At 43.5% G+C, this 133606-nt stretch overlaps 2 long non-coding RNA genes and 45 other non-coding genes across 48 annotated transcripts; 7 read left to right on the forward strand and 40 right to left on the reverse strand.

Annotated features, from left to right (window-relative positions):
* The first annotated feature begins 8440 nt into the window (after positions 1–8440).
* trnav-uac (transfer RNA valine (anticodon UAC)) lies at positions 8441–8513 on the forward strand. Its single transcript has one exon. It is a non-coding gene; the product is annotated as a tRNA-Val (tRNA).
* Positions 8514–8988: 475 nt separating this feature from the next.
* trnav-cac (transfer RNA valine (anticodon CAC)) lies at positions 8989–9061 on the forward strand. Its single transcript has one exon. It is a non-coding gene; the product is annotated as a tRNA-Val (tRNA).
* Positions 9062–10098: 1037 nt separating this feature from the next.
* Positions 10099–10171, forward strand: trnav-uac (transfer RNA valine (anticodon UAC)). The gene has a single exon. It is a non-coding gene; the product is annotated as a tRNA-Val (tRNA).
* A 127-nt stretch (positions 10172–10298) lies between these two features.
* trnav-uac (transfer RNA valine (anticodon UAC)) lies at positions 10299–10371 on the forward strand. The gene has a single exon. It is a non-coding gene; the product is annotated as a tRNA-Val (tRNA).
* Positions 10372–31861: 21490 nt separating this feature from the next.
* On the forward strand, positions 31862–31934 carry trnav-cac (transfer RNA valine (anticodon CAC)). The gene has a single exon. It is a non-coding gene; the product is annotated as a tRNA-Val (tRNA).
* A 744-nt stretch (positions 31935–32678) lies between these two features.
* Positions 32679–32751, forward strand: trnav-uac (transfer RNA valine (anticodon UAC)). The gene has a single exon. It is a non-coding gene; the product is annotated as a tRNA-Val (tRNA).
* A 16180-nt stretch (positions 32752–48931) lies between these two features.
* Positions 48932–49005, reverse strand: trnat-agu (transfer RNA threonine (anticodon AGU)). The gene has a single exon. It is a non-coding gene; the product is annotated as a tRNA-Thr (tRNA).
* A 734-nt stretch (positions 49006–49739) lies between these two features.
* Positions 49740–49813, reverse strand: trnat-ugu (transfer RNA threonine (anticodon UGU)). Its single transcript has one exon. It is a non-coding gene; the product is annotated as a tRNA-Thr (tRNA).
* Positions 49814–49949: 136 nt separating this feature from the next.
* On the reverse strand, positions 49950–50038 carry trnar-ucu (transfer RNA arginine (anticodon UCU)). Its single transcript is given in 2 exon segments — positions 49950–49985; positions 50002–50038. It is a non-coding gene; the product is annotated as a tRNA-Arg (tRNA).
* A 139-nt stretch (positions 50039–50177) lies between these two features.
* Positions 50178–50251, reverse strand: trnat-ugu (transfer RNA threonine (anticodon UGU)). The gene has a single exon. It is a non-coding gene; the product is annotated as a tRNA-Thr (tRNA).
* Positions 50252–51794: 1543 nt separating this feature from the next.
* Positions 51795–51868, reverse strand: trnat-agu (transfer RNA threonine (anticodon AGU)). The gene has a single exon. It is a non-coding gene; the product is annotated as a tRNA-Thr (tRNA).
* Positions 51869–52404: 536 nt separating this feature from the next.
* trnar-ucu (transfer RNA arginine (anticodon UCU)) lies at positions 52405–52493 on the reverse strand. The gene is given in 2 exon segments: positions 52405–52440; positions 52457–52493. It is a non-coding gene; the product is annotated as a tRNA-Arg (tRNA).
* A 1217-nt stretch (positions 52494–53710) lies between these two features.
* Positions 53711–53799, reverse strand: trnar-ucu (transfer RNA arginine (anticodon UCU)). The gene is given in 2 exon segments: positions 53711–53746; positions 53763–53799. It is a non-coding gene; the product is annotated as a tRNA-Arg (tRNA).
* A 139-nt stretch (positions 53800–53938) lies between these two features.
* Positions 53939–54012, reverse strand: trnat-agu (transfer RNA threonine (anticodon AGU)). Its single transcript has one exon. It is a non-coding gene; the product is annotated as a tRNA-Thr (tRNA).
* Positions 54013–54842: 830 nt separating this feature from the next.
* On the reverse strand, positions 54843–54916 carry trnat-cgu (transfer RNA threonine (anticodon CGU)). The gene has a single exon. It is a non-coding gene; the product is annotated as a tRNA-Thr (tRNA).
* Positions 54917–56457: 1541 nt separating this feature from the next.
* On the reverse strand, positions 56458–56531 carry trnat-ugu (transfer RNA threonine (anticodon UGU)). Its single transcript has one exon. It is a non-coding gene; the product is annotated as a tRNA-Thr (tRNA).
* A 136-nt stretch (positions 56532–56667) lies between these two features.
* On the reverse strand, positions 56668–56756 carry trnar-ucu (transfer RNA arginine (anticodon UCU)). The gene is given in 2 exon segments: positions 56668–56703; positions 56720–56756. It is a non-coding gene; the product is annotated as a tRNA-Arg (tRNA).
* Positions 56757–56895: 139 nt separating this feature from the next.
* On the reverse strand, positions 56896–56969 carry trnat-ugu (transfer RNA threonine (anticodon UGU)). Its single transcript has one exon. It is a non-coding gene; the product is annotated as a tRNA-Thr (tRNA).
* Positions 56970–57800: 831 nt separating this feature from the next.
* Positions 57801–57874, reverse strand: trnat-cgu (transfer RNA threonine (anticodon CGU)). Its single transcript has one exon. It is a non-coding gene; the product is annotated as a tRNA-Thr (tRNA).
* Positions 57875–58582: 708 nt separating this feature from the next.
* Positions 58583–58656, reverse strand: trnat-agu (transfer RNA threonine (anticodon AGU)). Its single transcript has one exon. It is a non-coding gene; the product is annotated as a tRNA-Thr (tRNA).
* A 536-nt stretch (positions 58657–59192) lies between these two features.
* On the reverse strand, positions 59193–59281 carry trnar-ucu (transfer RNA arginine (anticodon UCU)). The gene is given in 2 exon segments: positions 59193–59228; positions 59245–59281. It is a non-coding gene; the product is annotated as a tRNA-Arg (tRNA).
* A 1217-nt stretch (positions 59282–60498) lies between these two features.
* trnar-ucu (transfer RNA arginine (anticodon UCU)) lies at positions 60499–60587 on the reverse strand. The gene is given in 2 exon segments: positions 60499–60534; positions 60551–60587. It is a non-coding gene; the product is annotated as a tRNA-Arg (tRNA).
* A 139-nt stretch (positions 60588–60726) lies between these two features.
* Positions 60727–60800, reverse strand: trnat-agu (transfer RNA threonine (anticodon AGU)). Its single transcript has one exon. It is a non-coding gene; the product is annotated as a tRNA-Thr (tRNA).
* An 830-nt stretch (positions 60801–61630) lies between these two features.
* trnat-cgu (transfer RNA threonine (anticodon CGU)) lies at positions 61631–61704 on the reverse strand. The gene has a single exon. It is a non-coding gene; the product is annotated as a tRNA-Thr (tRNA).
* Positions 61705–63038: 1334 nt separating this feature from the next.
* On the reverse strand, positions 63039–63127 carry trnar-ucu (transfer RNA arginine (anticodon UCU)). The gene is given in 2 exon segments: positions 63039–63074; positions 63091–63127. It is a non-coding gene; the product is annotated as a tRNA-Arg (tRNA).
* A 139-nt stretch (positions 63128–63266) lies between these two features.
* Positions 63267–63340, reverse strand: trnat-ugu (transfer RNA threonine (anticodon UGU)). Its single transcript has one exon. It is a non-coding gene; the product is annotated as a tRNA-Thr (tRNA).
* Positions 63341–64251: 911 nt separating this feature from the next.
* LOC143719418 (uncharacterized) lies at positions 64252–65541 on the forward strand. 2 transcript variants are annotated; one of them, XR_013196508.1, is made up of 5 exons: positions 64252–64386; positions 64570–64685; positions 64781–65084; positions 65237–65300; positions 65492–65541. It is a non-coding gene; the product is annotated as an uncharacterized LOC143719418 (long non-coding RNA). The 2 variants fall into 2 exon arrangements; XR_013196509.1 differs by lacking the exon at positions 64570–64685 and having other exon boundaries at positions 64295–64386.
* Positions 65542–70450: 4909 nt separating this feature from the next.
* LOC143719419 (uncharacterized) lies at positions 70451–71488 on the reverse strand. Its single transcript, XR_013196510.1, has 3 exons — positions 71239–71488; positions 70793–70876; positions 70451–70544 (listed from the first exon to the last, which is right to left on the reverse strand). It is a non-coding gene; the product is annotated as an uncharacterized LOC143719419 (long non-coding RNA).
* A 1846-nt stretch (positions 71489–73334) lies between these two features.
* Positions 73335–73408, reverse strand: trnat-ugu (transfer RNA threonine (anticodon UGU)). The gene has a single exon. It is a non-coding gene; the product is annotated as a tRNA-Thr (tRNA).
* Positions 73409–73544: 136 nt separating this feature from the next.
* On the reverse strand, positions 73545–73633 carry trnar-ucu (transfer RNA arginine (anticodon UCU)). The gene is given in 2 exon segments: positions 73545–73580; positions 73597–73633. It is a non-coding gene; the product is annotated as a tRNA-Arg (tRNA).
* A 139-nt stretch (positions 73634–73772) lies between these two features.
* trnat-ugu (transfer RNA threonine (anticodon UGU)) lies at positions 73773–73846 on the reverse strand. Its single transcript has one exon. It is a non-coding gene; the product is annotated as a tRNA-Thr (tRNA).
* A 1618-nt stretch (positions 73847–75464) lies between these two features.
* Positions 75465–75538, reverse strand: trnat-agu (transfer RNA threonine (anticodon AGU)). The gene has a single exon. It is a non-coding gene; the product is annotated as a tRNA-Thr (tRNA).
* Positions 75539–76285: 747 nt separating this feature from the next.
* trnat-cgu (transfer RNA threonine (anticodon CGU)) lies at positions 76286–76359 on the reverse strand. Its single transcript has one exon. It is a non-coding gene; the product is annotated as a tRNA-Thr (tRNA).
* A 364-nt stretch (positions 76360–76723) lies between these two features.
* trnat-ugu (transfer RNA threonine (anticodon UGU)) lies at positions 76724–76797 on the reverse strand. The gene has a single exon. It is a non-coding gene; the product is annotated as a tRNA-Thr (tRNA).
* Positions 76798–78417: 1620 nt separating this feature from the next.
* trnat-agu (transfer RNA threonine (anticodon AGU)) lies at positions 78418–78491 on the reverse strand. Its single transcript has one exon. It is a non-coding gene; the product is annotated as a tRNA-Thr (tRNA).
* Positions 78492–79452: 961 nt separating this feature from the next.
* Positions 79453–79526, reverse strand: trnat-cgu (transfer RNA threonine (anticodon CGU)). Its single transcript has one exon. It is a non-coding gene; the product is annotated as a tRNA-Thr (tRNA).
* Positions 79527–80247: 721 nt separating this feature from the next.
* On the reverse strand, positions 80248–80321 carry trnat-agu (transfer RNA threonine (anticodon AGU)). The gene has a single exon. It is a non-coding gene; the product is annotated as a tRNA-Thr (tRNA).
* Positions 80322–80860: 539 nt separating this feature from the next.
* On the reverse strand, positions 80861–80949 carry trnar-ucu (transfer RNA arginine (anticodon UCU)). Its single transcript is given in 2 exon segments — positions 80861–80896; positions 80913–80949. It is a non-coding gene; the product is annotated as a tRNA-Arg (tRNA).
* Positions 80950–81088: 139 nt separating this feature from the next.
* trnat-agu (transfer RNA threonine (anticodon AGU)) lies at positions 81089–81162 on the reverse strand. Its single transcript has one exon. It is a non-coding gene; the product is annotated as a tRNA-Thr (tRNA).
* A 10824-nt stretch (positions 81163–91986) lies between these two features.
* trnar-ucu (transfer RNA arginine (anticodon UCU)) lies at positions 91987–92075 on the reverse strand. The gene is given in 2 exon segments: positions 91987–92022; positions 92039–92075. It is a non-coding gene; the product is annotated as a tRNA-Arg (tRNA).
* Positions 92076–92214: 139 nt separating this feature from the next.
* trnat-agu (transfer RNA threonine (anticodon AGU)) lies at positions 92215–92288 on the reverse strand. The gene has a single exon. It is a non-coding gene; the product is annotated as a tRNA-Thr (tRNA).
* Positions 92289–94332: 2044 nt separating this feature from the next.
* Positions 94333–94421, reverse strand: trnar-ucu (transfer RNA arginine (anticodon UCU)). Its single transcript is given in 2 exon segments — positions 94333–94368; positions 94385–94421. It is a non-coding gene; the product is annotated as a tRNA-Arg (tRNA).
* Positions 94422–114082: 19661 nt separating this feature from the next.
* trnav-cac (transfer RNA valine (anticodon CAC)) lies at positions 114083–114155 on the reverse strand. The gene has a single exon. It is a non-coding gene; the product is annotated as a tRNA-Val (tRNA).
* A 409-nt stretch (positions 114156–114564) lies between these two features.
* trnav-uac (transfer RNA valine (anticodon UAC)) lies at positions 114565–114637 on the reverse strand. The gene has a single exon. It is a non-coding gene; the product is annotated as a tRNA-Val (tRNA).
* Positions 114638–115385: 748 nt separating this feature from the next.
* Positions 115386–115458, reverse strand: trnav-uac (transfer RNA valine (anticodon UAC)). Its single transcript has one exon. It is a non-coding gene; the product is annotated as a tRNA-Val (tRNA).
* A 460-nt stretch (positions 115459–115918) lies between these two features.
* trnav-aac (transfer RNA valine (anticodon AAC)) lies at positions 115919–115991 on the reverse strand. The gene has a single exon. It is a non-coding gene; the product is annotated as a tRNA-Val (tRNA).
* A 553-nt stretch (positions 115992–116544) lies between these two features.
* On the reverse strand, positions 116545–116617 carry trnav-cac (transfer RNA valine (anticodon CAC)). Its single transcript has one exon. It is a non-coding gene; the product is annotated as a tRNA-Val (tRNA).
* Between the last annotated feature and the right edge of the window lie 16989 nt (positions 116618–133606).

The raw sequence follows: 133606 nt of genomic DNA on the forward strand, positions 1-133606 counted from the left end.
AAACAAGAAATAGTGTATAGTTTAAGTAGGAAACGCATCAATTTAACACCCTGGTTATCATTACACATCTTGAAACCCACATGGCATTTCAACAGGCTAAGAAATACGAAGAAACAAAAGTAGAATAAAATCCCTCATTTCGACCCCTCTCCTTGTACGTCAACACATAGCGGATAACCACAGCTTTTAACCTTCTGTTCATATCAAAAACATTCATAGAAATAAAGAAAAAGAAAAGGAAACATACACTTTAACACATGTCACAATAGCTCCCACTACTTGTATCATCATATTTTGTTCATCCAATTGAACAGACTCCCAGCTTTAACCAGTCTCTGTACTGAGCTGGAAACACACTATAATGCATGGTAAACATAACAATATTGATAATCCTATCGCTGAAATTGGTAGTACAGTACCCCCAACCCCCCAAAGATTAACCAATCTTATCCATTTACCATCAGTCCATGCCCATTTCCATACATCGCCTCCATTTTCCTAACCATATTTTCTTAACTTTTAACTCGATTCAGCCAATGGTTTTACTTAGTAAGCTCTATTTAACACCATATTTAATAAAATCTATCCAGAAAAGGTTTTATATATTTTTTTTATCCATTCTTTTAACCAATGTAGTTGTTCAAAATTAACTCTAATATTTCCATTACGGACACAATCAATATATTTTCTACATTTACAATCAAATCAATACCTAGTTTGATTCAATCAAACAAAATCATCACAAAAACAGATTCTTCTGTTAAACTTAAACCATCAGTTGTGTTGATCATCTCGTTCGCCCCACGGACGTTCCGTGTTCTTTTACCTTTAACTTTTAATTCAAACATGCTGTGGTTCTACTTAATAAGCTTCAACAATTATCCCTATAATTTACATTAATTAATAGATCTTCTCTTCCCAAAAACATTTTCCTTAAATATTTCCTAATGAATAAGTAACCAATCAAATCTTTTGATCTAGTGTATATCAATACTAAGCCCTATTTTGATTTAATCGAATCAAATCCTCAAAATAATCACAAAACCACATTCTTAAACCATTAGTTGGTTCACATCCTCCTCCAGGCGTGTTGATCATCTCGTTCGCCCCATGGACTATGGGATGGTTGTGGCCTGTTGGTGTAGGTGAGAGGCTTGGACCCAGGTGTCACACTCTCCAACCATTTTCTGATCCTTATAAGGTTTTCCCTTAAATCACGACCGCATCCCCACTGGAGTGAACTGTCACCTGTGAATGGAGACCTTAAGTATTTTGTTAGTGACCGCTTGACCGCTCGTCCCCTTTGGTGTGACCTGTGGAATCTTCACCATTTGTTCACCTTGCTGATGATATGCATTAAGAATTTCAAGTTTATTCTCATTTTACAAATCATCTTATCACTAAATAATTTCTTCCTCACTTAATAGCACTCGGGGTCCTTTTACCCTGAAAAGCACTCAACCCCTGTCCTCATGTCCACACAATATTTATACATTTGGAACAGAATTAGTTCTGTTTGATCCAATCCTTCCTGACATTCTGTAAAAGGAAAATTTTAAGTTATGCGCTGCGCAGGTGTAGCACCTTTCTGCCACACTAATAACCCAGGCCAGGACAGTTAGCCAAATTCATCCATAACCATTATTTTAGTGGGCACATTTTGCCCTGTCTCCCAATCCTGCATGCTCTCTGTAAAGAGAAACAGATTTCGAGGTTATTGTCAGATAGTAAAGTACGTAGTTTCTTTTGTCTACTGTTCTCCCGTGGCCTTCGATGCCCTGGCGTTTCCTGTTGAAACAATCTTTGTTATTGGTGTGTGCGGCACACTCACAGACATCCATTTTGTTAGGCAGAAAAAATGGCTTCTTTCAGGGCTTTTATCAAATTACCCCTAGTGTTCTCCCAACATTTATTCAGCAAATGTGAACCCCTTAATAAACCATATTTGGCAATTGTTATACCATCTCCCTCTTGATGCACGACACAACTCGAGCATCAATTTAACATAACATTTAACATAGTGTTTTTTATAAAGTTTGCCATCAACACTAACCCAAACGTTGTCCTTCAGACAAATTTCCTCCAGACATCTTTCTCTGCCTCTGAAACAAAAATATTACATTCTTCACTTAAAGCCACAATCTCATCTTCTTATCGAAGTATTTGAAAGGCAACGGCCCTCAGTTTCACAGCGTATTCTGCTTTTCAGGCCTGTTGTTTGGTCTCTCAAGTCAGTCATCTACAAACATTTCCAAAGTCATCAATTTTCCCTATCAGGTCAGGTCGTGCTGTGCAGACTTCGTCAATGTCAGTCAAACAACATTTTCCCCCTTTGTTCACAATATTCATAAATGTGAAGGACTCTCTGGATAATTTGATATTGACTTAGCCAATATGTCACTTTGTTGTTTCCCTCAAATCTACAACATTTTCATTTATCTCAGCCCATGCCAGATGGTGATCTACAACTACACAATTCCAATTTACTGATCTTCAAATCTACATTATGTATGACAAAAGTATTACTACCAGACAGAGCTTGATGGCCAATCAACTTAAAGCTTGTCCCATGTTCTGTATTGTCTCTTCATCAGAATTATCAGCTTCTTTAAAATTTGTCATTTGCCTTAACCCATCTGTAATGATAAACTCATTCCAGAGGTTAATGACGCAATATACACACCATTCAGGCGGAATATTAGTGCCCCAAACTAATACATACAAGACATAAAGTGCTGTCACCATCACACACACACACTCATACTAGACACACATATGTTAACTGTTCTTTCTCAATGTTCACTTTTCTTTATATTATTGCTAAAAGATTTAAATTTTAAATAAGATTTTAAACTTCCCATTTTCCTTTAGCTTCTACCTAATTTTACATGGTATCTTAACCACTTTCAAAGCACGTCTGTTCATTATTCATTTGATTTTTAGACAAGTCAGCTGGGTTGTTTTGTTTCATTATCATTATTTTGCTTCAGCTTGCTCTAGCAGGCAGATAACAGAAAGACAGACACAGTTACCATCCCTTCCTCCAACTCAGGCAGTCTCTCTCACTATAACAAATAATTTTTCCACCAGCCTCCTAAGGCTGTAACTTAGACAAAATTTGTATTCATTACAATAACCTTTGACCATTCACCTTTGTCATCCAGACTTTCCTTAAATCAAAAGCTGTCTTCATCTTTAGCCACCACCATGTCTAACGACCTTCAAGAGTTAAAACTATGTCATAGACCTATTAGTTCAAAATCAACACTATGATTTTTCCTTGCCCATAAGGCAAACCAGTACATAAAAAGTTTTGCTACTGTCTCCACAACAACTAATGGGAATCACTTCATGGCCTCAGCTGGCTCTTGAAAGCCCACTCCTGTTAGCCCTTTATCTATAATCTCCATCAGGGTGTTTTCCCCTGGCATATTTGCAGACGCTTGTCACAATAAAAAAACAAGCCATACAACTAATGCGGTTTCTTCTGGCGAGTGGTATATATAGAGGAGCTTTGCTTTATTGGGGAGACATGCCGTGACTCGTCACCGCGTCATCTCCCCTTAACGGCATAAGGACGCTGCTGGCCTCACAGCTCCTGCTCAACCCTCATACCTGTCTCACATAACACACCTCCATTCAGGAGATGCCCAGTGACTTTACGTGATCCACTCTGGCTTAGGTTGCCCCCTGTCTGGCCAAAGAAGGTCTTACCCGTCATCGAGATGGTCACTCGTGCCCACTGGTGACCGCTCTTTCCAATCACACAATCAGTTCTCTTCAACAGACCTCAGCTGTTTTCTGGAGCTTAGGAAAGGCACGTTCAAGAGTCACCAGGGCCATTCGGATTGCCTAATAGTGTTCACACAGGGAGACAGGTCAATAACAACAGTATTTAATCACTTAAATCCATTAAATATCTTAAAAGCAGAAACCTAGCTGCTTAGATTATACTCAGTGAATTTAGATCACAACCGTACATTCAGTGTACTTCATCTGTAGCCGGAGCCATCGGTCCTGAATGGTGGAGACTAAATGAGACAAAGTTGTTACTGGTCCTAAAATACGCTAATCAAAATGTCACCTCTATCGTTTAAGGTCTGCATTATTTTAAAGACTTCTTTAAAGTCATTCAGTTTTACTTAAATCCATTTACAAATACAAATTGCCCTCTGAACGGCAATGATTTCTTTTAACCTCTCCATGTCTATGATTTTCAAATTAAACACTGTGCTTTACTTATGACACAGGCTCAGATAACAGCTTTTAGCTGACATTGAATCAGAGAGAGACTCTGAGGCATTCAGGACTGGTACACTGCATTTTCTTTTAACATCAGACTTTATCTACCATATTTTAACTCTAGCCCAGCTTAAGGCATCTTTGCCAGAAATTACATGTGTTTCAAATAAACATATTATTTATATTTGTCTTTTGCCCACCTCAGGGAATTTAGACATTACAAATTTCCACTCAGATTGAGTCTCTGTCGCACTGGCAGTTTCAGGCACAGCACACATCAGATTTAGATAAGCGAACTGTTTCATTACAGCCAATAGCAGACTTATCTTTTGGAAGCAAAACATCAGCTTCTAGTTCTTTCATGGTCAACCTTTCAAGCTGTTTGTTTAATCAGATGCCTTTCAACACATTTTACATTTAGCAACTGTTAATTCAGTAGCCTACTACTTCTGCTTATTTGTTCTTACATAAAAATAATTATTCTAGTTCTCAATAACGTTTCACATTTCTCAATCTCAATTACCATAGTTTAATATTTGACTTAAATTTTCCTAGGAGTTTATCAATCTCCAATCGGGATTCACACTAACCTTTACGAGGCTATCACACTCTGCTTATGATACATTTTGATACACATACATCTTTTGCAGTTATCATTTTCCATGAGATTAGTCTCTCTATATAACCTAAACTCTTTTTTAAAATGTTTAGTTAACACACAATCATCCTTTTAGTTACTTTTATATATTGTATCACATTTGTTGGAGTCATTATCTGTAATTTTACCTCACCCTGTATTCATCAGTTCACTTATAAAAATTACTATTATAGATCTTTTCTTCAAAAGGATTCGCTTTAAGACTTCAATCTTTTGACCTTGTTTTTATCTCTTACTCTTTCTCAGACGAAAACTTTAATATCGTTATATAAACACTGATCTATTTTCAACCCCACATTATTATCAGAAATGTGTCACGTGTTAAATGGTCCTGCTGACCACAATCAAGACACTCTCTGTCATCTGGTTGGTTCGTGTGTCAGCCTCAACTACAGCATCAGACACCTTGCAGTTTGATCACTGTGAGCTTCCAAAGGGCTTCAACTTAACTGCACACCCTTGAAGCAGTGTGTGTCCCATTCAGGAATGTAAACAGACCCACTGATAAGCAGTTCTCTGTATTCCTTTGACCATCCACCAATGGCGGATTCAATCACAATAGCCAACTCATACTCTTCATCATTATTATTGGCAGAACATAATTTCATGAGCAGCACAGAGAATGCTCAAAATATTTGAATTTGTTTTCTGTCTTTACCTTACTAATTTGGTATTATCATCAACAACACTAATTACAAGTACTGTTGCTGTTATCCCAGCTTATCTTTTACAAAACATCATCTGCAAATCTCTTCAAAATGAGATCTTCAGAGCAGAGCTGTTTACAGCATTTGCTCTCTTCTGTCTCACTATTTATTTATTTATTTTCCCGGACTGTTCAGTTACTCTTCATAAAGTGTAACAATTTGTACATCATTATTTTCATTACAACTGGTTTGAAGCCTTTTCCCTTCCATCACATGGTCAGTCTGCAGATTCAACTTAATATTATCATTATTGTCTCAGTCTTATCTCTACTGTTTCTCCAAAACAGATTATATTACTCAGTCCGTAAATTACACAGACAACCATTATAGCTACTTGCTTCAATACCCTTATTTTCTTAACATTAATAAAATAAAGCAGATATATCATCATTTCAATCATTATTTTATCAAAATCTAGAATTGTTCCCCATTCTGCTTAAAACATTCTTCATATCATGTTAATCCCTGTCAATCATACAATGCCTTATTTTATTCTAAAACTTTTCATATCATTTAAACAGTTAATTTGACTTCCATAAATTCTGTCAGACCATGTCTATTTTCATCACATATAGTTTTCTACTATATTTCTCCTTTCTTTTCCCTACATGCCAGTTCCTTCATTATCCTCTCCTTTCTTTTCTCAAACATGCCAGTTCCTTCATTATCTTCTCCTTTCTTTTCTCAAACATGCCAGTTCCTTCATTATCTAACCAGTACATGATTGTTTGCACAATCCCCACACACACATGTCTCACACACCACCTTTTTGTTTTTTTCACTTCCCTCTTCCACCAAGTCTCACTTACAGTTCCCTCTATTTCACACAGACAGCCTTATTGCTTCTTCCTACTTCAATATCTAAAACATACATTTCCCCCCATACTTTCCTAGTTCTACAGAAAACCGGTGTATCAAATTTGGCATGCTTACTCTGAGATTTTCCCATACTGGCTGTTTTCTGTTCCCTGTGGATTTCTCTTCAACGCGCGTTTTCTCTAATCTGTTTAGGCGTCCCCAACAGACCCGATTCTTTCTTTTAACCCAAATCGGTCGGGTTGCACTATTAGTGCCCTCCTAATTAAGGTTTACCAAAAACTGTTCTGGTTCCCCCTAATTAGCCTCAGTACCTAAAAACAATTTGCTCCGTCGTGGAACAAATAATTTTCAGGGTACCTATCTGTTTGAAATCTCTTGATCTGTTACAGTTCTCACTTAATCCCAGATTATTTATCTGCTTGAAATTTCTTGTTCTGTTACAGACCTCAATTAATCTCAGATCATTTTCCCTCGTATCTGTTTGAAATTTCTTGATCTATATAGATCTCAATTAATCTCAGATTACGTACCACAGAAACAGCCTTCAGCCAATATGGTTCAATTTCACTCTTCTCCCCAATTAAACTGAATTTAATTAACTTACCCAAAAGAAAATAAATTGAACTGTCTCTTACCAGAGATGCTTCTGTTGCCACCGGGTTCTTTCAATTGATTCCAGTGGAGTTTCTCCTGGCCCTGATAGCGGTCGGCCCCTCTCTCTGAAATTTACGAGGTAGAGCTGGAACTGCTCAGTCCAGGTGGCCAAACACCGTCCGCTCTCAGGTCCAGAAGGCACTTCCAAGGAATCCCACTATTCTGACACCAATCTGTTGTGGCAAAAATTCATCTCAAACAAACATCACTGCGTAAGAGACACTCAGAGTCAAATTATATAAAATAGAAGTATTTATTCTTGCAAGAATAGGAGCAGTCTAATACACAGTTGTTACCCTGTGCAGAAGAGTGACACACCCCCAGACAGACTGAACTAGCTTTTATCTTAGTTTCAAGGCCTTCTTCCCCCCAGAGCCTTCCTCCCAGTAGTTTTCCATAGACGTCACTAGTTGGCCCACTAAGCTCCCCTGCACCAAATGGCCTTCTGACATCTAGGTCAGAGGTCCTTGTTCGTCTGTTCTCTGGAGTGTCTCCCCCTTCTGCCTCCCCAGGTACATAAACAGAATCTTCTCTCACTACAAGTGAGAGACACACATGTGACATTATTTGAATCATCTATATTTTACTAAAGATCAATGAATATCATTAAAATTGCCACCACAGTAGTTTAGTGGTCATCACGTTCGCCTAACACGCGAAAGGTCCTCGGTTCGAAACCGAGCAGAAACAGTGGTTGGATTCTGACAGAAAATGTAAACTCTTTGGCACGCTAGGTGGGTGCAGCGCTTATTTCCTTTATATGCTTTTTAATAAGCGTGCACCTAAAGATTTATGTCTGCAACCTGAAGACGTGTTTGTTATGTAGTGGTTATCACGTTCGCCTCACACGCGAAAAGTCCCCAGTTCGAAACTGGGCGGAAACTGTGGGTGATTTTTGCAAAAATTTCGTATGCGATTTTCTGTTGAGCAGGTCAGTGCACTTGCAGGGATGTTTGTTGTTTAATCTCTTTAGAAAAGGACAAAAATAAAACAAATGACCATTGAGGTTTCCTGTACAGTAATATAAAATGTTCGGTCTGCCAACGAAATTAGCAGCTTTTTGCCATGTTAAAAACACTGGGCAGTCTATAGTTTCAGTCGCTTTTGAACAAGCGTACGCTAGAAGAGGTGGGAATGAGATCCAAACCAAGTTTCCGTAGTGTAGTGGTTATCACGTTTGCTTTACACGCGAAAGGTCCTCAGTTCAAAATTGGGTGGAAACAAGTGGAGGCATGTTTAATATAAATGCTGCAATTCGCTACAAAACCCTTACTTTTAAGACAGGTGAAGGCCATCGTGTCAAGGAGCTGTAGGCAGACTGCCATGCCGAATCACACTAGGTGGGTGCTGTCCAAATCAAGTTTCCGTAGTGTAGTGGTTATCACGTTTGCTTTACACGCAAAAGGTCCTCAGTTCAAAACTGGGCGGAAACAAGTGGATGCATTTTAAATATAAATGCTACAAAACCCTTACTTTTGAGACAGGTGAAGGCCATCGTACCAAGGAGCTGTAGGCAGACTGCCATGCAGAATGACCTCTGTTCTGTTGTTTGTGGAATTTACAGACTGTCACACTGCTTGCAGAGCAGATTATAGAAGAGGTGGGACTGACGTTCAAATCAAGTTTCCGTAGTGTAGTGGTTATCACGTTTGCTTTACACGCGAAAGGTCCTCAGTTCTAAACTGGGCGGAAACAAGTGGATGCATTTTAAATATAAATGCTGCAATTCGCTACAAAACCCTTACTCTTGAGACATGTGAAGGCCATCGTACCAAGGAGTTGTAGGCAGACTGCCATGCCGAATGACCTCTGTTCTGTTGTTTGTGGAATTCACAGACTGTCACACTGCTTGCAGAGCAGATTATGGGAAGGAGCCATCTTCTAAAAAGCACATGTCCTCATCAATAGGTTTCTGTAGTGTAGTGGTTATCACGTTCGCCTCACACGCGAAAGGTCCCCAGTTCGAAACTGGGCGGAAACTATGGGTTATTTTTGCAAAACTTTCGTATGCGATTTTCTGTTGAGCAGGTCAGTACACTTGCAGGGATGTTTGTGGTTTAATCTCTTTAGAAAAGGACAAAAATAAAACAAATGACCATTGAGGTTTCCTGTACAGTAATATAAAATGTTCGGTCTGCCAACAAAATTAGCAGCTTTTTGCCATGTTAAAAACACTCTGTTCTGTTGTTTGTGGAATTTACAGACTGTCACACTACCTGCAGGGCAGATTATGGGAAGGAGCCATCTTCTAAAAAGCACATCCGTCTCAATAATAGGTTTCTGTAGTGTAGTGGTCATCACATTCGCCTATCACGCGAAAGGTCCTCGGCTGAAACCGAGCAGAAACAGTGGTTGGATTCTGACAGAAAATGTAAACTCTTTGGCACGCTAGGTGGGTGCAGCGCTCATTTCCTTTATATGCTTTTTAATAAGCGTGCACCTAAAGATTTATGTCTGCAACCTGAAGACGTGTTTGTAGTGTAGTGGTTATCACGTTCGCCTCACACGCGAAAAGTCCCCAGTTCATAACTGGGCGGAAACTGTGGGTGATTTTTGCAAAAATTTCGTATGCGATTTTCTGTTGAGCAGGTCAGTACACTTGCAGGGATGTTTGTTGTTTAATCTCTTTAGAAAAGGACAAAAATAAAACAAATGACCATTGAGGTTTCCTGTACAGTAATATAAAATGTTCGGTCTGCCAACAAAATTAGCAGCTTTTTGCCATGTTAAAAACACTGGGCAGTCTATAGTTTCAGTCGCTTTTGAACAAGCGTACGCTAGAAGAGGTGGGAATGAGATCCAAACCAAGTTTCCGTAGTGTAGTGGTAATCACGTTCGCTTTACACGCGAAAGGTCCTCAGTTCAAAATTGGGTGGAAACAAGTGGAGGCATGTTAAATATAAATGCTGCAATTCGCTACAAAACCCTTACTTTTAAGACAGGTGAAGGCCATCGTACCAAGGAGCTGTAGGCAGACTGCCATGCCGAATGACACTAGGTGGGTGCCGTCCAAATCAAGTTTCCGTAGTGTAGTGGTTATCACGTTTCCTTTACACGCAAAAGGTCCTCAGTTCAAAACTGGGCGGAAACAAGTGGATTCATTTTAAATATAAATGCTACAAAACCCTTACTTTTGAGACAGGTGAAGGCCATCGTACCAAGGAGCTGTAGGCAGACTGCCATGCCGAAAGACACTAGGTGGGTGCCGTCCAAATCAAGTTTCCGTAGTGTAGTGGTTATCACGTTCGCTTTACACGCGAAAGGTCCTCAGTTCAAAACTGGGCGGAAACAAGTGGATGCATTTTAAATATAAATGCTACAAAACCCTTACTTTTGAGACAGGTGAAGGCCATCGTACCAAGGAGCTGTAGGCAGACTGCCATGCCGAAAGACACTAGGTGGGTGCCGTCCAAATCAAGTTTCCGTAGTGTAGTGGTTATCACGTTCGCTTTACACGCGAAAGGTCCTCAGTTCAAAATTGGGTGGAAACAAGTGGAGGCATGTTAAATATAAATGCTGCAATTCGTTACAAAACCCTTACTTTTAAGACAGGTGAAGGCCATCGTATCAAGGAGCTGTAGGCAGACTGCCATGCCGAATGACACTAGGTGGGTGCCGAATGACCTCTGTTCTGTTGTTTGTGGAATTTACAGACTTTCACACTGCTTGCAGAGCAGATTATGGGAAGGAGCCATCTTCTAAAAAGCACATCCCTCTCAACAATAGGTTTCTGTAGTGTAGTGGTCATCACATTCTTCTAACACGCGAAAGGTCCTCGGTTCGAAACCGAGCAGAAACAGTGGTTGGATTCTGACAGAAAATGTAAACTCTTTGGCACGCTTTGTGGGTGCAGCGCTTATTTCCTTTATATGCTTTTTATTAAACGTGCACCTAAAGATTTATGTCTGCAACCTGAAGACGTGTTTGTTATGTAGTGGTTATCACGTTCACCTCACACGCGAAAAGTCCCCAGTTCGAAACTGGGCGGAAACTGTGAGTGATTTTTGCAAATATTTCGTATGCGATTTTCTGTTGAGCAGGTCAGTACACTTGCAGGGATGTTTGTGGTTTAATCTCTTAGAAAAGGACAAAAATAAAACAAATAACCATTGAAGTTTCCTGTACAGTAATATAAAATGTTCGGTCTGCCAACAAAATTATAGGCGGCGAGCTACATAGGCCTACCGTGCACCCCCCCCCCACCTCCCAACAAAACCATACTTTTCTGAAAGGTCTGGATGTGTAGAATATGAATCTGAATGTTAGCATTGAAAATTTTGGGTTGCACTACCTGTTTTAGGCCTGTGAATAGGGAAACCCTAAAAAACGATTTTAAGCGATTTTAACAAGTCGAAATTGGCCTAGTCAATCAGAACTGCTTTTAGGTGACCCATTACACACTCAAGCTTAACATATGATGACTTAGGTCAAAGGGCACCCTATACTGCTTCCTGGTAAGTGACTAAAATTAATATAGTTAAGGCCTTATGTTGATTTAATGAGCCCATTTCCTATATACAGCATGCAAACACACACGAAGGGCCAATCCCAAAGTAAGCCCTGAGGACTAAGGACTAAAGACTCACTGACTTAATTGATCTCAGGTGCTAAGTGAGTGAGTGTGTGAGACCACATGAGCTCAGATAGGTATAGATGGGATTGGAACAGCACTTCACAATGTTTAATAACAAAGACGTTGCTGACACGTGCACCATCTACGTGTGTAGTGCTGTTGTTTACCTTTGTAATTTCCGGATTTCCCATGCACACAGACACACACTAACTATATACAAAAACTACAAACAGCATGGAAAAGAACTATATACAGCATGCAAGCATGCACCCAGACACACAAACGCACAATAACTATATACTAGAACTACATACAGCATGGAAAATAACTATATACAGCATGCACACACACACACAAATTCACAAGAACTGTATACAGCATGCACACAGACACACACAATAACTATATACAATAACTACATACAGCATGGAAAAGAACTATATACAGCATGCACACAGACACACAAACGCACAATAACTATATACAAGAACTACATATAGCATTGAAATTAACTATATACAGCATGCACACACACACAAATTCAAAAGAACTATATACAGCATGCACACAGACACACAAAATAACTATATACAAAAACTACAATCAGCATGGAAAATAACTATATACAGCATGCACACAGACACACAAAATAACTAGGCCTATATACAAAAGCTAAAATCAGCATGGAAAAGAACTATATACAGCATGCAAGCATGCACACAGACACACAAACGCACAATAATTATATACAAGAACTACATACAGCATTGAAAATAACTATATACTGAATGCGCACACACACACAAATGCACAAGAACACACATTAACACACAAGACCTATATACATCATGCACACACACACACACACACACACACACACACACACACACACACACACACACACACACACACACACACACACACACACACACACACACACACACACACACACATGCTGTAAGAGAACTACAGCATACATAGCTTCCCTTTCCCAAAGAAACACTGAACAAATAGTAGGTATAATGACCTACTATTAGGGTAATATGTTTTACCAATCAATAAAATACATGTATATTTCATGCATATGTCAGGTGTAACATGACACTCAAACTGTTTTTCAATCCTGGTCTGACTCAGAGTTGTCATCATCAGATAAGTACTGTTCATCTGTTACGCTATCATCATCTGATTCATCTTCCTCATCCCTGCCACTCACAGATTCAATGATATCTGCCAATTGCTGTGGGAGAACACATCCCTCATACCACAGAGGCTCAATCTTTTGGTCAACCAGTGTCCAACCGTGTCCATTGAAAGCATCAGGGATGTCAGGGTTGGCAATATGGGCCACCTTCCATATTCCAACCTGGTAGTTAACCCTCCTGATGTGTTGCTCTAAACTCCTCCCACATGGGGGGAGTGTAGCCAGGTCCACATTTCTTGAGTGGGCTAGATGCTTGTCATCTTTGGAGCACAGCTCACTCATTCGCAAGAAACGCAACTCATCAACACTTCGTACTCGTGGTCTACTAAACAGAGCACAGGTGAACTCATTGAGGAGATCAAAGAGATCCCTCGGTACATCCCATGTGTCTCCCAGCCTGGCAAGAGTTTCTCCAAACTTTGGCATCCTAGAGAGGGTTTTCAATGGCCTGACTTTGCCTAACCCCTTGAATGCACTAGTGGTATCACAACCACTGAAGGCGTGAAGTGCCATTAGTTCTGTCAAATGTTGCTGAGAGTAACTACGAGACATTTCACTCACATCAATGAGCCTTTTCTTGTTTCCTGTGCCAGTGTGAAACATAATATTTAAGTCTGACATTGCCAGAGCATAGTGTAACAAGATGAAAAATATGTCAGTATCAGGACTCTTAACGACAACATTGCTGTAGTTGTTGTCTCTGGCAAAGTCACAGTAGAGAATGACTCTAGAATCTGTCTCTTCTTGGGTAGACTTAAGGCTCAGGACTTCTGTTCTGCATGTTGAGCTGCCATCTTCAGACGTTAGCAGATATGCTGTTCCTTCACAGGTTATGATCACTTGTCTCCCATGTAGCTTCCTGGCATATGAGTCTTCACTCCAAAGGCGGATGAGTAGTGCAATAAATTGTTGCTTGTTTTCATCATTGGCGAGGAACTGTTTCCAATCTGCTGGCCTTTTGGTATTTTCACCTTTTATGATAAGCTTTTGACCACAACCCCTCCTCTGTCTTTCCATTGTTTTCACAGAATTGGGGAAGTAACTATCTGTGCTGAACACAACATTGCCTGTCTTTGGCATCATGTCAAACACCTTACTGCATATCTGTTTGAAGCTGCCTGGTACCTCCTTCAAGAAGTAAAAGTAGGCATTTCCATCAATAATAACAAGAGTTTGATCTGTGGATGGTAGGGCAGCATCATTGATGTCTTTTACCAGGTAAGCAAATTACTTTGACTTATCTGTTTTGGACAAGAAACCATCAGCAGTGCCTATACTGTACGGCACAGGAGTCAAGGGGTACGTGAGTAGTTCCCTCATGTCCAATTGTAGACCTTGCTGTTGGGACTTCATGAACAACTGGAAAGCAATGTTCCCTTGCTGCTGATACTGTATTACTTTGTGTGTTGTTGTTGTTGTAACTTTGCTCTTTTTGTTCATGTCCGTGAAGGTTTTGAGGCCAAGGCGCTTGATAGGCTCAAAGAAGTCACAACCTTTTTCCAGGCGTGTCGCAATAAAAATATCCTTGGCAACCTTGCCTGCTTGTTCAGCTCTCAAAACATCTCTTTGGACCTCAGCAGATACTGCAGCATCAGAAGAAAGAATAAACAAGTTGTCAGTGCTTCCCAACTCAAAAGGGTTAAGGAAGCTCTCCACTGCCTCAATTGTTTTTCTCACCAACTTTTCACTCTTCAACATCTCAGCTGGACGAAGCTCATTATGCTTGGTTTCTGCAGCTGTTCCAGACAGCATGTCAGCCATACTGAGGGTTGCATTAACATCCTGAGATCTAGCATGGGTTGTTCGTACCCAACGTTGGTAGGCATCATAATTTGTCAGAATTCCTGACACACCAAAAGCATTTCCACCAGCACCCCCATGAGATTTAGCATGTCGCATGAAGGTCTCCTCCATAGTTTTATCTACGGCGCAGCGGTTACCTGGAATGAAGGAACGTGCAACGCTAATAGCCCCTCTTTTCAACAACTCTGTGGCTCCAGGATGTGACACTTCAATGTTCGCAATGAATATGGAGAAGTAAGAGAGATATCTGGCATAATTCTGGCCTCCAAAGCTGAAAAACAGGTCTGCCATAAGGTGCAAACACTGAGCATAAAGGAGAAAATCATTATGTTTCACTGCATGGATGAGAGACAGTACCAACCAGATGTGGTCCATGTAAGATGTCCACAGCTGTGCTGTCTTCCCTAGATGTCCAGCTTTTACACTCTCTCGAAACTGTTGATATCCTTCGATGTACTTCTGCAGTGGAACATCATTCCTTGTTGCATCTAAGGCTTCTTTAGAAGGAGCTTTCAGCAGTTCATCTAGTATCCCCTTTGATCCCTCTGGTAATTGAGAGAATACTTCTTTCTCTCCAATACTTGTGAGGTATTGTGATAGGAGAAGTCTTTCAAGACATTCCAATACTGTCTTATGACAGTGTAGTGATCTGTCATAATGTTTACCAGTAAGGACACCTTGAAGAGAACCTAATGCAATCAGCCCAGCTTCCAACAAGATATCAGAGAGACCCGATCCATCCATTTTCTTGCCCACCATCTTCAGATATGCGCAAGCCAGATGAAATGTACCAATCAATATTATGTGTTTATCATACCTAGATTGATCATTCCAAATCAGGGGATATGCTTTCATGCATACCCCCAAGTCGAATGTTGTAACAACTTACTGTTGTTGGATTTCTGCTGTTGCCTCCTCAGCATATCGAAGGCATTCTTTTACTGTCTTGTAGTCTGTAATTGGGCTTGGAATAACAGGGTAATAATCAATAGTTGTCAGACTTTCAGGGGTTCGTCCTGACATTGTGATGAAACCTGTCCATCCTGGAAATTGTTGATCTGATTTGCTGCATGCTGTACGGATCAAGACCCACAGAAAGTGCTTCATGGTAGCATCTTGAAGAGCCCTCTCACCATCAGGAATTACTCTTTGGTGTATGGTTATTTGAGGACTTTTCCGTTGTGTAATATAGCAGTCAGGAAGAGCTTCAGCTGACCCCTGCTCAAAAGAACGTCGTTTTGTTTTCCTGGAAGTGGATGGAATATCGATACGGACTCCGCCATGATTCTCCGGCTTGCCTTCTATGTCCTGTAACATAATGCCATGTGCAGTGTGAATTGAATCCATTCCAGTTAAGTTGTTGAGCAACTGATCAAAATTATCAAATTCTGAGTGGAAAATGGAAGGGGCTCCTGGTGATCTAATGATTTGTGTAGACAAAAAACTGGATGTCTCAGCCACAGCCTCAGCAAGTGCAGTTTCCAGTTCAAGGGAGAATGTATAATTCTCTGAATGGCCCAATCGATTAAATAGGGTAATTAATTTTTCACTCCTGAAAAGGTGTCTAAGTGTCATGCATATAAGCATATGCTTTGGAAGTTTCCATTCTCCATTTGTTGTGGCGCGACATATGTCTTGCCCTATTGAATTTACAAGCCTGTTCATTTTGGAGCTTTGTGATTTTGGTTTGCCACATATCACATGACTGTCATGGTTGTCAAAAACAGGACGGAAGCAATCGCAGGTCAAACTCAGTTCTTTATTGAACAATGAAAAGCTAGACAGGAACACGGGTGTGGACTGGTGACGCAGGGACCTCGATGGTCGAAGACGAACCCGTGAAGTGCAGTGAAAACCCAAACGACAATCCAACGAAGAGACGACGACGAATCCAACAGGAACACCACACGGAGAGACAAACATCCAACGAATCCAACAGGAACACCACACGGAGAGACAACATCCAAGAGACAACATCCAACGATCTGACAAAGGAGATGAGAGAACTGTGAGAATATATGGTGAGATGAGATCGGCTGCAGCTGGTGATGTGATGACGATCAGCTGGAGCGGATCAAGGAATGACACTCATTCACGCCCACTACACACGTGCTTTCATACAACAACATAAACACGAGACGAGAAGGAAGCAATGAACTTGTATACCGTGACAGTACCCCCTCTCCTAGGAACGCCTCCTGGCGTTCCCAGACTCCCTTACCTGTCGATTGAAATCATCGATCAGAGAGTGATCCAGGATGTCTCTAGCCGGAACCCAACTTCTCTCCTCCGGACCGTAACCTTCCCAGTCCACCAAGTACTGAAATCCACGTCCCCTCCGTCTAGAATCCAGAATGCGATTTACCGAATAGGTGGTCTCCCCATCTACGAGACGCGGCGGGGGGGGAACCGGGACTGGCGGATTAATGCGAGCATGAAACACGGGCTTGATTTTTGAAACATGGAAAACGGGGTGAACCCTCCTGTACGCTGGAGGTAAACTAAGGCGGACTGTCACCGGACTAATGATCTTGGTGACAGTGAACGGGCCAATGAATTTGGGGGCAAGCTTATTAGAGACGGATCGGAGAGGAATGTTCTTAGTTGAAAGCCACACTTTTTGACCAACGACGTATACGGGAGGCTTCGACCGGTGGCGATCGGCCTTAGCCTTGGTGCGCGCCCCCACTTGGAGTAGAGCCTCACGGGCTCTAGTCCAAGTGCGGTGACACCTCTGGATTAAGGCGTGAGCGGAGGGGACCGCGACCTCGGATTCCAGACTAGGAAAAATAGGTGGCTGGTAACCTAAACTACACTCAAACGGAGATAGGCCCGTAGCCGACACTGGTAACGTATTGTGGGCGTACTCCACCATGGAAATCTGTTGACTCCAAGAGGAAGGATTCTTAGAAACCAAACATCGCAACACCCTTTCCAGATCTTGGTTGGCTCTTTCGGTCTGACCATTGCTCTGGGGGTGGAACCCTGAGGACAGACTAACTGTCGCCCCCAGTAACTTACAAAATTCTTGCCAAAATTTGGACACAAACTGGGGTCCTCTGTCAGAGACCACGTCCATCGGGAGGCCATGTAAGCGAAAGACGTGGTCAATGACTGTCAACGCTGTCTCCTTAGCTGAGGGTAATTTGGGTAAGGGAATGAAATGAGCCGCCTTCGAGAACCGGTCCACCACAGTCAAAACGACTGTGTTGCCCTGGGAGGGCGGGAGGGCGGTGACAAAATCTAGAGCGATATGGGACCAGGGTCTCGAAGGGACAGGCAGCGGTTGAAGGAGCCCATCAGGCGGACGATTGGAAGTCTTACCAGTGGCACAGACCGAGCAAGCCAAAACAAAACTGTGGATGTCACGAGCCATAAGTGGCCACCAAAATCGTTGCTTGACTAAAAACTTAGTACGATTAACTCCTGGATGACAAGCCACGTTGGAGCAATGACCCCACTGTATAACGTCGGACCGTAATCCCTCCGGCACAAATAAGCGATTCGGTGGGCAACCGGGCGGAGGCATTACCCCTTCTAAGGCCGTCTTGACCTTCGATTCGATCTCCCATACGAGTGTGGAAACAAATAGGGTTTCCGGTAAAATGCACTCGGGAGTAGACGGGCGTTCGGAACGATCAAAAATGCGAGATAAAGAGTCGGGTTTGATGTTCTTAGAACCCGGGCGGTACGAGAGAGAAAAATCAAAGCGACCGAAAAAAAGTGCCCACCGAGCCTGCCTGGAGTTCAATCTTTTGGCGGTTCTGATGTACTCTAGATTCTTGTGATCGGTCCAGACGATAAAAGGAACCCCCGCACCTTCTAACCAATGACGCCATTCCTCCAACGCTAACTTGACTGCCAACAACTCCCTGTTACCAATGTCGTAATTGCGTTCGGCTGGGGATAATCGATGAGAAAAAAACGCGCAAGGATGCATCTTATCGTCTGCGGGCGAACGCTGGGACAGGACTGCTCCTACCCCCACCTCTGATGCGTCGACCTCCACCACGAACTGACGTGAAGAATCAGGGGCAACGAGGATGGGAGCTGAAACAAAGCGGCTCTTGAGTTTGGCAAACACAGCCTCGGCTGTATCTGACCACCTGAACGGAGTTCTGGGGGAGGTCAAGGCAGTCAGAGGTGCGGCTAGTTGGCTGAAGTTGCGAATGAAACGCCGATAGAAGTTGGCGAACCCCAGAAACCTCTGCAGGGCCTTACGGGAATCTGGACTTGGCCACTCTACCACAGCCTTAACCTTCTCAGGGTCCACACGCATTCCCTCAGACGAAATGATGTATCCTAGAAAAGGAACAGACTGTGCATGAAAATCGCATTTCTCCGCCTTGACAAAAAGCCCATTCTCTAGCAACCTCTGAAGCACTCGTCGAACGTGTTGCACATGTTCCTGGAGAGACGAGGAAAATATCAATATGTCATCCAGGTAAACATATATGAACTGATCTATCATGTCTCGCAACACGTCATTGACCAGTGCCTGGAAGACTGCTGGGGAGTTGGACAGCCCGAAAGGCATGACCAAGTATTCAAAGTGCCCCCTGGGGGTGTTAAAGGCAGTCTTCCATTCATCCCCCTCCCTAATGCGAACCAGATGATAAGCGTTACGCAAGTCCAATTTCGTGAAAACAGACGCTCCCTGCAACCTCTCGAAGGCTGAAGACATTAACGGCAAAGGATAAGTATTCTTTACCGTGATGTTATTCAGCCCCCGGTAGTCAATACAAGGTCGCAGAGACCCGTCCTTCTTTCCCACAAAAAAGAACCCCGCCCCCGCCGGAGAAGAGGAAGGACGGATGAAACTGGTTGCCAGAGAATCAGAAATATATTTCTCCATAGCCTCCCTCTCCGGATTGGAAAGCGAATATAACTTGCCCTTAGGCGGAGACTTACCTGGCAGTAAATCTATGGCACAGTCATAGGGACGATGCGGAGGAAGAGAAGCAGCCCGAGACTTACTGAACACTTCCTTCAGATCGTGGTACTCCTCGGGCACGTTAGACAAGTCCCCTGCCTCCTCCTGTAACACAAAAACAGGCACAGACGGACAAGCAGACATCAGACAAGACTTATGACATTCCTTGCTCCACTCCAGAATAGCTCTTTGCTGCCAGTCCACACGAGGGTTGTGATGAATGAGCCAGGGGTGTCCAAGAACTACAGGTGCCAGGGGGGAATCCAGTATATAAAAAAAAATAGTTTCTGAGTGATTGCCTGAGGTGATGAGTGTGATGTTTTCGGTGATGAGCGAGATGATGGGAAGTTCTTGACCATTTAATGCGTGTACTGCAATCCTCTGTGTGAGTGGTTTAAGGGGAATCTGAAGTCTATGTGCAAAAGTACTGTCCATAAAATTACCCTCAGCCCCGGAGTCCAGAAGTGCTTGACAGTCGTGCTGGTGAATTGACCATCTCAGTCTTACCGGAAGGAGGGTAGATGTGGATGAGGTCTTCTCGGCGGAGATCCCACCCGATAGTAGCCTCATACTTACTATCGGGCTTGGCCTTTTACCGGGCAGTTGTAGGCAAAATGTCCCGAACCTCCACAGTATAGGCAGAGGCCCTGGGACCTCCGCCTTTCCCTCTCCTCCCGGGAAAGCCGAGCTCGACCCACCTGCATGGGTTCGTGATCGAAGACTGGGCTGACCACGTCCCTGCCACTGGACCGTTGACCCTCTGCTCCAGCTGGAGACCAAATGGACGGTGCTCTTCCCCCGACTCTGGTGATGCGAGCGTCCACCCTCAGAGCGAGCTCGACGAGTCCATTCAGCGTCGTGGGGAGGTCCAGGGCGTAGATCTCCCTCTGGACGCGGTCAGCCAACCCATGCAGGAACATGTCCCACTGCGCCGCCTCGTTCCACTGGCTTTCGGCCGCCAGGGTGCGGAACTCGATCGAATAGTCCGAGACCGACCTGTCACCCTGACGGAGGCCGGCCAACACCCTGGCAGCCTCTCTCCCCGCGACGGCCCGATCGAACACCCGTCTCATCTCTGAGGAGAGTGCCTGGAACGAGGCACAGCAAGGGTCTTGATTTTCCCACACCGCTGTCCCCCATAACGCCGCCTTTCCGGTCAACAAGGTAATGACAAATGCCACCTTGGCTGGCTCATTATTGAAAGTTCTCGGTTGCAGTGCAAAATGCATGGCACAACGTGTCAGAAATGCTCTGCAGTAAGCAGACTCACCAGCGTATGATTCTGGAACAGGTAGGCGTGGCTCTGATGTCGTAGCGATCGCTGGTGGTGTGGGGGGAACAGCTGGTGTGGGTGGCGCAGCGGGAGCACGAAGTAATTGGATCTGCTGGGTGAGCTCGGACACCTGCGTCACCAAAGCTTGTACCGCACGACCCGTGTCCCCTAAATTCCTCTCCTGAGAATCCATTCTTCTCGCGCTGTGCTGAAGGAATTCCTCCAACGAGGTCGGCGAACCTGCTGCTTCCATAGCAGGGTCAGATCGTTCTGTCATGGTTGTCAAAAACAGGACGGAAGCAATCGCAGGTCAAACTCAGTTCTTTATTGAACAATGAAAAGCTAGACAGGAACACGGGTGTGGACTGGTGACGCAGGGACCTCGATGGTCGAAGACGAACCCGTGAAGTGCAGTGAAAACCCAAACGACAATCCAACGAAGAGACGACGACGAATCCAACAGGAACACCACACGGAGAGACAAACATCCAACGAATCCAACAGGAACACCACACGGAGAGACAACATCCAAGAGACAACATCCAACGATCTGACAAAGGAGATGAGAGAACTGTGAGAATATATGGTGAGATGAGATCGGCTGCAGCTGGTGATGTGATGACGATCAGCTGGAGCGGATCAAGGAATGACACTCATTCACGCCCACTACACACGTGCTTTCATACAACAACATAAACACGAGACGAGAAGGAAGCAATGAACTTGTATACCGTGACAATGACACAGAAATGTCTCCAAATTAGATGGAATTACAATGTTCATGCTTACAAGATCCTGGGCAGAGGGTGGCCATCTCAACTCATCAGCTTTTGCAAAGCTTTCCAGAATCTCCTCATGTAGATAATGGCCAGTCTCCTGGATCATGTCTTTGGAACCAAGTTCATATGGACACTGCACTAGGTTTGTAATGTCACTTTGTGAGTTGTACACAATGTATGTCGAGAAACGGCCTTTTTTGTTTAGCTTGCAGAATGCCACCTTTTCCTTGTATTGTCCATGTGTTTCTAGCTTAGCTTTGAGCTTTTCCCCACGCAATTTGGGATTGGGGAAGTTTGTGCATTCCAGATGAGCTATGTAGATTTTGGTCAGATCAGTCAATTTCATCATTTTGTTGCTGCCAATGATTTCCTTGTCAATTACTCGAGATACAGCACCAAATGCCTCACCGTGAGCTTCTACTAGTTGGATTTGTTTGGCCTTGTTTTCTGTGCTTGCACTTCTCCATTTTTCTAAATTTTGTGTATATTGGACTCTACAGGATTTGTGGTATTTAGCTTCTGTAGCAAATAGATCCTTTCCTCTAATTCTGTGAAGCAAATTTTCATCAAATTTTTGTTCTGCAACTTTGAGGACTGTTCTCCACCCATCACACTCAAACTCTCTTAACCCCTCAGTCGTCCATATCCCTTTATTTTTTACCTTCTTCCGTGTAATTGAGTTGCAGAATATACAGTCAGGTGTGAAGAGCACCTTGTCACCAGTTGAGGCCCTCTGACTTTGCCTTGAACTTGCTGCTAATAGTTCAGGCTTCTGGTCGAGTCTTTTGAGATTCATGGTGAATCTTTGGTAGCATTCTCTGTGATATCCATCACCTTCTGTAAGGGTGTCTGGTATAAGTTCACAGGTTACAGTCATTCTGTGAGAAGATTCCAGTGGTTCAGCTAATCTCTTGTCACGTATTTCTTTCATTCTGGCTAATCTTGCATCAGAATCTGCGTTTGCCCATAATTGCACGAGTGGTCCATATACAAGACCAGGGACATGCACAATGCATCTGGACTTTGGTTTTGTCCCATGACATCCCCTATGCCTTGAAGGACCTGCAGTCACTTGGCCCACTGACTCATGTCTTGACTCAGACATAACTGAGCAGTTCAGCTATGTTGAAGAAACCAACTACATAACCAACTAGATTATCTATGTGTATGAGATATGTGTGTGTGTGTGTGTGTGTGTGTGTGTGTGTGTGTGTGTGTGTGTGTGTGTGTGTGTGTGTGTGTGTGTGTGTATGTATAAGCTACTGGACGTCTAAAATTTCCCTTTGGGATGAATAAAGTATATATCTATTAATCTATCAAATGTCATTTAAAATAATTAAAAACAAATATTTAAAGTAAGCATCAATGTAGTGTAGTAAGACGGGTCAATTATATTAAATTGTAAACTAAAATATCAAACATCGAGCAATTCAGTGAAACAAATTTCTTGCTGTATAGGCAGAGGATGCAGACTTGGAGAATCTGTCTGTGTGAGTAAGAACAGTCTTTCAGGACGGTCTTTATATACCTGTCTGACACAGAGGAAACTATTAATGAAAATTCAACAAATATCTTATTTTGTCATTGGATGAACAACCCAGACAGGTTTCTGATTTGTCAATGAAATGACTTGTGAGCCACACACCTTGGATGGAAAGGGTAATGAGGGTTGGAATGTTAGCACGTTAGCATATTAACTGATACTATGGAAATGGACCTTGATCGATTATATCCATACAAGGCCTTAACTATATTAAATAAAAAATAATTAAAAACAACTATTTAAAGTAACTATCAATGTAGTGTAGTAAGAGTATTGGGTAACCTAAAAGCTGTTCTGATTGACTAGGCCAATCTCGACGTGTTAAAATAGCTTAAAATCGTTTTTTAGGGTTTCCATATTCAGGGCTAAAACAGGTAGTGTATCCCAAAAATGTCAATGTTAACATTCAGATTCATATTCTACACATCCAGACCTTTCAGAAAAGCATGATTTTGTCAGGGGAGGGGGTTGGGGTGTATGATAGGCGAATCTAGGTCGTGGCCTATGCATGAAATGGGCTCATTATATCAACATAAAGCCTTACCTATGTTCATTTTAGACACCTACCAATAAGCAGCATGGTAGATATTTGACCTAAGTCATCATATGTTAAGTTTGAGTGTGTATTGGGTCCCCTAAAAGCTGTTCTGATTGACTAGGACAATCTCGACGTGTTAAAATCGCTTACAATCGTTTTTTAGGGTTTCCCTATTCACAGGCCTAAAACAGGAAGTGCAACCCAACATTTTCAATGTTAACATTCAGATTCATATTCTACACATCCAGACCTTTCAGAAAAGTATGGTTTTGTTGGGAGGTGGGGGGGGGTGCACGGTAGGCCTATGTAGCTCGCCGCCTATTAGCAGCTTTTTGCCATGTTAAAAACACTGGGCAGTTTATAGTTTCAGTCGCTTTTGAACAAGCGTACCCTAGAAGAGGTGGGACTGACGTCCAAAACAAGTTTCCGTAGTGTAGTGGTTATCATGTTCGCTTTACACCCGAAAGGTGCTCAGTTCAAAACTGGGCGGAAACAAGTGGATGCATTTTAAATATAAATGCTACAAAACCCTTACTTTTGAGACAGGTGAAGGCCATCGTACCAAGGAGCTGTAGGCAGACTGCAATGCCGAATGACACTAGGTGGGTGCCGTCCAAATCAAGTTTCCGTAGTGTAGTGGTTATCACGTTTGCTTTTCCCCATTCATTTAAGTTGCCATTGTCAGCACCGACACTTCGAGGTCCGCGTGCTCGAAATGGACGACACAAGCTGCTTATTCAGTGGTGCCGTGTCACTTTTCCAAAATCGCATATAAAGAGGCCAAGATTAGCATATATTACCATAGGCTCTCTGTGGACGCCTCTGGGGGTGCCATTGCACCACGTGGGAGTCCACCAAGTGCTTTTGGGGTACACCAACTACCTACTCTTCACCATAGTCCTCCTCAGTACCACAAAGTGCCTATTTTGACCCCTAACCATCTATTTTCTTCTTCATTGCCACGAAGTGCCTATGGGGTCCCCTAACCACCTAAACTTCACCATAGTCTTCCTCAGTACCACGAAGTGCCTATTTTGACCCCTAACCACCTATTTTCTTCTTCATTGCCACGAAGTGCCTATGGGGTCCCCTAACCACCTAAACTTCACCATAGTCTTCCTCAGTACCACGAAGTGCCAATTTTGACCCCTAACCACCTATTTTCTTCTTCATTGCCACGAAGTGCCTATGGGGTCCCCTAACCACCTAAACTTCTCCATAGTCTTCCTCAGTACCACGAAGTGCCTATTTTGACCCCTAACCACCTATTTTCTTCTTCATTGCCACGAAGTGCTTTTGGGGTCCCCTAACCACCTAAACTTCACCATAGTCTTCCTCAGTACCACGAAGTGCCTATTTTGACCCCTAACCACCTATTTTCTTCTCCATTGCCACGAAGTGCCTGTGGGGTCCCCTAACCACCTAAACTTCACCATAGTCATCCTCAGTACCACAAAGTGCCTATTTTGACCCCTAACCACCTGTTTTTTGTCTCAATTCACTGTGTCTCTAACTCTGAGCCGAAAAGTCACAGGGCCTCGAAATTTGGCGTGAGGGTAGCCCAGCGGGCCCCGGGGCGAGATCCTTAGTTTCAAGGTTCTACGTGGTTCCCAAGTGTGCGTTTCGGTGGTTCGGCCTGATCCACACATGGTTCAGCTTTCTACATCCCCCAGGGTCTTTCTGGGCCCCAGTGACAGTGACAGTAGGCAGATTAAGTTTGGGGCCGCCAGGGCCCCCGGGGGCCAAACGGCAAAGCGTCCCACGTACAATTTATCCCATTGATTTTCATAGGTGTTCTGTGGACATTGGGCAACAAGTATTTTTTTTGTGTGACTAGACGTTCCCCTCTCTGTGTGCTTTCCGGGGCCGAGTGACGCAGCTTTCCAAGAAGTTTCGGGCCCCTAGCACCTCCAGGGGCCGAACGAGGTTCAGTGACACGTGCAACTTATTCAATGCGATTTCACAGGTACTTGGTGGACGGTGGTCCGATTCTAGATCACGGGTTTGGTGGTTCTAGATCGGTTCCAAGTATGTGTTTCAGCAAAACGGTTCGAAGGAAACGCCCGATGCGTCCCGTCACGGGCCCCTGGGACGGGTTCTAGAGTTCCGCGTCCAAAGCTGCTCGTTTGGCCAAAAAACACCCCCTTGACCTGGAAGCGCCTGTGAAGTTTGAACTGAACAAGTTGCACGTGGGCGGCCGGAAATACAGGGCTCGAAAGGTCGCACCGCCTCCAAATTCGCCGCCCTGGTAGTCGAGGGGCCCCCGGTTCTAGATACCGGATCGCAGGGTTCTAGATCGGTTCCAAGTGTATAATTTTTTTGTGCAAAAATCTCCTCGCTTTGGTTCTACTGAGCATATTTCTTTCTGTGTGTGCAAGAGGGCTGCCATTAATTGGACCATGTGCTCGGTGAAGGGTGGACAGAAAGGTCCGATCGGCCCGAAACTGACACGTACGTCCCGTCACGGGCCCCTGGGACGGGTTCTAGAGTTCCGCGTCCCTCTGACCTTTTTTCGCGTTAATTGGCCACCAACAGCCCCATGGAATAAGTTGCACGTGGGACGTCAAAAAAACAGGGGCCAAAAGGGGTCGAAAGGTCGCAGCGGCCCCAAACTCGACGCGGTGGGTGTTCGGGGGCCCCCGGTTCTAAATCCCGGGTTTGGTGGTTCTAGATCGGTTCCGAGTGTGTTTTCAGTTTGACCCTTCAAGAGGGAATGCCAGTCTATGAGCTGACTATGAGTGCAAGTGGCATTTGAAGAGAAACTTGAACAAATGTGGAGAAAAAATTAGCCCTGAGCTCTAGAGACTCGTCCACCTGCTATGTCGTTCGGGGGCCCGTGGGGCCCCGGCACGCAGTGTTTGGGGCCCGTGGGACCTCCGGGGGCCGTACAGGGGCCACTGACACGTGTGACTTATCCCATTCATTTCCACAGGTGTTTGGTGGACGTGTTTCAGAAAGGTCCGATCGGCCCGAAACTGACGTATGCGTCCCGTCACGGGCCCCTGGGACGGGTTCTAGAGTTCCGCGTCCCTCTGACCTTTTTTCGCGCTAATTGGCCACCAACAGCCCCAGGGAATAAGTTGCACGTGGGACGTCAAATAAACAGGGGCCAAAAGGGGTCGAAAGGTCGCAGCGGCCCCAAATTCGGCACGGCGGTAGTCCGGGGGCCCCCGGGTCTAGATCACGAGTTTGGTGGTTCTAGATGGGTTCTAAGTATGTGTTTCAGCAAAACGGTTCGAAGGAAACGCCGATCGGCCCGAAACTGACATATGCGTCCCTTCACGGGCCCCGGGGACGGGTTCTAGAGTTCCGTGCCCAAAACTGCTCGTTTGGCCGAAAAAAGCCCCCCTTGACCTGGAAGCGACTGTGAAGTTTAAACTGAATAAGTTGCACGTGGGAGGGCGGAAATACAGGGGTCGAAAGGTCGCACCGCCTCCAAATTCGCCGCCCTGGTAGTCGAGGGTCCCCCGGTTCTAGATCCCGGATCGCAGGGTTCTAGATCGGTTCCAAGTGTATCATTTTTTTGTTCAAAAATCTCCTCACTTTTGGTTCTACTGAGCATATGTCTTTCTGTGTGTGCAAGAGGGCTGCCATTAATTGGACCATGTGCTCGGTGAAGGGTGGACAGAAAGGTCCGATCGGCCCGAAACTGACGTATGCGTCTCGTTACGGGCCCCTGGGACGGGTTCTAGAGTTCCGCGTCCCTCTGAACTTTTTTCACGCTAATTGGCCACCAACAGCCCCATGGAATAAGTTGCACGTGGGACGTCAAAAAAACAGGGGCCAAAAGGGGTCGAAAGGTCGCAGCGGCCCCAAATTCGGCACGGCTGTGGTCCGGGGGCCCCCGGTTCTAGATCACGGGCTTGGTGGTTCTAGATCGGTTCTAAGTATGTGTTTCAGCCAAACGCTTTGAAGGAAACGCCCGATCGGCCCGAAACCGACACGTGGGTCTCGTCACGGGCCCCGGGGACGGGTTCTAGAGTTCCGCGTCCCTCTGACCTTTTTTCGCGCTAATTGGCCACCAACAGCCCCATGGAATAAGTTGCACATAAGTTGGAACAAGTAGGCCGTCTAATCCTAACTGCTGAATTAACCCTTGCAGACACATGCTCCCATAGAGATCAATGGGAGACAGAGAGGTGCATAAAAAATAGCTAAAAATAAACTTGGCATGTCTCGACCTAGCCCGCTCTGTCTGTCGCAGAGGGCCACGTGACGCAACTTTTTGTAGAGTTTGGGGCCCCTCGGACCCCCGGGGGCCGCGCGGGAGCCACTGACACGTGCAACTTATCCCATTCATTTTCATAGGCGTTTGGTGGACATCCCCACGCAACGGTCCCAATAGCTCCGAATGGCTCCGATTTGAAATCTGTGGCCCCTCAGGGTCCCCTCAGACGGTCCGCAAAGACTGGGGTCCGTAGTACCCCGTTAAGTTCGTTACAGTTAAAAACAGCATTCCATCTGTAACCTATTTGACGGGTGCCCTAAATGCTGTCCGTGGACAGTCCATTTTTAGGCTAATTATGCATAATTATTAGCTTTAATGTACATCAGTGTGTTGTATTGTGTCCCCTGTGTGGTGTACAGTAGGTTTCACCTCATAAAACCACTGTAATTATGAAATATGACCTGTTAATGCATTGACCACGGACAGCCTATTTGGACCCCGTCAAATAAGTTGCAGGTGGGACTTCACCACATGTGATAAAATCGCCTAATCATTACGGGGATTCATCCGCTGAAAATGTCTAAGTTAAAAACAGCATCCCACCTGTAGCTTATTCGACAGGGTCCAAATAGGCTGTTCATGGACAGTCCATATTTAGGCTAATTATGCATAATTAATAGCTTTAATGTACATCAGTGTGCTGTATTGTGTCCCCAGTGTGGTTTACAGTAGGTTTGACGACATAAAACCATTGTAATTATGAGATATGACCTATTAATGCATTGACCACGGACAGCCTATTTGGACCCCGTCAAATAAGTTACAGGTGGGCCCTGTTTCAGGTTTCAGCTCCAAATTGTGTCCAGAGGCTGAGATCTGGACGTCCCACCTGCAACTTATCCCATTCAAAAATTTAGGCTGTTCGTGGACAGTGGAATTTCGGGGTTCTGAAGGCTGCTAATTGCTCAGGGGGGCCCAAAGATGAACTTAAAATTGATATTTAATCATTTTTATGCATTGTTATCAATCATGACAACAAAATATAAAAAAGATCCCACCTGTAACTTATTTGACAGGGTCCAAATAGGCTGTTCGTGGACAGTCCATATTTAGGCTAATTATGCATAATTAATAGCTTTAATGTACATCAGTGTGTCGTATTGTGTCCCCAGTGTGTTGTACAGCAGGTTTCACCTAATAAAACCACTGTAATTATGAAATATGACCTATTAATGCATTGACCACGGACAGCCTATTTGGACCCCGTCAAATAAGTTACAGGTATACTTTGCCCACTTGTAACTTATTTGACAGGGTCCAAATAGGCTGTCTGTGGACAGTCCATTTTTAGGCTACAGTGGGCCCTTAATTTGCCCACCTGTAACTTATTTGACAGGGTCCAAATAGGCTGTCTGTGGACAGTCCATTTGTAGGCTACAGTGGGCCCTTAATTTGCCCACCTGTAACTTATTTGACAGGGTCCAATTAGGCTATTCGTGGACACTCCATTTTTAGGCTACAGTGGGCCCTTAATTTGCCCACCTGTAACTTATTTGACAGGGTCCAATTAGGCTATTCGTGGACAGTCCATTTTTAGGCTACAGTGGGCCCTTAATTTGCCCACCTGTAACTTATTTGACAGGGCCCAAATAGGCTGTCTGTAGACAGTCCATATTTAGGCTAATTATGCTTAATTAATAGCTTTAATGTACATCAGTGTGTTGTATTGTGTCCCCAGTGTGGTGTACAGTAGGTTTCACCTAATAAAACCACTGTAATTATGAAATATGACCTATTAATGCATTGACCACGGACAGCCTATTTGGACCCTGTCAAATAAGTTACAGGTGGGCCCTTACTTTGCCCACCTGTAACTTATTTGACAGGGTCCAAATAGGCTGTTCATGGACAGTCCAGTTTTAGGCTACAGTGGGCCCTTAATTTGCCCACCTGTAACTTATTTGACAGTGTCCAAATAGGCTGTTCGTGCACAGTAATTTTTTAGGCTAATTATGCATAATTAATAGCTTTAATGTACATCAGTGTGTTGTATTGTGTCCCCAGTGTGGTGTACAGTAGGTTTCACCTAATAAAACCACTGTAATTATGAAATATGACCTATTAATGCATTGACCACGCTCAGCCTATTTGGACCCCGTCAAATAAGTTACAGGTGGTTCCTTACTTTGCCCACCTGCAACTTATTTGACAGGGTCCAAATAGGCTGTTCGTGGACAGTCCATTTTTAGGCTAATTATGCATAATTGATAGCTTTAATGTACATCAGTGTGTTGTATTGTGGCCCCTGTGTGGTGTACAGTAGGTTTCACCTAATAAAACCACTGTAATTATGAAATATGACCTATTAATGCATTGACCACGGACAGCCTATTTGGACCCTGTCAAATAAGTTACAGGTGGGCCCTTACTTTGCCGACCTGTAACTTATTTGACAGAGTTCAAATAGGCTGTCCATGGACATGCCATTTTAAGTCTAATAATGTATAGTTCTTCTGATGGGACACATAGGCCATTCGTGGCCACACAGGCGGTCAGTGGGACGAATAGGCTGTCCGTGGTCACTGGGCGGGGCCACGGGCCGTCACTTAAATTGGCCGTGGACAGACGGGCCGTTCGTGGTCAAACAGGCTGTCAGTGGGACGAATAGGCTGTCCGTGGTCACTGGGCGGGGCCACGGGCCGTCACTTAGATTGGCCGTGGACAGACGGGCCGTTCGTGGTCAAACAGGCTGTCAGTGGGACGAATAGGCTGTCCGTGGTCACTGGGCAGGGACACGGGCCGTCACTTAGATTAGCCGTGGACAGACGGGCCGTTCGTGGTCAAACAGGCTGTCAGTGGGACGAATAGGCTGTCCGTAGTCACTGGGCGGGGCCACGGGCCGTCACTTAGATTGGCCGTGGACGGACGGGCCGTTCGTGGTCACATAGGCTGTCAGTGGGACGAATAGGCTGTCCGTGGTCACTGGGCGGTCGGTGGGATGAATAGGCCGTTCGTGGTCACATAGGTGGTCAGTGGGATGAATAGGCTGTTCGTGGTCACACAGGCGGTTAGGGGGACGAATAGGCTGTTCGTGTCAGTGGGCGTGGCCAGGGGCCGTCACTTAGGTTTGCCGTGGGCGAAATGGCCGTTCGTGGTCACACAGGCGGTTAGGGGGACGAATAGGCTGTTCGTGTCAGTGGGCGGGGCCAGGGGCCGTCACCCAGGTTGGCCGTGGGCGAAAAGGCCGTTCGTGGTCACACAGGCGGTCGGTGGGACGAATAGGCTGTTCGTGTCAGTGGGCGTGGCCAGGGGGCTGTTCGCAGGTCACAGGTGGGACGGACGGGCGCTCCGTGGTCGGTGGGTGCGGTCAGGGAATTTCGCGAAAGGGCGGTCAGGGGGACGCGCGTGCGCTCCGTGGACGCCCGCCCGCAACCTGTTCGGCGCGTGTCGAATCGACTGAGGGCGGTCGGCGAGTCGCCCCCCTGTGGCCGATGCCCGGATCGCGGGCGAGGGGGCCGGATTTCGTCGGCACCGTCGGCCGGTCCCCGAAAAATCACCTAGGGGGCGACGCGCGGGGGTCCCCTTCCCTAACCCGGTGGCCTAAAGGGCGAAAGTTCCTAGGTTCGAAACCGAGCAGAAACAGTGGTTGGATTCTGACAGAAAATGTAAACTGTTTGCCACACTAGGTGGGTGAAGCGCTCATTTCCTTTATATCAGTGGTCTCAAACTCAATTCCTGGAGGGCCACAGCTCTGCACAGTTTAGCTCCAACCAGCTCAAACTCACACCTGCAAGGAAGTTTCTAGCAATCCTGAAGACCTTGATTAGCTGAATCAGGTGTGCTTGATTAGGGTTGGAGCAAAACTGTGCAGAGCTCTGGCCCTCCAGGAATTGAGTTTGAGACCACTGCTTTATATGCTTTTTAATAAGCGTGCACCTAAAGATTTATGTCTGCATCCTGAAGATGTGTTTCCGTAGTGAAGTGGTTATCACGTTCGCCTCACACGCGAAAGGTCCCCAGTTCGAAACTGGGCGGAAACTGTGGGTGGTTTTTGCAAAAATTTCGTATGCGATTTTCTGTTGAGCAGGTCAGTACACTTGCAGGGATGTTTGTGGTTTAATCTCTTTAGAAAAGGACAAAAATAAAACAAATGACCATTGAGGTTTCCTGTACAGTAATATAAAATGTTCGGTCTGCCAACAAAATTAGCAGCATTTTGCCATGTTAAAAACACTGGGCAGTCTATAGTTTCAGTCGCTTTTGAACAAGCGTACGCTAGAAGCAGTGGGACTGACGTCCAAATCAAGTTTCTGTAGTGCAGTGGTTATCACGTTCGCTTTACACGCAAAGGTCTTCAGTTCAAAACTGGGTGGAAACAAGTGGAGGCATGTTAAATATAAATGCTGCAATTCGATACAAAACCCTTACTTTTAAGACAGGTGAAGGCCATCGTACCCAGGAGCTGTAGGCAGACTGCCATGCCGAATGACCTCTGTTCTGTTGTTTGTGGAATTCACAGACTGTCACACTGCTTGCAGAGTAGATTATGGGAAGGAGCCATCTTCTAAAAAGCACATGTACCTCATCAATAGGTTTCTGTAGTGTAGTGTTCATCACGTTCGCCTAACACGCAAAAGGTCCTCTGTTCGAAACCGAGCAGAAACAGTGGTTGGATTCTGACAGAAAATTTAAACTTTTTGCCACGCTAGTAGCAGCGCTCCTTTCCTTTATATGCCTTTTAATAAGCGTGCACCTAAAGATTTATGTCTGCAACCTGAAGGTGTGTTTCCGTAGTGTAGTGGTTATCACGTTCGCCTTACACTCGAAAGGTCCCCAGTTCGAAACTGGGCGGAAACTGTGTGTGGTTTTCGCTTGATCAGGTCAGTACACTTGCAGGGATGCAGGCACATTTTCTGTCAAAAATAAAACAAATGACCGTTGAGGTTTCCTGTACAGTAATAAAAAATGTTTGGTCTGCCAACAAAATTAGCAGCTTTTTGCCATGTTTAAAACACTGGGCAGTCTATAGTTTCAGTCGTTTTTGAACAAGCGTACCCTAGAAGAGGTGGGACTGACATCCACATCAAGTTTCCGTAGTGTAGTGGTTATCACGTTCGCTTTACACGCGACAGGTCCTCAGTTCAAAACTGGGTGGAAACAAGTGGAGGCATGTTAAATATAAATGCTGCAATTCGCTACATAACCCTTGTGAAGGCCATCGTACCAAGGAACTGTAGGCAGATTGCCATGCCGAATAACCTCTGTTCTGTTGTTGTGGAATTTACAGACTGTCACACTGCTTGCAGGGCAGATTATGGGAAGGAGCCATCTTCTAAAAAGCACATCCCTCTCAACATTAGGTTTCTGTAGTGTAGTGGTCATCACATTCGCCCAACACGTGAAAGCGTAGCGGAAACTCAAATCAACGAAACACCTTTTACAAACCAATCGCAAAGGTTTTATCAAAAGGTGTAATCAGGTAATGGCAATCCGCGAGCTACCTAATATCGTTTAATATGAGGTGTCTTTCAAGGCATAATATCTTAGTAAACCGTAGGGCTCGTTTTATGAAAGCTTGACTTGAAAGTCAATCAGACCCTTTATCAAATGCGTCATTAAATGTGTACGAATCTATAAAGTGATACGAGATCACATAGAGACCAGATACACAATGGTTCACGAACCGTTGAAATTTAAAACAATTTCGAAACAGCTATGACGCGTAACGAAGCCCAGTTTAATAAAATCACGTGACCTTAGCAGTGATACACTCCGAATGATTTGAGACGAATGATTCACCCTGGTGTCAGAGCTTCACGAAGCACGTCTCATAAGAGGGTTAAACCACCCTCTTCTCTCTCTCTTTCTCTCTCTCGACCCCTTCCTCTTGGTTTCACTTTCAGATTGAAACCCAGATACTTTGGGTTTTTATTTGTGTTTCTTTTATTTTTACTTAAATCTACCCCTATTTTATTTTGTGTATTTACACCTGTTGAGCCTGAATAGTCCTATTCAGTTAAATTGAATTTAATTAAATTGGGAATTTAATTAAATCAATTTGCTTAGTCAAGTTCCCCTCTAGTTACCAGAGCTATGAGAACACACAATGTTTACATACATTTTTTTTATTTATTTTTATTTTATTTCAATTTAGTTATTTACGTTTGTTTCAGCCTGAATTCTTATATTCAGCTAAAGAAAAAAAGAAGGGCTTAACTAAATTTGAAATTTAATTAAATTACTTGATACGCTTCCCTTTCCTTTTAGTTTTCTTAGAGCTATAAGGACGTTCTAACTTTACCTTTACCTTATTTTAGATCACTAGTCACTATCCTCATCTTCTCTCTCTCTATAGGATTACAATATCTAGCGACTGTTGTTTCCATAGCGAGTTACACACGTCATTAATATCCTACTTCCTGTCTGTGTTTTACCCATCCTCACTCCTTAGCACCAAGCTAAGTACATGAAGTACGGCTAAACACAAACGCACAGTAGGCCCCAGACAGAACTGGAAACACTTCCCATTGTTTCTTCTTCTTCTTTTGGACCTTGAGATGTCTGATGTGTCCCTGGTAGCTTAGTCTAACAGCAGCATAACCCATAAGTGACTCCTGTTTACCTATGTCTCCTAGCTAAACCTAAATAGGTAAAACACTCCTTTCTTCCTCTTCTTTTCTGGTTTCATCCCATTGTTTTATTTTGGTTTTGCTCTATCTGTTACTCTCGTAGCACAACATGTGAGAAGAACCATCAGCATTTTTGAGTAATAGGTTATGACATGTAAGAGCCCAGTCATCAGTCGATGCTGCTTAAAGCACGTCAACTAAGATACTCAAAACTTTTTTTTTTTTGTTGTGTGTGCTCACCAACACTAAATTTTAGCTGCTCCACATAGCCATTCTCCCACACAGATAGCTCACCACCTCTGTAGAAACTTGCATTTGCCTTTGCCATTTCTCTCTCGTGTTCCCACAAGTGTTCCAGTAGGCCTCAGACACCCAGCCCTGCCACCAGGACCACCTGAAGACCCGGCAGAGCAGTGTCATGGACATCCTTCAGCCTGAAGCAGGCAACGACCTGCCACGGCAGAGGAAGGAACAGTTAGGCAACAATGAAAGCAGACGTCTGACACCCAGCCTGAGCCACCAAGAGCTGACCAGCATTATCTTCTCCTTGGCCATGCTCCCGCAGGCCTCAAACAGGAGGTAAATGAACTAACGCTGCCAGCCACAGGACTCCACAGAGAACGAACCCTGCTCAACGGGAGAAGGCACAGGACAGATGCAAGGACCCTGACAGAGCAGAGCAACTGAAAGAGATCATCAGTTTTCAGGCGGACGACAGCTCTGAGCACCTGCAAACCGACGGGTAAAGAACTGTTTCACTCAAAGAACTTAAAGAAATGGTTGAACTCAAAGAGAGCTAAAGCCATCAATGTGCAGCGGAAGTCCGAACACTGACTTAGCGATGCTGTAACATTATTGACGCACTCCATGTGGTCCAAAGAGAGCTGCAACAGTCCAACCCACTGCAAATGGACCACACAAGAAAGATGGACCCTGCTGACCTTCACATTAGCAGCGTAAGCTTCCCCAGCCCTGCACAAAGGGGGGGAGGAGCCAAAGCCCTCGGCTTAACACTTCACCAGACAGTGTCCTGAGAGCCCCTGCAGCTGCAGGAGGAAAAGGTAACTCAGACAATCCCTGAAATGGCACATGAAGTGACACTCAACAATCTCAAGTGAAAGGTCAGAGACATCCCTGCCAATCCACGAGACATTGATTTTCACCTGCAGTCTGCACCTGCAGCCGGTGTGGCACACCGAGACAGACTCCATCTGATCTAGACACATCTAGCCCAGCTGGGCCCTGCCCAAACACCAAGCAGGACAGACCTAGAAGGGCCTGTGCTACCACCACCGACTCCGAACGAGTTTTCTGTGGAACTTACAACGAACCTGTGACGGAGGAGGACACCAGCTTCAAGAAACTTTTCCTCCAAAACCAGTTAGTCACCATATTTTCACCTGCCCCCACGCAATGCCCACTCAACGATGCGTGACCTGATGCAGAAGGCCTCTAACACAGAAGGCCTCCCCAGAAAAGGTTCCTAAGACCCCATTGATTCTGAACTGCAAAGCCAGAAGGCACACAGCATGAAAACAATGCAAGACTCTGCTAAAAAGTCCCTGGTCAACATAGGACATAAAACTTTTAAAGTAGATGAAAATGTGTGCTCAAAGAGCAGCAAGACTCTGCATTAGTAAAAGTAGAATTTTACTGATATAAAGGAAATCTTGAATGGACGTGTAAGCCTTACCTGCCAACAGACTATGCACGACTCTTTTGAAACAAACATTTGCTACATGCTGGTTGAATTGGCACTGCTACACATTAGTTTCCATGACAATGAAGGGTTACAGGAAAACTAGCATGACCTAGAGCCCCTTCGTAACTACTGTTATCCTAAAAAAGTGCTTATTTGATCATTCCGATCCAAACGGGACATGATATGCGATACACATTTTGATCACTAGCTGCTGGCTTGTCTAAATGCAGATAAAACGATAGCTGGAATTGACATCTCTACTTAAAATAATAATAATAAAAAATAAAAAAAAGGGGTCTTAACTGGTATCGGTAATTTCAGCATTAAAGCGTAAGTCTGTTTGACAAAGGAATCTCATCTCAGCGGCATGCAAACTGTACCGGTATTTATTAGTCTGCTTTGGTTGAAGGAATCCAAATTGCAGTATTGCTTAATCTGTTTCTGACGAAGGAATCTCAGTACAGTGTTATATACACGTAGACTTGGGTGATGCTCCCCTTTCTACAAAGTAAAGACCTTACAAATTATTGTTAGGTTGATGTAAATTCACCTAAATTTTGGCTGCATCTACAAGCAGAGAGCTACCTAGCGATCAAAACTGTTTACTCGCTGAAAAGTCAGTATTTATGCACGAGATGGACGTAACTATATAGGCTTAGACAAGCTTTGACTTACAGCAAATCTATTTCCTTACTCTGTAAACAAATAGAATAAGTTGCGTACAGTAAAGAGAAGAGTTCCATGAGTAAAATTTGCAAATGCCAAAACACATTTGCATTTTACTGAATGTAACATCAAGTTCTTGAAAGATTTAAAGTATAGGCGCCCCCTTTTAACCCGTTTAAACATGCATAACTCATTTAAAATGTGCGGACATTCTTCATGGACTGTTGAATTGTTCTGACATGCACTGGTTCCCATGACAACGACTTGTCACAGGAAGTGCTAACTCGTGACGTCATCTTGTAAACAAACCAGCCTAGGTGGCTAAGCTAACTTAACCTAGCGTCCATCCAGTTTAGGCTAAGCTAAGCTAACCTAGCATCCATCCAGCTTAGGCTAAGCTACATAATAACTTCTACAGTTAGCGGTTAGCATCATTTACTTGAAGCCTTAATTACAGCTTTTATGTATACAGCGCAAAGTATTCTAAAATACTTTCTTTAACCCCATTTAGGGTTTCTAATTTTTCTCTTTCCTTACTTTCAAATCTTCTCAGCTGAATTTCACCTTCACTAGTTTAGGCATAGTCCTTGCTGAGCGCTGTAGGCTAAATTTGCAGATGCCCTGTCAATTAAACCCAAGTTTAATTACATGTAAGCTGTGTAGCTAGAGAAGAATTCTTATAGTTATGAGAATTTTCATCAGCATGTTGACTAAACCTTTGGAGGGACACACACGGTGTGGTCTTAAACACGCAACAGCTGTGACCCACTATGGAGTTTTGGTCCAGGCAAATCTAAAGGTTAGTCACTAGTGCTATTGATTACTCTCAATTTCAGATCATTCCGGCTGTTTTGATCACTTACTTAAGTCCTTTTTATTTTTATTTTACTTCGATAATAATAGCAGTCAGCTATTCACTTGTCTATACTGTCATGTATATGATTTATTTCCATTTCTTCTCTTGTTCAAATGTGGTTCCATTTCCCATAGGGCCCAGAAAGGAACCAGAGACACCTTTATTTGTGATTTTGTTTATTTTCAACAAGTGCACTAATTTTTATGACCCTGCAACACAAGTAACTTCAACGATTACTAGGGCATAACTATAGTCCTGAGGATTGATAATAAGCATAATTTGAATAGGAAAGCTGTCCTTTTTCCTCCTATTCTTCACTTCGTCAAGCCGTAGTGAACCACCAGTTAAGTCCAGAGAAATATTTTAGTCATAAGAACCATCTTAAGTCATTTATTTCATCTCGGCTATGCCCTTTCCAGGAAATACTCTCGGAACCACACAAGTCTTAGCCTCCTAACATTCACAGCTAAGATGATAAGGATACAATACACACTTCACTAGCTAGCTACACATGAAATACCTAGCTTTATGCTACATATCTAGCGAACCCATTAAACCGTGGCTCTGAACTTTCTAGGGTCATGCATTAGTCTCTCACCACAGGTGTGCCAAAATGTTGCAGATCCTCTGCTTAACCTGACCTTAACCGGTTAGGAGAACGAAAAGACTGACAAGCCATCGCGAGGAACACTGTTCCACCCATGGCTGCTGACATCCGACGGCACCGGAGCCAACGGAACTGCACCATGAGAGAAGAGGACAAACGACCCATGACCCAAGCCAGAGTTACAGCCACACTGGGGTGATCAAGATTCTCATCTCCTTACCCCACCTTATGGGTATAAAACAGAAGGTAAACAACCTCACATAATAGATCACAGCGTCCCACAAGGAGCGGACCTGTGGCCAAAGCCTTACAGACCAGCTAGACACTGAGGTTCGAACCAGATTCAATGCAGCTGGACTGAGCATGCCCAGGACCAGCACAGAACTGTCACCATGGCAACAACCCAGGTACCAGCCAAGCCCCTTGGAGAAGCCATGGAGGACAGCACCCTCAACCTGCAAACACCACAGGAAGACCACGGCTGTCAACGACAGCATCCTCTTCCATACCCTTCACACAGGTGTCAATCTGAGGCTCCGCAAGGACAGCTGGACGCACCTGCCTCAGAGTTACTGGAGCCGCTGACACACGCAAAATAGCTCCCTGCACAGGACTCACCCGAGGAGTCCTGTAAGGTACAAGCTTCCGACTCCTTGCCCACCCCAGCTTAGGCAAGCTTGCGTCGGCACCACCATAAGGACAGAACAACACTTCAATCCTTCAGACCTCTCGTGACTGAGAGGCTAACAACCACCTTCTGACCTCCGGCCACCAGCACCATGTCAGCTTGAAAACCTCTCTATGCTACATAGAGGCCTAACCACTTCCTGCAACCACAAGGAAACACCTGCCACAAAACTAATGAACTTCAGAATGTCCCAACACCTGCTGCCTCAACACCTGCTGCAGAGACCTGGACTTGGCTACTGTCCACATCACCAGCCGTGGAACGACCACCGCTCCAGAAGACACGAGCAACCAGAGGCCACCATGGCCTTCCAGCCTTCTATGACAAGTGTGTGTCCGATCTCTCTGCACTTCCAACTTCGCTCGTGGTTGTCCTTGAGGGGGGACAACAACGATCGAGAGGGGGGATCTGTAGGGTATGGACCAATCAGACACATACTAATTATTCATTATATACAAAGGTTTATGAAACTCCTCACACAGCCCAAATGAACAAACACAAGGGCAGAAACAGTGTCATGTTACAGGACATGACAAGGAGATTTTACGACCTCTGAGGAATGTGGCCACATACTCAAGAGAGAGACTATGAAACAGAAACCCTCTTTAAAACAGACTTTGCTGCATTAATCATAGACTAACTGATCTATAAATGAACATGCATAAAACTGTGAAAGAAACAGTGTAAATGGTTTACTGTCTCGTGTACTATTAGGTATATATTATGGTATGTATCCTGGTATACAACAAACTAACGATCAATGTAACCTCACCTATATAGTGCCTCCTACCTAACTAATCCTCATTTAATGACTCACACTTTGATGTACATCACCTTCTTCTAGAATGCAGTGTGGATGTGTTATAGCTATTTTAGCATTAATGAAGGTATAATCTTCCTTGGGACAAAGATCCATAAATCAACTAAGAGCCACTTTCCCTCTCAGACATGTCCCCTTTTCTGATTGGTCGAGTTCAACCCTTAGGGGAGGATCTTCTCCAGGCCTTATTAGAGACAGTCCACATGTGACCTGCCTCTCTTAGTTTTTCATCCAGCCGCAACACTGTTCTGGTGAGACTGGGGAGCCCCCTCCCCCTCCACGGGGGCCCCAGGGCCCAGCAGGCCTCGATTCCAACCAGATCCGGCCTCATGGAAAAGAGAGAAGACTCTCTCACAAAGAACCAAGGACAATCTCAGGAGTTTTGGAACAAAGACTCCAACCAACAACGACTCCAATCACCCATCCTTCCGACTTCCTCACTTCTCCTGGGTGCTCGGCTGGGCCTCAACAGAGTCCCAGGCCTTGCCCAAACCAGCCATGCGGTCCTGGAGAAAGAGAACGCTCAACCAACTTCCACTTGACACTGCCGGAACCATCAACGACTTCAATTTTCAACAACTTCAAGAATTGTTCCCATTACAAATGCAAGTATTCAATTCAATGAAATGTGTAAAATGAAATTCTGATGGTTCTTCTCATAGACCCTCTTCCGGTTTCCAACTTCATCCTATCACTAACCTATTTATGTATTCATGTGTGTATGTTGTTTAGTTTATTTATATTCATATAAATATCTATATTTAGTTAATAAAACTTGTACATAATATGTATTTGGTTCTGTTTTGCTTGCAATACAAGTCACTTTACCATCACGGTTTTTGCTACTGGCTCAAAGTACAAGTACAGGCGAAGAAATAATTATTCTTCGGTGGCCATGGAAGATACCCTTTTCTTAGAATAAATTAATAATCAAAAGAGTTCGTTGGAAGAACTGATTAATTGATTGTAATATTAATTCAGCCACATCAAGTTAATCCAATTAACTGACCCAAATATTTATAATTAATAATAACAAGATATTATTGATTATTAATATTTCCAAAAAGCTGAGTTCCTTACAAGAGTTAGTATATATTTACAGTTTTTTTCAATTGTTTACACGCAATTTTGAAAACCGGGTTCTTTTTTTCAAAATGTAATCACAATTATCCAAACACCACACTCAATTGGCATAATTCCTAGATTGTTTGGAAAATGACACACTTCTGTCAAAACATACACACTTCAGTCAAAAGATATACACATATTTGTGAAAATGCTATTAGTTTTCATTTAACCAACACAGTCCTCAATGATCAGACACTATTGTAACCAGTTTCACACTGTTGTGATAAATAAAAAACACATTTGTAAAAATACTATTTTTAGGAAATAGCATGTGCTAGATTTTTGGCCAGACATTGTTATGTAAGGGATAATTTAGATGAAAAAAAAAATTGTGACACACAAACAACATTCTTCATGATTAGTTTGAGATATAGGGAGAATGTACACAAATAGGCCTATTATAAACTTACCAAGCACTGCACAACACTGATTTCTGCAGACTCATATTTCAAGTATTTATTTACAGTATTTCTTACCATAATCAGTTACAGTAATCAACCAACAATGAAATCAATGAAAAAAATAAAATCTGTAGACAAATTAAAATTACTGCATGAAGTACATACAGTTTGACTCTGAAGAAAAACTGCTGTAAAAGCAACAAGAATACTGTAACTATTCAGTTACAGTATCAACCAGAGATTTGGTTGAACTCTTTGTCCAGCTTCCATCGGTGTCAGTCCATGGTCCCTCTACCTCCTTCACCTCTTCCTCTACCTCCTTCTCCTCTTCCTCTACCTCCTTCTCCTCTTCATCTACCTCCTTCACCTCTTCCTCTACCTCCTTCTCCTCTTCATCTACCTCCTTCACCTCTTCCTCTACCTCCTTCTCCTCTTCCTCTACCTCCTTCATCTCCTCTTTGAGCCCCCCCTCTTATTCTCACTCTTCTTCTTCTTCTTCTTCTTCTTCTTCTTCTAGCTCCTTCCATTTTTGTTGAAGACAGGTGAACTCACCTGCTGCCTTTTATAGCACTCCTGAGTGATGCGTTTTCAAATTAGCACATGTGTGCTTCCACGCCTGATGGATGTGCATATCCAATTCATTCATTAGTGTGGTCAATGGCAATCCGGGGCTTTGTAATGACAAGGAAGTAACCTCACAATCCTTATCTGTGTCTAAGGTGTGAAAATGTGTGTAGAGTTTTACAAATCACCGTGTGTAATGTTTTGCTAAAAGGGTAAGGCAGACATTGTGTGTAATGTTGTGCAAATCTGCGGAGGGGTTTTGCTCATTGGAGTAGAATTTTGCAAATTGTGTGGAAATTTTTATTTTAGTGTGTAAACAATCATAAAAATCTGTAACAAAATGTGTTCTTGAGAAGAAAATTATCAATTTGGCCAATTGTGTTTTGTTGGTGTGAGTCTGTGTTAAGAGTTTAGGAAAAAGTATCTGAAGTATGGGTAAGCGCTTGTTAGCGATTGAAAAAAACTGTAAATACTTTTGAAAACAGATTCAAATAAGGGGCGATCCTAAATTGCAATATTATTTCCCACTATTACTGTTTTTGACTGTATTTTAATCATATTTCAAAAACAAAAAGAATCTTACTGAACATAGACCTTTAAACAGTATTGTATAATTCCATCTAGGATTAGTTAAAATTATTGGACAGTTATGACTGTTTCTTTCTCTTGTTATATATGCAACATATATTATATTTCATTGCATGTTGTCTCGGTAAGTAATTTCAAATTTTATTGGTCCAAAATAATTGAATTTGCATATTAACTGTCACAACTCAGTAGTCACACAAATTAGTGCTAGCAGCTGACACAATTCTGAAAACTATTGGAACAAATGTATACATTTTATTCTATAACCTTAAGTACGTTTTTGACATCCAATATTTTCTATTTTATATGAGGGTAGTCTTGGATAGATAAAGCGGTAATTAAATAAATGACCTGCTAGACTAAATGTTTTGTCTTTTTCATTCACAGACTACTCCTTCGGGGGCATTACTGCAAGATGCATCTCTAGTTCGACTGCATCGTTTGTGGTCGGACACTTTGCCACCAGAGGATCACAGGTGGATTGCCAGCAGGCTTTTTAAAATGGGGCCCAAGGGAAAACCAGAGCTTCGAGACAACCTACAGCTCTGGTATTACCCACCACAGCCAGCACTTATTTACAACCAGGCTCCAGCTCCAGACAGATTTTTTTGTCTTGCTCTGTTGCTGTGGATGCCGTACAAGCTTTGGAAGATCAAGGCTCTCTGTCCCAATTCTGCCTGCGGGCAGCATCAGCTGACTGGAGGCGGTCTGCACAAAAGGGCACGGCAGGTTCTGGACATCGATAGGATGTACAACATGGTCACAGAAACCCTCATCTGTACCAAGTGTAAAGCCTCGCATGTGTCCTGGAGTCAGACTGTCCTGCAACAGCTGGATCTGGGCAATCGCTCTGAATTTCGGGTCATCCTCACGCGGAAGTAAGTACACTTTAATTCCACATCCAGTTGATAGCCCATCATCACATATGTTTGCAAATACTTTACAAAACAATTGTGTAAAATATATGAATGTGTGGATTTAGCTTTTCCTAAGGTATGCCTGTGATATGAGAGTCATTCGGCTCCTGCGTGAGCGTGGCCTAGGCAACAGTCCCGTGTCATCAAACAGCTGCGTGAGAACCACAGTGAGGAGTGGCTCCAGCGTATGGCCCGGTACACCACCCAATGTGTGGACTTCCTCAAACGACCCGGGGTGTTGCAAATACAATTCCAGGAACCCCCAGAGCCTACAGTGGTCCCAAGCTGCAAGTGGCTGCTCACCGTGTACAGCCAAGACATCCTGACAAGGCTGGATGAATCCATGCAAGGATAACATCTACGTATGGTTCAGTCTTGAAGATGGATTCCACTAAAAAGGTTAGCAGGGGATTTTTGTTAATTTATGGTGTTTACTGTTATATCATTATAAGAGCATGAGTATCATATTCTACATGGTGTGATGTTTCATTGCATTGCATGCTTCCTGTCATCTACTGCAGATCACTAAGAAGCTGGCTGGGACGGCAAGGGGAACGGGACTCTGGCTTACCTCTGTTGGCAATGAGTTTGGTCAGGTGCTCATGAGTGTGCTGACAGCACAGGAAGGAGCAGGACTGGACATGATGGTCGATGGTCTGGTGAAAAGGTACCAGCCGGCTAGTGTGGATCCACCTGCTGTTTTGTACGTGGACTGTGGCTGCTGCACTGATGTGGGTGAGACCAAGCTGAAAACCAGATTCAGAGGGTGGCCTGATCTCATGATTCGCTTGGACATCTGGCATTTTATGCGCAGGATTGCCATGGGGTGTACAACTGATGCCCATCAGCTGTATCCCATCTTCATGTCACGGCTGTCAGCGTGCATTTTTGAGTGGGATGCGGCTGATGTTTCTATGCTTCGCAAAGCAAAGAGAGAGCTGTTGATATCCCAGGGTTGGCCTGCGCTGACAGATGAAGATGTCAACAAGCATCTTACCAGGCATGAGCTGGCACTCCATTGCCGGAGGAGGACCTGTGGAGAGGAGACTACCATCCTTCTCCTTGAGCGGCTGCTTACAGAGCTCCTGAGCAGCAAGGGCAAAGACTCCCTGGGTGTTCCTCTCCTGGACCGAGAAAGGATGGAGCACATCTGGAATGTCCAGAAGAAGCATGTGAAATGCATTCAAGACCCCCCTGGTGTTGTGCTCTATACAGAGACAGGGAGCCTAAACAAGGGAGGCGTGCTTCTGAAGACCTACAGATGTGCCAGAGGCTCCACTTCTCTCGAGTCCTTTCATTTACACCTGAACCGTTTCATCCCAGGTATTGTCTTTGTCACACACACTGTGCAGGTGTAAAGAAAGAGCATTAAGTGTTTTTGTGTGTTCCTTTAACACCTCCTAAACACTGTTGTGTCTATTTACAGGGACCAGTGCAAACAGTCTGAACTTTCAGATTTATCTGCTGGAGGGTCTACACCGGTGGAACCAGGACCGGGAGGCTGCTTCCCTGTCATCGGAGCTATCAGCTTTGCGCAGCTACACAGGAGAACTTGTTACCTGTGTAAACGGCAATTATGAAAAGCTGTTTGGCAGGAAAGTGGTCCCCACGTCTTGTCCCCCTGCATGTTACACCGGTGAGAATTGTTTTATATATTTTTTATTTTATCAACTTGCAATTTCTGTGTAACCTCCGTCTATATGTCAGATTTAACCCTATAGAGTCGATTGTATCATAATTGATATGCAAGTTTCTAAAGGACTCTAAATGATCAACATGATCAAAAATTTTTAGGAAACATGCCCTCTGTCGTCTGATTGATTATAGTCTTTTAGTATAATTGTAAAAGCGTCCACCTTCAGCTCGTGCTTCACGTTTCTTTTCATTGTAAAACCTTTACTGATTTTATAAAGTAATTGTAAGAATAACTTTTATATTGTTAGTAATATTTAATGACTAGTTACTAGACTGAAGCAGCTTGGGTTCACTTGATTAGAAAATCATGTTACATGTAAATATCAAAATGATCATCAGACTTTTCTCTCAATCATCATTGTATTGCATTTCATTTCATGTTTTGCCCCCATAATTAAACGTGTTTGGCCTCTTAATAAAACTGTTTTGTTTTTTTTCTCCTTGACGATGAGCTCTATATTCTCACACTTTATGAGCTACTACAAAAGCCTAATGTATCAAATATGATACACAACATTCTATTTAATTTCCGTTTGTTTATTGTTTTTATTTCAGGTGAGCTCATTGGAGTGCAGTATCTGTTCCAGCAGACTGGTCAGGCACTGCAGGACATGAATCCTGACTCTGAGCAGACAGCAGAGCTCATTGAGGACCTCAGTGTGGAGGAGCGAGATGAAGATGAGGGCTTCTGTGACATCAGCGAGGATCACACAATAGCAGATCCGGAGGCTGTTCTGTCACCACCCTCTTCCACACTGACACTGGGTTCTTCCACCCTGGTCACCAGCAGTGCCACACCTGTACTGGGCTCCACATCCCCTTCACTGGTCCCTGACCCCAAACTTGTCCTCACACAGTCTCCTTCATCACCTGGACCCTCAGGGACTGCTGTCACACCTGTTCCCTCTGAAACATCTGTTTCAACTCTCCCCTCAGAGCCAGAGGATGCTGGTCAGGATGATGATGAAGAAGAGACGGTAAATACTACTCCTTTGTATGTCTTTCAAATTAACTAGAATAATTATGATGAATTAACATCCAGTGCTTTAAATCCAGACTTTCCACATATTTTACATTTAAAAGTACAGCCTAAATTCATTTGTAAGCTGCAAATACACATCAAGTCAAGTCATCTTTATTTATTTGGTGCTTTGTAAAATGTCAAGAATGGCGCTCTCTCTGCTTTGTACTATACAGTGCTTTACGGTGATAAACAGGAAAATAACACAATCAGTTATGGAATTATGCATTAGACAGATGTGATGTAATAATTGTATTGCATGTTTGTGTTTTTTAATAGGCTGTTGACTACCAAAATATCCCGGGTTATCAACATGTGGACCAGCTGGCAGAATATCTGGTGGATCTCCGGGACCACACAGCCCTCAGCCTGACCAACCAGGAAGCCAACACCATAATTGCTCTTTGGCAGAACCTGGATGACCGGGACAAGGAACGGGTGGTGTAAGACAGTCGATGCCGAAAGAGACTGCTGAGTGGACGCTTCAAGGTCCCGAAGAAGCCCACTCACCCTGGTGTAGAGAGCACCACCAGATGTGTGCTGGGTGCAAGCAGCGCACCTGCTCAGTGGCCTGACTGTTGCCGTCTGCTGGAGACCATCTTCATCAGACTTTGCACTGTCCACCCAAGCCCCAAAAGAAAAGGCAAGGGAGCCCTGTCAAGATTGTCTCTGATCCTGCAAGACTATCGCAGGATAAGGCAGCTTGTACTGGGCAACAGCTTGGTGATGGGAGGAACATCCATGCAGCTGGTGGAGGTTAACCTGTTAACCGTTTCCAGAGCGTCGGCGCACTGAAGCGGTTTTTTTTTATTTAGTTCAAATTTACTATCAGATTTAATGTTATACCTTGACAAACTATACATCATTAAAAAGATATAATACTCAAGATTCAGTATTTGACCACTATTGTATTCTGAGAAACTTATAGTGACAGTTATGTCTTAATTTGTGTCAGGAGTTATGAAATGGAAAAATGAGTCGATACCTTTAATATGAATTATGAGCGTCAGCTGGTCCATTCATAAAAAAACACTCCAAGCTGTCGTCATGACAGCGATTCACAAAACATCGTCCCTCAGGGCTTTAGCTCAAAAAATGTGCAGACTTGGAGAAATATTGATATATTCTCATAGATTCACATCATATTTCTATAGACAGGAATAATATTTGTTGAATTTATACCCAAATGCGTCGATGTAATCATTATGATCGCTTCTTACTGAGATGTGCTGTGTTTTCAATTCATACCAATAGCCTGAGGGCGCTATATGCACAATAACAGTCCATATATGGACCACGAAGAAGACCCATAGTCATGTGACATTCCAGGACGTCACTGATACAGAAAGTAGCTGACAGAGATCGCTGTAACATGCAGATAAAGATGTTTTGAAGACAATAAACATGATTGCAATGATATTTGAGTTACCTGTGTTCTTCAAGCCATGCCAGGTATTTCATAATAATAGATTATATTTATAATGTAATGCTAATCGATATAGATTTCATCATCGTGCAGAACACTATAAATAATACTTTTTCTGTTCGGATTTTTTTTTATCTGAAGCCAGATTAGATCACATAAGATTATTTAAAACACTCGACTTGCGTTATAAAGTAAGTTTGGAGCACAAACATGGTTTTAATCTCATAAATGGTCGTGTATTGATGGTGTGCTAAGCTAACATGCTAGCTAGCCCAGGTGCACCTGCCACCAGCAGTTATTGTTTTATGATTTTTTTCTAAATAGGAATGCTTACTGAAATGTTTCAGTGCATTTGATACCAGTTTCAAATATTTAGTGAGAACTTTGATAAAAGAAATTAGGGTTTGAAACCCTATGAATAGCCTGTGAATAGCCAGTCGTTAGTAGCCATAATGCAGACAAAAGAAATGCATATTCAGAGCCATAACCAGTCTGGAGAGGTGTAAATGTGTGCAGGAGAGACTCACACTGAATGGGGCTCGTTTGCACCACAAAATAATAGAGACAATAGACTGAATAGATGACTCAGAAGATGACTAAACATCAGTTTGCATTTTAGAGTCTAATCAAAATAAAGTAATTTGACATGATCTTGAAAAACATTTAACTAAATACAGAGTTTTAGACTTATCATTTTCAGATTTTAAATATAAAATGGTCACACATATGGCTTTAGCTGCAGTGCATTTCTAGATTGCTCCAGGGCCAACTTCAATTTTATTTTTATGAAGATGTTTCATAAAAATACATTTCTAATAACTTTACAAAACTTTGAAGCTATTTAAACATTTTTTTTTCATTATGACAATAATTATTTCTACATTTACAATAAACTACTAGGTGTCAGCTTTCAAATGAGATCATACTTGTGCTTTTAGTGCAAAGGATTCATGAACTGTATCTGTTTAAGTTTGGGTATGCCATTTCTGGGGATTTTTCAAAAGTGGCCTTGAAGGTTAACAGGTTAACCAGAACACCCTGATTCTCCACACACAGGACAGCACAGCCTGACCTTCCAAATGTGGTATGGCATCCACAAGACATCCACAAGACAAGCCGGTGTGTGAAAAAATGCTCTGGAGTGGGGGCCTTGTATCGATACGTTTTTATTTATTAATTACCCATATGACAAACCCACAAACTTTGAATATCTCCATTCACAATCTAGAAGTCCAATGCGCTATCCATTGCGCCACAGAGCCACAAAAGACAAGCTTTAAGCTTTCACATCAGAGAAGGTTAAATGACTACTCTTAGAAGCCACAGATTAGGCACTGCTGGGATTCAAACCCAGGATCTCCTGTTTACTAGACAGGCGCTTTGACCAACTAAGCCACAGCGCCAGTTACTGTCACTGGTTCGATGCTTTTGTATACAAAGTCTATAAGAAGAGAATAGCTGATTACATCATGAATAGGTCCCTTTGAAGTTACAGGATTATTTCCAAAACCTGAAAGGTGTGCAGGCTTCTGTTGAGGGACAAGGGAATATCTCAAGCCATTTATTTCTGGATCGAAACTCTCAGTACTCGTGTCTCAAATGTTTCGGGAACCTCCAGTTACGATACATCTAAATGCTGTTTCAGCTTGGAGAAATGGAAAGCGTGTTTTTTTTTCTTCTTTTTTTCTAGGTAGGTGGCCAACAATAGGTTGTTGCAGCTTTTGGCCTAGGCCAGTGGATTTCAACCTATTCTTATTTAAATAGGTGACTTAAGCTAATTAGTAGAGTACTCTGTGATCTGAGTTGGGTGTGTCCAATAAGGGAAATAAGCAGAACGTGAAGGGTATGCTTCTGAAGTAGTTTGTGGATTCAAGTTTTAAGCATATGTCTGACTCACAGAGACATCAGAGCAAAAGAGGCCACTGACTATTCTGGTGGGACTCACAACCAGGGAATTTCTCCATTCGCATCCTAGAAGTCCAAAGTTCTATCCATTGTACCATAAAATGACACACTTCAGGGAAGTGTTGCATGCGCAGCACTTCTTAGTTTTTCCAGTTTTGTGCAGGTAAACACAGTTCGTCATGCAAAGACTTTCATATGTGAAAAGGTTAAGCACTCCCATATCCTGTGCCAAAGGCACTGCTGGGATTTGAACCCAGGATCTCCTGTTTACAAGACAGGCGCTTTGACCAGCTAAGCCACAGCGCCAGATACTGTGAATTTTGTTGGTAAAACAAGTCTAAAAGAGGTACCACATCAGGAAAACAGCTGATCACGTCATGAACGAGGTCCCTTAGAGGTAAGAGGATTGTTTCCAAAACATCTGAGCAATAGAGGGTATGCACGACTCTGGTGGGACTCAAACCCACAACCTTTGAATATCTCCATTCACAATCTAGAAGTCCAATGCGCTATCCATTGCGCCACAGAGCCACAAAAGACGAACTTTAAGACGCTATTGCATGCACATCACTTCTTAGATTTCCCCATTTTGTGCAGATGCACACTGTTCAGCATGCAAAGATTTACATATGTAAAAGATTAAGTGAGTGGTGCCCACATCCTGTGGCATAGGCACTGCTGGGATTTGAACCCAGGATCTCCTGTTTACAAGACAGGCGCTTTGACCAACTAAGCCACAGCGCCACTTGCTGAACTCTCTACAATGTGTTGGCATAAAAAGTCTAAAAGAGGTAGCAGGTCAGGAAAATAGCTGATTACATCATGAAAGAGGTTAGGGGATTATTTCCAAAACCCGAGGGGCATGCAGGGCTCTGTTGAAGAAAGAGGGAATATCTGAAACTCTCAATACTTGTGTCTGAAATGTTTTTGGAACCTCCAGTTACAATACATCTAAATTCTGTCTCAGCTGGGCGAAATGGAAAGCAATCTCTGCTATGCTTTCAGCTGATCTGAAAGACAAAATCCAGAAAGATTTTCATGAATTATATATTCATATTTGTAAAGACTGTTTTGAATACATCCAGAGGCTGGATCTCAACAATAGGAAGTAGCAGATTCTGGCCTAAGCCAGTGGTTTTCAAACCATTCTCGAAACCTCCCAGACGCTATACATTTTCGTTATCTTCCTTATTTCAACAGAGTTAATTGAGCTACTTAGTAGAGTACTCTATGATCTGACGTGGGTGTGTCCAATAAGGGAGATGAGCAGAATGTGAAGGGTAGGCTTCTGAAGTAGTTTGTGGACCCCAGTTTTAAACATATGTCTGACTCACAGAGACATCAGAGCAAAAGAGGCCACTGACTATTCTGGTGGGACTCACAACCAGGGAATTTCTCCATTCGCATCCTAGAAGTCCAAAGTTCTATCCATTGTACCATAAAATGACACACTTCAGGGAAGTGTTGCATGCGCAGCACTTCTTAAGTTTTTCCAGTTTTGTGCAGGTAAACACAGTTCGTCATGCAAAGACTTTCATATGTGAAAAGGTTAAGCACTCCCATATCCTGTGCCAAAGGCACTGCTGGGATTTGAACCCAGGATCTCCTGTTTACGAGACAGACCACATCAGGAAAACAGCTGATCACGTCATGAACGAGGTCCCTTAGAGGTAAGAGGATTGTTTCCAAAACACGAGGGCCTTTCACGCCTCAAGGGAATGTCTGAACTCATTTAATTTTGGCTCTACACTCTCGATAGTAATGCCTAAAATGTTTCCTGAGCCTTCTTCTGATATGAAAGGGCAAAATCCAGAAAGATATCCATGTATTATTCTTCATATATTTAAAGACTTTGTTTGTACAAATATCCATAGGCTTGACCATATCAATCGGTAGTAGCAGATTTCAGGCCTAAGCCAGGAGCTTGCAAACCATTCTTGAAGCGCATCTGCACCACATATATATTTTTTTTTTTATTATCTCTCTCATTTAATACAGGTGAATCAAATAATTGATTGATAAGTAACGTACTGGACGATCTGACTTGGGTGTGCTCAATAAGGAAAAGAAGAAAAATGTGCTGCGTAGGCTTCTGAAAAAGTTGGAAAACCCCAGCTTTAAGCAAATGTCAGTCTGGTAAAGACGTCTGTGCAAAGGGACACCATTCGTGACTCTGGTGGGACCCAAAAAACGGCACACTTTTTAAAACCTTCATTTGCAACCGAGAAGTCCAGATTGTCTTTCATATCAGAGATGATTGAATGACTACTCTTAGAAGCCACAGATAAGACACTGCTGGGATTCGAACCCAGGATCTCCTGTTTACTAGACAGGCGCTTTAACCAACTAAGCCACAGCGCCAGTTACTGTCAGTGGTTCGATGCTTTTGTATACAAAGTCTAAAAGAGGTAGCATGTCAGGAGAATAGCTGATTACATCATGAATAGGTCCCTTTGAAGTTACAGGATTATTTCCAAAACCTGAAAGGTGTGCAGGCTTCTGTTGAGGGACAAGGGAATATCTCAAGCCATTTATTTCTGGATCGAAACTCTCAGTACTCGTGTCTCAAATGTTTCGGGAACCTCCAGTTACGATACATCTAAATGCTGTTTCAGCTTGGAGAAATGGAAAGCGTGTTTTTTTTCTTCTTTTTTTCTAGGTAGGTGGCCAACAATAGGTTGTTGCAGATTTTGGCCTAGGCCAGTGGATTTCAACCTATTCTTATTTAAATAGGTGACTTAAGTTAATTAGTAGAGTACTCTGTGATCTGAGTTGGGTGTGTCCAATAAGGGAAATAAGCAGAACGTGAAGGGTATGCTTCTGAAGTAGTTTGTGGATTCAAGTTTTAAGCATATGCCTGTCCAACACAAAGACATCTGAGCAATAGAGGGTATGCACGACTCTGGTGGGACTCGAACCCACAACCTTTGAATACCTCCATTCACAATCTAGAAGTCCAATGCGCTATCCATTGCGCCACAGAGCCACAAAAGACAAGCTTTAAGACACTATTGGATGCACATCACTTCTTAGATTTCCTCATTTTGTGCAGATGCACACTGTTCAGCATGCAAAGATTTACATATGTAAAAGATTAAGTGAGCGGTGCCAACTAAGCAACAGCGCCAGTTACTGTCGCTGGTTCGATGCTTTTGTATACAAAGTCTAAAAGAGGTAGCATGTCAGGAGAATAGCTGATTACATCATGAATAGGTCCCTTTGAAGTTACAGGATTATTTCCAAAACCTGAAAGGTGTGCAGGCTTCTGTTGAGGGATAAGGGTGTTGTGAACTTTTTCTTTGTAGAAAAGTTAGAAGCTCAGACCAGGAGACGGTGGAAGTTTTCCAAGCAGAAGTTCTTTATTGCTTGTCGGTAGCTGCAGTCATTCCAACATCGTCTAAATTAAAGTAACTTTACATGGTATATTATAGGCATTTTAAGAGGAGGGACTTCTGGAGGTGGAGATAAATTCAAACAAAGCATGCAAATGTAGTACGAACACACCCTACTCTGAGGGCATTACCAATCCAATGGAATCAGCATAACTATTCAAATGCTGATAGTGGCCAGGAACTCTGTTTCCAAGAGCCATCTCAGAGCCATTAAAGAAAGTCTCAGTGATCAGACTCATTTAACTTACAATGGAGAAAACAGGATTTGCCAGATTCTCTTGCTGGAAACTGTTTCACAGCTGATATCATTTACCATCCTAACCTGAAATGCTAACTTCAACAAACAGAACTTTCTCAGTTTATATATGATAGTATTAGAAGTTAGATTAAACCTTTTAATAAACTTGTATTCCTTCAAGGGACAAGGGAATATCTCAAGCCATTTATTTCTGGATCGAAACTCTCAGTACTCGTGTCTCAAATGTTTCGGGAACCTCTAGTTACGATACATCTAAATGCTGTTTCAGCTTGGAGAAATGGAAAGCGTGTTTTTTTTTCTTCTTTTTTTTCTAGGTAGGTGGCCAACAATAGGTTGTTGCAGATTTTGGCCTAGGCCAGTGGATTTCAACCTATTCTTATTTAAATAGGTGACTTAAGTTAATTAGTAGAGTACTCTGTGATCTGAGTTGGGTGTGTCCAATAAGGGAAATAAGCAGAACGTGAAGGGTATGCTTCTGAAGTAGTTTGTGGATTCAAGTTTTAAGCATATGCTTGTCCAACACAAAGACATCTGAGCAAAAGAGGGTATGCACGACTCTGGTGGGACTCGAACCCACAACCTTTGAATATCTCCATTCACAATCTAGAAGTCCAATGCGCTATCCATTGCGCCACAGAGCCACAAAAGACAAGCTTTAAGACGCTATTGCATACACATCACTTCTTAGATTTCCACATTTTGTGCAGATGCACACTGTTCAGCATGCAAAGATTTACATATGTAAAAGATTAAGTGAGCGGTGCCCACATCCACTGGCATAGTCACTGCTGGGATTCGAACCCAGGATCTCCTGTTTACTAGACAGGCGCTTTGACCAACTAAGCCACAGCACCACTTGCTGAACCTTCTACAATGTGTTGCTATAAAAAGTCTAAAAGAGGTAACAGGTCAGGAAAATAGCTGATTACATCATGAAAGAGGTTAGGGGATTATTTCCAAAACCCGAGGGGCATTCAGGGCTCTGTTGAAGAAAGAGGGAATATCTGAAACTCTCAATACGTGTTTCTGAAATGTTTTTGGAACCTCCAGTTACAATACATCTAAACTCTGTCTCAGCTAGGAGAAATGGAAAGCAATCTATGCTATGCTTTCAGCTGATCTGAAAGACAAAATCCAGAAAGCTTTTCATGAATTATATATTCATATTTGTAAAGACTGTTTTGAATACATCCAGAGGCTGGATCTCAACAATAGGAAGTAGCAGATTCTGGCCTAAGCCAGTGGTTTTCAAAACATTCTCGAAACCTCCCAGACGCTATACATTTTCGTTATTTACCTTATTTCAAAAGGGTTAATTGAGCTACTTAGTAGAGTACTCTATGATCTGACGTGGGTGTGTCCAATAAGGGAGATGAGCAGAATGTGAAGGGTAGGCTTCTGAAGTAGTTTGTGGACCCCAGTTTTAAACATATGTCTGACTCACAGAGACATCAGAGCAAAAGAGGCCACTGACTATTCTGGTGGGACTCACAACCAGGGAATTTCTCCATTCGCATCCTAGAAGTCCAAAGTTCTATCCATTGTACCATAAAATGACACACTTCAGGGAAGTGTTGCATGCGCAGCACTTCTTAGTTTTTCCAGTTTTGTGCAGGTAAACACAGTTCGTCATGCAAAGACTTTCATATGTGAAAAGGTTAAGCACTCCCATATCCTGTGCCAAAGGCACTGCTGGGATTTGGACCCAGGATCTCCTGTTTACGAGACAGGCGCTTTGACCAGCTAAGCCACAGCGCCAGATACTGTGAAATTTGTTGGTAAAACAAGTCTAAAAGAGGTACCACATCAGGAAAACAGCTGATCACGTCATGAACGAGGTCCCTTAGAGGTAAGAGGATTGTTTCCCAAAACACGAGGGCCTTTCACGCCTCAAGGGAATGTCTGAACTCATTTAATTTTGGCTCTACACTCTCGATAGTCATGCCTAAAATGTTTCCTGAGCCTTCTTCTGATATGAAAGGGCAAAATCCAGAAAGATATCCATGTATTATTCTTCATATATGTAAAGACTTTGTTTGTACAAATATCCATAGGCTTGACCATATCAATCGGTAGTAGCAGATTTCAGGCCTAAGCCAGGAACTTGCAAACCATTCTTGAAGCGCATCTGCACCACATATATATATTTGTTTTATTATCTCTCTCATTTAATACAGGTGAATCAAATAATTGATTGATAAGTAACGTACTGGACGATCTGACTTGGGTGTGCTCAATAAGGAAAAGAAGAAAAATGTGCTGCGTAGGCTTCTGAAAGTGTTGGAAAACCCCAGCTTTAAGCAAATGTCAGTCTGGTAAAGACGTCTGTGCAAAGGGACACCATTCGTGACTCTGGTGGGACCCAAAAAACGGGACACTTTTTAAAACCTTCATTTGCAACCGAAAAGACCAGATTGTCTTTCCTGCCAAGACTTTCACATCAGAGATGATTGAATGACTACTCTTAGAAGCCACAGATAAGACACTGCTGGGATTCGAACCCAGGATCTCCTGTTTACTAGACAGGCGCTTTAACCAACTAAGCCACACAAAAGTTACTGTCACTGGTTCGATGCTTTTGTATACAAAGTCTAAAAGAGGTAGCATGTCAGGAGAATAGCTGATTACATCATGAATAGGTCCCTTTGAAGTTACAGGATTATTTCCAAAACCTGAAAGGTGTGCAGGCTTCTGTTGAGGGACAAGGGAATATCTCAAGCCATTTATTTCTGGATCGAAACTCTCAGTACTCGTGTCTCAAATGTTTCGGGAACCTCCAGTTACGATACATCTAAATGCTGTTTCAGCTTGGAGAAATGGAAAGCGTGTTTTTTTTTCTTCTTTTTTTCTAGGTAGGTGGCCAACAATAGGTTGTTGCAGCTTTTGGCCTAGGCCAGTGGATTTCAACCTATTCTTATTTAAATAGGTGACTTAAGCTAATTAGTAGAGTACTCTGTGATCTGAGTTGGGTGTGTCCAATAAGGGAAATAAGCAGAACGTGAAGGGTATGCTTCTGAAGTAGTTTGTGGATTCAAGTTTTAAGCATATGTCTGACTCACAGAGACATCAGAGCAAAAGAGGCCACTGACTATTCTGGTGGGACTCACAACCAGGGAATTTCTCCATTCGCATCCTAGAAGTCCAAAGTTCTATCCATTGTACCATAAAATGACACACTTCAGGGAAGTGTTGCATGCGCAGCACTTCTTAGTTTTTCCAGTTTTGTGCAGGTAAACACAGTTCGTCATGCAAAGACTTTCATATGTGAAAAGGTTAAGCACTCCCATATCCTGTGCCAAAGGCACTGCTGGGATTTGAACCCAGGATCTCCTGTTTACAAGACAGGCGCTTTGACCAGCTAAGCCACAGCGCCAGATACTGTGAATTTTGTTGGTAAAACAAGTCTAAAAGAGGTACCACATCAGGAAAACAGCTGATCACGTCATGAACGAGGTCCCTTAGAGGTAAGAGGATTGTTTCCAAAACATCTGAGCAATAGAGGGTATGCACGACTCTGGTGGGACTCAAACCCACAACCTTTGAATATCTCCATTCACAATCTAGAAGTCCAATGCGCTATCCATTGCGCCACAGAGCCACAAAAGACGAACTTTAAGACGCTATTGCATGCACATCACTTCTTAGATTTCCCCATTTTGTGCAGATGCACACTGTTCAGCATGCAAAGATTTACATATGTAAAAGATTAAGTGAGTGGTGCCCACATCCTGTGGCATAGGCACTGCTGGGATTTGAACCCAGGATATCCTGTTTACAAGACAGGCGCTTTGACCAACTAAGCCACAGCGCCACTTGCTGAACTCTCTACAATGTGTTGGCATAAAAAGTCTAAAAGAGGTAGCAGGTCAGGAAAATAGCTGATTACATCATGAAAGAGGTTAGGGGATTATTTCCAAAACCCGAGGGGCATGCAGGGCTCTGTTGAAGAAAGAGGGAATATCTGAAACTCTCAATACTTGTGTCTGAAATGTTTTTGGAACCTCCAGTTACAATACATCTAAATTCTGTCTCAGCTGGGCGAAATGGAAAGCAATCTCTGCTATGCTTTCAGCTGATCTGAAAGACAAAATCCAGAAAGATTTTCATGAATTATATATTCATATTTGTAAAGACTGTTTTGAATACATCCAGAGGCTGGATCTCAACAATAGGAAGTAGCAGATTCTGGCCTAAGCCAGTGGTTTTCAAACCATTCTCGAAACCTCCCAGACGCTATACATTTTCGTTATCTTCCTTATTTCAACAGAGTTAATTGAGCTACTTAGTAGAGTACTCTATGATCTGACGTGGGTGTGTCCAATAAGGGAGATGAGCAGAATGTGAAGGGTAGGCTTCTGAAGTAGTTTGTGGACCCCAGTTTTAAACATATGTCTGACTCACAGAGACATCAGAGCAAAAGAGGCCACTGACTATTCTGGTGGGACTCACAACCAGGGAATTTCTCCATTCGCATCCTAGAAGTCCAAAGTTCTATCCATTGTACCATAAAATGACACACTTCAGGGAAGTGTTGCATGCGCAGCACTTCTTAAGTTTTTCCAGTTTTGTGCAGGTAAACACAGTTCGTCATGCAAAGACTTTCATATGTGAAAAGGTTAAGCACTCCCATATCCTGTGCCAAAGGCACTGCTGGGATTTGAACCCAGGATCTCCTGTTTACGAGACAGGCGCTTTGACCAGCTAAGCCACAGCGCCAGGTACTGTGGAATTTGTTGGTAAAACAAGCCTAAAAGAGGTACCACATCAGGAAAACAGCTGATCACGTCATGAACGAGGTCCCTTAGAGGTAAGAGGATTGTTTCCAAAACACGAGGGCCTTTCACGCCTCAAGGGAATGTCTGAACTCATTTAATTTTGGCTCTACACTCTCGATAGTAATGCCTAAAATGTTTCCTGAGCCTTCTTCTGATATGAAAGGGCAAAATCCAGAAAGATATCCATGTATTATTCTTCATATATTTAAAGACTTTGTTTGTACAAATATCCATAGGCTTGACCATATCAATCGGTAGTAGCAGATTTCAGGCCTAAGCCAGGAGCTTGCAAACCATTCTTGAAGCGCATCTGCACCACATATATATATTTTTTTTTATTATCTCTCTCATTTAATACAGGTGAATCAAATAATTGATTGATAAGTAACGTACTGGACGATCTGACTTGGGTGTGCTCAATAAGGAAAAGAAGAAAAATGTGCTGCGTAGGCTTCTGAAAAAGTTGGAAAACCCCAGCTTTAAGCAAATGTCAGTCTGGTAAAGACGTCTGTGCAAAGGGACACCATTCGTGACTCTGGTGGGACCCAAAAAACGGCACACTTTTTAAAACCTTCATTTGCAACCGAGAAGTCCAGATTGTCTTTCATATCAGAGATGATTGAATGACTACTCTTAGAAGCCACAGATAAGACACTGCTGGGATTCGAACCCAGGATCTCCTGTTTACTAGACAGGCGCTTTAACCAACTAAGCCACAGCGCCAGTTACTGTCAGTGGTTCGATGCTTTTGTATACAAAGTCTAAAAGAGGTAGCATGTCAGGAGAATAGCTGATTACATCATGAATAGGTCCCTTTGAAGTTACAGGATTATTTCCAAAACCTGAAAGGTGTGCAGGCTTCTGTTGAGGGACAAGGGAATATCTCAAGCCATTTATTTCTGGATCGAAACTCTCAGTACTCGTGTCTCAAATGTTTCGGGAACCTCCAGTTACGATACATCTAAATGCTGTTTCAGCTTGGAGAAATGGAAAGCGTGTTTTTTTTCTTCTTTTTTTCTAGGTAGGTGGCCAACAATAGGTTGTTGCAGATTTTGGCCTAGGCCAGTGGATTTCAACCTATTCTTATTTAAATAGGTGACTTAAGTTAATTAGTAGAGTACTCTGTGATCTGAGTTGGGTGTGTCCAATAAGGGAAATAAGCAGAACGTGAAGGGTATGCTTCTGAAGTAGTTTGTGGATTCAAGTTTTAAGCATATGCCTGTCCAACACAAAGACATCTGAGCAATAGAGGGTATGCACGACTCTGGTGGGACTCGAACCCACAACCTTTGAATACCTCCATTCACAATCTAGAAGTCCAATGCGCTATCCATTGCGCCACAGAGCCACAAAAGACAAGCTTTAAGACACTATTGGATGCACATCACTTCTTAGATTTCCTCATTTTGTGCAGATGCACACTGTTCAGCATGCAAAGATTTACATATGTAAAAGATTAAGTGAGCGGTGCCAACTAAGCAACAGCGCCAGTTACTGTCGCTGGTTCGATGCTTTTGTATACAAAGTCTAAAAGAGGTAGCATGTCAGGAGAATAGCTGATTACATCATGAATAGGTCCCTTTGAAGTTACAGGATTATTTCCAAAACCTGAAAGGTGTGCAGGCTTCTGTTGAGGGATAAGGGTGTTGTGAACTTTTTCTTTGTAGAAAAGTTAGAAGCTCAGACCAGGAGACGGTGGAAGTTTTCCAAGCAGAAGTTCTTTATTGCTTGTCGGTAGCTGCAGTCATTCCAACATCGTCTAAATTAAAGTAACTTTACATGGTATATTATAGGCATTTTAAGAGGAGGGACTTCTGGAGGTGGAGATAAATTCAAACAAAGCATGCAAATGTAGTACGAACACACCCTACTCTGAGGGCATTACCAATCCAATGGAATCAGCATAACTATTCAAATGCTGATAGTGGCCAGGAACTCTGTTTCCAAGAGCCATCTCAGAGCCATTAAAGAAAGTCTCAGTGATCAGACTCATTTAACTTACAATGGAGAAAACAGGATTTGCCAGATTCTCTTGCTGGAAACTGTTTCACAGCTGATATCATTTACCATCCTAACCTGAAATGCTAACTTCAACAAACAGAACTTTCTCAGTTTATATATGATAGTATTAGAAGTTAGATTAAACCTTTTAATAAACTTGTATTCCTTCAAGGGACAAGGGAATATCTCAAGCCATTTATTTCTGGATCGAAACTCTCAGTACTCGTGTCTCAAATGTTTCGGGAACCTCTAGTTACGATACATCTAAATGCTGTTTCAGCTTGCAGAAATGGAAAGCGTGTTTTTTTTTCTTCTTTTTTTTCTAGGTAGGTGGCCAACAATAGGTTGTTGCAGATGTTGGCCTAGGCCAGTGGATTTCAACCTATTCTTATTTAAATAGGTGACTTAAGTTAATTAGTAGAGTACTCTGTGATCTGAGTTGGGTGTGTCCAATAAGGGAAATAAGCAGAACGTGAAGGGTATGCTTCTGAAGTAGTTTGTGGATTCAAGTTTTAAGCATATGCTTGTCCAACACAAAGACATCTGAGCAAAAGAGGGTATGCACGACTCTGGTGGGACTCGAACCCACAACCTTTGAATATCTCCATTCACAATCTAGAAGTCCAATGCGCTATCCATTGCGCCACAGAGCCACAAAAGACAAGCTTTAAGACGCTATTGCATACACATCACTTCTTAGATTTCCACATTTTGTGCAGATGCACACTGTTCAGCATGCAAAGATTTACATATGTAAAAGATTAAGTGAGCGGTGCCCACATCCACTGGCATAGTCACTGCTGGGATTCGAACCCAGGATCTCCTGTTTACTAGACAGGCGCTTTGACCAACTAAGCCACAGCACCACTTGCTGAACCTTCTACAATGTGTTGCTATAAAAAGTCTAAAAGAGGTAGCAGGTCAGGAAAATAGCTGATTACATCATGAAAGAGGTTAGGGGATTATTTCCAAAACCCGAGGGGCATTCAGGGCTCTGTTGAAGAAAGAGGGAATATCTGAAACTCTCAATACGTGTTTCTGAAATGTTTTTGGAACCTCCAGTTACAATACATCTAAACTCTGTCTCAGCTAGGAGAAATGGAAAGCAATCTATGCTATGCTTTCAGCTGATCTGAAAGACAAAATCCAGAAAGCTTTTCATGAATTATATATTCATATTTGTAAAGACTGTTTTGAATACATCCAGAGGCTGGATCTCAACAATAGGAAGTAGCAGATTCTGGCCTAAGCCAGTGGTTTTCAAAACATTCTCGAAACCTCCCAGACGCTATACATTTTCGTTATTTACCTTATTTCAAAAGGGTTAATTGAGCTACTTAGTAGAGTACTCTATGATCTGACGTGGGTGTGTCCAATAAGGGAGATGAGCAGAATGTGAAGGGTAGGCTTCTGAAGTAGTTTGTGGACCCCAGTTTTAAACATATGTCTGACTCACAGAGACATCAGAGCAAAAGAGGCCACTGACTATTCTGGTGGGACTCACAACCAGGGAATTTCTCCATTCGCATCCTAGAAGTCCAAAGTTCTATCCATTGTACCATAAAATGACACACTTCAGGGAAGTGTTGCATGCGCAGCACTTCTTAGTTTTTCCAGTTTTGTGCAGGTAAACACAGTTCGTCATGCAAAGACTTTCATATGTGAAAAGGTTAAGCACTCCCATATCCTGTGCCAAAGGCACTGCTGGGATTTGGACCCAGGATCTCCTGTTTACGAGACAGGCGCTTTGACCAGCTAAGCCACAGCGCCAGATACTGTGAAATTTGTTGGTAAAACAAGTCTAAAAGAGGTACCACATCAGGAAAACAGCTGATCACGTCATGAACGAGGTCCCTTAGAGGTAAGAGGATTGTTTCCCAAAACACGAGGGCCTTTCACGCCTCAAGGGAATGTCTGAACTCATTTAATTTTGGCTCTACACTCTCGATAGTCATGCCTAAAATGTTTCCTGAGCCTTCTTCTGATATGAAAGGGCAAAATCCAGAAAGATATCCATGTATTATTCTTCATATATGTAAAGACTTTGTTTGTACAAATATCCATAGGCTTGACCATATCAATCGGTAGTAGCAGATTTCAGGCCTAAGCCAGGAACTTGCAAACCATTCTTGAAGCGCATCTGCACCACATATATATATTTGTTTTATTATCTCTCTCATTTAATACAGGTGAATCAAATAATTGATTGATAAGTAACGTACTGGACGATCTGACTTGGGTGTGCTCAATATGGAAAAGAAGAAAAATGTGCTGCGTAGGCTTCTGAAAGTGTTGGAAAACCCCAGCTTTAAGCAAATGTCAGTCTGGTAAAGACGTCTGTGCAAAGGGACACCATTCGTGACTCTGGTGGGACCCAAAAAACGGGACACTTTTTAAAACCTTCATTTGCAACCGAAAAGACCAGATTGTCTTTCCTGCCAAGACTTTCACATCAGAGATGATTGAATGACTACTCTTAGAAGCCACAGATAAGACACTGCTGGGATTCGAACCCAGGATCTCCTGTTTACTAGACAGGCGCTTTAACCAACTAAGCCACACAAAAGTTACTGTCACTGGTTCGATGCTTTTGTATACAAAGTCTAAAAGAGGTAGCATGTCAGGAGAATAGCTGATTACATCATGAATAGGTCCCTTTGAAGTTACAGGATTATTTCCAAAACCTGAAAGGTGTGCAGGCTTCTGTTGAGGGACAAGGGAATATCTCAAGCCATTTATTTCTGGATCGAAACTCTCAGTACTCGTGTCTCAAATGTTTCGGGAACCTCCAGTTACGATACATCTAAATGCTGTTTCAGCTTGGAGAAATGGAAAGCGTGTTTTTTTTTTCTTCTTTTTTTTCTAGGTAAGTGGCCAACAATAGGTTGTTGCAGATTTTGGCCTAGACCAGTGGATTTCAACCTATTCTTATTTAAATAGGTGACTTAAGTTAATTAGTAGAGTACTCTGTGATCTGAGTTGGGTGTGTCCAAAGAGGGAAATAAGCAGAACGTGAAGGGTATGCTTCTGAAGTAGTTTATGGATTCAAGTTTTAAGCATATGCTTGTCCAACACAAAGACATCTGAGCAAAAGAGGGTATGCACGACTCTGGTGGGACTCGAACCCACAACCTTTGAATATCTCCATTCACAATCTAGAAGTCCAATGCGCTATCCATTGTGCCACAGAGCCACAAAAGACAAACTTTAAGACGCTATTGCATGCACATCACTTCTTAGATTTCCACATTTTGTGCAGATGCACACTGTTCAGCATGCAAAGATTTACATATGTAAAAGATTAAGTGAGCGGTGCCCACATCCTGTGGCATAGGCACTGCTGGGATTCGAACCCAGGATCTCCTGTTTACAAGACAGGCACTTTGACAAACTAAGCCACAGCGCCACTTACTGAACCTTCTACAATGTGTTGCCATAAAAAGTCTAAAAGAGGTAGCAGGTCAGGAAAATAGCTGCTTACATCATGAAAGAGGTTAGGGGATTATTTCCAAAACCCGGGGGGCATTCAGGGCTCTGTTGAAGAAAGAGGGAATATCTGAAACTCTCAATACTTGTGTCTGAAATATTTTTGGAACCTCCAGTTACAATACATCTAAATTCTGTCTCAGCTGGGAGAAATGGAAAGCAATCTCTGCTATGCTTTCAGCTGATCTGAAAGACAAAATCCAGAAAGATTTTCATGAATTATATATTCATATTTGTAAAGTACGGTGGCCGAGAAGGGTCACAACACATACAAACCCCACAACAACTACATATTCAGAAAACACATACAAATTCAGAAAACACATGCAAACAACGCCACAACAACTACATATTCAGAAAACACATACAAATTCAGAAAACACATACAAATTCAGAAAACACATGCAAATTCAGAAAACAACTTTGTCGATTTCACATTCGCTGCAAATATTCGCAGCACGAGCAAATAGGGAAACAAACTGCAAACTGCAAAAACACAACGGAAATGTTTCCGGAGGGGCCATAATCAGTGACGGACCCGCATCCATCCGGTTGTCTTAGCGCTATTTTTTGAATGTGTGCTGTGCTTTTCTTGTCTCAAGAGGTAAGTGTTTCTCTTTCATTATGACAGACTTGTCGATGTGCTCTGATACCGAAGTGGTTTTGTGTGTTTTTAACATATTAAGTTATTGTCCCCATAACGTATTAGTCTGCCAACGTTGTTAGCTGGAAACTAAGTTAGCTGGCTAGCTCGCGTCTGGCCATTAAATAGATGCATTACTGGCGTTTGTACAATGTTGTCCTGATATCTGAACTATTTATTTAATTTTTAGTTTGAAATGTTCTGTCCGTATTGTGCCGAGCAACTGGGGGACGCTCCCAAGTTTTGCCCGTCGTGTGGTCTGAACGTGGGGTTCCTTACGGTGTGTCCATCCACGTCATCAAGCCTAGGCCGTGGGCCTACAGGTAATATCCCCTTACTGTGCTCCCATTTTAACGTTACTGTGCTGCATTGAATTGTCCCATGGTTTTAGCTGTCAGAAAGGTGGCAATTTATCAACCAATCACAAAGCATAGCTATAATGAATCAGTGTGTGTGTGTGTGTGTGTGTGTGTGTGTGTGTGTGTGTGTGTGTGTGTGTGTGTTAGTGAATGAGACAAGTATCCAAGGAAGAGCAGGTCAATTCATGAGGTTCAGGGAAGATAAAGAGGCTGAGAGGAGGACCTTTTCAAAGGCTAAAAAGAAACCAAACATTATGGTCAAGGTAAACTAATAAGGAGGTTTAGGTCACAATGTGACTATTACACAGTACACACAGTCTTAAACATGTTTGTTTTTCTTCTTTTCTTATTTCTGTAGATTTCAATTGGCATAATGACCAGAACAAAATATGGGTTAAAACCTATAAGAGGGAAAACTTTGCCATTAAATGTTGAACCCCTGTGGTCATCAAAACAAATTTTGCCAGCTGCTATAAAAAAACAGCGAGATTTTAATCAAGACATGATGTACGATGGAGAATATGTCCTGGTATATCCTGATGGCTCTCAGGTACAAAATATACCAGGCACAGACAAACCCTTTGTCCTTGAACATTATAAAGAGGCCATTGGAAAGTCTTACCAGAGGATCGTACTGTACATCTGCCCCCTTCAGGATTCGAGTAAGTATTGAAGTACATGTATGTAAAATAATAATAATAATAATTGATAATGGTTGGTAATTAAGTGAGTTCTTAATTTAATTTGAGCTGGTTGAAAAATTGCCATATATTATACCTAGCCTAATAATGATGCATCATTTTCTCTTTCCAAGGTCATGGAGATGACTCCTCTTCAGAATCCGATGATGAGGCATTTGCTAGCCTTCCACTGAAAATGTAACTTTCTCCCGCTAATTTGAGACCTGTGCTAGTGGTTTTTGATTATCCACGTATTTCACAGCATTCATTTATTTTTTCTTTCAATTGCGAGAAGGAATAGATCGAGCATGTTGTGCTCTTTAAATCATATTAACAAATATCTATATTATGATTTAAATTAAATTATTCAAATTATTTGTTTGTTTTAGTTTACCAAAACAATGTCCACCAACAGTGTCCAGGCCATCTGATGGGCAAGTATGTATTATTCTGTAATGTTATTAAGTTTATGTTAATGATGTAATTATTGTTAATTTGTTTGGTGTTATCTCTACTTTCATAAACAGGCCAATGGAGCAGGACCAGGACCCAAAAACACCACATCATGTGACTTCTACAAGTAAGTCACAATGGATTCAAATTGTTCGTTCATTGCACTAATACTTTTGGCTCTGGGTTTAGCATGAAGTATTGACTGCTGAATGTAATGCATTACAGTACCAAGTATAACACTTTTAACTGTAATTTCACAACCATCTTGTTTTAGTATTTCATTGTTCCTTTAATCCACAGCACATATACCAAGATCTATGCACCAGTTGTCATTGACAGCAGTTGCTCTGATGTTGAGGACGTAGACAATTTTCAGGAGGAAGACAGGTACTTTGATAGAAATAATGCTGTCAACCTTTGTTGTTGTTTTTTTTGTTTGTTTCCTCAGATATATTACATAGTTCAAGCTACATTTGGCATTTTACCTGGTTTCTGTTGCCATACAATTATTAAAGCAAATATTCAAATTGTATATATTTTTTTACTTACCCCTAAACCGAAACAAAATCTGGCAGAAATTATTGAAAGCTTGCAATGTGTGCTTCATGCTTATGCCCATCACATTTCATCACACACATATGGTGTTCTCACTGTAATGGGACCATAAAAGATTTATATTTTAAGTATCCAAATAAAAGGCAGTGTTAATGTTTCTCTTTCTTGTGTTGCAGAGACGCAGATATTGGACTGACGGCTGCAGACGTTCTGTCAAATCTGTCATACAACATTAACACAAAAAGCTGTAGCAGGTTAAATATAAACCGTGCTAATGTCTGGGATAGTGCTCTGAGGGGATTCAAACGTTCCTCATTTGACCCCACCTGTAGCCTTTTGGTCAAATTCACTGATGACATCGGGCAAACAGAGGAGGCTGTGGACACAGGAGGGCCTACACGGGAATTTCTGACACTCTTGATGGACGCCATTAAAACCAGTCGATTTTTTGAAGGCAAAGAAGATGGCAAATACCTGTCATTTGATAGCAAAGGTAATTCACTTTTTGTCACATTTTGACAGTATTATAAATCAATTTGAACTAACCGTGGAACATTGCCATTGTTAGCTGCAGAAGGTGATGAGTATTTCCATGTTGGAAGAATGGTTGCCGTCTCCATTGTACATGGTGGTCCAGGGCCTCGATGCTTTTCCCCAAGCTTCTACCAGTACCTGGTTGGTAAAGTTAAGACCATTGAGGCACCAATTGAGGATATACCTGATACTGAAGTCAGGAATGTTCTCCTTGAGGTAATTGTAATTATGTGTTTCTAAGAATATTCAAGATTTTTTTTTTTATATATTTTGATGAACAATCAACAATTTGGACACCCCAGTAGCTTGAAAAACCAGTGTGATATTGGAATAAAACCAGTGACTTCCATGCTTTGTCACTAATATGTAGTCTAAATTCCAACCAATACTCACTTAAAAAAGTTGGGTTAAAATCAACCCAACAGCTAATCCAATGGTGGGTTGATATAGCACCGACCTATTGTTGGGTTATTTTAACCCAATAAATTAGGTAACTAGTTTTACCCAATAAATTGGGTTTCAAAAAACGAATCTGTTGGGTTATTTGGCCAAAATCCTTTAATCAAACTATTATTAATATTAATTATAATTACTATTATTTCCATGAAAATAACTCACTCACTCACAACTTAAGTATATTAACAATGCTTTATTTACATCCAATTAGACATTGCATTCAAAAGTTATTGTTGCAAGTGTTTCAATAAAAAAAAAAAAAAAAAGTAATGCAATTATAAACTGCCTCATATGGCAACGTGTTGAAGGGAACACCTCCAGGCACAGAATATTAATGTTAAAATTAATTAATTTAGAGTTATGTTTTAAGTTCTAAGAAACATGGATCACAAAAACACAAATAAACAGTTGTAAACATTACAAGTTGTAAACATTTTCATTAAGTTATTGTTTGCAATTGCTTTCATTTACTTCCTTAAAATAAGAAATTCTTTCAATAAATAAATAAATAAATAAATAGAAGTAATGCAATTATAAACTGCCTCATAAGGCGACAGTGTGTTGAGGGAACAGCTCCTGCCACAGAATGCTAAAATTAATTTAATTACAATTATGTTTTAAGTTCTAAGAAACATGGAATACAAATACACAAACAAAACAAACCAAAGCTTGTCCAGCTTATCCAATTATAAACTGCCTAAGTAGGCGACAATGAGTTGATGGAACTCCTCCTGGCACAGAATATGATGTTTTATTAACAAAGTTCGGGAGAAGCACGTTCAGATAATTAACACGGGTGGAGAGCACTCAGCAATCATGATTAAAACGTGTATATATAGACTCAGCACTCTCACCTCATTTCTCTGACAGTTTAGCAGCGTCCCTCCACCACCCCTTCTCCACTCTTCTAGTCCTAAACCACTTTACATACAGGGGGGAGTACTCTGGGTTCGGGCCGAATTCCGAGCTCGGAGCCCTCCCCCCGTACAGCACGCCAAATACGCATTATACTTTATTCCCTTTAATTGTATGTAAGTGTGAACTCGTGAAATATTGTGTGTTGTAGCAACTGCCAAACAGCTGCCGCAGGCGTTGGATACTCAATGTCTAAAACATAAAATAATTTAAAGCATGTATCCACAGCTTGTAAAAGGCTGTCTTGCTCTAGTGCCGCTCCTCCCACAATGACGAAGGCTTGTGAGCAGTTGAATTTGTCCCCAAGCTGCAGGACATGAGGGAATTGCCTCCGTTGCTCCTCCTCCTCCAAATACTTGATGATGTTTGTTCCAACCTTTAAATAGAAATTTTAAATGGTAAATATGCACAAATGGATCAAATATTACCCCAAATGTCTTGTCATAAATGATGTACCTACAGGCTGTAAATCAACAAATGCTTGTTTTGCCTCATGGTAAGAGGGCCGAGCCATCTTGCAGCCTGTTTTGTGTGGCAATGGAGGAAGGATAGCTGGCAGGGTTTTTAAAGCAACATCTCCAAGAGTGTCTTTACATAAAACAGAAAGAACAATGGATTAATCTTTAAACAAGTGCATTATATCATAGACAAAATATTATAACTTGACATGAAAGTACAGAGCTGTTGTGCAGGATTTTCTCACCAGAAGAAATGTTATTGGGTACACAAAATAACCCAACATTTTTTAGAGTGTACAGACAGTGTTTTTATTTTACTCTAGATTAAGAATGCTAGGACACTGGAATAACTCGTGGAACTCGCAGATAAGCACTCCAGCATGCTTCAGACAGCAGGATGCTATAATGCCTGAGGACACTGGAGGATAAGGAAAAAGTTGTGGATGGTTACATCCAGTGGTACTTCACCTACCGCAACCATGTTTCCTTCCAGAGGTAGGTCACTCTGACTACTTTGTAAGAATTCAAACGAGAATTTGAATGAAACTTAAATGAGTGTCTAACAAATGTGAGTCCTACTGGCAATAGCATTAAGAACTTACCATGATCTGCCTCTTCCCCTCACCCACAACCCAACCCGGTAATAGGTTCAAGGATGGCCTGGCTACCCTCAACTTTTTCAACGCTCTGGAACAGCATCCCTCCATTTTCCTGCCCTACATGTGTTACAGTGCGGAAGACCTGACAGCCGAGAGTGTAGAGTCACTGTTCCGTCCAGAAATGAGCCCAACTGGTAGCTCAAATCGCCATGAGGAGGAGAGAGTGCTTGGCTACTGGCTGGACTACTTAATCGCTGTAAAAGGTATAATTTTCTGTATGTTGTTTGAAGTGAAGTTCACAAATGGATGATAAATCTCAATGTGTTTCTTTACTCCCAACCCCCACAGAGGAAGGGTCAGGGATGTCCTTGCAGGACATTCTGATGTTCGCCACAGGCCTGAAAGAAATCCCAGCAGCAAAATTAATACCACAGCCTCAACTCACATTCCAGAAACACTCAAGGTTTCCTGAGGCTAATGTCTGCGCGAACACATTAAAACTCCCGATCTTACCCTCATATGAAATCTTTGAGGAAGCCATGAATTATGGAATCAAGAACGCTCCAGGATTTGGGCTCCATTGAGGTGTCAATCAGAAATTAATTATCAGTGGCAAATTTGCATTATTGTTGTTACTGTTTGCATTGCACTTTGCACTGTTACATTGTTTACAGAAATCCATTTTTTTTTTATAAGAAAAGGTGCAAGTTTCTCTATTTGGAAACTTTTCATGGCAGATTTACATTGCTGTTACTGTTCGCACTTTACTATTTGTATGGTTACATGGTTTACAGAAGTCCAATGATTTTTTGTATAAGAAAAGGTGCAAGTTTCTCTATTTGGAAACTTTCCGTGACAGATTTACATTGCTGTTACTGTTCGCACTTTACTGTTTGTCAGTATTTTAACAGTTAAAAGAAATAAAATAATTTTTATAAGAAAATGTAAGTTTGTCTATTCTGAAACATTTTGCAAGAGCCATCAGAATGAAGTTTATTTGTTGTTGCATAAATTGGTCATGAAATGTTACCGATCTAGCATGAAAGTCACCATTAGCTTCAGCATACCGTATTTATCAACACTGTTAACACCAAAAGCATACATTGTGATGGTGGAAAAAGTAAGGGAAGTCATTGCAATCGATTAATATCTTTGCTTTTAATTTAACCTTTAATTTAAGGTGTCCATATCAGTACACCACACTGGAGGCAATGCTGTCTGAAAGAAAATAAACTGCCTACACGTCTGTTAGTTCTCTCTCTCAAAGACCAGCCATTTCCTTAAGTCTAATGTAGTTGTCAACAGCAGCTGGCCAGTTGATGGGTGGAGCGAGCTGGCTCTGTCTCTCCAAGTTGGCAAAATATGCTTGGAGGCTAGCATCTCCACACAAACTGTTTGTGGGTGGCAGAAGGTCTTTGAACTCCTGTAACACTTGGGGATCCACTGGGAATCCACAATCCCTTCCACCAAACCTAAGGCCGCACAGAAAGCACAACAGGGAACTCATTTTGAATAGTGTTTAAATCTCAAAGGGAAACCAACCAAACATTTATTGAAAATGACAATACAGGTGTTACATACAAACCTGTGAGGCAGGTTGTAAATGGTATCAGGTTTCCCAGATGGACAGAGAGACTGCCGGACGGGTCTGATGGTATGGTTATTCCAAAGCTCTCGGTGTTCATCAAGCTCTTTCTGAAAGATGCCCAGGAACACATACCGTACAAGGCACTTGTGTTCATGGGTGCCATTGAAGTAGTGTCTCTCTCTCAGGTCACTGAATAAATCCATCCAGAACTGTGTCCTAATAATGGAGTGTAATAATACAGTGATTTTAGTTTTGTATAAATGTTTCTAATACAAATACTTAAATTATGTGACAGTCTTGGAAAACAACATTCTGCACTGCATTCACCAGTGCAGAATGGACTGTCAACACTTATTACAATTTGAAACAGTCAACCATGCACACTAATCCTTTTACTTATCATAACTATTGCACAATCGGCAGTACACAGCCTGATCCATGTATGACGCTCATATAAATAAGCCTACATTTTCAAAGTCAGCATTGTATGGTGCCAACCCAGCATAATATTACGAAAAGATTACAGAAATATGAAACAGTATTGAAAAATATGTGAGTAACAGTATTGTTAAACGTACCTCTGTTTCCTGAAAAAGGACCACCAACTTTCAATCCTTTGATTGGCAGTTGAAGTGCCATACATGTGGTTGAGAGAACCTGCAAAGTCATCGGTGTGGTCCTCTCTTAAAGAACAGTGGATGGCAGCCATGTCTCCATTTTCTGTCCCACAGTCTGTCCTAAGACGAGCCGGAAGGCCACAGCTCGAAACACACTGCAGGTAATGGTGAGCTATTACTGCAGGGTCGTTGTTGGTGCTGCCACTACTGAGCCACATAACCCGCCTTGAAAAACCATCGATGCAGCCACTGATGGCAATCCCAAAGGGCTTGAGCTTGTCATAGCCATCCACGTGCCACACCTGATTGGGTCCTGCAGAGCAATAGGATCGCCTAACAAACCTGCGCCTATGACGGAGAGATACTCCTGTTGGATTTAATAATCTGAGGGCTTGCATGACATCGTCTTGTTTCACTGTCAGTGAATGCTTCTGTCTCAGGGTCTGCCACATAGCCCTGTAGCCCAACAGCTGTCCTGAGCCGTTCAATTCACTAGTGATGGCAGCATTCACAGTCTCCAGTGGACTGTAATTTGCTCACCGACTTAGATTTAGCCGTTTCAGCCTTCTTTTTTAGAGTTTTCAGGCTCATTACAATACCATGCTTTGACTCCAAAAAATCTCGAATAACGTCGTTGGAGTGGTCCTTTCTAAAGTAAGCACGTATTAGGTCATCCTCTGGACCGACACAACACACACACACACACACACACACACACACACACACACACACACACACACACACACACACACACACACACACACACAGAAAGATTAATTATAAAAACTAAAATGCTTTAATGGGGTTGATAAATTTATAAATAGGAGCACAGTAAGGGGATGTTACCTGTAGGCTGACGCTCCGTAAGGAACCCCACGTTCAGACCACACGACGTGCAAAACTTGGGAGCGTCCCCCAGTTGCTCGGCACAATACGGACAGAACATTTCAAACTAAAAATTAAATAAATAGTTCAGATATCAGGACAACATTGTACAAACGCCAGTAATGCATCTATTTAATGGCCAGACGCGAGCTAGCCAGCTAACTTAGTTTCCAGCTAACAACGTTGGCAGATTAATACGTTATGGGGACAATAACTTAATATGTTAAAAACACACAAAACCACTTCGGTATCAGAGCACATCGACAAGTCTGTCATAATGAAAGAGAAACACTTACCTCTTGAGACAACAAAAGCACAGCACACATTCAAAAAATAGCGCTAATACAACCGGATGGATGCGGGTCCGTCACTGATTATGGCCCCCCCGGAAACATTTCCGTTGTGTTTTTGCAGTTTGCAGTTCGTTTCCCTATTTGCTCGTGCTGCGAATATTTGCAGCGAATGTGAAATCGACAAAGTTGTTTTCTGAATTTGCATGTGTTTTCTGAATTTGTATGTGTTTTCTGAATTTGTATGTGTTTTCTGAATATGTAGTTGTTGTGGCGTTGTTTGCATGTGTTTTCTGAATTTGTATGTGTTTTCTGAATATGTAGTTGTTGTGGGGTTTGTATGTGTTGTGACCCTTCTCGGCCACCGTAGTAAAGACTATTTTGAATACATCCAGAGGCTGGATCTCAACAATAGGAAGTAGCAGATTCTGGCCTAAGCCAGTGGTTTTCAAAACATTCTCGAAACCTCCCAGATGCTATACATTTTCGTTATCTTCCTTATTTCAAAAGGGTTAATTGAGCTACTTAGTAGAGTACTCTGTGATCTGAGTTTGGGTGTGTCCAATAAGGGAAATAAGCAGAACGTGAAGGGTATGCTGAAGTAGTTTGTGGATTCAAGTTTTAAGCATATGTCTGACTCACAGAGACATCAGAGCAAAAGAGGCCACTGACTATTCTGAAGGGACTCACAACCAGGGAATTTCTCCATTCGCATCCTAGAAGTCCAAAGTTCTATCCATTGTACCATAAAATGACACACTTCAGGGAAGTGTTGCATGCGCAGCACTTCTTAGTTTTTCCAGTTTTGTGCAGGTAAACACAGTTCGTCATGCAAAGACTTTCATATGTGAAAAGGTTAAGCACTCCCATATCCTGTGCCAAAGGCACTGCTGGGATTTGAACCCAGGATCTCCTGTTTACAAGACAGGCGCTTTGACCAGCTAAGCCACAGCGCCAGATACTGCGAATATTGTTGGTAAAACAAGTCTAAAAGAGGTACCACATCAGGAAAACAGCTGATCACGTCATGAACGAGGTCCCTTAGAGGTAAGAGGATTGTTTCCAAAACATCTGAGCAATAGAGGGTATGCACGACTCTGGTGGGACTCAAACCCACAACCTTTGAATATCTCCATTCACAATCTAGAAGTCCAATGCGCTATCCATTGCGCCACAGAGCCACAAAAGACGAACTTTAAGACGCTATTGCATGCACATCACTTCTTAGATTTCCTCATTTTGTGCAGATGCACACTGTTCAGCATGCAAAGATTTACATATGTAAAAGATTAAGTGAGTCGTGCCCACATCCTGTGGCATAGGCACTGCTGGGATTCGAACCCAGGATCTCCTGTTTACAAGACAGGCGCTTTGACCAACTAAGCCACAGCGCCACTTGCTGAACTCTCTACAATGTGTTGGCATAAAAGCTCTAAAAGAGGTAGCAGGTCAGGAAAATAGCTGATTACATCATGAAAGAGGTTAGGGTATTATTTCCAAAACCCGAGGGGCATGCAGGGCTCTGTTGAAGAAAGAGGGAATATCTGAAACTCTCAATACTTGTGTCTGAAATGTTTTTGGAACCTCCAGTTACAATACATCTAAATTCTGTCTCAGCTGTGAGAAATGGAAAGCAATCTCTGCTATGCTTTCAGCTGATCTGAAAGACAAAATCCAGAAAGATTTTCATGAATTATATATTCATATTTGTAAAGACTGTTTTGAATACATCCAGAGGCTGGATCTCAACAATAGGAAGTAGCAGATTCTGGCAGAAGCCAGTGGTTTTCAAACCAATCTCGAAACCTCCCAGACGCTATACATTTTCGTTATCTTCCTTATTTCAACAGAGTTAATTGAGCTACTTAGTAGAGTACTCAATGATCTGACGTGGGTGTGTCCAATAAGGGAGATGAGCAGAATGTGAAGGGTAGGCTTCTGAAGTAGTTTGTGGACCCCAGTTTTAAACATATGTCTGACTCACAGAGACATCAGAGCTAAAGAGGCCACTGACTATTCTGGTGGGACACACAACCAGGGAATTTCTCCATTCGCATCCTAGAAGTCCAAAGTTCTATCCATTGTACCATAAAATGACACACTTCAGGGAAGTGTTGCATACGCAGCACTTCTTAGTTTTTCCAGTTTTGTGCAGGTAAACACAGTTCGTCATGCAAAGACTTTCATATGTGAAAAGGTTAAGCACTCCCATATCCTGTGCCAAAGGCACTGCTGGGATTTGAACCCAGGATCTCCTGTTTACGAGACAGGCGCTTTGACCAGCTAAGCCACAGATCAGTGAAATTTGTTGGTAAAACAAGTCTAAAAGAGGTAGCACATCAGGAAAACAGCTGATCACGTCATGAAAGAGGTCCCTTAGAGGTAAGAGGATTGTTTCCAAAACACGAGGGCCTTTCACGCCTCAAGGGAATGTCTGAACTCATTTAATTTTGGCTCTACACTCTCGATAGTCATGCCTAAAATGTTTCCTGAGCCTTCTTCTGATATGAAATGGCAAAATCCAGAAAGTTATCCATGTATTATTCTTCATATATGTAAAGACTTTGTTTGTACAAATATCCATAGGCTTGACCATATCAATAGGTAGTAGCAGATTTCAGGCCTAAGCCAGGAGCTTGCAAACCATTCTTGAAGCGTACTGCACCACATATATATATATATATTTTATTATCTCTCTCATTTAATACAGGTGAATCAAATAATTGATTGATAAGTAACGTACTCGACGATCTGACTTGGGTGTGCTCAATAAGGAAAAGAAGAAAAATGTGTTGCGTAGGCTTCTGAAAAAGTTGGAAAACCCCAGCTTTAAGCAAATGTCAGTCTGGTAAAGACGTCTGTGCAAAGGGACACCATTCGTGACTCTGGTGGGACCCAAAAAACGACAACCTTTTTAAAACCTTCATTTGCAACCGAGAAGTCCAGATTGTCTTTCCTGCCAAGACTTTCACGTCAGAGAAGGTTAAATGACTATCTTAGAAGCCACAGATTAGGCACTGCTGGGATTCGAACCCAGGATCTCCTGTTTACTAGACAGGCGCTTTGACCAACTAAGCCACAGCGCCAGTTACTGTCACTGGTTCGATGCTTTTGTATACAAAGTCTAAAAGAGGTAGCATGTCAAAAGAATAGCTGATTACATCATGAATAGGTCCCTTTGAAGTTACAGGATTATTTCCAAAACCTGAAATGTGTGCAGGCTTCTGTTGAGGGACAAGGGAATATCTCAAGCCATTTATTTCTGGATCGAAACTCTCAGTACTCGTGTCTCAAATGTTTCGGGAACCTCCAGTTACGATACATCTAAATGCTGTTTCAGCTTGGAGAAATGGAAAGCGTGTTTTTTTTTCTTCTTTTTCTTCTAGGTAGGTGGCCAACAATAGGTTGTTGCAGATTTTGGCCTAGGCCAGTGGATTTCAACCTATTCTTATTTAAATAGGTGACTTAAGTTAATTAGTAGAGTACTCTGTGATCTGAGTTGGGTGTGTCAAATAAGGGAAATAAGCAGAACGTGAAGGGTATGCTTCTGAAGTAGTTTGTGGATTCAAGTTTTAAGCATATGTCTGACTCACAGAGACATCAGAGCAAAAGAGGCCACTGACTATTCTGGTGGGACTCACAACCAGGGAATTTCTCCATTCGCATCCTAGAAGTCCAAAGTTGTATCCATTGTACCATAAAATGACACACTTCAGGGAAGTATTGCATGCGCAGCACTTCTTAGTTTTTCCAGTTTTGTGCAGGTAAACACAGTTCGTCATGCAAAGACTTTCATATGTGAAAAGGTTAAGCACTCCCATATCCTGTGCCAAAGGCACTACTGGGATTTGAACCCAGGATCTTCTGTTTACGAGACAGGCGCTTTGACCAGCTAAGCCACAGCGCCAGATACTGTGAAATTTGTTGGTAAAACAAGTCTAAAAGAGGTACCACATCAGGAAAACAGCTGATCACGTCATGAACGAGGTCCCTTAGAGGTAAGAGGATTGTTTCCAAAACATCTGAGCAATAGAGGGTATGCACGAATCTGGTGGGACTCGAACCAACAACCTTTGAATATCTCCATTCACAATCTAGAAGTCCAATGCGCTATCCATTGCGCCACAGAGCCACAAAAGACAAACTTTAAGACGCTATTGCATGCACATCACTTCTTAGATTTCCACATTTTGTGCAGATGCACACTGTTCAGCATGCAAAGATTTACATATGTAAAAGATTAAGTGAGTGGTGCCCACATCCTGTGGCATAGGCACTGCTGGGATTCGAACCCAGGATCTCCTGTTTACAAGACAGGCGCTTTGACCAACTAAGCCACAGCGCCACTTGCTGAACCTTCTACAATGTGTTGGCATAAAAAGTCTAAAAGAGGTAGCAGGTCAGGAAAATAGCTGATTACATCATGAAAGAGGTTAGGGGATTATTTCCAAAACCCGAGGGGCATGCAGGGCTCTGTTGAAGAAAGAGGGAATATCTGAAACTCTCAATACTTGTGTCTGAAATGTTTTTGGAACCTCCAGTTACAATACATCTAAATTCTGTCTCAGCTGGGAGAAATGGAAAGCAATCTCTGCTATGCTTTCAGCTGATCTGAAAGACAAAATCCAGAAAGATTTTCATGAATTATATATTCATATTTGTAAAGACTGTTTTGAATACATCCAGAGGCTGAATCTCAACAGTAGGAAGTAGCAGATTCTGGCCTAAGCCAGTGGTTTTCAAACCATTCTCGAAACCTCCCAGACGCTATACATTTTCGTTATCTTCTTTATTTCAACAGAGTTAATTGAGCTACTTAGTAGAGTACTCAATGATCTGACGTGGGTGTGTCCAATAAGGGAGATGAGCAGAATGTGAAGGGTAGGCTTCTGAAGTAGTTTGTGGACCCCAGTTTTAAACATATGTCTGACTCACAGAGACATCAGAGCTAAAGAGGCCACTGACTATTCTGGTGGGACTCACAACCAGGGAATTTCTCCATTCGCATCCTAGAAGTCCAAAGTTCTATCCATTGTACCATAAAATGACACACTTCAGGGAAGTGTTGCATGCGCAGCACTTCTTAGTTTTTCCAGTTTTGTGCAGGTAAACACAGTTCGTCATGCAAAGACTTTCATATGTGAAAAGGTTAAGCACTCCCATATCCTGTGCCAAAGGCACTGCTGGGATTTGAACCCAGGATCTCCTGTTTACGAGAAAGGCGCTTTGACCAGCTAAGCCACAGATCAGTGAAACTTGTTGGTAAAACAAGTCTAAAAGAGGTAGCACATCAGGAAAACAGCTGATCACGTCATGAAAGAGGTCCCTTAGAGGTAAGAGGATTGTTTCCAAAACACGAGGGCCTTTCACGCCTCAAGGGAATGTCTGAACTCATTTAATTTTGGCTCTACACTCTCGATAGTCATGCCTAAAATGTTTCCTGAGCCTTCTTCTGATATGAAATGGCAAAATCCAGAAAGTTATCCATGTATTATTCTTCATATATGTAAAGACTTTGTTTGTACAAATATCCATAGGCTTGACCATATCAATAGGTAGTAGCAGATTTCAGGCCTAAGCCAGGAGCTTGCAAACCATTCTTGAAGCGCATCTGCACCACATATATATATATATTTTTTATTATCTCTCTCATTTAATACAGGTGAATCAAATAATTGATTGATAAGTAACGTACTCGACGATCTGACTTGGGTGTGCTCAATAAGGAAAAGAAGAAAAATGTGTTGTGTAGGCTTCTGAAAAAGTTGGAAAACCCCAGCTTTAAGCAAATGTCAGTCAGGTAAAGACGTCTGTGCAAAGGGACACCATTCGTGACTCTGGTGGGACCCAAAAAACGACAACCTTTTTAAAACCTTCATTTGCAACCGAGAAGTCCAGATTGTCTTTCCTGCCAAGACTTTCACGTCAGAGAAGGTTAAATGACTACTCTTAGAAGCCACAGATTAGGCACTGCTGGGATTCGAACCCAGGATCTCCTGTTTACTAGACAGGTGCTTTGACCAACTAAGCCACAGCGCCAGTTACTGTCATTGGTTCGATGCTTTTGTATACAAAGTCTAAAAGAGGTAGCATGTCAGGAGAATAGCTGATTACATCATGAATAGGTCCCTTTGAAGTTACAGGATTATTTCCAAAACCTGAAATGTGTGCAGGCTTCTGTTGAGGGACAAGGGAATATCTCAAGCCATTTATTTCTGGATCGAAACTCTCAGTACTCGTGTCTCAAATGTTTCGGGAACCTCCAGTTACGATACATCTAAATGCTGTTTCAGCTTGGAGAAATGGAAAGCGTGTTTTTTTTTTCTTCTTTTTCTTCTACGTAGGTGGCCAACAATAGGTTGTTGCAGATTTTGGCCTAGGCCAGTGGATTTCAACCTATTCTTATTTAAATAGGTGATTTAAGTTAATTAGTAGAGTACTCTGTGATCTGAGTTGGGTGTGTCCAATAAGGGAAATAAGCAGAACGTGAAGGGTATGCTTCTGAAGTAGTTTGTGGATTCAAGTTTTAAGCATATGTCTGATTCTGGCCTAAGCCAGTGGTTTTCAAACCATTCTCGAAACCTCCCAGACGCTATAAATTTTCGTTATCTTCTTTATTTCAACAGAGTTAATTGAGCTACTTAGTAGAGTACTCAATGATCTGACGTGGGTGTGTCCAATAAGGGAGATGAGCAGAATGTGAAGGGTAGGCTTCTGAAGTAGTTTGTGGACCCCAGTTTTAAACATATGTCTGACTCACAGAGACATCAGAGCTAAAGAGGCCACTGACTATTCTGGTGGGACTCACAACCAGGGAATTTCTCCATTCGCATCCTAGAAGTCCAAAGTTCTATCCATTGTACCATAAAATGACACACTTCAGGGAAGTGTTGCATGCGCAGCACTTCTTAGTTTTTCCAGTTTTGTGCAGGTAAACACAGTTCGTCATGCAAAGACTTTCATATGTGAAAAGGTTAAGCACTCCCATATCCTGTGCCAAAGGCACTGCTGGGATTTGGACCCAGGATCTCCTGTTTACGAGACAGGCGCTTTGACCAGCTAAGCCACAGCGCCAGATACTGTGAAATTTGTTGGTAAAACAAGTCTAAAAGAGGTACCACATCAGGAAAACAGCTGATCACGTCATGAACGAGGTCCCTTAGAGGTAAGAGGATTGTTTCCAAAACACGAGGGCCTTTCACGCCTCAAGGGAATGTCTGAACTCATTTAATTTTGGCTCTACACTCTCGATAGTCATGCCTAAAATGTTTCCTGAGCCTTCTTCTGATATGAAAGGGCAAAATCCAGAAAGATATCCATGTATTATTCTTCATATATGTAAAGACTTTGTTTGTACAAATATCCATAGGCTTGACCATATCAATCGGTAGTAGCAGATTTCAGGCCTAAGCCAGGAACTTGCAAACCATTCTTGAAGCGCATCTGCACCACATATATATATTTGTTTTATTATCTCTCTCATTTAATACAGGTGAATCAAATAATTGATTGATAAGTAACGTACTGGACGATCTGACTTGGGTGTGCTCAATAAGGAAAAGAAGAAAAATGTGCTGTGTAGGCTTCTGAAAAAGTTGGAAAACCCCAGCTTTAAGCAAATGTCAGTCTGGTAAAGACGTCTGTGCAAAGGGACACCATTCATGACTCTGGTGGGACCCAAAAAACGGGACACTTTTTAAAACCTTCATTTGCAACCGAAAAGACCAGATTGTCTTTCCTGCCAAGACTTTCACATCAGAGATGATTGAATGACTACTCTTAGAAGCCACAGATAAGACAGTGCTGGGATTCGAACCCAGGATCTCCTGTTTACTAGACAGGCGCTTTAACCAACTAAGCCACAGCGCCAGTTACTGTCACTGGTTCGATGCTTTTGTATACAAAGTCTAAAAGAGGTAGCATGTCAGGAGAATAGCTGATTACATCATGAATAGGTCCCTTTGAAGTTACAGGATTATTTCCAAAACCTGAAAGGTGTGCAGGCTTCTGTTGAGGGAAAAGGGAATATCTCAAGCCATTTATTTCTGGATAGAAACTCTCAGTACTCGTGTCTCAAATGTTTCGGGAACCTCCAGTTACGATACATCTAAATGCTGTTCCAGCTTGGAGAAATGGAAAGCGTGTTTTTTTTTTCTTCTTTTTTTTCTAGGTAGGTGGCCAACAATAGGTTGTTGCAGATTTTGGCCTAGACCAGTGGATTTCAACCTATTCTTATTTAAATAGGTGACTTAAGTTAATTAGTAGAGTACTCTGTGATCTGAGTTGGGTGTGTCCAATAAGGGAAATAAGCAGAACGTGAAGGGTATGCTTCTGAAGTAGTTTGTGGATTCAACTTTTAAGCATATGCCTGTCCAACACAAAGACATCTGAGCAATAGAGGGTATGCACGACTCTGGTGGGACTCGAACCCACAACCTTTGAATACCTCCATTCACAATCTAGAAGTCCAATGCGCTATCCATTGCGCCACAGAGCCACAAAAGACAAGCTTTAAGACGCTATTGGATCCACATCACTTCTTAGATTTCCTCATTTTGTGCAGATGCACACTGTTCAGCATGCAAAGATTTACATATGTAAAAGATTAAGTGAGCGGTGCCCACATCCTGTGGCATAGGCACTGCTGGGATTCGAATCCATGATCTCCTGTTTACTAGACAGGCGCTTTGACCAACTAAGCAACAGCGCCAGTTACTGTCGCTGGTTCGATGCTTTTGTATACAAAGTCTAAAAGAGGTAGCATGTCAGGAGAATAGCTGATTACATCATGAATAGGTCCCTTTGAAGTTACAGGATTATTTCCAAAACCTGAAAGGTGTGCAGGCTTCTGTTGAGGGATAAGGGTGTTGTGAACTTTTTCTTTGTAGAAAAGTTAGAAGCTCAGACCAGGAGACGGTGGAAGTTTTCCAAGCAGAAGTTCTTTATTGCTTGTCGGTAGCTGCAGTCATTCCAACATCGTCTAAATTAAAGTAACTTTACATGGTATATTATAGGCATTTTAAGAGGAGGGACTTCTGGAGGTGGAGATAAATTCAAACAAAGCATGCAAATGTAGTACGAACACACCCTACTCTGAGGGCATTACCAATCCAATGGAATCAGGATAACTATTCAAATGCTGATAGTGGCCAGGAACTCTGGTTCCAAGAGCCATCCCAGAGCCATTAAAGAAAGTCTCAGTGATCAGACTCATTTAACTTACAATGGAGAAAACAGGATTTGCCAGATTCTCTTTCTGGAAACTGTTTCACAGCTGATATCATTTACCATCCTAACCTGAAATGCTAACTTCAACAAACAGAACTTTCTCAGTTTATATATGATAGTATTAGAAGTTAGATTAAACCTTTTAATAAACTTGTATTCCTTCAATTCCCCCTTTGGGAGTTTTAAATTACTCCCACACTATATACAAATTTAAACAATTTAAAATTCATTCTTGCAACTTGTGATAGTTACAGGCACATAAGGCATGTTCTGTGTTTGTTTTTCTGTAATTGCATGTTGACACATAAACAAAACATGCAATTAGGGTCCGTGAGTCTTTTCTGGTTGGAACTGTGATTTTCTCGTGATCAATCAAGTTTCTGAACCATGAAGAATTATCTTCAGTCATCTTGGTGTAATTTTGCTGAAAGATCAAGAATGTCTTGTTGGACCACCATGTTTGTGCAAAAGTGAGTCCTGGAATGCAGTCATCTTCGGATGTGACATGCACACTTTCTTTCCAGCAAACAAGGCATTTGTGACATATTCATCAGCTCTAAGAATATGTTGTTTCTGGAGTCCGGACTTTGTGCGATCTTCATGATGTGTAGTAGTAGGACAATCTTGATCATGTCGATGTATTACTGAAGGTTTCGTAGTCTCTGCGTTGTGTATTTATTTTTTCTTTTTATTTTCTCTATCCTTTTGTGATAGTTGGCTCGGGAGTGGGTCTAGTTGTTTCTTGAGGTTATGTCTTCATACGCAGACGAGGAGGTCGGTGCATATGGGTCTCGGTTCAGCCATCAAGTGTTATCTGCACAGAGGAAGAGAGAAAACAAAAGACAGGAGAGCAGTATTTGTTCAAACACTAGGGTTGTAAACTTTTCCGAGTCTGCTATTGTTGTTCCTTCTTCCCTATTTCTTAATTATGACACCTAAAGAACGCAGTGAGATGAGGATGGATTAATGGATGGGAAGGCCTATGAGGGATTCTTCACCGAAGGGTTGGCCCTCCGACGCCTGTTGCAATCGGTTCTTTCCTCGGCTCCCCACTGGTTCGTGTCCTATGCTATCCCTGTTGGAGCAGGAACAACCTTACAGTGTGACACATGAGTCCAGGTTTTCTTTCCCTGACATAATACTGCAGCAGCTGTAATCAACATCACTTGATATGGTCCGTGCCACTTAGGCTCTAATGGCTTGTTTTTGAATGACTTTATCATAACCCATTGACCTGGGATGATAGTGTGTCCACCTTCTGGTGGAGTCTGCCAACACGACTCAACTCTCTCTCTGGCACTCTGTACTGCCTTTGTGAGGTTTTCACAGTAAGTGATCAGGGCATCTGAGGCAATGTGTACATCAGCATTTCTAAGATCAATCACACCTGGCATCTGCATTGGGCGTCCAGTAATAATCTCATGAGGGCTCAGTCCTACTGATCTGTTAGGTGAGGCTCTTATACTACACAGTACTGCTGGCAACGCTTCAACCCATGGTACTCCTTCCGGATGCATTTTGCTTAGCCTGATTTTGATTGTTCTGTTTGCACGTTCAACCTGACACCAAAATCATGAATTACCACAAAAGCATATCTGGAATCTGTGTAGATATTAGCAACCGATCCTGAAGCTAGCGTGCATGCTCTTGTTAGGGCTACTAGTTCTGCAGCTTGAGCTGAAAAATGATCTGGAAGACGTCCTGAAGCTAACACTTCCGTGGTGGACGTTACTGCATAACCTGCTCGTCTGTTACCTTTTTCTTTTACTTCACTCATAGGTGTATATGTAAGCGTAACACAATCGTGAGTAATTTCTCCTTCATCCTCTAACAAAACTTCAGTCATAGCAGACAGCATACATGAGGACGGATTCGTGACAGGTGCACGCTGTAAGACAATATTTGGCATTATTGTGGACACTGCATGAGGGCTTTTTTTACGTTTACAGTCTGACCTAACACACTTAATGATGAAAGGTCTGTGCTGTAAAATAACATTTAAGGCTGTGAGTCTACTTAACTTGGTGTTCCCCAAAGGAAGGGTGAGACAGTCACTTTCCTTTTGTTCTATTAAACAAAAATAAGTCTTTCATCTTTGTTGGAAGTTACTGGGGAAATTAAGCACTCACAGCCCAAATGGTTAACACATCAACAAGCTGCCCAACGAGTTTAATGACGAGGGGACGGGCTGCTTCAGAGTAGCAAGCAGACTGAGTAGGAGCTGAGTAACATTGTTAACTTGTTTAAAGTTCTTTTTGTTTTTCCTACACTCCTTTCCCCAATGTCCATGTTTACCACAGTAATAACAACTGCTGCCCTCTCTCTTAGGACATTTGCGTTTCTGTTGATTCTCTGTGTTGACCTTAAAGGATGCTGCTGCAATTTTTACTCTTGCCTTGACATCAGAATCTGTTTCCCAGGTAGTTAACCTCTCCAAGTTGTTTTGTATGGTTCTAGTGGACCATGTTAAGTCTAAGAAAGGCAATGCTTTTCTATGTTCTGACAACAGACCATCAAACCATGTGCGAACTAGGGGACCATTATCTTCTAACACCTTCTCTGAAGTGTCAGCTATACCACTGTACGCTGCTGCTGACTGGCAAAATCTTTGAGTGTACTCACTAACAGTTTCACCCTTCTTCTGTAAACAACTAGTGATCTTCGACCAGTCAATTTTGGGTCCAACAATGTTCTTCAACGCTTTCAGAACTCCCTCTCTCAATTCATCTTTTCTGGCATGTTGTAGTTCAGAAGTAACAGCAGACTCAAAACTGTTGAATTCAGATTCAGTTAGAATTTGTGACATCAGCTGTGTGACTTCTGCCAACGACATGTCGTAAAGACGCATTTTACTGATCAATGCCCTTCTAAATTCAGAAAAATCTGTGCGTACTGAAGGTAAGCTTTGGGATAGTCTTTCTATGTCTCTAGGTCCGAGTGCTTTGGCAACAGTTTGGTTTTGGACAACAGAAGAGTTGGGAGGAACACTTTTAGTTCCCTCAATTCCCTGAGATCTTCTTGCAACACATACCTTTACTGAATCTACAGGCTTATCAGTCAGGATAAGTTTCATCTGACTGTTGGTCTTCTGAGTCACATTTGGTTGAGGCCTTGTTATGGCCCACCTTAGTGTGCATTTGTTTGTTCTGTTCTTTTAATTTATCAATACACCTAGTTTGTTCTTGTGCAATGGATAAGCTATATTCTCTATGGCAACAGATTATGCCTTTCATGTTTTTCTTTCTGATACATGCACCTAACCCCTTCTTGCATTCTTCAATAGACCAAACTTTGTCTGGATCAATACCAAATTTCTTTGTCAAATCCAATCTAACTGACTCAGTCATTATCGAATCCATTTTCTCTCCTAACAATGACTTGAACTCACTGTCTGTCCATAAAGGGCTAGCTAGTCAATTTTTCTCAGTTGATGGAACTAGCCTAGCATTTCTTCTAACCATTTTGTGGATTTCTTTTGTTACCACACAATCAAAAAATAAACTTCTCTGATCAACAGAGGGTATACTTGTTAACACAGATCAAATCTTGTTAAACTTCCTTGTTACCAACACATCACAAACTATTAGCATGTTATGCTAATCTTCCCTAAAAGAAAAATGCAAAGGATCTTTCACCTTCTTAACTTTTAGAGGATAAAACAAACAAAAACACTAAATCTTCTCTGATCAAAAGAGGCTACACTCGATAACACAGTTAACCTTCCTTACCCAGAGCAAAGGGTAACACAGAAAATATTAGCACGTTACGCTAATCTTCTCTAAAAGGAAATGCAAAGGATCTTTCACCTTCCTAACTTTAAGAGGATAAACACATCCCTGTTCGAACAGAGGTTCACCAATATTGACACGTAATGTTAACCTTCCCTAACTTTAGAGGATACCTTCTCTAGCAATGTAGAGGCTATACTTTCATCTTTAAAATAAACTTTTAAAGGGTAACTTTGTTAGCCAGACACTGCAGCTGTCTGATAACTGTTCTCTGACGGCGCAGAGATTTGTACTGGTCTTCAGTGGTTCTTTGAATAGAGTGAAACTCACCAAATCGTTGTTTGTACGGAAAGGATTCCGTCTGGAACTCAGCCAAAAAAAGTTTGTTCTTTGTTGAGCTTTGAAGTTTCAGGAGTCAGTTCTGGAACTCAGTCTTTGTTGAGTGGAGATTTCAGTTCTGGAACTCAGTCTTTGTTGAGTGGAGATTTCAGTTCTGGAACTCAGTCTTTGTTGAGTGGAGATTTCAGTTCTGGAACTCAGTCTTTGTTGAGTGGAGATTTCAGTTCTGTATTCAGGTAAGATTCTCTCTAGAATGCAGTCAGATCTTTGAGCTTGAATTCCAATCTGGATTCAGGTGAAGTTAATTCTATCCGGGTCACGGCACCATCTGTAGTGATCTTTTTCTTTGTAGAAAAGTTAGAAGCTCAGACCAGGAGAGGGTGGAAGTTTTGCAAGCAGAAGTTCTTTATTGCTTGTCGGTAGCTGCAGTCATTCCAACATCGTCTAAATTAAAGTAACTTTACATGGTATATTATAGGCATTTTAAGAGGAGGGACTTCTGGAGGTGGAGATAAATTCAAACAAAGCATGCAAATGTTGTCATGGATACCCGAATAGAGAACAGGAAGCAAATGCGAGTAACAACTTTTATTATAATAATAAGTGCACAGTCACGGGACAAATGGTGGAAACAGTACAAGCCGATGGTGGTGGGTGACGCAGGGACTTCAATGGTCAGGTCCGTGAAGAAGTGCAGAGACGAGAAGACAGTGAGACGACAATAATCCACAAGACGATGAGTAATCCACAGAACAACGGGCAACAGGAACACGAGGCAGGAACACGAGGCAGGAACACGAAGACTGGGTCACCAACACCGACAACATCAAACACGAGACTAGAAGGGACAGTGAATGTGTCTACCGTGACAGTACCCCTCCTCCTAAGAACGCCTCCTGGCGTTCCCAGGCTCCCCTACCTGTCGATTGTAATCATCGATAAGGGAGTGATCCAGGATGTCTCTGGCAGGCACCCAACTTCTCTCCTCCGGACCGTAACCTTCCCAGTCCACCAAGTACTGAAATCCGCGTCCCCTCCGCCTAGAGTCCAGAATGCGGTTAACCGAATATGTGGTCTCCCCATCTACGAGTCGCGGCGGGGGAGGAACCGGGGTAGGCGGATTAATGTGAGAATGAAACACGGGTTTGATCTTTGAAACATGAAAAACGGAATGGACCCTCCTGTACGCAGGGGGTAACTTGAGGCGGACTGCCACCGGACTAATGATCTTGGTGACAGGAAATGGGCCGATAAATTTGGGTGCAAGTTTATTAGAGACGGTGCGAAGAGGAATGTTCCTGGTTGAAAGCCACACTTTTTGACCAACGACGTATACGGGAGGCCTTGACCTGTGGCGATCGGCCTTGGCCTTGGTGCGCGCCCCCACCTGGAGTAGAGTCTCACGGGCTCTAGTCCAAGTGCGGTGACACCTCTGGACGAAGGCGTGAGCGGAGGGGACCGCAACCTCGGATTCCAGACTGGGAAAAATAGGTGGCTGGTAACCTACACTACATTCAAACGGGGATAGGCCCATGGCCGACACCGGTAACGTGTTGTGTGCGTACTCCACCATAGACAGTTGTTGGCTCCAAGAGGAAGGGTTCTTGGAGACCAAACATCGTAACATCCTCTCCAAATCTTGGTTGGCTCTTTCGGTCTGGCCATTGCTCTGGGGATGGAACCCTGAGGACAGACTAACCGTCGCCCCCAGTAACCTACAAAACTCTCGCCAAAATTTGGACACAAACTGGGGTCCTTTGTCGGAGACCACGTCTCTAGGGAGGCCATGTAACCGAAAGACGTGGTCCACGATCGTCACCGCTGTCTCCTTGGCTGAGGGTAATTTGGGCAAGGGAATAAAATGGGCCGCCTTCGAGAATCGGTCCACCACAGTCAAAACTACTGTGTTACCCTGGGAGGGTGGGAGGGCGGTGATAAAATCTAGAGCGATATGGGACCAGGGTCTCGAAGGAACCGGCAGCGACTGAAGTAACCCGTCTGGAGGTCGATTGGAAGTCTTACCAGTGGCACAGACCGAACAAGCCAAAACAAAATCGTGAATGTCCGAGCCATAAGTGGCCACCAGAACCGTTGCTTGACTAAAAAGCTAGTGCGATTGACTCCTGGATGGCAAGCCACGTTGGAGCTATGACCCCACTGGATGACGTCCGACCGTAATCCCTCCGGCACAAATAAACGATTCGGTGGGCAACCGGGCGGAGGCGTTACCCCTTCTAAGGCCTTCTCGACTCTCGATTCGACCTCCCATGTGAGTGTGGAAACAAATAGGGTTTCGGGTAAAATGCACTCGGGAGTGGACGGGCGTTCGGAAAAATCAAATATACGAGATAAAGCGTCGGGCTTGATGTTCTTGGAACCCGGACGGTATGAGAGGGAAAAATCAAAACGACCGAAAAAAAGTGCCCACCGAGCCTGCCTGGAGTTCAATCTTTTGGCGGTCCTAATGTATTCTAGGTTCTTGTGATCGGTCCAGACGATAAAAGGTACCCCCGACCCTTCTAACCAGTGGCGCCATTCCTCCAACGCTAACTTGACTGCCAACAACTCCCTGTTACCAATGTCGTAATTACGTTCAGCTGGGGATAGACGATGGGACAAAAATGCGCAGGGATGCATCTTGTCGTCTGTGGAAGAGCGTTGGGATAACACTGCACCTACTCCCACCTCTGACGCATCGACCTCCACCACGAACTGACGTGAAGAGTCAGGGGCGACAAGGATGGGGGCCGAAACGAAGCGGCCTTTAAGTTTGGCAAACACAGCCTCGGCTGTGTCTGACCACCTGAACGTAGTTCTGGGGGAGGTCAAGGCAGTCAGAGGTGCGACTAGTTGGCTGAAGTTGCGAATAAAACGCCGGTAGAAATTGGCGAACCCCAGAAACCTCTGCAGGGCCTTGCGGGAGTCTGGGCTTGGCCAATCCACCACAGCCTTAATCTTCTCAGGATCCATCCGCATTCCCTCAGACGAGACGATGTACCCTAGGAAAGGAACAGACTGTGCATGAAAATCGCATTTCTCCGCCTTGACAAAAAGCCCATTCTCTAGCAACCTCTGAAGCACTCGTCGGACGTGTTGCACATGTTCCTGGAGAGAAGAGGAAAAAATCAATATGTCATCCAGGTAGACATATATGAACTGATCGATCATATCTCGCAACACGTCATTGACCAGTGCCTGGAAAACTGCTGGGAAGTTGGACAGCCCAAACGGCATGACCAAGTATTCAAAGTGCCCCCTAGGGGTGTTAAACGCAGTTTTCCACTCATCCCCCTCCCTGATGCGGACCAAATGATAAGCATTACGCAAATCCAGTTTTGTGAAGATGGATGCTCCCTGTAACCTCTCGAAAGCTGAAGACATCAACGGCAAAGGATAAGTATTCTTTACCGTGATGTTATTCAGCCCTCGGTAATCAATGCAAGGTCGCAGAGAACCATCCTTCTTCCCCACAAAAAAGAACCCCGCCCCCGCCGGAGAAGAGGAAGGGCGAATGAACTTGGTTGCTAGAGAATCAGAAATATATTTCTCCATAGCCTCCCTCTCAGGAATAGAGAGTGAATATAACTTGCCTTTGGGCGGAGACTTACCTGGCAGTAAATCTATCGCACAGTCATAGGGACGATGCGGAGGGAGAGAAGCAGCCCGAGACTTACTGAACACCTCCTTCAGGTCCAGATACTCCGCGGGCACGTTAGACAAATCCCCCGTCTCCTCCTGAAACACAGAAACAGGCACGGACGAACAAGCAGAAACAAGACAAGACTTATGACATTCCTTGCTCCACTCCAGCACAGCTCTATGATGCCAGTCCACTCGGGGGTTGTGTTGGATGAGCCAAGGGTGACCAAGGACGACGGGTGCCAGGGGTGAGTCCAGTATATAGAATGAAATAGTTTCTGAGTGGTTGCCGGATGTGATGAGGGTGATATCTTCAGTGGAAAAGGAAATGGTGGGGAGTTCTTGGCCATTTAGTGCGTGAACAGCGATTCTGTGTGTGAGGGGTTTGAGGGGAATCATGAATTTCTGTGCAAACGTGTGGTCCATAAAATTACCTTCCGCCCCCGAGTCCAGAAGTGCTTGACAGTCGTGCTGGTGGACTGACCATCTTAGTCTTACCGGAAGGAGGGTGGAGGTAGATGTAGACGTAGGTGAGGGCTTCCTGGCGGAGATCCCACCCGATAGTAGCCTCAGATTTACTATCGGGCTTGGCCTTTTACTGGGCAGTTATATGCATAGTGTCCAGCTCCTCCGCAGTACAGGCAAAGGCCCTGGGATCTCCGCCTCTCCCTCTCCTCCCGGGAAAGCCGAGCTCGACCAACCTGCATGGGTTCATGATCGAAAACTGGGCTGACCACGTCCCTGCCGCTGGATCGTGGATCGTTGAATCCTGTGAGCGTGCGGGTGGACGGAGCTCGACGCTCGATCCTTGACAACCGAGCGTCTACCCGCAGCGCGAGATCGATAAGTCCGTTCAGTGTGGTGGGAAGATCCAGGGCGTAGATCTCCTTTTGGACGCGGTCAGCCAACCCATGCAGGAACATGTCCCACTGCGCCTCCTCGTTCCATCCACACTCCGCCGCCAGGGTCCGGAACTCAATTGAGAAATCGGAAACGGATTTCTCACCTTGGCGTAACTCCGCCAACGCCCTGGCAGCTTCTCGTCCTGATACGGCCCGGTCGAAGACCTGTTTCATCTCGGCGGAGAGTGTCCGGAACGAGTTACAGCACGCGTGCTGGCTCTCCCACACCGCCGTTCCCCATAGTGCCGCCTTCCCAGTCAGCAAAGTCAACACGAAGGCTACCTTGGCTGGTTCTGTGTTGAAAGTGCGAGGTTGCAGTGCGAAGTGCATGTCGCAGCGGGCCAAAAACGCTCTGCAGTGAGCCGGCTCCCCAGAGTAGGCTTCTGGGCTGGGTAGGCGAGGTTCTGACTGGGCGGGGTTCTCTGGTGGTGTGGGGGGAACGGCTGGTGCGGGTGGCGCAGCGGGACCACGTAGGCGTTGGATCTGCTGGGTGAGCTCGGACACCTGCGTCACCAGGGCTTGTACTGCGCGACCCGTGTCGCCGATCTCTCTTTCTTGTGAGTCCATTCTCCGAATGCTGTGGTGAATGAACTCCTCCAGGGTCGATGAAGACGCGCTCGCTGCTTCCATTCCACGGTCAGATCGTTCTGTCATGGATACCCAAATAGAGAACAGGAAGCAAATGCGAGTAACAACTTTTATTATAATAATAAGTGCACAGTCACGGGACAAATGGTGGAAACAGTACAAGCCGATGGTGGTGGGTGACGCAGGGACTTCAATGGTCAGGTCCGTGAAGAAGTGCAGAGACGAGAAGACAGTGAGACGACAATAATCCACAAGACGATGAGTAATCCACAGAACAACGGGCAACAGGAACACGAGGCAGGAACACGAGGCAGAAACACGAAGACTGGGTCACCAACACCGACAACATCAAACACGAGACTAGAAGGGACAGTGAATGTGTCTACCGTGACAAATGTAGTACGAACACACCCTACTCTGAGGGCATTACCAATCCAATGGAATCAGCATAACTATTCAAATGCGTATAGTGGCCAGGAACTCTGGTTCCAAGAGCCATCTCAGAGCCATTAAAGAATGTCTCAGTGATCAGACTCATTTAACTTACAATGGAGAAAACAGGATTTGCCAGATTCTCTTGCTGGAAACTGTTTCACAGCTGATATCATTTACCATCCTAACCTGAAATGCTAACTTCAACAAACAGAACTTTCTCAGTTTATATATGATAGTATTAGAAGTTAGATTAAACCTTTTAATAAACTTGTATTCCTTCAAGGGACAAGGGAATATCTCAAGCCATTTATTTCTGGATCGAAACTCTCAGTACTCGTGTCTCAAATGTTTCGGGAACCTCTAGTTACGATACATCTAAATGCTGTTTCAGCTTGGAGAAATGGAAAGCGTGTTTTTTTTTCTTCTTTTTTTTCTAGGTAGGTGGCCAACAATAGGTTGTTGCAGATTTTGGCCTAGGCCAGTGGATTTCAACCTATTCTTATTTAAATAGGTGACTTAAGTTAATTAGTAGAGTACTCTGTGATCTGAGTTGGGTGTGTCCAATAAGGGAAATAAGCAGAACGTGAAGGGTATGCTTCTGAAGTAGTTTGTGGATTCAAGTTTTAAGCATATGCTTGTCCAACACAAAGACATCTGAGCAAAAGAGGGTATGCACGACTCTGGTGGGACTCGAACCCACAACCTTTGAATATCTCCATTCACAATCTAGAAGTCCAATGCGCTATCCATTGCGCCACAGAGCCACACAAGACAAACTTTAAGACGCTATTGCATGCACATCACTTCTTAGATTTCCACATTTTGTGCAGATGCACACTGTTCAGCATGCAAAGATTTACATATGTAAAAGATTAAGTGAGCGGTGCCCACATCCTGTGGCATAGGCACTGCTGCGATTCGTACCCAGGATCTCCTGTTTACTAGACAGGCGCTTTGACCAACTAAGCCACAGCGCCACTTGCTGAACCTTCTACAATGTGTTGCTATAAAAAGTCTAAAAGAGGTAGCAGGTCAGGAAAATAGCTGATTACATCATGAAAGAGGTTAGGGGATTATTTCCAAAACCCGAGGGGCATTCAGGGCTCTGTTGAAGAAAGAGGGAATATCTGAAACTCTCAATACGTGTTTCTGAAATGTTTTTGGAACCTCCAGTTACAATACATCTAAACTCTGTCTCAGCTAGGAGAAATGGAAAGCAATCTCTGCTATGCTTTCAGCTGATCTGAAAGACAAAATCCAGAAAGCTTTTCATGAATTATATATTCATATTTGTAAAGACTGTTTTGAATACATCCAGAGGCTGGATCTCAACAATAGGAAGTAGCAGATTCTGGCCTAAGCCAGTGGTTTTCAAAACATTCTCGAAACCTCCCAGACGCTATACATTTTCGTTATTTACCTTATTTCAAAAGGGTTAATTGAGCTACTTAGTAGAGTACTCTATGATCTGACATGGGTGTGTCCAATAAGGGAGATGAGCAGAATGTGAAGGGTAGGCTTCTGAAGTAGTTTGTGGACCCCAGTTTTAAACAAATGTCTGACTCACAGAGACATCAGAGCAAAAGAGGCCACTGACTATTCTGGTGGGACTCAAAACCACAACCAGGGAATTTCTCCATTCGCATCCCAGAAGTCCAAAGTTCTATCCATTGTACCATAAAATGACACACTTCAGGGAAGTATTGCATGCGCAGCACTTCTTAGTTTTTCCAGTTTTGTGCAGGTAAACACAGTTCGTCATGCAAAGACTTTCATATGTGAAAAGGTTAAGCACTCCCATATCCTGTGCCAAAGGCACTGCTGGGATTTGAACCCAGGATCTCCTGTTTACGAGACAGGCGCTTTGACCAGCTAAGCCACAGATCAGTGAAATTTGTTGGTAAAACAAGTCTAAAAGAGGTAGCACATCAGGAAAACAGCTGATCACGTCATGAAAGAGGTCCCTTAGAGGTAAGAGGATTGTTTCCAAAACACGAGGGCCTTTCACGCCTCAAGGGAATGTCTGAACTCATTTAATTTTGGCTCTACACTCTCGATAGTCATGCCTAAAATGTTTCCTGAGCCTTCTTCTGATATGAAATGGCAAAATCCAGAAAGTTATCCATGTATTATTCTTCATATATGTAAAGACTTTGTTTGTACAAATATCCATAGGCTTGACCATATCAATAGGTAGTAGCAGATTTCAGGCCTAAGCCAGGAGCTTGCAAACCATTCTTGAAGCGCATCTGCACCACATATATATATTTTTTTTATTATCTCTCTCATTTAATACAGGTGAATCAAATTAATGATTGATAAGTAACGTACTCGACGATCTGACTTGGGTGTGCTCAATAAGGAAAAGAAGAAAAATGTGTTGCGTAGGCTTCTGAAAAAGTTGGAAAACCCCAGCTTTAAGCAAATGTCAGTCTGGTAAAGACGTCTGTGCAAAGGGACACCATTCGTGACTCTGGTGGGACCCAAAAAACGACAACCTTTTTAAAACCTTCATTTGCAACCGAGAAGTCCAGCATGTCAGGAGAATAGCTGATTACATCATGAATAGGTCCCTTTGAAGTTACAGGATTATTTCCAAAACCTGAAATGTGTGCAGGCTTCTGTTGAGGGACAAGGGAATATCTCAAGCCATTTATTTCTGGATCGAAATTCTCAGTACTCGTGTCTCAAATGTTTCGGGAACCTCCAGTTACGATACATCTAAATGCTGTTTCAGCTTGGAGAAATGGAAAGCGTGTTTTTTTTTCTTCTTTTTCTTCTAGGTAGGTGGCCAACAATAGGTTGTTGCAGATTTTGGCCTAGGCCAGTGGATTTCAACCTATTCTTATTTAAATAGGTGACTTAAGTTAATTAGTAGAGTACTCTGTGATCTGAGTTGGGTGTGTCCAATAAGGGAAATAAGCAGAACGTGAAGGGTATGCTTCTGAAGTAGTTTGTGGATTCAAGTTTTAAGCATATGCTTGTCCAACACAAAGACATCTGAGCAAAACAGGGTATGCACGACTCTGGTGGGACTCGAACCCACAACCTTTGAATACCTCCATTCACAATCTAGAAGTCCAATGCGCTATCCATTGCGCCACAGAGCCACAAAAGACAAGCTTTAAGACGCTATTGCATGCACATCACTTCTTAGATTTCCACATTTTGTGCAGATGCACACTGTTCAGCATGCAAAGATTTACATATGTAAAAGATTAAGTGAGCGGTGCCCACATCCTGTGGCATAGGCACTGCTGGGATTCGAATCCATGATCTCCTGTTTACTAGACAGTTGTTACAATGTTTTGTTAAGGCTTATATCATTCTTTCATTCTAATGGAATTTCTTGTTAATGCTAATGTAATGTTTTACATGACATTCCTTGAATCTTGTGTCATGACACTCCACCCCATGCCCCCAAACCCATGACATTTCATTCCAAGAAATTTCCAAGAATCCTTGCCATGAAATTCTACTACATCTTCTTCCGGTAAACATCACAACATGTTATTTCGTGAAATTCAGTTGAATCCGATTCAATCAACATGTCCATTTTTTCTGAAATGTCATGACTTGAAATTCCAAGTGCCATAGAATCCCATACATTGCACTAAAGTGTTACTTTAAAGGTCATGTACTGCAGGTCAGTGTTACTTTAATGTTTGGTTAATTCTAGCATGAACTGAATTGCAGTGCTTTGTCAACATTACTGCATTTCTGGAAAAACTTGCCAGAGGGTTAAAGACTCTAGCTTGGGCCCGCAGCCAAAGGTTAGGTTTGTCAGAAGTGGGATTAGAACCCATGCCTCAAGGGGAGACTGCGACCTGAACGCAGCGCCTTAGACCGCTCAGGCATCCTGACATGCCAGCCAGTGATGAGCAGCATTTTTGCAACTACACAGAATGGCAGATGATCTAGAATCTAGGGCTTCACCGCTCACCCGTGTCACAGCACATGCCTCATTGGCGCAGTTAGGCAGCACGTCAGTCTCATAATCTGAAGGTCCTGAGTTCGAGCCTCACACGGGGCAGAATGGTGCTTTTTGATACACGGGACCGTGTAAATAAATGAGCTGCTTTCTGTATTCCCTTTTATGCCTTTGTCCATTTCTTCATATGCACTGTAATTGAAATCCAGTGTTTTTTAAGACTAATGTTGAACAAATGCAGTAATTGTATTACTCTCATATTCATGTCATATGTGTTGGTGTTGTTACAATGTTTTGTTAAGGCTGATATCATTCTTTCATTCTAATGGCATGTCTTGTTAATGCTAATGTAATGTTTTACATGACTTTCCTTGAATCTTGTGTCATGACACTCCACCCCATGCCCCCAAACCCATGACATTTCATTCCAAGAAATTTCCAAGAATCCTTGCCATGAAATTCTACTGCATCTTCTTCCGGTAAACATCACAACATGTTATTTCGTGAAATTCAGTTGAATCCGATTCAATCAACATGTCAATTTTTTCTGAAATGTCATGACTTGAAATTCCAAGTGCCATAGAATCCCATACATTGCACTAAAGTGTTACTATAAAGGTCATGTACTGCAGGTCAGTGTTACTTTAATGTTTGGTTAATTCTAGCATGAACTGAATTGCAGTGCTTTGTCAAAATTACTGCATTTCTGGATAAACTTGCCAGAGCGTTAAAGACTCTAGCTTGAGCCCGCAGCCAAAGGTTAGGTTTGTCAGAAGTGGGATTCGAACCAACGCCTCCAGGGGAGACTGCGACCTGAACGCCAGCTGCCAAAGGATAGTCCGTCAAAATGGGCATAATGTTGAACAATGTTGAACGCCACAGCCAATCACGTCGACGCGCTATAACATTTGCAGCCAATTAGAGAGCGCCATTCTCGACATTATAACATCTGCAGCCAATCAGAGACCGCCATTCTTGACTTTTTCCTTATCATTTTCGACATTTGACCAATCAGAGTACAAGGAAATGTCGATGGCACGTTTATGCTTAGCACCGCTAGGAGGAGGAGTCAGCAAGCTAGCCAAGTGTCAATCAAGTTGCCGAACTGAGCCGAAGGTGTACGAAGTAATGACATATCCTGAGGGGCGTGTCAGAGGTCAAAAAGTTCAGACGTCGAGCATCACTGTCACGGAGGTCAGGCAGCATCATTTTAACGGAGGACTGCGAAACTTATTTTTCGGTAACTTTAACTGTATTTTCGGACAATGTAATTTTATATTTGTATATAATTGTATACTATATTATAATTGTAAATATCGGGTGTGCTTTTTTTAAAGAAATAATTTGTATTATAGTAGTTTTGTTCAAAACGATATAACCTAACCGTTAGCCCCCCAACAAAAAAATGTCTGGCAAAAAATCCCATAAAGCCATGTCAGATACTGACTGGATTGCAAGGCTAAAACAGTTTGCCAGCACAGGAGTTTGGCCATCAAATGAGGGTAACAGGCCAGCTCCTCGACAGAAAAAGTGGCATGACGTGTACCAAAGGGTGAGTGTGCTTTTGTCACCTTTGCATGATGTAATAATTGTAATCCTAATAATTTAATTCTATGTCATCATTATTTATAGATATGTATGTAGATAATGTTGCAGGTATTTGAGATTTATGTTTATTTATGTAAAAAAAAAACTTTTTTTTGCACTGGGAGGATGTTGAGTGAATGGATGTTTTTTTGAAGGTGTGAAATGTTCCTCTCTTGTTCTTTTAAAGGAGGATACAAACTTTACTCACTCTTTATCTCTAATTTTACAGTTTGTATCTCCTCTTCAAAGAACATGAATAAAAATAAATGACACACTACAATAAATTAATGTGGCATTCATACTGATAAGTTAGAAATGCATGTATTCTATATTATATGTGTGATAATGTTTACAGATTGAAAGATGTCCGATGCAGTCTCGCGGCCAGACAACCTTGCTCGGAGCGGTCCCAAAGTGCATATGTGGTTTTCACACTCAAAAGGTAACAATGTAAAGATGTAACTTGTATTTTTATTATATATATATAATTTACTGAACAAATTCTTCTCGTTCAACAATTATTGTAGCCTATGTATTTTTGTGGTTGTCTTAAGCAGGCCACAGCCTCTATTGGACAAGCACCAAGGGTTGTTGAACAACGGTCTGCCGCTACTGGACCAGCACAGGAGGTCATGGCGCAGAGTCAGCGTCAGCTCCCACCCCAGCCTACTTCTAAAATTATACCAAGTTTGTCAAAGGTAATAACATTTTTTTTTTATATAATTGCAGTTTTAATATACGTTTAGTATAAAGGTTTAAGTTCAGTGGAAATGGCTGGTATGTTTTTACACCTACCTGCCAGCTGTCACACCTTGTACAGGGGCGGCTGTAGTCTGCTTATTGGTCAGTTTCACTGTCTCAGGTTGGTTTAGATCAAGTAAAATGGTGAAAGAACAATGTAACCTATGTGATCTCTCTTTCTTCTCTGGGCTCTGCTCTTGCATTCTCCTCTTCCTCTCTAATTGGGCTTTGCCATTATGGGTTAATGGACACTCACGTCCTTCATGGCATCTCTCTTGATTTTTCCAACTGGCTACTGAAGCTACGTCTTTCATTCTGTATTTCTCAGGTAACATTCCACTTATGCACAATTAATTATACACGTATTATTAATTAAGTCATCATGAATCTGCTTTGTTGCCATTTCAAGGGTAACCTTCATTACTGTTAATAAACGCTTTCTCTTACAAACTATGTGCAAACTATTTTTGATTTTAAGTCATTTTTAAAAGGTACTTGTTAAATTACTATATACTCACATTCTAGCAATACCTTCCCAAACATTTTTCTATTCTAACTGTGCTTATTTCAATCTGTATAAGTAGTAGAGTGTGGTAATACACAGACAAAAAAATAAGTTAAAGAAAGAAAACAGGTCCTCTAGTTATATAATGAATGATAGGATCAATAGATATTTTCTCATTTTACATTTTATTATATTTTTGGCCAATGTGCTGTTACAATTCAATTTGTATTTTCATTGAAATTGTTTTGCCCTTTTTTAGTTTACCAAGCCAAGATTTGGTGGGTCCCACATTGCTGCTGCAAAGCCAAATCTGAGTGTGGCTAGGAGACCATCTCAGGCTGTTGACCAACCCAGCGCAGCAGTGTCCAGTGCCCCTACACCAAGCACCACTGTCTCTGTAAGTACTGGCATAATCCACATTGCATTCTAAGACAAATTCCACATCTGTGCACTTTTTAGAAACTTGCATTCTAAGACACATTCCACATCTGTGCACTTTTTAGAAATATATTTTGTATGCAGGAAATCTTATCATAATGAATTAAGAGCAATACTATACAGTTTTCACACAATATGCAGTCAGTGAACACATTTCCACAATGCTTACATTTTCGTAACAGACAAGCTATGCCTCCCAACAAAATTATGGATTGTTTTTGTAGAATTTACAAATGTTAACACACACCACCCCACAATAGCAAAAACAATATTCCAAACCTTAGATACAGTATAAAAACCTCTGCTTCTTCAATGATATCAGTTCAAAAACAATATATCTCAGCTGATAATAAACAAACAATTGAATAATTGACACACACCTGATTTATGTTGTGTAAATTGGGCCAACCATAGCTGATTCCAGTCTGGATTAGACTCAGTGGCAGGGGTTATTTTTTTCTGTTACATTGACACTTATACAGTAAAAGGAGGACTTTGAGGAGTGATGTTTTTGGAAACAGAAAAAGACAAACACTGTAATGTCTGGACGAGGAAGAGTAAGAGCAAGGGGCCCAGGGAGAAGAGCAGGCCCAGTGAGAGATGCAGTGAGATGTGCAGTGAGATGTGCAGTGAGAGGTGCAGTGAGAGGTGCAGTGAGAGGTGCAGTGAGATGTGCAGTGACAGATGCAGTGAGAGGTGCAGTGAGATATGCAGTGAGAGGTGCAGTGAGAGGTGCAGTGAGAGGTGCAGTGAGATGTGCAGTGAGATGTGCAGTGAGAGGTGCAGTGAGAGATGCAGTGAGATGTGCAGTGAGAGGTGCAGTGAGAGATGCAGTGAGATGTGCAGTGAGAGGTGCAGTGAGAGGTGCAGTGAGATGTGCAGTGAGATGTGCAGTGAGAGGTGCAGTGAGAGATGCAGTGAGATGTGCAGTGAGATGTGCAGTGAGAGGTGCAGTCAGAGATGCAGTGAGATGTGCAGTGAGATGTGCAGTGAGATGTGCAGTGGGAGGAGCAGGGCCAGGGAGAAGAGCAGGCCTAAGGAGAGGGCAATGTAGAGGTGTAAGAATGTGAGGTGGTGGCATTCCAAGGGCTGCAAGAATAGTAGTCAGTGATGAAATTCGTGCCACTATCATTGACCATGTAATCAAAAACGGTCTTTCGCTAAGAGAGGCTGGTAAACAGTAAAGGGGAAAAAAAACTTATTTGCTTTTTACTGGAATACTGTACATGTGGACATACAGTTCCCAACCAATAAATTTAGTGTAAAAATGGTGGATTGCATGTTTTGTATGCAAATACCTGTAAAACTGAAACACAAAAGTCTATGAAGTTTTTGTAATACAATAGCCAGTATTTTGAAACCTGGTGTACTTTGATTGACTGCATGTACCTTGTGAAGTGTAAACAAGTGTTATTCTTTGACAGAATAATTTCATTCTGAGTCAGATTTCCAGTGTTTTGGTAAAGTTAGTGTGTGCAGAGAAAGATGTGTTCTATTTTGAAATGAAGAGTTAGTATATATTTACAGTTTTTTTCAATTGTTTACACGCAATTTTGAAAACCGGGTTCTTTTTTTCAAAATGTAATCACAATTATCCAAACACCACACTCAATTGGCATAATTCCTAGATTGTTTGGAAAATGACACACTTCTGTCAAAACATACACACTTCAGTCAAAAGATATACACATATTTGTGAAAATGCTATTAGTTTTCATTTAACCAACACAGTCCTCAATGATCAGACACTATTGTAACCAGTTTCACACTGCTGTGATAAATAAAAAACACATTTGTAAAAATACTATTTTTAGGAAATAGCATGTGCTAGATTTTTGGCCAGACATTGTTATGTAAGGGATAATTTAGATGAAAAAAAAAAATTGTGACAAACAAACAACATTCTTCATGATTAGTTTGAGATATAGGGAGAATGTACACAAATAGGCCTACTATAAACTTACCAAGCACTGCACAACACTGATTTCTGCAGACTCATATTTCAAGTATTTATTTACAGTATTTCTTACCATAATCAGTTACAGTAATCAACCAACAATGAAATCAATGAAAAAAATAAAATCTGTAGACAAATTAAAATTACTGCATGAAGTACATACAGTTTGACTCTGAAGAAAAACTGCTGTAAAAGCAACAAGAATACTGTAACTATTCAGTTACAGTATCAACCAGAGATTTGGTTGAACTCTTTGTCCAGCTTCCATCGGTGTCAGTCCATGGTCCCTCTACCTCCTTCACCTCTTCCTCTACCTCCTTCTCCTCTTCCTCTACCTCCTTCTCCTCTTCCTCTACCTCCTTCTCCTCTTCCTCTACCTCCTTCATCTCCTCTTTGAGCCCCCCCTCTTATTCTCACTCTTCTTCTTCTTCTTCTTCTTCTAGCTCCTTCCATTTTTGTTGAAGACAGGTGAACTCACCTGCTGCCTTTTATAGCACTCCTGAGTAATGCGTTTTCAAATTAGCACATGTGTGCTTCCACGCCTGATGGATGTGCATATCCAATTCATTCATTAGTGTGGTAAATGGCAATCCGGGGCTTTGTAATGACAAGGAAGTAACCTCACAATCCTTATCTGTGTCTAAGGTGTGAAAATGTGTGTAGAGTTTTACAAATCACCGTGTGTAATGTTTTGCTATAAGGGTAAGGCAGACATTGTGTGTAATGTTGTGCAAATCTGCGGAGGGGTTTTGCTCATTGGAGTAGAATTTTGCAAATTGTGAGGACATTTTTATTTTAGTGTGTAAACAATCATAAAAATCTGTATCAAAATGTGTTATTGAGAAGAAAATTATCCATTTGGCCAATTGTGTTTTGTTGGTGTGAGTCTGTGTTAAGAGTTTAGGAAAAAGTATCTGAAGTATGGGTAAGCGCTTGTTAGCGATTGAAAAAAACTGTAAATACTTTTGAAAACAGATTCAAATAAGCGGCAATCCTAAATTGCAATATTATTTCCCAAAATTACTGTTTTTGACTGTATTTTAATCATATTTCAAAAACAAAAAGAATCTTACTGAACATAGACCTTTAAACAGTATAGTATAATTCCATCTAGGATTAGTTAAAATTATTGGACAGTTATGACTGTTTCTTTCTCTTGTTATATATGCAACATATATTATATTTCATTGCATGTTGTCTCGGTAAGAAATTTCAAATTTTATTGGTCCAAAATAATTGAATTTGCATATTACCTGTCACAACTCACACAAATTAGTGCTAGCAGCTGACACAATTCTGAAAACTATTGGAACAAATGTATACATTTTATTCTATAACCTTAAGTACGTATTTGACATCCAATATTTTCTATTTTATATGAGGGTAGTCTTGGATAGATAAAGTGGTAATTAAATAAATGACCTGCTAGACTAAATGTTTTGTCTTTTTCATTCACAGACTACTCCTTCGGGGGCATTACTGCAAGATGCATCTCTAGTTCGATTGCATCGTTTGTGGTCGGACACTTTGCCACCAGAGGATCACAGGTGGATTGCCAGCAGGCTTTTTAAAATGGGGCCCAAGGGAAAACCAGAGCTTCGAGACAACCTACAGCTCTGGTATTACCCACCACAACCAGCACTTATTTACAACCAGGCTCCAGCTCCAGACAGATTTTTTGTCATGCTCTGTTGCTGTGGATGCCGTACAAGCTGTGGAAGATCAAGGCTCTCTGTCCCAATTCTGCCTGCGGGCAGCATCAGCTGACTGGAGGCGGTCTGCACAAAAGGGCACGGCAGGTTCTGGACATCGATAGGATGTACAACATGGTCACAGAAACCCTCATCTGTACCAAGTGTAAAGCCTCGCATGTGTCCTGGAGTCAGACTGTCCTGCAACAGCTGGATCTGGGCAATCGCTCTGAATTTCGGGTCATCCTCACGCGGAAGTAAGGGCACTTTAATTCCACATCCAGTTGATAGCCCATCATCACATATGTTTGCAAATACTTTACAAATCAATTGTGTAAAATATATGAATGTGTGGATTTAGCTTTTCCTAAGGTATGCCTGTGATATGAGAGTCATTCGGCTCCTGCGTGAGCGTGGCCTAGGCAACAGTCCCGTGTCATCAAACAGCTGCGTGAGAACCACAGTGAGGAGTGGCTCCAGCGTATGGCCCGGTACACCACCCAATGTGTGGACTTCCTCAAACGACCCGGGGTGTTGCAAATACAATTCCAGGAACCCCCAGAGCCTACAGTGGTCCCAAGCTGCAAGTGGCTGCTCACCGTGTACAGCCAAGACATCCTGACAAGGCTGGATGAAATCCATGCAAGGATAACATCTACGTATGGTTCAGTCTTGAAGATGGATTCCACTAAAAAGGTTAGCAGGGGATTTTTGTTAATTTATGGTGTTTACTGTTATATCATTATCAGAGCATGAGTATCATATTCTACATGGTGTGATGTTTCATTGCATTGCATGCTTCCTGTCATCTACTGCAGATCACTAAGAAGCTGGCTGGGACGGCAAGGGGAACGGGACTCTGGCTTACCACTGTTGGCAATGAGTTTGGTCAGGTGCTCATGAGTGTGCTGACAGCACAGGAAGGAGCAGGACTGGACATGATGGTCGATGGTCTGGTGAAAAGGTACCAGCAGGCTAGTGTGGATCCACCTGCTGTTTTGTACGTGGACTGTGGCTGCTGCACTGATGTGGGTGAGACCAAGCTGAAAACCAGATTCAGAGGGTGGCCTGATCTCATGATTCGCTTGGACATCTGGCATTTTATGCGCAGGATTGCCATGGGGTGTACAACTGATGCCCATCAGCTGTATCCCATCTTCATGTCACGGCTGTCAGCGTGCATTTTTGAGTGGGATGCGGCTGATGTTTCTATGCTTCGCAAAGCAAAGAGAGAACTGTTGATATCCCAGGGTTGGCCTGCGCTGACAGATGAAGATGTCAACAAGCATCTTACCAGGAATGAGCTGGCACTCCATTGCCGGAGGAGGACCTGTGGAGAGGAGACTACCATCCATCTCCTTGAGCGGCTGCTTACAGAGCTCCTGAGCAGCAAGGGCAAAGACTCCCTGGGTGTTCCTCTCCTGGACCGAGAAAGGATGGAGCACATCTGGAATGTCCAGAAGAAGCATGTGAAATGCATTCAAGACCCCCCTGGTGTTGTGCTCTATACAGAGACAGGGAGCCTAAACAAGGGAGGTGTGCTTCTGAAGACCTACAGATGTGCCAGAGGCTCCACTTCTCTCGAGTCCTTTCATTTACACCTGAACCGTTTCATCCCAGGTATTGTCTTTGTCACACACACTGTGCAGGTGTAAAGAAAGAGCATTAAGTGTTTTTGTGTGTTCCTTTAACACCTCCTAAACACTGTTGTGTCTATTTACAGGGACCAGTGCAAACAGTCTGAACTTTCAGATTTATCTGCTGGAGGGTCTACACCGGTGGAACCAGGACCGGGAGGCTGCTTCCCTGTCATCGGAGCCATCAGCTTTGCGCAGCTACACAGGAGAACTTGTTCACTGTGTAAACGGCAATTATGAAAAGCTGTTTGGCAGGAAAGTGGTTCCCACGTTTTGTCCCCCTGCATGTTACACCGGTGAGAATTGTTTTATATATTTTTTATTTTATCAACTTGCAATTTCTGTGTAACCTCCGTCTATATGTCAGATTTAACCCTATAGAGTCGATTGTATCATAATTGATATGCAAGTTTCTAAAGGACTCTAAATGATCAACATGATCAAAAATTTTTAGGAAACATGCCCTCTGTCGTCTGATTGATTATAGTCTTTTAGTATAATTGTAAAAGTGTCCACCTTCAGCTCGTGCTTCACGTTTCTTTTCATTGTAAAACCTTTACTGATTTTATAAAGTAATTGTAAGAATAACTTTTATATTGTTAGTAATATTTAATGACTAGTTACTAGACTGAAGCAGCTTGGGTTCACTTGATTAGAAAATCATGTTACATGTAAATATCAAAATGATCATCAGACTTTTCTCTCAATCATCATTGTATTGCATTTCATTTCATGTTTTTCCCCCATAATTAAACGTGTTTGGCCTCTTAATAAAACTGTTTTGTTTTTTTTCTCCTTGACGATGAGCTCTATATTCTCACACTATATTGTCATGATCCCGGTATCCTCCTCTTACACTCTACCACCCTCTCCTGGTCACATTCTTTATTACATCCATTTACACACACACATTCCCATTCATTATCTCTGCCGCTCTCAGCTGTCTCTCATCACCTCATCACTCTCCCTCTTCTCCTCCCCAGCTGGTTCCCTCTTTCTCTGATTAGACTCTCTATTTCTAGTCTTCCCTGTCCTTTGTTCTTTGTCAGATTATTGCCATAGGTTACGTACCTGTGTACCTGCTGAACCAAGCCCTGTCGTATCGTGTCCTGTCTGGTGCGTGCCTCAATCTGTCTACCGTGTTACCTCGTCTCTGCTTTGTTACTTCTTCAGCTAACGTGAGTGGTCAAGGATTGGCGTTCCCGTGCTCTCTACGGACCCAGCCTGTCTCATCCTCCGGGGATTTCCCGTTGCCGGTCCTGACCGTACATTTCTGTTCTATTACTGAGAGACTTTCCGTTTTCCTTTGGATGAGACTTTCTTCAGTTGGATTTATTCGCCTTATGTGCCACCTGTGTTATTTTGCCTGAGCTAATAAACTTTGTCAAACTGCCCTTTGCTTTTGGGTCCTCTCTCCTACACGTGACAGAATAATCTGACCAGAAATGGACCCAGCAAGGGAGAGTCCTCTTCAATCTGCACTTGAGATCCAGGGAGCCATGCTGGGCCGTCATGAGGATGAACTGGCCGCCGCTCACCATGCCATGGATTCTCTTGCTACTCGCATGACCGATATCTCACAACAGCTTAATCACCTCCGAGTGGAATCCTCCACCTCTAGAAGCCGTGACACGCCTGAGCCGAGAGTGAACAACCCGCCGTGCTATTCCGGTGAGCCCAAGGAATGTAGATCCTTTTTGACTCAGTGTGAGGTTGTCTTTTCACTACAGACTTCCAAATACGCTGAGGATCGCTCTCGCATCGCCTTCGTCATCTCCTTGCTGGCTGGCCGGGCGCGGGAGTGGGGAACAGCTGTGTGGAGTTCGGAGGCTGACTGTCTCAGCCGTTATTCCTCCTTCAAGGAGGAGATGCTGCGGGTTTTTGACCGTTCTGCATTCGGAGCGGAGGCTTCCCGTCTTTTGTCTACGCTTCGTCAAGGGAGAAGGTCAGCAGCAGATTTTTCGATTGAATTTCGTACCTTATCTGCTTCATGTGACTGGAACGAGCCTGCCTTAGTAGCCCGTTTCCTCGAAGGGCTCAATGCTGACATTAAGGATGAGATCCTCGCCCGTGAATCACCCACTCGACTGGATCCTCTTATTGATATGGCCATTCGTGTGGAGAGGCGCTTCGACATGCGCCGCCGCAGCCGCAGCCTTGAGAGGGCACTTTTCTCTACCCCGGCTCGCTCTTCTACACCGCCGCCTTTCACTGACTCCGAGCCTATGCAGCTGGGTGGTTTACGAATCTCCGCGGCCGAACGCCAGCGCCGTATAACGGCTCGTCTCTGCATGTACTGCGCTTCCGCCTCCCATCGTGTCGCCTCCTGCCCGGTAAAAGCCAAGGCTCACCAGTAGAGAGAGGGTTACTGGTGAGCGCTTCAACCCTAGACCCTCCGTCACGCGCACGCACTACTTTCTCTGCCCTTCTCCGCTGGCCAGGGTTTTCCACCTCCTGTCCGGTTTTGATCGATTCGGGAGCCGAGGGAAATTTTGTGGATGAGACTTGGGCTCGAGAACAGGGGATTGCCCTCATTGAACGTAAAGACTCCACCCCTGTCCACGCCCTTGATGGTAGTATCCTCTCTAGAGTGCGCTTTGCCACTGCTCCGGTGAGTCTCACCATCTCTGGTAATCATCAAGAGACAATTTCTTTTCTAGTTTTGCATTCTCCTTTTAACCCTGTTGTTTTAGGACATCCCTGGTTAGTCGAGCATAATCCTCAGATTAACTGGTCTAGAGGTTCAATTCTTTCATGGAATTTGTCGTGTCATGTCAAGTGTTTGATGTCTGCTGTTTCTCCTGTCTCTTCTGTCTCTGTCTTTCAGGAGGAGCCGGGTGATTTGTCCGGGGTCCCGCGGGAGTACCATGATCTTCGAGCGGTCTTCAGTCGTTCCAGGGCCACTTCTCTTCCTCCCCATCGACCGTATGACTGCGCTATCGACCTCCTTCCTGGCACCACCCCTCCCCGGGGTAGACTTTACTCTCTCTCCGCCCCCGAACGCGAAGCTCTAGAGAAGTATCTTTCTGACTCGCTCGAAGCTGGTACCATTGTGTCTTCCTCCTCCCCTGCCGGTGCGGGTTTTTTCTTCGTTAAAAAGAAGGATGGTACATTACGCCCCTGCATAGATTATCGAGGCTTGAATGACATCACGGTCAAGAACCGTTATCCCTTGCCTCTCATGTCTTCTGCCTTCGAAATCTTGCAGGGGGCCAAGATCTTTTCTAAACTAGATCTTCGTAATGCTTACCACCTTGTCCGCATTAGGGAGGGGGACGAGTGGAAGACGGCGTTTAACACCCCCTTAGGACACTTTGAATATCGCGTTCTTCCTTTCGGGCTGGTCAACGCTCCCGCCGTGTTCCAGGCGTTAATTAACGACGTGCTCAGAGACATGTTGAACATTTTCGTTTTTGTCTACCTTGACGATATTTTAATTTTCTCTCCCTCTCTCCAAGTACACACTCTACACGTTCGACAAGTTCTCCAACGTCTCCTCGAGAACCGACTGTTTGTTAAGGCCGAGAAATGTACCTTCCACGCGCAGTCCATCTCATTTCTTGGTTCGGTAATTTCCGCTGAGGGCGTTAGCATGGATTCCTCCAAGGTCCGTGCGGTCACGGAATGGCCAGTGCCTGAGTCGCGCGTTGCTCTTCAACGTTTTTTAGGCTTTGCAAATTTTTATCGTCGGTTTATCCGTAACTTTAGTCAGATCGCCGCCCCTCTATCTGCCCTCACGTCCGCCAGGGTCCGATTTTCCTGGTCGGAGGGAGCTCAGACAGCTTTTGATCGCCTCAAGTCCCTTTTTTCCTCCGCCCCGATCTTACGAACTCCTGATATCTCTAGACAGTTCATTGTTGAAGTTGATGCATCAGAGGTGGGCGTTGGAGCTATTCTCTCCCAACGCTCATCTTCTGATGAGAAGGTTCATCCCTGCGCCTACTATTCGCATCGTCTTTCGCCCGCCGAACGAAATTATGATGTTGGCAATCGCGAGTTATTGGCCATCCGTTTAGCTCTCGGAGAGTGGCGTCACTGGCTTGAGGGTGCCTCAGTCCCGTTCGTTGTCTGGACGGACCATAGAAATTTAGAGTACATTCGTTCCGCGAAGAGGCTCTGCGCTCGTCAGGCTCGTTGGGCACTTTTCTTTACGCGTTTCGATTTTTCCATCTCCTTCCGCCCCGGGTCTAAGAACCTCAAGCCTGATGCTCTTTCGCGACAGTTTGCTTCCCCAGAGGTTGTTCCCAATAAGGAGGAGATCCTTCCTCAGGGCGTGGTGGTGGGCGCAGCTGTCTGGGGAATAGAACGTTTGGTCAAGCGCTCTCTGGCCCACGCCGTTACTCCTCGTCTTTGTCCTAAGGGTCTTTTGTACGTTCCTCCTTCTGCTCGTCTCGCGGTCTTTCAGTGGGGCCATTCATCCAAACTGTTTGCCCATCCCGGCGTTAGGGGCACGCTCGCCGCGGTCCGCCAAAGATTCTGGTGGCCCTCTCGTGAGCGCGACATTCGCCGTTTCGTCGCTTCGTGTGCCGTTTGCGCTCAGACTAAATCTGGTAATTCTCCCCCGGCCGGGTTGCTGCGTCCCCTTCCGTTACCGTCTCGCCCATGGTCTCACGTCGCCATGGACTTTATCACGGGTCTCCCCTCCTCTGAGGGGAACACCGTGATACTTACTGTCGTTGATCGTTTTTCTAAGACCGCCCGCTTTATTCCTTTACCTAAACTCCCGTCTGCTAGGGAGACCGCCCAGATTGTCGTCGACAAGATCTTTAAGATACATGGTCTTCCCTCCGACGTCGTTTCCGATAGGGGTCCCCAGTTCTCTTCCCTGTTCTGGAGGGAGTTTTGTCGCCTTATTGGAGCGTCGGCTAGTCTCTCCTCCGGCTTTCACCCACAGACCAATGGCCAAGCCGAACGAGCAAACCAGATAATCGGTCGCATTCTCCGTAGCCTCGCTTTCCGCAATCCGGCTTCCTGGTCAGAGCAGCTCCCCTGGGCGGAGTACGCACTTAATTCCGCTCCGTCTTCTGCCACTGGTCTATCCCCTTTTCAGTGTTGTCTCGGCTACCAGCCTCCGCTTTTTTCGTCACAAGATACAGACTCTAAGATGCCGTCGGTACAAGCCTTCATTCAACGTGCTAAGCGTACTTGGAGAGGGGTCAGGTCTGCTCTATTGAAGTCTCGTGCTCGCACCCGGCGGGCCGCTAATAGACGTCGTGTCAAAAGCCCCCGTTATTCCGTTGGGCAGAGGGTTTGGCTGTCTACCCTTAATCTTCCTCTCCAATCCTCTTCGCGTAAACTGGCCCCTAAATTCATCGGGCCTTTCCGCGTCCTTAAGATACTCAGTCCTGTCTCAGTCAGACTCAAATTGTCTGCCAATCTTCGACGCGTTCACCCGGTTTTTCACGTATCATGTATTAGACCCGTTACTCGTGTTCCTCCCCGTCCTGTCACTACCCCTATCCGTGTTGAAGGCGCTCCCATCTACAGGGTTCGCAAACTTCTCGACGTGCGCCCCCGGGGTCGGGGTCATCAGTTTCTGGTTGATTGGGAAGGATACGGTCCTGAGGAGAGAAGTTGGATTCCTTCCCGGGACGTCGTGGACCGCTCGTTGATCGATGACTTCTACCGCTCCCGCCAGTCCTCCTCCTCCGTTGCGCCAGGAGGCGCTCCTTGAGGGGGGGGGTACTGTCATGATCCCGGTATCCTCCTCTTACACTCTACCACCCTCTCCTGGTCACACTCTTTATTACATCCATTTACACACACACATTCCCATTCATTATCTCTGCCGCTCTCAGCTGTCTCTCATCACCTCATCACTCTCCCTCTTCTCCTCCCCAGCTGGTTCCCTCTTTCTCTGATTAGACTCTCTATTTCTAGTCTTCCCTGTCCTTTGTTCTTTGTCAGATTATTGCCATAGGTTACGTACCTGTGTACCTGCTGAACCAAGCCCTGTCGTATCGTGTCCTGTCTGGTGCGTGCCTCAATCTGTCTACCGTGTTACCTCGTCTCTGCTTTGTTACTTCTTCAGCTAACGTGAGTGGTCAAGGATTGGCGTTCCCGTGCTCTCTACGGACCCAGCCTGTCTCATCCTCCGGGGATTTCCCGTTGCCGGTCCTGACCGTACATTTCTGTTCTATTACTGAGAGACTTTCCGTTTTCCTTTGGATGAGACTTTCTTCAGTTGGATTTATTCGCCTTATGTGCCACCTGTGTTATTTTGCCTGAGCTAATAAACTTTGTCAAACTGCCCTTTGCTTTTGGGTCCTCTCTCCTACACGTGACACTATATGAGCTACTACAAAAGCCTAATGTATCAAATATGATACACAACATTCTATTTAATTTCCGTTTGTTTATTGTTTTTATTTCAGGTGAGCTCATTGGAGTGCAGTATCTGTTCCAGCAGACTGGTCAGGCACTGCAGGACATGAATCCTGACTCTGAGCAGACAGCAGAGCTCATTGAGGACCTCAGTGTGGAGGAGCGAGATGAAGATGAGGGCTTCTGTGACATCAGCGAGGATCACACAATAGCAGATCCGGAGGCTGTTCTGTCACCACCCTCTTCCACACTGACACTGGGTTCTTCCACCCTGGTCACCAGCAGTGCCACACCTGTACTGGGCTCCACATCCCCTTCACTGGTCCCTGACCCCAAACTTGTCCTCACACAGTCTCCTTCATCACCTGGACCCTCAGGGACTGCTGTCACACCTGTTCCCTCTGAAACATCTGTTTCAACTCTCCCCTCAGAGCCAGAGGATGCTGGTCAGGATGATGATGAAGAAGAGACGGTAAATACTACTCCTTTGTATGTCTTTCAAATTAACTAGAATAATTATGATGAATTAACATCCAGTGCTTTAAATCCAGACTTTCCACATATTTTATATTTAAAAGTACAGCCTAAATTCATTTGTAAGCTGCAAATACACATCAAGTCAAGTCATCTTTATTTATTTGGTGCTTTGTAAAATGTCAAGAATGGCGCTCTCTCTGCTTTGTACTATACAGTGCTTTACGGTGATAAACAGGAAAATAACACAATCAGTTATGGAATTATGCATTAGACAGATGTGATGTAATAATTGTATTGCATGTTTGTGTTTTTTAATAGGCTGTTGACTACCAAAATATCCCGGGTTATCAACATGTGGACCAGCTGGCAGAATATCTGGTGGATCTCCGGGACCACACAGCCCTCAGCCTGACCAACCAGGAAGCCAACACCATAATTGCTCTTTGGCAGAACCTGGATGACCGGGACAAGGAACGGGTGGTGTATGACAGTCGATGCCGAAAGAGACTGCTGAGTGGACGCTTCAAGGTCCCGAAGAAGCCCACTCACCCTGGTGTAGAGAGCACCACCAGATGTGTGCTGGGTGCAAGCAGCGCGCCTGCTCAGTGGCCTGACTGTTGCCGTCTGCTGGAGACCATCTTCATCAGACTTTGCACTGTCCACCCAAGCCCCAAAAGAAAAGGCAAGGGAGCCCTGTCAAGATTGTCTCTGATCCTGCAAGACTATCGCAGGATAAGGCAGCTTGTACTGGCAACAGCTTGGTGATGGGAGGAACATCCATGCAGCTGGTGGAGGTTAACCAGAACACCCTGATTCAGTGGTATAACAAAAGACAGAAAAAGCAGGAGCTGTCTGTGCTGCTTCAGGGCATTCAGTTGCCTCAGCCCCTCCCTGAAGCTCATGAGCCTCTCCAGGTAGCCAAACGTCTACGGACTGAGCCAGAACAACCAGGGGAGCAGCACCAGTACAAGCTACCAGAGAGCACAGCGGGTCAGGCAAAGCAGAGGCAGACTTCTGTTGGGCGACCCCCTCTCAGACCCAAGGCACCAGCGCAGAGTCAGGCGTTGCTGACACCATCTGCATCTGGAGCATCACTGCAGATGGTACCAAATATACTTATACCATCAGCACCAGGTTTCCAGGGTGTGCCAATGTTCCAGGCTGTGCCAATGTTCCAGGGTGTGCCAATGTTCCAGGGAGTGCAAATGATCCAGGGCATCCCAATGGGTGCAAATGATACAGCCACTGTTACAGCCAACAGCTGTACAGGGCACCCGCTTACCCGCTTCAACAGCTGCCAATCCAGACGCCATGCCCAAGAGACCCTACAGGAGAACCGTAGAGGCCAACACTTGCAAAAAATGTGGGCAATTTAAAACAAGTGCAACAGGACATAGCCAGTACAGGGGCAGGGTGTACTGCCCACAGACTGAGACTGTTTCAAAAGAGGTGTGGTTAGAGGAAATGCGGAGAACCATTTCCAAATAATGTATATATTTTCATGTATATAGCATCATGTATATAGTGTGAAACAGCATCCCACCTGCAACTTATTTGAATGGCCTGTTCGTCCACGGCAAATCTAAGTGACAGCCCGTGGCCCTGCCCATTGACCACAGAGAGCCTATTTGTCCCACTGACCGCCTATGTGACCACGAATAGCCTATGTGTCCCATCAGAAGAACTATGCATTATTAGACTTAAAATGGCATGTCCATGGACAGCTTACAGGGACTCTGTCAAATAAGTTAAAGGTGGGATGCTGTTTTCGACTTTTTTGGAGCGGGTGAGTTCTTGGAAACTATGGGTGAGTTTTTGGAAAACTCAAATTTGTGAGGTCAAACCTACTGTAAACCACACTGGGTACACAATACAACACACTGATGTATATTAAAGCTATTAATTATGCATAGTTAGCCTAAAAATGGACTGTCCACGAACAGCCTATTTGGATCCTGTCAAATAAGTTACAGGTCGGCACAGGAAGGTGTCCTCAGACATCCTATTTGGACCCTGTAAAATAAGTTACAGGTGGACAAAGTAAGGGCCCACCTGTAACTTATTTGACAGGGTCCAAATAGGCTGTACGTGGTCAATGCATTAATAGGTCATATTTCATAATTACAGTGGTTTTATAAGGTGAAACCTACTGTACACCACACTGGGGACACAATACAACACACTGATGTACATTAAAGCTATTAATTATGCATAGTTAGCCTAAAAATGGACTGTCCACAAACAGCCTATTTGGTCCCTGTCAAATAAGTTACAGGTGGGCAAATTAAGGGCCCACTGTAGCCTAAAAATGGACTATCCACGAACAGCCTATTTGGTCCCTGTCAAATAAGTTACAGGTGGGCAAATTAAGGGCCCACTGAAGCCTAAAAATGGACTGTCCACGAACAGCCTATTTGGACCCTGTCAAATAAGTTACAGGTGGGCAAAGTAAGGGCCCACATGTAACTTATTTGACGGAGTCCAAATAGGTTGTCCGTGGTCAATGCATTAATAGGCCATAATTCATAATTACAGTGTTTTTTTGTGGTCAAACCTACTGTACACCACACTGGGGACAGAATACAACACACTGATGTACATTAAAACTATTAATTATGCATAATTAGCCTAAACATGGACTGTCCACGGACAGCATTTAGGGCACCCGTCAAATAGGTGACAGGTGGGATGCTGTTTTTGACTCTAACTTACTTAACGGGGTACTACGGACCCCAGTCTTTGTGGACCGTCTGAGGGGACCCTGAGGGGCCACAGATTTCAAATTGGAGCCATTCGGAGCTATTGGGACCGTTCCGTGGGGATGTCCACCAAACGCCTATGAAAATGAATGGGATAAGTTGCATGTGTCAGTGGCTCCCGCGCGGCCCCCGGGGGTCCGAGGGGCCCCAAACTCGACAAAAAGTTGCGTCACGTGGCCCTCTGCGACAGACCGAGCGGGCTAGGTCGAGACATGCCAACTTTATTTTTAGCTATTTTTTATGCACCTCTCTGTCTCCCATTGATCTCTATGGGAGCATGTGTCTGCTAGGGTTAATTCAGCAGTTAGGATTAGAGGGCCTCCTAGGCTCGGGAAGCATCTAGAGCCACGATACTCTGGGGCCCGATTCGGGGGCCCGTGGCGGTCGTCCGTGACGAATCTCGAGGTCCTACGACCTTTCGACCCCTTAGGGCGACTGTTTATTTGATTATCAGAAACTTGATTTGGTCGTCAGTCCCACCGCTTCTAGCGTACGCTTGTTCAAAAGCGACTGAAACTATAGACTGCCCAGTGTTTTTAACATGGCAAAATGCTGGTAATTTTGTTGGCAGACCAAACATTTTATATTACTGTACAGGAAACCTCAATGGTCATTTGTTTTATTTTTGTCCTTTTCTAAAGAGATTAAAACACAAACATCCCTGCAAGTGTACTGACCTGCTCAACAGAAAATCGCATACGAAATTTTTGCAAAAACCACCCACAGTTTCCGCCCAGTTTCGAACTGGGGACCTTTCGCGTGTGAGGCGAACGTTATAACCACTACACTACGGAAACACATCTTCATGTTGCAGACATAAATCTTTAGGTGCATGCTTATTAAAAAGCATATAAAGGAAATGAGCGCTGCACCCAACTAGTGTGGCAAACAGTTTAAAATTCTGTCAGAATCCAACCACTTTTTCTGCTCGGTTTCGAACCGAGGACCTTTCGCGTGTTGGGAGAACGTGATGACCACTACACTACAGAAACCTACTGATGAGGTGCATGTGCTTTTTAGAAGATGGCTCCTTCCCATAATCTGCTCTGCAAGCAGTGTGACAGTCTGTAAATTCCACAAACAACAGAACAGAGGTTATTCGCCATGGCAATCTGCCTACAGCTCCTTGGTACGATGGCCTTCACCTGTCTCAAAAGTAAGGGTTTTGTAGCGAATTGCAGCATTCATATTTAATATGCCTCCACTTGTTTCCACCCAGTTTTGAACTGAGGACCTTTCGCGTGTAAAGCGAACGTGATAACAACTACACTACGGAAACTTGGTTTGGACGTCAGCCCCACCGCTTCTAGGGTACGCTTGTTCAAAAGCGACAGAAACTATAGACTGCCCAGTGTTTTTAACATGGCAAAATGCTGCTAATTTTGTTGGCAGACCGAACATTTTATATTACTGTACAGGAAACCTCAATGGTCATTTGTTTTATTTTTGTCCTTTTCTAAAGAGATTAAACCACAAACATCCTTGCAAGTGTACTGACCTGCTCAACAGAAAATCGAATACGAAATTTTTGCAAAAACCACCCACAGATTCCGCCCAGTTTCGAACTAGGGACCTTTCGCGTGTGAGGCGAACGTTATAACCACTACACTACGGAAACACATCTTCATGTTGCAGACATAAATCTTTAGGTGCATGCTTATTAAAAAGCATATAAAGGAAATGAGCGCTGCACCCAACTAGTGTGGCAAACAGTTTAAAATTCTGTCAGAATCCAACCACTTTTTCTGCTCGGTTTCGAACCGAGGACCTTTCGCGTGTTGGGCGAACGTGATGACCACTACACTACAGAAACCTACTGATGAGGTGCATGTGCTTTTTAGAAGATGGCTCCTTCCCATAATCTGCTCTGCAAGCAGTGTGACAGTCTGTAAATTCCACAAACAACAGAACAGAGGTTATTCGCCATGGCAATCTGCCTACAGCTCCTTGGTACGATGGCCTTCACCTGTCTCAAAAGTAAGGGTTTTGTAGCGAATTGCAGCATTCATATTTAATATGCCTCCACTTGTTTCCACCCAGTTTTGAACTGAGGACCTTTCGCGTGTAAAGCGAACGTGATAACAACTACACTACGGAAACTAGGTTTGGACGTCAGCCCCACCGCTTCTAGGGTACGCTTGTTCAAAAGCGACAGAAACTATAGACTGCCCAGTGTTTTTAACATGGCAAAATGCTGCTAATTTTGTTGGCAGACCGAACATTTTATATTACTGTACAGGAAACCTCAATGGTCATTTGTTTTATTTTTGTCCTTTTCTAAAGAGATTAAACCACAAACATCCTTGCAAGTGTACTGACCTGCTCAACAGAAAATCGAATACGAAATTTTTGCAAAAACCACCCACAGATTCCGCCCAGTTTCGAACTAGGGACCTTTCGCGTGTGAGGCGAACGTTATAACCACTACACTACGGAAACACATCATCAGGTTGCAGACATAAATCTTTAGGTGCATGCTTATTAAAAAGCATATAAAGGAAATGAGCGCTGCACCCAACTAGTGTGGCAAACAGTTTAAATTATGTCAGAATTCAACCACTGTTTCTGCTCGGTTTCGAACCGAGGACCTTTCGCGTGTTAGGCGAACGTGATGACCACTACACTACAGAAACCTACTGATGAGGTGCATGTGCTTTTTAGAAGATGGCTCCTTCCCATAATCTGCTCTGCAAGCAGTGTGACAGTCTGTAAATTCCACAAACAACAGAACAGAGGTTATTCGCCATGGCAATCTGCCTACAGCTCCTTGGTACGATGGCCTTCACCTGTCTCAAAAGTAAGGGTTTTGTAGCGAATTGCAGCATTTATATTTAACATGCCTCCACTTGTTTCCACCCAGTTTTGAACTGAGGACCTTTCGCGTGTAAAGCTCACGTGATAACCACTACAATACGGAAACTTGGTTTGGACATTAGTCCCACCGCTTCTAGGGTACGCTTGTTCAAAAGCGACAGAAACTATAGACTGCCCAGTGTTTTTAACATGGCAAAATGCTGCTAATTTTTTTGGCAGACCGAACATTTTATATTACTGTACAGGAAACCTCAATGGTCATTTGTTTTATTTTTGTCCTTTTCTAATGAGATTAAACCACAAACATCCCTGCAAGTGTACTGACCTGCTCAACAGAAAATCGCATACGAAATTTTTGCAAAAACCACCCACAGTTTCCGCCCAGTTTCGAAATGGGGACCTTTCGCGTGTGAGGCGAACGTGATAACCACTACACTACGGAAACACGTCTTCAGGTTGCAGACATAAATCTTGCCGCGGGCAAGGGGCCCCGTGGGGCGGGCCGGAGGCGTCGCGTCGGGCCCGGCGGCCCCGGGGGCCCCGCGGGAGCCCGACGAAATTCGGCCCCCTTGCCCGCAACCCGGGCCTCGGCCACAGGGGGGCTCACCGACCGCCCGCAGTCGATTCGACGCGCACCGAACACGGAGCGCACGCGTGTCACCCTGATCGCCTTTTCGCGAAATTCCCTGACCACACCCACCGACCACCAAGCGCCCGTTCGTCCCACCTGTGACCTGTGAGCAGCACGTGACCGCCCCCTGACCACGCCCACTGACACGAACAGCCTATTCGTCCCCCTGACCGCCTGTGTGACCACGAAAGGCCTGTTCATCCACGGCCAATCTGAGCGACGGCCCGTGGCCCCGCCCACTGACCACGAACAGCCTATTCATCCCACTGACCGCCTGTGTGACCACGAACAGCCTATTCATCCCACTGACCAACTGTGTGACCACGAACAGCCTATTCATCCCACTGACCGCCTATGTGGCCACGAACAGCCTATTCATCCCACTGACAGCCTATGTGACCACAAACGGCCTGTTCGTCCACGGCCAATCCAAGCGACAGCCCGTTGCCCCGCCCACTGACCACGAACAGCCTATTCATCCCAATGACCACCTATGTGACCACGAACAGCCTATTCGTCCCCCTGACAGCCTATGTGACCACGAACGGCCTGTTCGTCCACGGCCAATCTAAGTGACAGCCCGTGGCCCTGCCCACTGACCACGGACAGCCTATTCGTCCCACTGACCGCCTATGTGACCACGAACGGCCTGTTCGTCCACGGCCAATCTAAGTGACAGCCCGTGGCCCTGCCCACTGACCATGGACAGCCTATTCGTCCCACTGACCGCCTATGTGACCACGAACGGCCTGTTCGTCCACGGCCAATCTAAGTAACAGCCCGTGGCCCTCCCCACTGACCACGTACAGCCTATTCATCCCACTGACCGCCTATGTGACCACGAACAGCCTATTCATCCCACTGACCACCTATGTGACCACGAACAGCCTATTCATCCCACTGACCGCCTGTTTGACCACGAACAGCCTATTCATCCCACTGACAGCCTATGTGACCACGAACGGCCTGTGCGTCCACGGCCAATCTAAGTGACAGCCCGTGGCCCTGCCCACTGACCACGGACAGCCTATTCGTCCCACTGACCGCCTATGTGACCACGAACGGACTGTTCGTCCACGGCCAATCTAAGTGACAGCCCGTGGCCCTCCCCACTGACCACGTACAGCCTATTCATCCCACTGACCGCCTATGTGACCCCGAACAGCCTATTCATCCCACTGACCACCTATGTGACCACGAACAGCCTATTCATCCCACTGACCGTCCACGGGGAGCCTATAGGGGCTCCGTCAAATAAGTTGCAGGTGGGATGCTGTTTTCGACTTAGACATTTTCAGCGGGTGAATCCCTGTAAAGAATTGGGGATTTCATCATATGTGCTGAAGTCCCCAATTCTTTACAGGGATTCACCCGCTGAAAATGTCTAAGTTGAAAACAGCATCCCACCTGCAACTTATTTGATGGAGCCCCTGTGAGCTCTTTGTGGACAGTTTGATTTTATGCTAATTTTGGCCTGTGTGACCACGAACAGCCTATTCATCCCACTGACAGCCTATGTGACCACGAACGGCCTGTTCGTCCACGGCCAATCTAAGTGACAGCCCGTGGCCCTGCCCACTGACCACGGACAGCCTATTCGTCCTCCTGATCTCCTGTGTGACCACGAATGGCCTATGTGTCCCATCAGCAGAACTATGCATTATTAGACTTAAAATGGCATGTCCATGGACAGCTTACAAGGACCCTGTCAAATAAGTTGCAGGTGGGCACCAAATAAGTTGCAGGTTGGCACGGGAAGGTCCCACCTGTAACTTATTTGACCGGACCTGTTTAGGCTGTCCGTGGTCGATGCATTAACAGGTCACAATTCATATTGTAAATGTTTTATTGCTTAAAACATGCAGTACAGTGGACAGGGAAGACAATGCAACATGTTGGTGTACTTTACAGCTCATAATTATGCATAATTAGCCTTAAAATGACATGTCTACGGACAGCTTACAGGGACCCTGTCACATAGGGTACAGGTGAGATCTTTTCTATATTTTGATGTCATGATTGATAAAAAAGTGCATAAAAATGATTAAATATCAATTTTACGATAATCTCTGGGCCCCACTGAGCGATTTGCAGCCTTCAGAACCCCGAAATTCCACTGTCCACGAACAGCCTAAATTTTTGAATGGGATAAGTTGCAGATGGGACGTCCAGATCTCAGCCTCTGGACACAATTTGGAGATGAAACCTGCGCTCCTGTGCTCATCTGGACATGCCCTGCCCATGGTGTGAATTTCAAAGAGATTGGAGAAACTTGAAAATCCGACCCAAAAAATCTCAAAGGGAGAACTTTTGAGTCGGATTTTCAAGTTTCTCCAAACGCCCTGAAATTCACAGCACTGTCTGGGCACGTCCAGATGAGCGCAGGAGCGCAGGTTTCAGCTCCAAATTGTGTCCAGAGGCTGAGATCTGGACGTCCCACGTACAATCTATCCCATTCAAAAATTTAGGCTGTTCGTGGACAGTGGAATTTCGGGGTTATGAAGGCTGCAAATCGCTCAGGGGGGCCCAGAGATTAACGTAAAATTGATATTTAATCAATTTTATTCATTTTTATCAGTCATGACATCAAAATATAAAACAGCATCCCACCTGAAACTTATTTGAATGGCCTGTTCGTCCACGGCCAATCTAAGCGACAGCCCGTGGCCCTGCCCACTGACCACAGAGAGCCTATTTGTCCCACTGACCGCCTTTGTGACCACAGGAAGGTGTACACGAACATCCTATTTGGACCCTGTCAAATAAGTTACAGGTGGGCAAAGTAAGGGCCCACCTGTAACTTATTTGACAGGGTCCAAATAGGCTGTACGTGGTCAATGCATTAATAGGTCATATTTCATAATTACAGTGGTTTTATAAGGTGAAACCTACTGTACACCACACTGGGGACACCATACAACACACTGATGTACATTAAAGCTATTAATTATGCATAATTAGCCTAAAAATGGACTGTCCACGAACAGCCTATTTGGACCCTGTCAAATAAGTTACAGGTGGGCAAACTAAGGGCCCACTAAAAATTGACTGTCCACGGACAGCCTATTTGGACCCTGTCGAATAAGTTACAGGTGGGCAAAGTAAGGGCCCACCTGTAACTTATTTGACGGAGTCCAAATAGGCTGTCCGTGGTCAATGCATTAATAGGTCATATTTCATAATTACAGTGGTTTTATGTGGTCAAACCTACTGTACACCACACTGGGGACACAATACAACACACTGATGTACATTAAAGCTAATAATTATGCATAATTAGCCTAAAAATGGACTGTCCACGAACAGCCTATTTGGACCCTGTCGAATAAGTTACAGGTGGGCAAAGTAAGGGCCCACCTGTAACTTATTTGACAGGATCCAAATAGGCTGTACGTGGTCAATGCATTAATAGGTCATATTTCATAATTACAGTGGTTTTATAAGGTGAAACCTACTGTACACCACACTGGGGACACAACACAACACACTGATGTACATTAAAGCTATTAATTATGCATAGTTAGCCTAAAAATGGACTGTCCACGAACAGCCTATTTGGTCCCTGTCAAATAAGTTACAGGTGGGCAAATTAAGGGCCCACTGTAGCCTAAAAATGGACTGTCCACGAACAGCCTATTTGGTCCCTGTCAAATAAGTTACAGGTGGGCAAATTAAGGGCCCACTGTAGCCTAAAAATGGACTGTCCACGAACAGCCTATTTGGACCCTGCCAAATAAGTTACAGGTGGGCAAAGTAAGGGCCCACCTGTAACTTATTTGACGGAGTCCAAATAGGTTGTCCGTGGTCAATGCATTAATAGGCCATAATTCATAATTGCAGTGGTTTTTTGTGGTCAAACCTACTGTACACCAAACTGGGGACAGAATACAACACACTGATGTACATTAAAACTATTAATTATGCATAATTAGCCTAAATATGGACTGTCCACGGACAGCATTTAGGGCACCCGTCAAATAGGTTACAGGTGGGATGCTGTTTTTGACTCTAACGCACTTAACGGGGTACTACGGACCCCAGTCTTTGTGGACTGTCTGAGGGGACCCTGAGGGGCCACAGATTTCAAATTGGAGCCATTCGGAGCTATTGGGACCGTTCCGTGGGGATGTCCACCAAACGCCTATGAAAATGAATGGGATAAGTTGCACGTGTCAGTGGCTCCCGCGCGGCCGCCAGGGGTCCGAGGGGCCCCAAACTCGACAAAAAGTTGCGTCACGTGGCCCTCTGCGACAGACCGAGCGGGCTAGGTTGAGACATGCCAAGTTTATTTTTAGCTATTTTTTATGCACCTCTCTGTCTCCCATTGATCTCTATGGGAGCATGTGTCTGCTAGGGTTAATTCAGCAGTTAGGATTAGAGGGCCTACTAGGCTCGGGAAGCATCTAGAGCCACGATACTCTGGGGCCCGATTCGGGGGAGGTCCTACGACCTTTCGACCCCTTAGGGCGACTGTTTATTTGATTATCAAAAAGTAAGACTGTTAAGTTAGCACTTTTAAACATCCGTTCACTTAAAAATAAATCACTTTTAGTCAACGACTTAATAACCACATACAACCTGGATTTTATGTTGCTGTTTGGGAAGATCTAAATGCGTCTCTTCGCTGTGACATTTTCGATACAGCACTTGATGTAGAAGAGGACAGACTCTGTGTGTGTGTGTCCAGGTCCTGATCTTCAAAAATACTCCACTCTGTGCAGACGAAGCAGTTTTGCAGCTGGATGAGAGCATTTTCAGTCCAGGCTGTGATGGTCTGTGTGGCTGGTTTTGTTTGCCTCCTGAGGGGGGTGTAGGCCGGGAAGAGGAGCAGGGAGAGGTGGTCTGATTGTCCGAGGTGGGGGAGGGGGGACGCTCTGTAGTCATGTTTAATGTTGGAATAAACATGATCTAATGTGTTTTCTCCCCTAGTGGCACACTTGACGTGCTGAGGGAATTTGGGGAGAACAGTCTTAAGGCAAGCTTTATTAAAGTCCCCCGCGATGATGTGAACGCCATCCGGATGAGCCCTCTGTTGTTTAGTTACCATGAGCTGAAGCTGGCCGAGTGCCGTGCTAATGTTAGTGTTGTGGCAAAAATTCTGTTAAACATCATCACTGCGTAAGAGACACTCAGAGTCAAATTAATAAAAAGGAAAGTATTTATTCTTGCAATAGGTTCAGTCTAGTACACAGAAGTTATGCTGTGCAAGAGAGTGACACACAACAGGAAGACATGAGACAGCCTTTATACTGTTTTCAAGGTTCCTCCTCACCCGCTGTACCTTTCACCCACTCAGATAAGGTCCTTACTGCTACTTAAAGACACAAACTGGTACTGAAATAAACTGGCCAAATCTGACCGTCCCTAAGGTCAGAGGTCCTGTCCCATATGTTCCTGAAACGTCACGCACAAGCACGTACACACATATACTTTTATACATTGAATAGGTTCTTTCTCTTATGATACCTGTTTGGGATCAATGAATATTAAAATTTCCACAACAATTCCCCCCTTTTTATCATTCAGGTTACCCAATCATAATAATAAAAATAATAGAACAAATTTTAAGTCATATCATCACTTATACTCTTCATCTCTGGTTACCATTACAAATCTTGAAACCCACATGGCATTTCAACAGGCTAAGAAATACAAGGAAATAAAAGTAGAATAAAATCCCTAATTTCGACCCCTCTCCTTGTACGTCATCACATAGCGGATAACCACAGCTTTTAACCTTCTGTTCATATCAAAAACATTCATAGAAAGAAAGAAAAAGAAAAGGAAACATACAATTTAACACATGTCACAGTAGCTCCCACTACTTGTATCATCATATTTCGTTCATCCAATTGAACAGACTCCCAGCTTTAACCAGTCTTTGTACTGAGCTGGAGACACACATTATAATTCATGGTAAACATAACAATATTGATAATCCTATCGCTGAAATTGGTAGTACAGTACCCCCAACCCCCCAAAGATTAACAATCTTATCCATTTACCATCAGTCCACGCCCATTTCCATACATCACCTCCATTTTCCTAACCATGTTTTCTTAACTTTTAACTCGATTCAGCCAATGGTTTTACTTAGTAAGCTCTATTTAACACCATATTTAATAAAATCTATCCAGAAAAGGTTTCATATTTTTTATCCATTCTTTTAACCAATGTAGTTGTTCAAAATTAACTCTAATATTTCCATTACGGACCATCTTTTAGCTTATTACCATACATATTCTCCCATGATTGGCCTTTCTTACCCTTAATGGAAAGCCTAATCAAGTTTCTTCAATAATAATCCCTATAATTTACCTGAAATATTTTCTAATGAATCCTTAACCAATCAAATCATTTGATCTAAGCCCTATTTTGATTCAATCAAATAAAATCATCAAAATCATCACAAAAACAGATTCTTTTGCTAAACTCAAACCATTAGTTGGTGCATCTTCCTCCAGGTGTGTTGGTCATCTCGTTTGCCCCATGGACATTCCGTCTTCACCAGGGTGACTCTTTGCGAGTCGTTGCCGTAGTCTTCCCTCGTAGTCTTTGACCCCTCACGTTGTCCTCCTATTTGATTGTTGAGGCCTGTCGATGTAGTCTAAGGTGAGAGGCTTCGACCCAGGTGTCCCACTCTCCAACCATTTTCTGATCATTACCAGATTTGCCCCTTAGATCACGATGCACCCCTACTGGAGTGAACCATCTCCTGCTTTGACCTGTGAATGAAGACCTTAAGTATTTTGTTAGTGACCGCTTGTCTTGCCGCTCGTCCCCTTTGGTGTGACCTGTGGAATCTTCACCATTTGTTCACCTTGCTGATGATATGCATTAAGAATTTCAAGTTTATTCTCAACACTTGTCCAATTCAACTCTGTTTCTTCTCATTTTACAAATCATCTTATCACTAAATAATTTCTTCCTCACTTAATAGCACTCGGGGTCCTTTTACCCTGAAAAACACTCAACCCACTTTGCTCATGTCCACAACACAATATTTATACATTTGGAACAGAATTAGTTCTGTTTTCTGCAATCCTTCCTGACATTCTGCAAAAGGAAAATCTTAAGTTATGCGCTGCGCAGGTGTGGCCTTGTTTCTTTCTGCCACAATAACAATCCAGGCCAGGATAGTTAGTCAAATTCATCCATAACCATTATTTTATTAGGCACATTCTGCCCTGCATCAAAGTCTGCATGCTCTGTAAAGAAAAACAAATGTCGAGGTTATTTTCAGATAGTAAAGTACACGTAGTTTCTTTTGTCTGCTGTGCTGCCACGGCCTTCGCTGCTGCATCTGCCCTGGCGTCTCCTGTTGAAACAGTCCTGCAATTTTGTTATCAGCGTGTGCGGCACACTTACAGACAGCAATTTTGTTAGGGAGAAGAATGGCTTCTTGCCAGGCTTTTACCCTATTAAGCCCCTTGTCCTCCCAACATATACCGTCCCTTAATAAACCAAATTTTGTCAATTGTTATCCAAATTGTTACCATCCCCCCTTTTGATGCATGAATCATCTCGTGCATCAATCTAACATAATGGTGTTTGGATAAAGTTTGCCATCAACACTAACCCAAACGTTGTCCCAAAGCCAAAATTCCTCCAGACATCTTTCTCTGCCTCTGAAACAAAAATATTACTTAAAGCCACAAACACATCTTCTTATCAGAGTATTTGGAGGGCAACGGCCCTCAGTCTTACAGTGTATCCTGCTTTTCAGGCCTGTTGTTTGGTCTCTTAATCCCGTCATCTACAAACATTGTTTCTGAAAATTCTGTTTCAATTGTTTCTGTCAGGTAAGGTCGTGCTGTACAGACTTGGTCAATGTCAGTCAAACAACATTTTCCCCCTTTTGTTCACAATATTCATAAATGTGAAGGACTCTCTTGATAATTTGATATTGACTTAGCCAATATGTCACTTTGTTATTGCCTGCAAATCTATAACATTTTAGTTTATCTCAACCCATGATGGACGACGATCTACCACTTCACAAATCCAATTTACATAAATGCTTTTAATCCATAGATTGATTCATAATTACCAGTAGCAGACAGAGCTGGATAACTAATCCATTTAAAGCTCGTCCCATTTTCTGCATCATCTTGTCATCAGATTGACTCAAAACTATTAGCTTCCTTAAAACTTGTCATTTGCCTTAACCCATCTGTAATGATAAAACCCTCATTCCAGAGGTTAATGACACAATATACACACTATTCAGACGCAGTATTCGTACCCCAAACTAACACATACAAGACATAGAGTGCAGTCACCATCACACACACTCATATTAGACACATATTTTAACTGTTCATTTTTAATGTTCGCTTTTCATCATATCATCTCTAAAAAGATTTAAATTTTAAGTAAGATTTTAAACTTCACATTTTACTGTAGCTTTTACCTAATTTTACATGGTCTTTTAACCAGTTACAAAGCATGTCTGTTCATTATTCATTTCATCTTAGCAAAGTCAGCTGGGTTGTTTTTATCAAAAACAGCTCATTATCACTATTTTGTTCTTTAGCAGGCCGATAACAAAAAGACAGACACAGTTACCATCCCTTCCTCCACTCAAGCAGTCTCTCTCACTATAAACAAATAATCTTTTTCAACAGCCTCCTAAGACTGTAATTTAGACAAATTGTAATATTAAATTTATTACATTAACCTTTTACCATTCACCTTTGTTATCCAGACTCTTCTCAAATCTACAAAAGCCTGTCTTCATCTTTAGCCACCACCATGCCTAACGACCTTCAGGAGTTAAAACTATGTTATAAACATATTAGCTCAACATTAACTCTTCTATACATTTTACTTGCCCATATGGCAACCAACATCATGTCCCTCATATAATTAAGTTTTGTTACTGTCTCCGCAGCAAATAATGGCAATCACCTCATGGAATCAGCTGGCTTTTGAAAGTCCACTCCCGCTAGCTATTTATACACTTGTCACAATGAAAAACAAGCCATACAATCAATGCGGTTTCTGATGAGTGGTATAGAGGAACTCACATTTCTGGGTCAGACTGCCGTAAAGTTAATTTTAACCTCACAGCGCATCTCACCTCTCAATGCTCTGCTGACCCCGGTGGCCTCCAGTAATCAGCGCTCAACTCTCATACCTTTCACACAAATAACACCTCCATCCGGAGTTGCCCAATGTTTCGTGACCCCCTGCGTTGGGCTGTCCCCTGGCCAGGAAGATCATCCCGTCATTGAGTAGCCACTCGTACACACGTACACACTGGTGACCGCTCTTTCCCAATACAATCAGTTTTCTTCAACAGAACTCAGCTGTTTTCTGGAGCTTAGGAAAGGCACGTTCAAGAGTCACCAGAGCCATTCCGATTGCCTAATAGTGTTCACAGGGAGACAGGTTAATAACAACAGTATTTAATCACTTAACCTGTTAACCGTTTCCAGAGCGTCGGCGCACTGAAGCGGTTTTTTTTTTATTTAGTTCAAATTTACTATCAGATTTAATGTTATACCTTGACAAACTATACATCATTAAAAAGATATAATACTCAAGATTCAGTATTTGACCACTATTGTATTCTGAGAAACTTATAGTGACAGTTATGTCTTAATTTGTGTCAGGAGTTATGAAATGAAAAAATGAGTCGATACCTTTAATATGAATTATGAGCGTCAGCTGGTCCATTCATAAAAAACACTCCAAGCTGTCGTCATGACAGCGATTCGCAAAACATCGTCCCTCAGGGCTTTAGCTCAAAAATGTGCAGACTTGGAGAAATATTGATATATTCTCATAGATTCACATCATATTTCTATAGACAGGAATAATATTTGTTGAATTTATACCCAAATGCGTCGATGTACTCATTATGATCGCTTCCTACTGAGATGTGCTGTGTTTTCAATTCATACCAATAGCCTGAGGGCGCTATATGCACAATAACAGTCCACATATGGATCACGAAGAAGACCCATAGTCATGTGACATTCCAGGACGTCACTGATACAGAAAGTAGCTGACAGAGATCGCTGTAACATGCAGATAAAGATGTTTTGAAGACAATAAACATGATTGCAATGATATTTGAGTTACCTGTGTTCTTCAAGCCATGCCAGGTATTTCATAATAATAGATTATATTTATAATGTAATGCTAATCGATATAGATTTCATCATCGTGCAGAACACTATAAATAATACATTTTCTGTCGGATTTTTTTTTATCTGAAGCCAAATTAGATCACAGAAGATTATTTAAAACACTCGACTTGCGTTATAAAGTAAGTTTGGAGCACAAACATGGTTTTAATCTCATAAATGGTCGTGTATTGATGGTGTGCTAAGCTAACATGCTAGCTAGCCCAGGTGCACCTGCCACCAGCAGTTATTGTTTTATGATTTTTTTCTAAATAGGAATGCTTACTGAAATGTTTCAGTGCATTTGATACCAGTTTCAAATATTTAGTGAGAACTTTGATAAAAGAAATTAGGGTTTGAAACCCTATGAATAGCCTGTGAATAGCCAGTCGTTAGTAGCTATAATGCAGACAAAAGAAATGCATATTTAGAGCCATAACCAGTCTGGAGAGGTGTAAATGTGTGCAGGGGGAGACTCACACTGAATGGGGCTCGTTTGCACCACAAAATAATAGAGACAATAGACTGATTAGATGACTCAGAAGATGACTAAACATCAGTTTGCATTTTAGAGTCTAATCAAAATAAAGTAATTTGACATGATCTTGAAAAACATTTAACTAAATACAGAGTTTTAGACTTATCATTTCCAGATTTTAAATATAAAATGGTCACACATATGGCTTTAGCTGCAGTGCATTTCTAGATTCCTCCAGGGCCAACTTCAATTTTATTTTTATGAAGATGTTTCATAAAAGTAAATTTCTAATAACTTTACAAAACTTTGAAGCTATTTAAACATTTTTTTTTCATTATGACAATAATTATTTCTACATTTACAATAAACTACTAGGTGTCAGCTTTCAAATGAGATCATACTTGTGCTTTTAGTGCAACGGGTTCATGAACTGTATCTGTTTAAGTTTGGGTATGCCATTTCTGGGGATTTTTCAAAAGTGGCCTTGAAGGTTAACAGGTTAAATCCATTAACTATCTTAAAAGCAGCAACCTAGCTACTTAGACTATACTCAGTGAATTTAGATCACAACCGTACATTCAGTGTTCTTCATCTGTAGCCGGAGCCATCGGTCCTGAATGGTGGAGACTAAATGAGACAAAGTTGTTACTGGTCCTAAAATACGCTAATCAAAATGTCACCTCTATCGTTTAAGGTCTGTATTATTATTTTAAAGACTTCTTTAAAGTCATTCAGTTTTACATTTAAAACATTTACAAATACAAATTACAAATACAAATACAAATACAAACATTAAAAAAACAGTTTCCGCCCAGTTTCAAACTGGGGACCTTTCGCGTGTGAGGCGAACGTGATAACCACTTCACTATGGAAACACATCTTCAGGTTGCAGACATAAATCTTTAGGTGCACGCTTATTAAAAAGCATATAAAGCAGTGGTCTCAAACTCAATTCCTGGAGGGCCAGAGCTCTGCACAGTTTTGCTCCAACCCTAATCAAGCACACCTGATTCAGCTAATCAAGGTCTTCAGGATTGCTAGAAACTTCCTTGCAGGTGTGAGTTTGAGCTGGTTGGAGCTAAACTGTGCAGAGCTGTGGCCCTCCAGGAATTGAGTTTGAGACCACTGATATAAAGGAAATGAGCGCTTCACCCACCTAGTGTGGCAAACAGTTTAAATTTTCTGTCAGAATCCAACCACTGTTTCTGCTCGGTTTCGAACCGAGGACCTTTCGCCCTTTAGGCCACCGGGTTAGGGAAGGGGACCCCCGCGCGACGCCCCCTAGGTGATTTTTCGGGGACCGGCCGACGGCGCCGACGAAATCCGGCCCCCTCGCCCGCGATCCGGGCATCGGCCACAGGGGGGCGACTCGCCGACCGCCCTCAGTCGATTCGACACGCGCCGAACAGGTTGCGGGCGGGCGTCCACGGAGCGCACGCGCGTCCCCCTGACCGCCCTTTCGCGAAATTCCCTGACCTCACCCACCGACCGCGGAGCGCCCGTCCGTCCCACCTGTGACCTGCGAACAGCCCCCTGGCCACGCCCACTGACACGAACAGCCTATTCGTCCCACCGACCGCCTGTGTGACCACGAATGGCCTTTTCGCCCACGGCCAACCTGGGTGACGGCCCCTGGCCCCGCCCACTGACACGAACAGCCTATTCGTCCCCCTAACCGCCTGTGTGACCACGAACGGCCTTTTCGCCCACGGCCAACCTAAGTGACGGCCCCTGGCCACGCCCACTGACACGAACAGCCTATTCGTCCCCCTAACCGCCTGTGTGACCACGAACAGCCTATTCATCCCACTGACCACCTATGTGACCACGAACGGCCTATTCATCCCACCGACCGCCCAGTGACCACGGACAGCCTATTCGTCCCACTGACAGCCTATGTGACCACGAACGGCCCGTCCGTCCACGGCCAATCTAAGTGACGGCCCGTGGCCCCGCCCAGTGACTACGGACAGCCTATTCGTCCCACTGACAGCCTGTTTGACCACGAACGGCCCGTCTGTCCACGGCTAATCTAAGTGACGGCCCGTGTCCCTGCCCAGTGACCACGGACAGCCTATTCGTCCCACTGACAGCCTGTTTGACCACGAACGGCCCGTCTGTCCACGGCCAATCTAAGTGACGGCCCGTGGCCCCGCCCAGTGACCACGGACAGCCTATTCGTCCCACTGACAGCCTGTTTGACCACGAACGGCCCGTTTGTCCACGGCCAATTTAAGTGACGGCCCGTGGCCCCGCCCAGTGACCACGGACAGCCTATTCGTCCCACTGACAGCCTGTTTGACCACGAACAGCCCGTCTGTCCACGGCCAATCTAAGTGACGGCCCGTGGCCCCGCCCAGTGACCACGGACAGCCTATTCGTCCCACTGACAGCCTGTTTGACCACGAACCGCCTATTTATCCCACTGACCGCCTGTCTGGCCACGGACAGCCTGTTCGTCCCACTGACAGCCTGCTTGACCACGAACGGCCCGTCCGTCCACGGCCAATCTAAGTGATGGCCGGTGGCCCCGCCCAGTGACCACGGACAGCCTATTCGTCCCACTGACAGCCTGTTTGACCACGAACGGCCCGTCTGTCCATGGCCAATCTAAGTGACGGCCCGTGGCCCCGCCCAGTGACCACGGACAGCCTATTCATCCCCCTAACCGCCTGTGTGACCACGAACAGCCATTTTCATCCCACTGTGCACCTATGTGACCACGAACGGCCTATTCATCCCACTGACCGCCTGTGTGGCCACGAATGGCCTATGTGTCCCATCAGAAGAACTATGCATTATTAGACTTAAAATGGCATGTCCATGGACAGCCTATTTGGACTCTGTCAAATAAGTTACAGGTCGGCAAAGTAAGGGCCCACCTGTAACTTATTTGACGGGGTCCAAATAGGCTGTCCGTGGTCAATGCATTAATAGGTCATATTTCATAATTACAGTGGTTTTACTAGGTGAAACCTACTGTACACCACACAGGGGCCACAATACAACACACTGATGTACATTAAAGCTATCAATTATGCATAATTAGCCTAAAAATGGACTGTCCACGAACAGCCTATTTGGACCCTGTCAAATAAGTTGCAGGTGGGCAAAGTAAGGAACCACCTGTAACTTATTTGACGGGGTCCAAATAGGCTGAGCGTGGTCAATGCATTAATAGGTCATATTTCATAATTACAGTGGTTTTATTAGGTGAAACCTAATGTACACCACACAGGGACCACAATACTACACACTGATGTACATTAAAGCTATCAATTATGCATAATTAGCCTAAAAATGGACTGTCCACGAACAGCCTATTTGGACCCTGTCAAATAAGTTGCAGGTGGGCAAAGTAAGGGCCCACCTGTAACTTATTTGACGGGGTCCAAATAGGCTGTCCGTGGTCAATGCATTAATAGGTCATATTTCATAATTACAGTGGTTTTATTAGGTGAAACCTACTGTACACCACACTGGGGACACAATACAACACACTGATGTACATTAAAGCTATTAATTATGCATAATTAGCCTAAAAAATTACTGTGCACGAACAGCCTATTTGGACACTGTCAAATAAGTTACAGGTGGGCAAATTAAGGGCCCACTGTAGCCTAAAACTGGACTGTCCATGAACAGCCTATTTGGACCCTGTCAAATAAGTTACAGGTGGGCAAAGTAAGGGCCCACCTGTAACTTATTTGACGGGGTCCAAATAGGCTGTCCGTGGTCAATGCATTAATAGGTCATATTTCATAATTACAGTGGTTTTATTAGGTGAAACCTACTGTACACCACACTGGGGACACAATACAACACACTGATGTACATTAAAGCTATTAATTATGCATAATTAGCCTAAATATGGACTGTCCACAGACAGCCTATTTGGACCCTGTCAAATAAGTTGCAGGTGGGCAAATTAAGGGCCCACTGTAGCCTAAAAATGGACTGTCCACGAATAGCCTATTTGGACCCTGTCAAATAAGTTACAGGTGGGCAAATTAAGGGCCCACTGTAGCCTACAAATGGACTGTCCACAGACAGCCTATTTGGACCCTGTCAAATAAGTTACAGGTGGGCAAATTAAGGGCCCACTGTAGCCTAAAAATGGACTGTCCACAGACAGCCTATTTGGACCCTGTCAAATAAGTTACAAGTGGGCAAAGTATACCTGTAACTTATTTGACGGGGTCCAAATAGGCTGTCCGTGGTCAATGCATTAATAGGTCATATTTCATAATTACAGTGGTTTTATTAGGTGAAACCTGCTGTACACCACACTGGGGACACAATACGACACACTGATGTACATTAAAGCTATTAATTATGCATAATTAGCCTAAATATGGACTGTCCACGAACAGCCTATTTGGACCCTGTCAAATAAGTTACAGGTGGGATCTTTTTTATATTTTGTTGTCATGATTGATAAAAATGCATAAAAATGATTAAATATCAATTTTAGGTTCATCTTTGGGCCCCCCTGAGCAATTAGCAGCCTTCAGAACCCCGAAATTCCACTGTCCACGAACAGCCTAAATTTTTGAATGGGATAAGTTGCAGGTGGGACGTCCAGATCTCAGCCTCTGGACACAATTTGGAGCTGAAACCTGAAACAGGGCCCACCTGTAACTTATTTGACGGGGTCCAAATAGGCTGTCCGTGGTCAATGCATTAATAGGTCATATCTCATAATTACAATGGTTTTATGTCGTCAAACCTACTGTAAACCACACTGGGGACACAATACAGCACACTGATGTACATTAAAGCTATTAATTATGCATAATTAGCCTAAATATGGACTGTCCATGAACAGCCTATTTGGACCCTGTCGAATAAGCTACAGGTGGGATGCTGTTTTTAACTTAGACATTTTCAGCGGGTGAATCCCCGTAATGATTAGGCGATTTTATCACATGTGGTGAAGTCCCACCTGCAACTTATTTGACGGGGTCCAAATAGGCTGTCCGTGGTCAATGCATTAACAGGTCATATTTCATAATTACAGTGGTTTTATGAGGTGAAACCTACTGTACACCACACAGGGGACACAATACAACACACTGATGTACATTAAAGCTAATAATTATGCATAATTAGCCTAAAAATGGACTGTCCACGGACAGCATTTAGGGCACCCGTCAAATAGGTTACAGATGGAATGCTGTTTTTGACTGTAACGAACTTAACGGGGTACTACGGACCCCAGTCTTTGCGGACCGTCTGAGGGGACCCTGAGGGGCCACAGATTTCAAATCGGAGCCATTCGGAGCTATTGGGACCATTGCGTGGGGATGTCCACCAAACGCCTATGAAAATGAATGGGATAAGTTGCACGTGTCAGTGGCTCCCGCGCGGCCCCCGGGGGTCCGAGGGGCCCCAAACTCTACAAAAAGTTGCGTCACGTGGCCCTCTGCGACAGACAGAGCGGGCTAGGTCGAGACATGCCAAGTTTATTTTTAGCTATTTTTTATGCACCTCTCTGTCTCCCATTGATCTCTATGGGAGCATGTGTCTGCAAGGGTTAATTCAGCAGTTAGGATTAGACGGCCTACTTGTTCCAACTTATGTGCAACTTATTCCATGGGGCTGTTGGTGGCCAATTAGCGAGAAAAAAGGTCAGAGGGACGCGGAACTCTAGAACCCGTCCCCGGGGCCCGTGACGAGACCCACGTGTCGGTTTCGGGCCGATCGGGCGTTTCCTTCAAAGCGTTTGGCTGAAACACATACTTAGAACCGATCTAGAACCACCAAGCCCGTGATCTAGAACCGGGGGCCCCCGGACCACAGCCGTGCCGAATTTGGGGCCGCTGCGACCTTTCGACCCCTTTTGGCCCCTGTTTTTTTGACGTCCCACGTGCAACTTATTCCATGGGGCTGTTGGTGGCCAATTAGCGTGAAAAAAGTTCAGAGGGACGCGGAACTCTAGAACCCGTCCCAGGGGCCCGTAACGAGACGCATACGTCAGTTTCGGGCCGATCGGACCTTTCTGTCCACCCTTCACCGAGCACATGGTCCAATTAATGGCAGCCCTCTTACACACACAGAAAGACATATGCTCAATAGAACCAAAAGTGAGGAGATTTTTGCACAAAAAAATGATACACTTGGAACCGATCTAGAACCCTGCGATCCGGGATCTAGAACCGGGGGCCCCTCGACTACCAGGGCGGCGAATTT

The sequence above is a fragment of the Siphateles boraxobius genome, unplaced genomic scaffold (assembly GCF_051911475.1).
Source record: "Siphateles boraxobius isolate OS27281-9 unplaced genomic scaffold, OSU_SipBor_1 63, whole genome shotgun sequence".
NCBI classification, from domain to species: Eukaryota; Metazoa; Chordata; class Actinopteri; order Cypriniformes; family Leuciscidae; genus Siphateles; species Siphateles boraxobius.